A 121,306-nucleotide genomic window follows, 5' to 3' on the forward strand; every position below is an offset into this window, starting at 1 on the left:
TCATACACCATACTCCCGAAGAGGCTCAGCAAAATTAATGAACCGGGTTTATGTGCTGACACGTGCATCTGCTGTGGACGGCAAACGGAGGACCCCATGGCCTTCCGCTGAAATTCATAAAAGCACCATTAGGAGCTTGTTAGCTTTTTGCACAAATGACACGATCTTGCGTGTGGTCCAGGAGCCTCTGCTCTTTAAAAACCCTTGTGCATGATAAAACATAGTCAACACTGTTTTTGTTCATCTTAAACATTAATAGACCTGTCATTTCAGGTCACGGGTTGCAGCTTGGCATCCGCCTGCTGTTGCCAAATTGGCAGGGACTTCGAGCACTTTGAGTGACGTGCCATATATTTGAGTAAGGAGCCAAACAGCTACCGGGTGGTTTGAAGTTTTCCTGATGACTGACAGCTGTGTTAACCCTGAGTCACTACCTGTTACTCACTACCCGTTTTTGGCTCTTCCAAATGACTCCAGTGTTACTCAGGGCTTTTACTCTTAGGAGGCACAAATCTCTAAATTCTCTAAAAGCCTACATGCAAAATTCTCCCTCTGTTGCTCACATTAGCACCGTTAGAGTGATTAGCTTTACTCGGGTGGGCGTGTTAGCAAGCATCGGAGCTGGCCTCAGTGGTGGCTCGTGCACGTGCGTAGAGGCGGTTGTGGTCGGCATGTTTTCTGGAGAGGATTCTGGTACGTGCTCTTCCACGTGGAAGAGGGGTCTCACGCGTTTTGCAGTAGGAGTGTTGTTATGTGTGCTTGGGCCACATAGAGGAGGTGATGCATAGTGGGAGTCTTGCTGTCTGGAGGGAGTGCCATGATGCATTCTCTGGCCATATGGAAGAGGCAACCCACACGTTTGCATGCAGAGAGAGTGCCTCATTTTCCCTGACAAAGTCCCAAACCAATACAAACGGTGAAGATACAGAAGGACGTAAGTGATAAAAGCCATTTGAATGCTTTGGAGAGCTGACTAGCCACAGGTGCTATTCTGGACACTCCCATATGCTCACATATTTTACTGCACTGATTGTAAGGAACTGTAATAAGCTTATTTATTCGTATTATTCATTTATTCCTAATATTTCTGTCAGAAAGAATCCAACTATTTTAAGAGAAATTGTGAAGGAGACCATTTGAGGTGGCAAAATGGTCTAATTCACCAGACCGAGACCACGTGAGGTAGCGTAGATCTGAGAGTTCTAATTTAGGTGAGAGTTAGGGTCTTCCTATGTTTATTTCTATGTGCCATGACACTTCAGGATTCCCTTGAGGATGACCTAACAGATCCTTCACACCGTGTTCAGAGACCTCTGCTCAGAAGCAACAGGATTCCATTTTCTCCTCCGTTTGTGTTTTGAGTGCTGAGTGATCTGCGAAGAGATAAGTCGGGTTGGTTCACACCAGCTGGCGATGGATGCTCTATGCTCTCGACTTTATCTTACCCTGTCTGTCTCAGGTTCTCTCTCTCACGCTCTCACTGTCCCTGCCCTATGTCTTTCTTGCTCTGTGTCTGTCTATCTCTTTCTTTCTCTCTCTCTCTCTCTCTCTCTCTCTCTCTCTCTCTCTCTCTCTCTCCCCCTCTGTGTGTGTTTAGATGTCAGTGATTTTTAAAGACATTCTTTGCACTCCCTCTTACTGGAAGGACTTTCCTGTGTACACACGCTGCCCCTTTTTCAGTGCCGATCCAGTATTTACAGAACACACAGCAACCCACATTCTCGTTTGTGTGCCCACACACATCTGACAATTCCTCTTATCCCTTTCTCACCCCACCCACAGATGAACTCTTTTGACACTACAGCATTAATCTGCACAGACTCAAATAATCCAATATGGTTGGCACTGTAATTGACGTGAGCATTGCAAGGTATGAAAATTGTATAAAAACATTTTGTGTTGCTGGAGAAAAAAAAAACAACAACTTATCTGTAGCCCTCCAAAGTGTGTAGTTTTTGACAGGGGAACTAAGAGGGGAATAAGAATCCATTACAATTTTTTTCACCCTTCTCCCAAATCTTAGAGAAACACAACCCCTAAACATGAGCTGTGTCTTCTTCAGAAACCTATGTTCCACTGTTTATTCATATTCTTCCTTTCCTCTGGGAGAACGTGTCAGAGAAGCTCTGGCAGCTGGTGTCTTTGTTTTTCACTGTCACAAAGCACTTAAACCCCAAATTGATCTCTTTTTTTACCCTTCTTAATAGAAAAAAAAATGCATCTTTGCATTGACTTTGACAAACAGCTTTAGCCATGGAAAAAAATATGCGCTCTGCAGTCTATTAAATTATACTTGAGCAAGGCTCAGCCCCAGACTTGGAGACTGAGGAAAATTTGATTTTTTAAAAACTGTTCCTCCTCAAAAGACATCTGGGGTAATATTGTACTTTTTCAATATAAACTGCTCGAGTCCAAATGAAAGATAAACAGCTGAACAAAATGTTTAAATGTGGCAATGTTGTCTGACTGAAAAATCAGAAAGCTAATAGAGTTGGGCCTGGTCAGCTGCAAAAAACTGCGCTATTGCTATTGAGTCTGGGGTTAAAGAAAACAGAACATGAATCTCCTAATGTACAAGATATAAAAGGTTCTTAGAAAAGACACAATAAAACCTCAGAGAGGCCGGGTGTAGAACATTGTGAATTTTGGTAAGTTTCTTTGAGCATTAATCTCTCTGTTTAACTAAAAGTCAATAGACTTCGAATTAAAGGACTTAAAAGGATTAAAAAAGACTTTGAACTAAAATAATTTTTGTTCAATCTCAATTATCTGGAAGCTTTGATTTCTGTATGTTTTCTGAAAAGGACTGCTAAACTGAGATCACTCCTTTCATTTTGAGAAAAGTGGAGCCAAATAAAGGTTAGTCATTTTCTTTTAATTGGATTTCCTGTAGTCAGGCAAGTAGTGTCCCTGACTGGTCAGACAAACAGGTTTGTCCATATTGGGTTGAATTTCTTTTTAGTTATTTATTTGTTAGATTTATGCATTGCCTTACTCGAACCCTAGGTCATTTTTCTGTAAATGAAAGAGTGCTGCACCACATTTGAGCTACAGTTGTTCTAACAGCAGATGGGAGTGATGAAAGCTTTTGCATTTTTTCTTTGCAAACCATTTGATAACTTTGGTAATTCGTTGGTAAAATAAAGGGTTTTGAGGATCTTTTCATGTCTTTTTTGAGCTCATTTAGCTGTCTCCAAAAATGACACCACCTTTAGCTGTCTTCCTAATGACACCCCTTAATACTTAGAAGCAATCAAAAGCTTTTCCTGTGGGGGGGGGGGGGAACAGCCAGCTTTCAACTTTTTTTTTTTCGATCTCGCCTTTTCGTAGAGTTCAGCAATGTTTAATTGGACAAACCACAGAGGCAAATAAAATGCCAGTTCTCATGGAGACCATTTCTCTAATCCATAGAGACTAGGGAACTGCCCTGATTTACTGCAATTGCTGTGGAACTACATGGCTTGCTCCTGTAAAGAAAACAAAAAGATGTTTTATAAGATAGCAGTTGAGCTAAAAGATTAGAGAGATGTTGGCTGAACAAGCCCTGGTGTAGTCGCTTGGAGCTCGTTCTTGTATAGGCATTTTCAAATTTGTAGTTACCCTGAGCTGCTGCAACTGCCATATTTATTTCATTTTTCTTTGAAAACAAACAAAGAGATTTGAAAGTTAGTTGATGGTTTTTAAGCATCTTCTTGATACTGGAACTAAGAAGTAGTGATTGGACACTAATAGTCCTGATATTTTCTCCTTTTATATGTAGTAAATCAAAGCAAAAAACCTGAAAGGGCCACAATTGTTTTGCTTATTTTAGTTATTTCTGAAGACATTTGTGACAACAAATTCAATCATTCTCAATCATTCAGAAACCAATTTTTCCCAAGTGTGCACACATTGCTACAACTACAGTCTGGGTAGTTGTACATAGTTAGGGAGGGTGCAGCAAGACAAAACACATTTAGGTTATGGGAGCTGTTTACTTTGCCACTCCAAACCTTTCCAATCTTGGGCCATGCTGCTTGTGGAGGGAATTTATTTTGGCAAGACCTAAAATAAAGCACTTCAATAGTCCCCAAGCCTGGCAGGCATCCCTGTCATATTCTCTAATTTCTTCACCTAGGATTAGGATTACGTTTCAAGGCGTACACTGTTGAGATGTTGGCTGCTCATATCAGCCAAACAGTGACTTGGTAGTGGGAATGACATCTTGGTGGCTCAGAGCTATGATTAAATCATTTCTCCTATTTCACAGGTGTAACATTTAATGGATGTTGCCTGGGTAACACAGGTCATTTGGTCCATTCACAGCAGAGTTGTGACAATCCTATAGACTCAAATATAGAGACTGGCTGAAACAATAAACCAAAAATGCTTAACTCTGACAATTTGCCCTGATGATTGACCCCAAAAAGACACACTAAAAACAGTAATGCCAGCATGTTCAAAGTTTACTTACTTGCCCTAAGAATAAATATGACTCCAGATGTTCATTGCTGGCAGTCTAACAAATGGTGCGAGTGGTGTTTGATTTGTGCAAGGTGGGAGGATTAATATATTTGTATTACAACAAAATAGGTTATTTTAGATCACTTTACTTAGTGACTAAGTAAAAACATATTTTGGTTTAAGACTACAACTTTATTACCAGCAAGAAGATTTGATGGTCATTGCAAGCCTTGAACTAACCTTGTCTAACCTGCATTTAAAGATAGTGATACATTATTGCCTTTTTTTTTTATTTGGAGAAGCTTGAGTTAGAAACTGATTTCTAACCAACTAGAAATATGTTACAGGCCAAATTCAAGAGCCCAACCCTGTCTAAAACTGCTTTTATAGTTTTGATCACATCCAGACCTATAGTTGGTAACAATGGAAAGGCATGGTAATAACAGAGTGAGAAGTAAAGTCATGAATTGTGTTTTAAATTGTTTTGTCCTTCAGCAACAATTACTTAATATTTCAAATACTATGTTGGCACTCTTGAAAAAGTAAGAAACAAACAAAAACCCAACTAGAACATATCAATAATATACCAAACTGTGAATGTGTCAACATTTCTGGTGCTTGCTGTCTCCAGAGATTAGTACTGGGCTTTGATCTTGGCCTGTTTTAAAGATGAACGAAAAGAGGGAATCTGGGAAGAACATGGGTATTTCAGAAAGGTTTGAACAATATGGATTTTGTGTCATCATGAATGCATCTTCAGGATTTGATACTAGTTCATTCATATTAGAAGCACTCCAGAAAAATTATTAAATGCCTGGTAAAGGCTTGGTAAAAGCAGAGTCTAGCATGGTCTGAACTAAAATGCCTCAGTGATTCTTCACTGTGTCTATTCCTCTATAGTACATTTTGTACTATATAAAGGCAGGGAGTGAAGCAGGGAAACAGGCACGGTGTCCACTTGAACCTGGGGCCACCCAAAGGATAGATGACACCCTGCCTCTCCAATCCTGGGCGTGGTGATCCTGCGTTTCCTTCCAGACCCCTGCCTACTTTAGACTACCCCATACATGGCAGCTAATGGGTATGAAGCTGGTCCTTTCCATATGTTGACAGGACCCTTTCTGTTGGATGAGGCCTCCTTCCAATGTGGCTCTGTCAGACGAAGCCCCTCTGGCTGAGCGGGACCAGAATGCTAACCCTACACAGCTGCCAGGGTAGGTGTTTCAACCTACCCTGCCCACAAATGCTAGTTACGTCAATTGAAACCTGTTGTCAATAGCAACTCCCATGTCCTGTGCCAAAAAACACACATACTAGGTTATCTGTTCCCTGGGAACCCCGCTGGACTGAGTGGCATGCCCACACTACAATCCAGCAAGAAACAGTCAGCCCCTAACCCACAGGACCTAGGGATCACCTACAACCCCCCTGCCCCCCCCCCCCCCCCCTGCTGAGTAATTCAGGAGGAACCCCTCCCCAATTATACCACTGCAGTGTAGGGGTATGGCTCAGGCATTGGCTCGTCTGTCTCAGTCAGCTCCAGGACTCAGCTACACCAGAAACAAAAACCAAATCAAATCACATCACCAAACACTTACAACCAAACAGCTATTACTACTCAATTAACACTACCAACACAGACATGGCTATGACATATCACTTAATGACAACACAACTAAGCAATTCCCATAGACACCATCTTGCATACATACAAAGATCACATAACCTAATACAACTCACAGAAAAACACTATGTTTAACACGTGACAGAAAACAGCACAGTTATCAACTCAACACCAGCACAACATAGTTCTTACACATCACATAGAAACATGATGAGTAAACACAGAGCAGTTATCACAATAACCACCAACGTCGCAAAACCACAACACGTTTTGTCCAAAAGTGGTGCCACCCCTTCTGCTACACCTCAGGGCCTGGTCCAAAATCACTCAGCAGAACACCAACCCAGTAGGGAGTCTTTGGGAAGACTGCACTGTCATCTTACTTGGTTGCCGAGTCCACTGAAACGAGAGATACATAGAGACAGAACAACAGCGAAACAGCGAGAGAGAGAGCGAGAGAGAGAGAGAGAGAAAGAGAGAGAGAGAAAGAGAGAGAGAGAGAGAGAGAAGACAAACACGGGCACACACAGAAAATGGGAAAACAAAACAAATGGGAGACTGCTGCTTCCAAAAGTGGATGGTAATTCTGCCATAGAACATGGCTAATAAAAGAAAGAGAGAAGCAAATGCAAGTCTCCAACTGAGGTATTTAATGACATGAACGAAACCGAACATAAAAGTGCACTAATGTGAACAAACGAGCCAAAACAATAATGACCGAAACTGGTCATACAAACTAAAACAGGCTTAAATACAGACAACATAATTACAGTAACCCCCAGGTTGTATGGCTACTATTAACCAAACACACCACCTGAGGAAGGCGTGGACATACTTAAGTATCACGTTTCCAGTTAATAGGCTTAGGAAATAAAATTCTCTTAATGGCAGTTCCATTGTTTCCATTGCTTCTTTATTGGAACTGAACTGATTTTTATGTGACCAAACTTCCATTACTAGCACAGCTAGCTGTATCTTTTGAACAGAAATCATGGTCCTGATTGGTTAATCCTGTTTCTCAACATGGCAGTTGTTAGCCAATAAAATGTGTTTATGCAAACTAAGGAATGTTTGTGGCTTTGAACTTTTATGAACATCATTATAGCAAAATTACAGCAGAAAAAACAGTACAGTATCAGCTGCACTGTATGTGTGTTTTTGTACAGTATGAGCTGCACTGTATGTGTTTGTTGTAATGCCCCCATCATTAAACAGTTAGAACTATCATAAAATATTACAGGAGAAGCAGGGTTCCTACCCCCAACCCCACTCTCAGCTATGCCAGTAGCTACCAGTCTTCACAGACCTGTTCAACAAATCAATGAACCTCTGGTCTGTCCGCAGTATCTTCAAACCCTCAATAATCTACTCAGTCTTTAAAAAAGATTAAGATTACAGGTTTAAAGGACTACAGGCTCTGACTTCTGTAGTCATAAAGGTCTTTGAGCAACTTGTCCTAGCCTTTGTGAGAGCTATTTCAGAGCCTTTGCTGGATCCCCTGCAGTTGCCATACAGATCTGTTGATGACACAACCCTGACCCTGCACTTCATGCAAAACTATGACAGCACTCCAGGTACATATACAATGTTGTCCCACTACTGCAATTTAAACTACTGCAATTTAAACTCACCCAGCTGTCTGTGCCAGATTCCATCTGTCATAGATTTCCTGACAAACAGGGGACAGCAGGTGTGGCTGGGAAAACAAATCAGACCCCACAACCTTCAGTACTGGTGTACCTCAAGGCTGTGTGCTCTCGCCTTCTGTTTAGTCTTTATACCAACAACTGGCCAAAGGCCTGTAAAGATTTTAAAGTGGTTGGCCTCATAACCAATGGTCACGAGTCTATCTACAGAAAGGAAGTCAAACAGCTGGAGTCCTCATGCAGTTCCAAACAAATTCCAAACACCCAATGTTTAAATGCCTAAAGACTGTTGAGATGACTGTAGACTTTAGATGGAGTGCCCCCTCAACATCAAACGCTCTGTGGTTCTGAATGTGTGGTTTTGACTCTGTGGTTTTGACTCTAGAGTCATTCAAGTTACTGGGCATCACAATATGCAGGCACCTGAGGTGTGTGGGGATCATCTAAAGTACAGCAGAGGATGTTCTTGCTAAGGTATTTGAAGCCTGCCACAGGCTCTAATGACCTAGTTCTGCAATCACCAAGTTCAACTCACATCCTCCATAACCGTTTAATTTGGTTCCTCCACCTCAGAGGAATGGGGAAAACTAATGCAAAATCGAAACTAGAGATTATTTTGTAATTTATGTAAATGTAATACAATTTGCCACTGTAATATATGTAAATATAATGTAATTTGCCACTGCTTTGCACTACTCAAATGAATCAATACCATTCCATCTAGATTAATATCTACATACAAAAGGACATTTCACACAGTAATACTCTGTTCTACTATACCTCTATTTTGAAATTTTTCTTATTTTACTTGACTCTATTCTGTATACTCATTGTATATCTAGACATAGTCCAGTGTGTAAGGCTGTTTGGCATGTTACATGTGCACTCACCAAGTCAAATTCCTCATACATATAACATACTGGGCAAATAAAACTGATTCTCATTCTAAGCAGCAGGGACCAAGAAGCATTTGCAGTGAGCAATAAATGAATATAACTGTGTAGGAAGACAAGTCAAATCATTAACAAGATCTAAATCTCAATTAACATAAAATTTAATGAAGTGTAAAATATGCCTTCCAATGCAATATCTAACAATTTAAAGATTTTTAAAAATAGATGTTGCATTCTAAGTCACCCATATTCTGTCTCAAAATTCCACACGACATCTAAAATATCCTTCAGATTCAGCCTCCAGAGGGCTGGTGAAGATATTGTGTGATTGAGCCTGTTTCAACACGTGCTTTATGGGAATTTGCCCACCCATTCACACTGAACAACGAAGTCCGGGCCCTGCTGCTCCAGACCCTGCCACGGTTATTTTCTCAGTCTGGTTGTCATCTCTTCAACAAAGCGGGACATTTTTTCAAGGCCTGTAGCAGAAACAGGAGTGCAAAGTTCAAATATTGGACTTTCCTCTGGGGCTGGGGATCAGTTACAAGCCACCCGTGCCAACGTCAACAAGGCAGCTTGGTGGCAGAGGACACCTCCGTCTCGTCTACGGTATGCTGCTGAGATGCCACTATGTTCAAGAGGGAGACAGAAAGGATGGAGTGAAACCCTCCCCATCTTCCATGTAACTGAGCAAGGAATGGCCGCTGTACTTCATAACCTACCACAGATGCGTGTTAAATGGGTCTGTACCACGTTTTCTGTCTGCTGTTCTCTGCGCGGTCATGGTCGAAAGCGAAAGTTACAATTTGGTGGAGAAATATAAGTCATGAGTTGGATTAGTCTCATGTTAAGTAGGTGAATCTGGGATGTTATTATTATTATAGCATCTTTCTCAGACTCAACTAACTGTGTTACAGACAGTTATGAGCTTTTACAAACACTCATACACCAATGAGAAGTGGCAGCCAATTTGTGTCCAACATACTCTCTATCAGAAACCACAGCCCCCTGGGGGATGGCACTAGGTGTAGGGGATGGGGAGGAGGTTAAGACCAGGACAGAGCACCAACCATCACTGGGCATACACATGCCCGCCCACACACACACACACACACACACACACACACACACACAGGACAAATTAGAATATCCAATCAACCTAATGCTTCATGTCAGCATTGTCATCATTTTGCAATGGAGAGAGAATTATGGTAAGCTCAAGCTGATGTAAGTGCACAGACATGTTTCTTCCCAGTTGCAGCCCCAAAATACTGTTTGCTGTAAATATACAACAAAATACCAGATAGTGCTGAGTAGCAAGACTATTTCTATGACAAATGTCTGTAATAAACAAAACCTCCCCTGACACATTAAGTCTAAGACTAGTAGAAAGCACATTCAAACTACGCTTATCCCATGCCAAATTTTTGTAATAGTCCTAGACTAGTTCAAGCATGCATCAGAAATAATGTTTGGCTGCAAGGGGTACGGCAGATAGTGTTATGTAATCACAAATTTCAAATGGCCTATTCCAATTACACCACAAATTAAGAGACCTGTTCACAGTCATGAAACTGAAGAGCTGCCATATTGCAGTTCATTCCACCTCCATATCTGCATGTAGCAGCCAAATGGCTGTGTAGCATTTTGCACCAGAGCCGTTTCCCTACATCGATAGTAATGGCTGGAGCTTCAGAAGCATTATAAGATTAGGCTGTTTGACTCAGGTGGAATCAGATGGGCTGACTGTGAGAGACATAGCTAAACAAATGCCAGTGGACTTACCAAGGAGAAACAGTGGCTTGTGGGAAACAGAGGCTTTTTTCTCTTTCACCTCCCCTGCCCTTGTCTGTCATGCTGTTTCCAAAAGGGTGCTGTGCACCAGGCTCCCCTGACAAGGCTCTAGATGGAGCTTTTGGCAGGTTGATATAAAGTGCGGAGTGCCCCCTACTGGGGTACAAGAGCAATTTCCATTTAAACTCTAAGATGCATTTAAGCTTTAAATCTCCATTTAAGTGTCCATTTAAGTACAGTCAAGTGGTGGTTCGCAGTCAAAAACTTACTGAACCTTACAAATCTTTCAGTTGAGTGAACTGGCATACACAATTACATGGGTGGTGCTCTTCTGTGGACTTTTAAAATGAACCTGACACTGCTAAAATAAGGCATGTGATTTAAAATGAAATAACTTCAGGAATCTTATACATTTTAGTTTAAAGGGGAAAAGGGTGGAAAAAATCAGATGCACCACGCAATATGCAGAAATATTTGCAACATAATCTGTTTCAAAATAGGCATTGTGTGTGTCATACATATCATGCCAGGTATGCCAGGTACACATGATATCTCTATTTGTCAACAGTGGTATTCCGAGTGGTGTTCCACTGTAGTGGGTGTTATAATGCTTCCATTAATTGACTCTGCTTGTATAATTTTGTTTAGGCTTATACAGATTTTTAATAAATTCAGACAAATTCATCATTTAATCTAAACAAACCTTTGCTACTCACTTACTCTGCACATAGATAGAAACACGTCTTTCCAGCGAACAACCAAAGTAGTAATTTTTCGGTCCTCCGGAGCAGAATGTTGTTAATCTGTAATTTGAATCTCTGCCTTCACTGCATTGCAAACCTGCATAAATAATGACTCACGGACTGCTGTGCTTAAATGCATGTGCATGTGTGAAGGTGGGCCACTTTGGTGGCTTTCTATCTGAAATGTTCCTGGCTTCCATCATGGCTGCATGGTCTGGAAAGTGGGCTTTCCTCCTAGAAGTAGCTGCTCCAAAAGGTTAACTGTCTGGAGCTTGTCTGGATGTATCAACGAGTTTTGGAGACCCTTTTTAAAAAGGTGGCTAGTAAGAATGGCCAAGGTCATGAAGCTGACTTGTGCGAAGTATGAAATGCTGTATAATTGCTTCTTAGAGTCGGTGGAAGCAGCGGACAAAATCTCTCTCTCACAGATTAAAATATGTTTCTTTCTGTTAATTAAGTTCCTCTCATGAGTGTGCTGAGTCATCTAATTTGCATGCTGTTGTAAGCTTGCACACCAATGAATGAGCGTCAAGAGAAGTCAGAGACGCACTGGAAACAGAAGATACTGGTCTTCTGTAAATTAACTGTAAGTTTTAATGTAGTGCTCTCTGGTATACATATGCACACACATACACACACCACCCACACACATGCCTTGCAAACGCCAGAAAATCGCTGGGAAGTTGGGAAATAGAGGAAAGTTAGCATCATTGGTCACGCTGCCCCCTTTCATTCATGGCACTTGTTATGTAAAAAATAAGGAATCTTTTGAAACAGTGACCTATACTCGTTAAAGTCATTGCTCTGAGACTTTGGAATTCCATTTAAGTAGGTCACTTTTCCCTTTTTTATAGGCTGTTACTGTTTTCTTTGGCCTACTGAAAAAAAAAACATCATCCAAGCTTCCTTTTGACTGTTAATATTTTTAGAGCACCCACTGAGTTACTAAAAGGTGCATTATGCGCTTTTAACACACAGTGGATAAGGAGTTTTGGTTTTGGTCCAATTCCAAATGTGTCAGGAAAAGTGTACCTGCTGACTCTGCATGGACTGCTCAGTAAAATTTTACACATGGCAGTCATCAGGTCTCTTGCAATTAAAGCCATCTAATTTCTGCTGCTTCATAGAAAAAGCTTTTTTTTCCATGCGAAGTAACAGAAACCCTCTCCACTATTCTAGAAAACCTCTCCACTAGCTTGTCTTTGCACCTTTGTCTTTTTTTTTTTTCTAAAATAACACCATTTATGTGTATTCACGCTTGTGTAATGGTCGCAGATAAAACCAAAGAATAAATAACAAAGGCTCGAGAAGGTGCTCGAAAAGGTCTTTTTTATTTTATATGGCAATGATGTGTTAAATTATGTCAAACTGTGTCACTCTTCTCCTTTCAGAGGAGTCCTGCTTGTTTCCTGCAGATTTTTATAGCTGTACCTCTTTTCTCCTAGTGACGTCCACGGACGAGTTTATTCACCCTCTGCGAGGGTGGGTCACCACCAGCAAGACGTGCATTGTGACTTTGACGGGCCTTTTGCTAGCTATTGTAGTCCATGTTTTGTTTTGCTTTTTTCCCTTTCTCCTCTTTTTTTTTATTTTGTGCCCCAAACAAAAGCGGAAGTGGAGCGAGTGACCGGCACGACAATTATCTGCCTGTTTCACATCCACTGGCTTGCCCTTTGTGATGTCAGCGAGGTCAGCCATGATGCAAAGCTGCCACTGAGTGTGGTCTGACCGACACTCTCACGTACCACATGCCAACCCAAACAAAACAATGAGCTGTTGGATTGCAAGAAGTTCAAGCATCCTTTGGCACGCGCACACACACACACACACACACACACACACACACACACACACACAATATATATATATATATATATATATATATATATATATATATATATATATTGGAAACTAACAGCCTTTCAACTTTTAATATGTTGGATATTAACAATGTTGACTCTTAATGTCAACCCAGTGGCAAATTCTTCGTCTGACCACTTTACACCCTTATGAAATGTCTAACAAGAAGGGCAGGCTGGTTTGAAGGAATCACAGTTACAAAGGAGGTGCTGACGTTCCATTTTTATCCCCCAGTAAAACCTTAAGGGTCATGCTGACCTGAGAAGAGACTGATTCTCAGGACCCCTAAGCACCCCTTTTAATCAACGATAACAATACTGCTGGAATTTCATACCCACGTCTCAGCATTCTGGGGAAGTGGCCAAGCTTGTGAGTGAAAGGGAGAGCGAAACATTGGCTTCTGTGCCTAATCATCACTCCTGCAGAGGAGTTGAATGTATTTATAGAAACCCTCTTGTGAGAGCCCTGGGAAGACACAGGTCAGGATCTCTTCTGTGGCAATAAACAAAACCCAGAAAACTTTTTGTTTTCATGACCTCTCTGACTTTTAGGTAGAAATTGTGGTAGAGTGAGTGAACTTGTAGTTATTGCTGTACTTTTCAAGCAGACTCCAAACTCTGCAGCGACGGGGCTGTTAAAGAAGAGCGCAGATGTGAAATAAAAATGTGCTGAGTGCTTGCAGTGCCCCTGCAGGGCTCATTGGTGCAGAGGGAAAGAGAAATGTAACCTGGAAGGCACCAGCAGTAAGCAACACAGCACAGTGCCCTCCACAATTGGCACCCTTGAAAAGATGTGCAAAATAGCTAACAATGTCAATATCAGCTTGATCTCACACTGGACAAATTACAGAAATCTACTTCAAATCTTACTTCAAAATACATGTGACAATTACAGACACCCCTAGAAATTCACACAAACAAAATCTAATTAATTAAATCCCTGGTCATAAGCACAACCAAGTCTTTCATTGGTCCTCCATGACTTCCTGTTTCACTGGGGTATACATATAAAAATGAGGTCAAAGGCAGGCCAAAGGTCCTCAGCCATCTAACATGACGAACATCAGAAAAGACACAAACAAAACAGGAACTTCTTTACGTTCACAATTCAGGAAGCAATACCTATAAAAGTTGATATACACCTGGCTCCACTCATATGCGGCCACCTCCATGCCAAACAAACTATTTATAAAGCTCATCAGCAGAATGTCTCTGCTGATGCTGAAAGTCAATCGTCAGTGCCCAGTGTTCTCTAACTGTCACTGGCACTTGGATTGGATATAATCAGATTTTTAAAAAATTAACATGCCTGGAGCCAAGAATCAGAATGTGGGTTTGGTGTAAAGAGTCAAGGTCATGCCAAAAACAATCCATTTACAGTTGTGCAGTATTCTGCAGTATTCTGGTGGATCTGTGATACTGTGGGACTCCTTTTTAAGGGCTATAAAATCTTGTTAGAATATATGACATTATAAATACCAGGGGATTTTAGACCAAAACCTTGGTACCTCTGCCAGAAATCTAAGACTGGTTTGGAGTTGGATCCTTTAGTTACACAATGATCCAAAGTACACCTTTAGCTCCACACAAAAATGGTTCACTGACCACAGAATGAAGCTTCTGCAGTTGCCTGTGACTTAAACCCAACTGAAATCCTGTGGGGTGTGATGAAAAATACACAAGCAAAGATCAAAGATTCTGAGGAGGAATGGCCTCATATTCATTTATATTAATTTATTCATTTATAAACCCATGTCTTTTGTTGTCATTTAACCTTTTGCATTGAGATAATGGACTTCACTGGGCTGTTAAAAAAAACAACTAAAAAGTAGATACGTACCATACTGACGAATCCTACACTGGCTATGATAAGAAATAACTGCTAATAATATTAGGCTGTACAACTACCGTGTAGGCCTATAGCTTAATCAATAATAATATATTACCTAATATATTACCAAGACAATATGTAACAATAACTTCTGGGATCGTCTACTTATCCAACGAAGTCATATACTTTATGATACACATTTCTTTGTTATGCCCTTATTGACATGTAGTAGCTTCAGTGTAACAGCACTGCGATACCAATACTACGGTTTTAAAACAGGCGAATATGCAGCTAAATTCACAGAGGAAGACGAGACAGACACATGAATTACCAGACCGAGGCCGAGCCTTCACAGTTCACTTCAAAAAAGTACTTCCATGTGTTTTCTTTCTATATTCCTCCTCCTTTTTTTGCACATGTGTTTCGCTAGAAACGGGCAGATACTGACGTCACGGCAGGGTTGGTCTGTAGTTTATTAGCCAGAGCGAAGTGCCAGGTTGCAAGAGCTCAGACACGGCTCTGTCCGGTTAGCAGACGTCTCAGCTATGCTACTACCCTACTAAAGAGATGTTGTTTTAAGTTTTATTTTACCCCTAAAAACAAACAAACAAACAAACAAAAAAAAACCCAAAACATTGACTCAAGTGCTGCAACTTTGAACTCACGTAATTACTTTTTTTTAAAAACTTACTTTTAGTTGGTTGTTGCAGATTCACTGACGTTAAAGATTTTATTAGTGTACAAGTGCTGTGCTGCTCATTACTTTTTAAGGGATTATAGCACGTACTGAAACATCAGAGTGGGACTATTTCTGTTCGTGCTGAAGTTGAACTGACTCGTGATGGTTGTGCTGTCACCCAGGTTACTAATTGTAGGAGTTGTAGTAGGTTTGACTTCAGCCGCTTTGGTAAGTGAGACTTCAGACGCTTCGTTTCTACATGAAAAGTTGTGTGGAGAAAGTTAACATTGAGTGAGAAAATGTGCCATTTTGTAAGAAGATCAAGAACAACACTGTATCGATGAACCTATGGCAGTTGATCTCAGGGATTAGCATCATAGCCTAATTAATTTGGGATAAAATCCGGATTTTGTAGCCAGTACCGCTGCGTCTGTTGAATGACAATACGATTCTTTATTTGCTGTCGTATATGACAATTCAGATGTACTCAGGTCAGCGTTATTAGGAAACATTTTATTTCACAGAATGAATACACAGCTTATTGCCCTTCATAATCGATTCTTTCATGCCTAGTTCTTAGGTATGTGAAATCGAAAGTTGAACACCTGCCAGATTTCACAGGCTCTTTAACAGAGTCCCACTTTTAACTTCATTCACACGGATGGGCTCGTTTTTGTAAGATATTTTTGAAGGTTAAACCTAAACTAGGTGTATACTGAATTTTATTTGTTTAAAATCTTTATTTCTCCTTTGTTTCAGGCTGGTGAAATAAATAAAGAAGGTAAGTAAACAAGCAAACAACCTAACCAAAACAAAACACACCCCTTCCTCAAAAACCCAACAAATGCTGATTCTGTTTGCTACTTGCGTACGCTCTCAGTATGAGATTTGTTTTAGACTGCAAGGTCAGTGTAATAAACTGAACAGTGTTCTGCATGTCACCAATAGTCTGAGGAGCAAAAATTGTCCTTGTGAGATAGCCTGCATTTGATGCAACATTGTTTGTTAGATTGTGAAGTGGAGCATGAATGGTTTTACTTAATGTCAATGAGTCAACAGACAGAGCAAAAAACCCAAAAACAACAACAACAAAAAAAAACATTTACTGTATATATTTGCCTGTAAGCATAAAAATGAGGTAACTCTTTTGGTAAAAGCTAAACATGTTTGGATGCTTCCATTCATTTCCAGTTGAAGACTTAAAACAAGCAAAGAAAAGCAACTGACACCAGTACATTGTCTTTTTTGACCAGGTAATAATCAGGTAGTGAGAAATGGAAGAATAGATGATAGTTAAGATTAATAGACCAAACAACACCATGAGGGACTGCTTGCTATAGGTATAGGAAATATAAACCGTAACCAGCTAGCTAGAGCCGAGCATGCGATATATCCACTGTCAAAAATAAAACTGAAAGGTTGATGATAATTCTGGGAAGAAATTAATATTCAGTGTGGACTGTTCTGCAGATTTTTGCTAGGGTGTCTCTGATGGTTGGTTATATATATTGACCATGCCCTCAAGCACATTTGAGTTGAGGAAGCTTTTAAGTACAGTGAAAATGCACTGTAATTGGTTTTAGCTATTGTATGTGACCATAAATGAACAGTGAAACATCCTAAAAAATACCACATGGAGAAAACATTCCTAAGTTTTATGAGGAGACAGGATTCTGATGCTTGAGAAGATATTTTTTTTTAAGTTGGAATGGCCTAGTTTATGACTTTAATAGCTTTATATTTATACAGTTGAACTATGACTCATATTCCCTTTTAATATTCCAGTAAATAACTCAACGTAATTAGAGACAATCACAGCGTTTGACAGGAATTCGGATGTCCTTGTGGAAGCCTTTTTTTCTTAGTTTTTGACAGCTGGCCTGGATGTCTGAGACCAGGGAGCTCCAGTATGTTAGTTTTTTTTTTTTCTGTCAATGTGCCTAAAGCCAGATTTTTGCTGCCATTTGCATGCCATTTTGTCAAACTTACAATGCGTGTCAAACAATAACATCTGCTTTTATTTCTCACTTGGCCAATGCCAAGCAAATTACAAGGCACACGGCCTTTGGCTACAGCACCTTTTTTTTTTTTTTTTTTTTTATTTGAGATGCTTACCTGCATCCAAGCCATCATTTATCCTTTCACAAGGTAGGTCAAGTGAAGGTGGAAAATAAGACAGTTTGAGGGCTTTACACTTCCTTTCAATAATAAGTTAACCACAAATAAGCAGGTAAAAGAATATCCTCATATAAACATGTCAAATTCAGGTGAATTACTGTCCGAGTAGAAGGGGATGATCCAAATTTCTAAACTGTATTACCCTACACTGGATCCACAAAAAGCTTTTTTGTTTTCTCTCAAATTGAGTGTTATTGAGTGAGCTCTGTTGAAATATAGACTGATAGAGTAAAACATTAACGCAGATTAGTTGTGAAAGTTCTGATTCTCAGGAGAAGATCTAACCTTGGTTGCCAGCCTACCTCCTAGAGGTGTTATTTTGTCTGATCTGCCAATCAGTGTTTTTTTTAGCACCTTTTACCACCTGGTTTAGGTCACTCTGGAGCTTCTGACTGTTGCTTTGAACCTAAACTCACAGGTAGGAGGGTTGATCTCTAGGAGGAGGGTGGCTGACCACTGAACTAACAGGTGTGCTCTCCCTGTCTCCTGTCTTGTCAGACTTCTTGAAAAACCGCCTGAAGGAATATGGCCTCATCACGCCCATCAGCACTGACTCCGAGGGCCACTTCCTGTCACACCTGCTCTCGGCCAACCACAACCAGCGCACAAAACGTGACACGGCCGCCAGCTTGGAGCCGCCTGATGAGAGGCTGTTCTTTAATGTCACTGCCTTTGGCAAGGAGTTCCACCTGCGCCTTCGCCCCAACAAGAGGCTGGTGGCCCCCGGGGCCGTGGTGGAGTGGCATGGTGAATCGGAAGAGGCAGTCAGCATAGAGAACGACACTCAGACAGACAGGATCTTGAAGAGGGAGCTTCTCAGGACAGACTGCACGTTTATTGGGGACATCACTGACGTGCCCGGAGCCTCTGTGGCCATAAACAACTGCGATGGCCTGGTGAGTTTTACATTTCCCAATCTCCTGGAGGCTTCTTGTTTGACTCTGAATGTGTACGACCATTTGCTCCGTGCCCTTTGTGCATTGTCTAACCATGAACTGTTACGTCCTTTGGTGATATAAAAAATTTTGTGCTCTCACTCAAACATGTTTGAATTAATTGAATCTGGGTGGAATTCCTTGGTGATCTGATTATGATCTGCAGAATTTGTCATCCCCAATCTGTAGCAGACTTGCAAGGAACCTCCTGACTCTCTACCACTCTCTCTCTCACAAAAAATACAGACTGCAGACTCAGCTTCCTCTTTACGCAACTTATACTTCTCCTTGTAAACATTTTTTTCCACCTTGTGGGGTTGCATGGCGTATAGCTCGCTTAGTCTAGCTTCTGGCCTACAGAGATTAAACATTTCCCCATATCCTATGATGCTGGAATTTAAGGTGATGGGGTTAAAAAAGGAATATGTATGTACCTTACTCCTGACAAAATTAGTTTAAGTTATAACTATAATGAATTAAATTTAGAACTTAAAGAAGAGTTTTGGCTTGAATTGGAAATATATATACTAAGATATGGGCTTTATCTGTACCTTAATTCTCCATGTTATTAGTTTGAGTTTCAGCTTCCATGAGGAAGACCACCTGTAAACATTTCATTTGTTACTTTAAGAAGAGACTGCTGGTGGCGATACATTTTGATAAATTTGATAAATTGTTGGAGGGCACCAAACACTCAAAATGCACTGTAAAGTGAATGTCTGAGCTTTTGTGTAGGGCCAGTTCCAGCTGAAGTGTGCTGTCCCTCTGTTTGATTTAAGAAGTGGTCTGGGTTTTCATCGACTTGCTCAGGGAGATGAAAAATTGCAAGCTGTAGGTTCTTCCAGGCTGTAGACTTTCTTACACTAGATGATGTATGCCCCTGGGGAGAATGACCAGACTGATGGCAGAGTTGAGTTAACCTCGTATTGCTCCAGGATGCTGACCAAATGAGCTTTAGCCCTGAATACTCCAGAGTTTGGCCAACACAGGGGGGGAGAGCACTCTTCTTCAACTCAGATGCAGCCAGAGGTGAGGGGTGAGGGCAGGGTTTACAGCAGGTAAACTGGGACAATCCATAAGTGCTTCTAACACTATTATATTGCACCATTAATTTAGTTTACTATAAAAAAAATCATTTTCATTTAATTTACCATCTTTTCATTTGTGTAAAAGTTCTGAAATGGGCATCAAAGAAGGCCCGGAAGTGTAACTTGGTAATGATAATTTGTTACCAAGGTTGTTAAAGTGTCACACCGGGTGGAAGAAGATGGAGTGTGGGGTTATCAGAAGTTGACCTCTCCTAACCTCCAGGTTGCTTCTCTGTCTCAGGTAGCATTAGAGTGTGCAGCATTTCCAAGAAGTATTCAGTGACTGTGTGGAATAAATCAAAGCAATTTATCAATAAAAAAACCCCAAACACCTCAGTGATTTGGTGTTAAAGTAGAGCTTTTGCATTGCCAGCAAGGTACATTTAAATTTATGGCATTTGGCAGATGCTCTTATCTAGAGCGACTTGCAAAATTAGACAAACAATGGTTGAAAGATGGAGCCATTTGAACCCATTTCTGGTGGTGATTTTTTTACTTCCTCAGTGCTTTTTAAAATGACTCTTCTTACCTAAATATAGACTCTTCTCATTTTTTGACTTGTGAGTTCAAGTATAACAAAATGTACAACAAGCTGTTATGCCAAATATTTCACAGGATTTCTTTTGCAGATTTCTTAGAAGACCTTGCATAATGTATGCCATATGAGCAACGTTTCAGTGCATCTGTATCCGTGGATGATTTCATCATTCAGCCAGAGGCAGACAAGTCATTTTACGGACGCTATTAAGGCTGAAGTCAATCCAAGGGTTTGCTACTTTCCTTACATCGCCACGACCAACAAACCAACAATCCATCCTACTTCATTTTTTGGAAATCTTTCTTTGGCGCCTTGTGACACTATTGCGACCTTCATCCTCACATTATCCCAGAGCAGCGGAACAAACGGAGAGCTCTTTCAAATAGCCTTTCATGTAAAGTGGCACTCTCCGTCTTCGTTAGATGTGCGTGCTTCACTGGTATTAATTAGGGTCTGGGAGTCCTCGTGCGCAGTCTCGCCACTCAGGTCTGTGAGTCCCGTGTAGGTTGGGGGGATGGGGGTGTGTGAAGGAGGAACAGAAGGGGCCGGCTCACAGGAGAAAAGCATGTTTCAGGCCCACGAGCATTCCTTTGAAAGAAGAAAAAAAAGGAAGAGGAGGAGGTCTTCAGAATGATGCAGTTCTTCTGTTTCTTCTGTGCAAGACTGCCAGATCTAAGAGTGGCATCTGAAACAGTGTCAGAAGATGCCGACATATCAGTATAAAGTTGCAACCGGACCTGACAAACACAGTGAGGTCTGGTTATGCTGATGTCTACTAATGCACTGAGGACTATTAATCTGATATGCATTCGGACACAAGGTTAACTGCTGTGGAGCACTTACACATAGTCCTGCCTTTGCAGAAATGCTGTCAGGTGCAGGCTTCAAGAGATGCACTGCTTGCATGGCCTGGGCGTGGTCTGAGCAGAGCCAGCCAGCTCGGGCTAATTGGACTCTTCCCATATCTGGCGGCTCACTGTCTTTAATGTAGTCTGCCTTACTCTGGATCCAGGGTGCTGAGCGATGCCCCTCTCCCTCTCTTTAATGACCTGTGCCACTTCACTGGACTCCTGGCAGGGCTACACACGGGCACAGACCCAGGCGCCCCACCACCCCCATCCTCCCTTCCCCCCCTCTCCCCTCCCCTTCCCTGGCCTCCCCCGTCCACCAGGCTGCATCTTTTGTCTGGAGCTTAGCGCCTCCACCGGAGGCGACGCTCGTCAGCTGGCTATCTCACGCGCCCGCAGCCAGCGATGGTCCTCAGATCCGCGTGCTGACGTGGAGGGGCCCTCTGAACTCTGGCGCTTCCGTGGCCTGATTCATGCCTCGCATTCCTGCAGAGGCGAACAAAGGGTGCTGTGTTAAAATCGGAACTGTTTGCAGAGTCAAAAATAAGAGTTTTTGGAGGCTCCAACTGCATTTTTAGACGTTGCGTTCGAAGTCGTTATTCTGTTCACTGCGTTTTGTTGTTGCAACAGTGCTTCATTAGCTGCTGATTGTCTCCATTTGATCTCAGATGGAGCATAAATCGAGAACACTGACAGTCTCTTATGACCTGTTATGCCATGCTGCTTCTTTTCACAAAGTTCCCACAAATGTGGAGCTATGGTTCAAAGAAGTAAAGAAAAGTAAGATACAGTGTACAGGACCTGCACTGTCCTAAGCCACAGTGGTGTTGTGTAAGCTAGTGTGCTTGATTTCAAAAGGAATTGCTCTTTGCTCTCTTACTGGGCAAGGCCCTTAACCCTCAATTGCTCAAGTTGTACTCAGTCATAATTATAAGTTGCTTTGGATAAAAGCGTCAGCTAAATGCCTTAAATGTAAATGTACTGTGTGTCCAGTGCTTGGCCCAGTGCTAGCATTGATGGCCCTCACTGTAGGAGCTCAAAGATTCATATGAGTTCCTGTGGCCAGCAAGAACAGACACACTGAAAATAATTGTCTAAGAACAGATTAAAACACCCATTGGTCCTAAATGCAATGGCTAAGGCTTGCCTTAATCATGGTAATAAACTGTTTTCTGAGTACAGTTAAGAGTGCTCTCTGACTGGATACCAAAAAATACAACTGGTCTAAAAACCTGTGCTAAAATACTTAAAACCTCTAGACAGGGATCTATATGAGTATGCACTTTATTTGTATCTGCTTTATTGTAAGGATACTCTGCAGTTTTGCATGACACTACTACTGAGGGCTTGAACGCGTGAATAAATTGCCAAGGAGTGCCGTTATTTGGCATGGTGGCACAGTGGTTAGTATTGCTGCCTCAGAGCTATAATGACCCAGCCTTGGTGGAGCGTGCACATTCTACCTGTGCCTGTGTTTCCAAAGACGTGTGTTAGGTTGATTGGTGTCTCTAATTTGGCCTGGTGTGTGTGTGTGTGTGTGTGTGTGTGTGTGTGTGTGTGTGTGTATCAGTGAGAAAGAGAGAGGGAGAGAGAGAGAGAGAGTGCACGTGTGAGTGTGAGTGTATGCGTGTGCGTGTGTGCGGTCATGTGCCCTGTGATGCATTACCGCTCTGTCTAGGATTGGTCCCTGCCTTGGCGCCCTGTTCTGCTGAGATAGGCTCCACCTCCCCATGACCCTGACTTGGGTTAAGTGGTTTAGGGTGTATGTGTATGTTTGGATAGTGTTTTTATTAAAGTGCTCTTTATGAGGTTTCAGATAGAGAATGAGAATGTAGTTCCAGCTATAGGCTAGTGTATTGCTGATTGTGTTTACTGCACTTTTAATTCAAGTTTTCAGTCAGCAACCCTTCCCAGTGTCCGAACCTTGTGAACTCTTTATTTTTTTATATAAAGCAGTACCACTGTGAGCTCTAAAGCCAACCATCTAGGGAAAACACATATTTTTTACCAAATATTGGCTCAGCCCAATGACTCCTTTCAGCATCCAAGACTGAAATCAGGTAAAGTTTGGAGCTTGAGAGACTGTCCTGGCGCTTGCAGCAGACAAGAATAATTGACCTAAATCAAGACCTTTTGGAAGCTTTCTCCCACTTAATGTTAACTGTTACCTCACTCAGGACGTGCTAAGTACACAACCTGCCTTCTATTTTGCTCAGGTCCTTCGACAAACAGGCTGTTTTTGCTAAATTACATTTTCAAACGGTAAATTTTTCCAACAATTTCTTGAGAAGCACCTGTGCTTTGAAGCATCACTTTAAAATCCTCTTCACTTGTGTCACTCGGTGAGCAGACAATGGATCAGAGTGAAAAGCTTTAAGAGTTCCAGGGTTTTTCTTAAATCTTGGCACTGTGGTCTGCAGTGCACAAAGCATTTGCAAGTGTGACAGTGTGGTCCCAGATTCCTTGGCCACACAAATGCGCATGACACACCTCCGCCAGCGAGCTTGACACACCTCCGTCTTCCTCGCTCTCCTTGAATATCTTCTGCACGTCATTCCCATGATACAACTCACAATGCCCCTGCATAGCTTTATGTTGCAGAAGAGGGCACACAGGAGATTTAGTGCATTCAAGGGCATTAAAAAAAAGGTTCCTTTTGGAGCAAAGTGGAGCCGGTTCCTTCTCCCAGCGAAGTGCAACCAAGCACAGAAGTTGTATTCACTAATCGTTATTGATGTAGCATGTTGATTCAGCCAAGGAGCCGGCCTGTTTCAGAGGCCTGACCCCTGAGCTGTTTTGGTGTACGGTTTGAGGTCCAGCAGGGGTGGTGCCTGAGGATATGTTGAGGCAAGCTGCATCTTTAAGTTTGTTTCAGTCAAAACCAAAGAGCAGTATGCACTCTAAGCACTTTTATTGATATATTTTTATGTTTATGCATTTTTAATCATAAGCCCTTTCTGTTGTTGCTGTCCCCAGACATTGAGGCCTATTCACTGATCGTTTTATTTTCAGTTCACCAGAAAGGGCTCACCACCACTCAGAGCACTGTGTAAATGTTTGCTCTTTTTCTGTCTTGACAACACAAAAAGAAATGAATGAAACAGATTTTATTCTGGTATTGCCTTTTTAAATTAAATTGAGGCTGAGGAAATTAAAACGTTGCTGCGTGTGGTTTCGTTTTCTCTTTGCCGGTTCCATTGGATTGTTTTGTTAAAAGGTGTTTTCTGAACAAAGATTTGCTTTGGTTGTAGGACATTTTGGATGGGGGAGGTTTCAAATGCCACATATGCTGAACAAATCAAGGTGCCACATTTGAATTTCTGCAAAGATATGAACAGATCTTAGCAAACATTTGTCCACAAGTGAGGCTGGTGCTTGTGGACTAACTTTGTAGAGCCTAGACATTTTTTTCACTTGTTCATTATAATTTGCCTCATAGTGCAACTTATGCGTTACTGCAAATAAGTGAAACATGCAATTATATTAAGCCTGATGAGGGTGGAATTGGCATCTACATTTTGCTAAGTAGAGACATAAAATGTTTTATAACTGCATCTTGTTTATTATGATTTTCCTTCCCAAAAACAGAGATTCTTCTTTTGCCTTCCTAGCATTGGCGGCTTTGTGCATCTTTTTCTCTCAGAGAAAGAAATTATCTGTAGAATTTTTGCTTAACGTTCCTTTTTAGGGAGGGATGAAAATGGCAGGTAATGATGACGAAGGTTTGCACACATTTCTAAACCAAACACGCCTTGAAATGTGGAGGGTGAAAGGTGGCTGTGTCTCAGGCTGAATCCGTGCTCTTTTTTTTTTTTTTTTTTTGGAAGGTGGCAGCATGTTCATACCGGCTCCTTAAGAAGTTTAGACTGGAGGGCAGTCTAGAAAACTGGACCCCTTCAGCTGAATCCCATATGTTTGTCTTGGCCAGGAATGGGTGTCTGCTTGGCTAGCTCCGATGCTGGGGATATTAAACTGATGGAACACAGAACTCTTGATCCCTTTCTGAGGGCTGCTATTTAGGCAATGGCAAGGCTCTGTTAAGCCACCTGACTTTGTCTCCCATGTAAAACTAGCACCTTATTGGTCGGTAGAGCATGGGAGTTGGCAGCAGGGGTAACCACCTGACCACCTTGCTCAGTAACATCTCTCGCTGAAGGTTTACTTGCCACAAGACAAATCCTGCTTTTCGGTTGGATGAGGAAGCACCGCATGTTAAGGTTCTGTGTGAATTTTCTTGCTGGGCTTCCATGATGAAAGCAGGTTGTATTGCACACATTCCCGCAGCATATGTTCTCTTTGGACTGTACATAATAAGCACGTGTGGTGTCCAGACAGCCTTGAGCCCATCACTATTTTCAAACTGTTGCTGTCTCAAAATTACAATGCATTGCTGATTGGGCATTTACACCAGTGATTTTAGCACATTTTGGAAAAGTCCCAGATCTGTGGGTGGACCATGACATGAAATAATTTTTATCTGCATTTGAAAGAAAGGCTTCAGTGAATACAAAAGCCACGATGACCTAATTTAAGACTAATCTTGGGGTGAAAATGGCTTTGCTGACCCTTAATAGACTGGGCGACAGAAACGCAGCAATAATTGGGCCATAACTGCTGTGTTTTAGCCCAGCCATACTAACTTCCCAAGAGCATGTCGCATTCTTCCATGGTATGTTCATTGGAAAACACCATCTTACACCTATTCCTGACCTTGGAAATGCAGACTACCCAGTTCTTAACCGTCAAGGTTTCCAAAATCATCCAGAGTAGATTAATTATACTCTGGGTCTAGACCAGATATATTCAAATCATCTGGATTTGTATTTGGAATCCAGATTTGAATACCATGGATTTACATCTTGTGTTGTAGACTTGACTGCAACTCTGACTTCACATCCTTTCTATTTTATCTGCTCAGCACCACACATTAATGCAAAAGTTTTCTTAATTTCTTCTTGACATGGGCCATGTTTGGGCATACGCAGTGAAGACCACTGCTATTGTTAAAACAGATGACAGATGATGTCAATACTATAGCAAAACTACAGCAAAGAAATATAATTAAAAATAATATTGAAAAAAAGAAAAAAGCAAGCTGTCATTTATGCTTTGTTATAATGTTAATCATAAGTTCAGAAATGTCAGGACTGGCAGAGAGAAATCCTGTTTTATAAATAATTCCAGTTATTTATTTGTATGTTTAGGAAGAGATTTTTTCCAGTTATGATAACACAATCATGGCAGTATGAGCATGAATGTCCATGTGTACTGTCCTCCTACTGGTTAATTATCTTCATGCTCACAGACCTGTTGACAGCATTCATTTTTTGCATAGCTAGGTTAAAAAACCCATCATTATACACACAATGTTCTTGGGACTTGTTGCTGTATTTATCCACTACTAGCCTGGAGCAGACAGTCAGGCAATGGAATGACATGTCCTGTTAGCTTAAAAAATTTGATTTGTAACTTTTTTGTCCCTTATTGCGGTCTTGCCGAGTGCTTAGTGAAATGCTACCTTTGACCAAAGACTTTCATTCATCTTTTTTCTTTTTAAAACTAATTCAACCCTGAAAAAAGAAGCTGTGTGCTTTCACCCATAATTAATCTAAAATAAAAGCATGAAGGGACATTTCAGCAGTAAGTCACGAACAGCGGCTGTTGGCTCTGCTGGATCTCCAAGGCAGGGATGGGGTGGGGATGGGGGGCTCTTTTGTATGGAGGCCATGGACACAGGCCCAGGCTCTCACCCACCTTTTGCCATGCACTCGCTGGGGTTTGAGGCTTGCCAGCCACTCGAGCCCCCCTCCCCACCTGGTGTTTACAATCAGCCAAGCCAATCTGGGAATAAGAAAGAATGCGAAGCCCGGAGAGAAAAGGTGTCCTGTCCCCCTCCAGGAGTGTCTGGGCAACCCGCATGGATGTTGCCACATGCTAAGACTTAGAGCTTTCTGTATGTCGGAGGTTATCTCCTGCCCACGCCACTATTCTGGCCTCTCGAGACGTGTTGTGTTGCCGTGTAAATATTTGTTTGGTTCAGCACATTGTCATGCATTGCAGTCAAAGCACGCCACGTGCTTGGCTTGAGCTGTCTAGCAGGGCATAGCTGTACTTTTACCTCACTACCATCGCTGTCTACCCACTTTCCTTCTCCTCTGGCTCTTCCAAGCTTTTAAAAAGTCATGCAGAGGTGTTAAAAAGCCTGTCCTCTGATGTCGAAACAGCGATGATAGTGGCATGAGGCCCCCGAGCCATGCCACCGTATCTGGGTAACAGAATCTCCAAAAGGCCAGCGAGGAAAAATGTTTGGTGTCTTAGAGAAATGTTGGGCTAATCCCGGGAGCATGGCCATTATTAGAGTGGTAGGATGTAGCAAATAGGGAAGCAGAGAGGAAGAGAAAGGCCACTCGCCCACGAGGAGCATACAGGATGGCACTGAGAAGGGCCTGGTGCTGATGAGCATGAATCTGAGAGGGAGAGAGAGGGAGAGAGAGGGAGAGAGAGAGAGAGAGAGAGAGAGAGAGAGAGAGAGAGAGATAGTCTTCTAGCACATTCCAAAGTACAGCCTTGAGAGGCTGTTCTGTGTAAATGAGGCCAATTCAGGGGCCAGAGCCACTAGCTAAAAGAGCTGTTTTAAGAGAGCAAGGAGGTCATTGCGCTCTCTCTCTCGCTTTCTCTCTTTCTCTCTCTCTCTCTCTCACTCACACACACACACACACACAAACTCTCACATATTCATATATTTATGGATACATAATCTCTTGCACATGGTAACACAAGCATGCATGTACATTCATATATCAAGGAGGGAGGATAGTGCACAGTCCATAGCTACATCATTCATGTATAGATAAATAAGCTGGCCTGTGCTTTCAGCATCTGTATCAGGCTGGTTAATGTAAGATGTGATGTAAAGGTATACAAACAGGCAGCAAACAGGTGAATGTGTACACAACATGATACAGAATATAATGATTTTATTACGTTCACCAGCAAAGAGACACTTATCTTCAAAAAGGACACCTGCAGTACATAACACACAAATTTACAGTTACCTTCACTTTTAGGATCATTATATTGCAGCACAGGTGGTACTTGATGCTGACAAAAAGCTTTTTCATTTACTCGTGCACATTGTAACACCACGTGCAGATTTGTGAATGGTGAATGGATACTTCAGGTTTATTGATGAAAAGCTATTCATTTCAATCGTAAACTCCCTCCGCTGTGTTCTTTTGACACATACACACATGCTCATGCATGCACACACACACACAAACACTCAGAAAGTACTTATCCTCAAGATATGAATGTGTCAAAGTATTTACTGGCAATTACAATCCTAATCAGGCCTACTCTCAGCTAGCAGAAGGTAAATTGTTAGTGCAATTGTATTGTAGAGTGCTTAAAAATAAATGAAATCAAAAAGAGATTTGCATTGTAAGTATTTCTGGCATCTACTATAAAAAACTAAAGGAAGAAGAACAAACATGAAAATTAACTGAGAAAAAAATGAAAAATGTGTGTTGTTAACATTCACGATCCATGCTTCTGGAAACTCGATTATCTTCTCAATGTTTATGAGCCTCTCCCTTTTATTGAAAGCATTATGTCTCTTGTCTGAGTTTACATGACAAGAATGTTTGGACATATTTGTTTAGCAACTGTTGATACGTTAACACTCTGACCATATGTGCTTTGGACCATTAAAAAACAACGTGAGAATGAAAGATTGAGAGAGCGAGAGAGAGAGAGAGAGAAAGAGATTAAAAACAGTATGTTCTCCAGAAGTGTTTCTTGGCCAGACCTGTGTTTGTAGCTCACGCTTGGTCAACAACTAAACAACTAAACACAATCACCTTGTCTTGTTCCCCCAAGGCTGGCATGATCCGCACCGACTCGGACGAATACTTCATCGAGCCTCTGGAGCACGGCGCGGCGGAGCACAAGGAGAGCGGGCGGGTGCACGTGGTGTACAGAAGATCGGCTCTCCTGAAACCCCACTCTGACTTCTCTTCTAACTGCCAGCCTCCTGGTACGTGCCTCTGCCTTACTGAACGCATGCCTTCTCTTCCTCTTCTCCCACATGCTAGAACAGCACATGCAAGCTTCTCAGCTTCCGAGCTTTCTGTTCTGGAATTTCCCAACCTTGACTTTAAATGAACTGTCAGCTTCCCCTTTCCCTCACCTTTTGCTAGAGATCTGGTAGATTCTCACGGTGATTAAAGCCATGATTTTCTCATGTACCTGGTTATAATGTAGCCTTTAAAACCATTCCCATTGGTCCTCTCGGGTCTCCAGATGCTCCTTGGAATTTCACAGCTGGGCGCAGTCACGATAAACATTGCCCCTGGATGCTGACTTCCCAGGTCCTATCAATCCCTCGGCCTTTGTTCAGCGCACCCTGTGTCGAGCAATCTGTTCTTCAGGGACGCTGTACTATTACCTGCATTCAGTAAGGTGAACAATGCTTTGGCACAAATGCCATCTTTTGAGATCCCTATAATCCACTCCTTCATTTAAAAGCATTGTTTTGAGCGCAGGGAGGCAATTTAGTTATTCCAGAAGCTGCTGTTTTAGAAAAGCAGGGAGCTCCATGCAGTGTCGGTTGATGCCCGCCTTTCAAGTTTTTCTCTCATTCATTTGCCTCTAAATAAAGGGTGCTTGTCAGGTTGTTTTGGTTGTCATAGAAACACAGGGGCATGTCATTGTTCCAGGTAGGAAGCATGCAGGAGTAAGAAATGACTGGCCAACCTGTCCCGGTTGCTTAGGAATCCCAGCTCCTCTCATGACGGGTCGGGTTCTATCTCTAAACGACATACCGGCTTTCCCATCACATATCTGTGTCTGTGTGTCCGGGTTGGTCATCCTCAGTCTTTTGGAGGCCAATAAAGCAGCCAGCTCAGCAGCATTTAGCCAATTAAACACCATGGGCTGTATTTTTAAAGAGTACCCCGCCATGCTGGTCAGTTACTCATAGCTATTTGTGGCAGTTTAATCCATTACATCACGGTTGACCTACAGGGCTTTGCATATGAAAGAGAACATAGGCAATAATAATTTCTGATTCTTACTGTAACACCGACTCCCTTCAAGGGCCCGCCCATTTTTACGGCTCCAGCCCTGGCTAAGGGCACGGGGTCGTGTGAGTAGGGTGAGTCAACAGGCTAGTGAAAGAAATTCTCAGAGATGCTTCTTGGCCCTTCCCTGCTCTCCCCAGCGCTGTTATTTTGAACACCTTCCAGGACCTCTCCTCACCCGCCAGCTTGAAACGAAGCACTCCGGCTCCTTAAAGGAACATGCAAGCTCACCATGTGTCGCGTATCAGGTGACACAATCTCATTTGGATAATGGCCCTCCCACTAGCTTTGATTAATTAATAGTGACATGGGCGTTTGTCTTTTATGTAGGATCCCTTTGGAGAGCGGGCTGGCCAAAATAAAAGCCCTCCCAGCAAAACTGGGTTTCAGGGTCCTCTGATACTTCAAAACGATCAGGGCGGAAAAGGAGAGATGTACGACAGGTGAGGAATGTCATCTGAGGCCATCGGCGGAACGTGCGCTTTGGGCCAGACTGTGCATTCTCAGGCTGTTATGGACCGTGGTGGATTTGAAAGCAATCAATACCAGTTCACCCTGTGCTTGGTTTAGTAATGTAGGGAAAGTCAGGGCCGCACCTCAGCAAATCACCTCAGCCATTCTGCCAAATGCTTTGGGATGCTGAACTCCTCTTTAAATAATCACCATGCAGGTGAAGGGACAAAGAACACAAGGGAGTGGTAATAATCAGGCTAACATTACTCTATACTGTACAAACCCTCCAGATGGCGTGAATAACTGTCCCTGTAATCATTATACAAATTAAAATATTTTTATAATGCTTATAAAAATAAGCAGCACGCTGTAGTAAGCTTGTAGTAAGCATTGCAGCACGCTGTAGTAAGCTGTAGTAAGCATTGCAGTAAGCTTGTCCAGTGGATTACAGTAAGGCACTGAAATGAAGGATGGGCAGCTGGCCCAAAATCATGTTTGAACAGACTTGCTGCTGAGTTCCATTCTGCGATCCTGAATCATAAATTTCTGCTGTAATCTCAACGGAGTCATCCCACCCCCAACAGGCTGCATCTTTTCAAGCCGAAAGGTCATGAGGCACGGTGGGGGAGTGGATAATATCGGCACCGTGACAGGTCACGCTTAGCGCAAACTGCTGCCTTCACGGTTGGACGAGTGCCTCGACTTGTCGCAACACATGCCTGCCTCGGATTCAATTCGTCGCAGGTTCTGCTGCCTGGCTGGGCTCCAGCTGTACGTGCTTGCAGAGATGCAATGACCATCACGGCGAAGACCGGTGAGGGCACGACCGCCTGCAGCACCGCAAATTGTAGTTGTTGTTGTAGTCGTTAAAGACCTTAGGCAGGAGGCGAATTAAAGATGGGAAGCAGGGTTGAGCAAATGTGCGGTAGCTTCATGTTATGGCCTGCTGCCTCTGAGGGCTCCTGTCTGGTGCGGCGAGGAACGTGCACAGCTGTAGTGCTCGAGCACTTTTGTTCCCCTTCCATAAAAGGGTTTCTTCGCAGGGAAGAAAGAAAGGTGGTTTATATTTGTACTACAGCTGTGTTAGGCTGTGCCGGGCCTATGTACTGAACTGGCCATAAGAAATATTAGATGCTGAAGACAAGTAAAGAAATGAAAATAGTGGCTTAAACACAAAATCCTTTGGGCAGGTGTAAAAATGCCAGGTCTGGGGGAAAAAAAAATGAACTGCTGGCCCAGAGAGCTTGTAAACAGAGATTAAATGAGCTGGGAGGATCTGGACTGCAGTGGAGGCTCTGGCTGACATTAAGCTGCTTATCAGTGTTATGCACTGAATCTGTTTATTTTTCCCTAGCTAAACTTTTAAATGGAAGGTTACCTGCTGAGTGCATATTGGGCAGGAAAATATGCACTGCACTTCTTGATCATGTTTTCTGTACACGCTGATGTTGGCTCTTGGCTGGAGTGCATTAAAAGGGCAGTTCAACCAATCACTGCCTTGTTCCTACCACTGAATAAAAAAAACAAAAACTTGCTATTGCTGTCTATCACAAACCAACATTGAGGGGTTTTTTAAACTGTTAAAAATAAGAGGCTGATTTGATTGAACTATCCTTAAAAAGGATAGGCTAAGGGGTTAAAGGAATAGCTTAACCAAACACTGCTAAGGTGGCTAAAAATGAATGAGATCTTAGGTTGCCATGCTAACACACAACACCACCTTTTGTTCAATGTTAGCTACTATAATGTCATAGCTGCCCTCTCCACTCAGTGGTCAGGGCAGGTCCCGTCACACTGCAGGTGTACAAGGGTCCGCACAGAGGTCATCAATCAGAAGATTTGGTTCTTCTCTGGAATGCTGTGGTCCTGGAATCCACTTAGTGACAACTTTACAACTCAGGACAATCAGCCTTTCTGGCACATTAGGGGACCAAATAATGGCACCCACTTAAGAAGTGAACCATTGTAAGGGCAAGGGACTTGATTGTGAGTAATGACATCTCCCAATGGGCAGTTTCAAAGTTCCCTCCTCCTCCAGTGTGCTGTCAGAGAACTTAACATAAACATTTTCCCACATTAGGAATAAAGGGCTTTGAAGGGATTTTTCTTAACTAAATAAAGATGGTTGGCGACTTTTCCCCTTATTAACATATTGGAACCAGTCACTGACACATGGAGATGAATAAATCACAGTAGCTCATGCAAGCAGGAAGGGGGAAAAAGGCATTGAGAGCTTTATGTAGCGTAAACAAAAAGATGGGAGGCAGTTTTTCTTTCACTCCCAAGTCTGTTCATGGATCAGCTTAAGGAAAAAAAAAAAACGACAGTTGAGTTTTATGAGTGTAATAAAGCCTTTGCTTTGGTGTTTTTCCGGAGATTCTCCCAAACAAAATGCGGAAAGATCACTTTGGTGTCATGCGTAGTTAATTGTAGTAAATAAGACCCATTCATTAAGCCTTAATAATGTAAAATTAAAGGATACCACAAAACCCGTTCCTCACTGTCACGCAGAACCTGCACGAATCGTTTCTAAGAAATGACTGTAGAAAATTCCTTGAACATCTTAATTTTGGTTCTCATATGAAGTATGCAAGAACAGGTTGTAGCACTCTCGCTAGAGTAGCCCTTGCCAAACCTCACCTGAGTCACACATTGTTGGCGACACCCTACAGTTTTTCAGCCTCTGCTACCTTGTGCATTTTTTATTGTTGTTGTTTTTGTTGGGGAAATCTTTAACAGTATGAGAGCAGACTGCACTGTCATTTCGGGCAAAGGAGATTTTTCAGTTCTGAGCTTCCACTGCTCAAGCTGTGAGAGTTAAGGCCTCTGCTGAAGAGTGCGGCTGCCTTGACTTAACACAGATCCCTCTGTGTGTGTGTGTGTGTGTGTGTGTGTGTGTGTGTGTGTGTGTGTGTGTGTGTTGGGATTGAAGGGGGGATGAAGGGGGAGTTCCTTCTGATTTCCTGTCAAGGCATCATTTTGTCCGTGGACTATCAGCTCAGTTTGCCTGGGGGCATGCTTTACACTTATCTTTAGCTCGTCACAGCTTGTGCCGATAAGACTTCAGATAAACGGCTGATTATGGCAGGGGTGATCTGCCTGAACAGACTGCTGGGCCTGTCACAGAGGAGAAGCCTGGGCTGAGCTGCATATCCTTGATTTAGAATTGGAACCACTGGTCAGGGGTTCCTTGGCCAAGTGCATGCACACTGTCAGAATAGCAGGGAGAGATTCCAAAATATGTGCTACGTTGACACTATGCTCAAACCCCCTCCATCCGCAATACTTTCACTTCAGCTGTAAACAAAGGAATATTTTGGGCAATGCATGATGTATTGGAATTATCTGAGGAGAGTTTGTGCTTTTCCTCTTAAGTTAACTGTGCATGATCAGTCTTGAATCATGGAGATGCTGTTACCACAAAAATAAGGTGTAACAGCTCAGGACCTGCCTGATATATTCTTTCCATGAAACTTTGTTAGAATTATCCCCCACAGTCCTGGCTTGCAAAACAGGCAACCTTGAGTGCAGTCTACATCATTTGAGTGTATCAGAGGTGGTCACTGAATCTGTGAGCACCCGTTCCAATGAATTAGTCCATAGCAATGCCATCTGGCATTGAAACAGGAAGTGCTTTATAACTGCTTTACAATACCCTTCTTTTTCACTGTCTGTGCAAGGGCTGCCAGCATTAGACACGTTTGGCAAAAAAAAAGGCATTCCAAGAATTCTTGGTCCAGAGTGTGATGTCATTGCCACCCTGAAGATTTTATTACACAGATTGTTCATTAGCTGAAATAAATGGCAAGATGTGACTTTATGGGGTGTACAATGGTTGTGAACCTGGATCTGGTAATTGAAGTCACCATTTATTAAACATTTGTTAAACATTTAATTCATGTTTATATTTTTATGTCTTTTAATATTTAATGTTAAGAATAATTATTTGCAGTTTTTACTGGCAATATGATACTTGATACAATATGATACAAAATTTATCCTTTGTATTTTCTTTATTTCCAGGATCTAGTATGGCTCTCCAATCTTGGAGCATTTAAAATTTGCTTAAATGTGCAACTTTAAATGAAAAAAGCACGATTGGTTTTGAAGTTTTAGATCATTTCATGACATTTGCAGCGTCTTAATCTGGAGCCGAGTACAGAGGTGTTTCTTGATGTAAATGTACTTGTTGCTGGTGTTTCTGCTGGACTCTCTTTTGACGTGTATGTCCGTTGTCGTCCCGCAAAGTACGATATCCCACATCCTCCCTTGAGTATCAAAACCATATTTCCCAAATGCAAAATTTCGCAGAACATTGCACCGGCGGCCCCGACCCTGTTCCATAAGTCCTGTCCATCCAGTGGCATGCCTGGCTTGCCTAAGGCTGACCTCAACATTAAGGCCCAATACTTTTCCTTCCACGCCATCCACATCTGGTCTTGTTTTGAGAGGTTGCGGAGGGAGACGGGGGGGTTGGAGAGGGCCATACCTGACTCTCGCCACCCACCCTGGGGGTGACTACTGGTGCTTGCTGCCGTACTGCGTCAGGGCTCGTTTACGTGGCTGGACTCGAGGGGGTGGGGGTGCAGGAAACGGTTACACAAGCTGCACATTCTTCCTCTCGTATCCGTGTTGCAGTCAAGATAGGAGATACGAGTCTGTCAATACCTCGGCGAGCAAAATCTGTTTGCTGAGGGCCAGCTTACGCTTTCTGCATTACTTTTAACACTTTCGTATTTGACGAGGTGGGCCAGGTGCCGGGGGGGGGGGGGGTCTGCATTCTCCTTTGCATAAACAAAGAGAGTGGAGTGAGTGGTGGGGATAGGGGTTTGGAGAGAGTTTCGCGGGGGGGGCAACAGGCTGCCTTTTCCTTCTCAGGGTTGCACCTGCTCTCTGCGGCTTGTTAGGATTTAGCGGTCATGCCACTGACAGCATGATTGACGTTTGAAGAGGGACGTGAGTGTTATGGCAGCTCTCGAGGAACAGCCAGAGAGCAAGGCTAACAGAGGTCCTAGTCTGCCCGTGTACTGCTTTAGAAAGCATGATTTATTTATGCCCCTTCCTTTACCACTTCACATATGAACAGAGTCATTCCATGGAACAAGTTGCCTTGATCTTATCATGTGATCTTATGTCTCACAATAATGTAGTCTCACAATAATGGAGTATAATGATAACTTATAATTAGAGATACAGTCTATATAGGCACATCACAAATAAATATTTACCTCTCACATATTACCGGCACACACTTCACACAGATGTCACAGTATTATTTGCAAGTGCTGTCGTGGGCTAATATAATTGGTATATAAATACATAGAGGTGCTATATATTGCATTCACACAGAAATAGTGCTGGTGACATCACTTTTCTTTCAAGGCAAGTTGACACTGTGGATCCACATGCAAATCTGCAGTTGTTTTTGAGAAATGACAGCCCTCTGCTTGGCGATTACAGTTAGAATGCTTCAAAAAGCTTTCTGAATTATGCATAAAGAGTGGCTGAACAGTCTCAGCCTCCACGAATATGGCCCCACTGGGTCAGTCTGTGGGCTGCGGCTAAAGGGCAGAGTTTATAGTGTACTTATTTTGCAGCAAAGGTTAGTGCTGTGTAATTGGATTTTAAAACACCAATCACAAACATATTGAGGGATGACTAAAGAATATATGGGGTGTTATGTGAACATGGCTTCTTCAGAGCAACGCAGATTGACCTGATGCAGAAACTCTTCAGAACTTGAAGCAGATTGCTGAATGCTGAAATACCGGAGACATTTATTAGCTTCTGCAGTTGAATCTCTTAAGTTGAAAGGTCTTCTGCAGGTCAAAAGTGGACCAAAGTTTTCAAACACAAACAAACAAACAAAATTGTAGAAGGCCAAGCCAAAAGGTCCACGTTTAATAATACCTTGAATAAGTGTGTGTTCATAAGGAGTGCTTCCTATAACCAGCGAGTAACCCCTGCTTTGCTTCTTGTAACCTCCAGCCTGTCAAGGTTACAGCTTGCTAGCTCAGCTCCTTATGTTTATAAGCATGTGAGTGCACCCTTGTAAAGTGCTCCAGCAGCTCTTAACACTTCGGAGCGCTACTTCTCCCTTTATTCTTCAGCGCCACGTGGAGGGGACTCCACGGAAACCGTCTCCCACAGCAACATTTAGCCCCCACCGCGGTGCTCTTACTTATTAGCGTGCTGTTCCATCTTTATCATTGACTCTAGTAAGCAGCAAAAAAGACCCACCTTCCAGCCTTCAAAGAGTGGGCTGTTAATGTGGGTTTTTATGTGTGGGAGACCAATCGACCCCCTTTTCCAAAGGTAAATAAAACAGGGTGAGCAAAATTAAAACCAGTCACGCATCCCCTCCGATCCCCGCCCTCCCTGCAGTTCTACACACTAGGCCATATTTGCCAGTCGCCCCACCATAAATAACTGGCCTCATCTTTTATAGCATGTGCTTTTGTTTTACTTTTAATCAAATAATAAGCATCATGTCACGGAAGATGGCCCCTGCTGTCTGGGCGGCCACATTTATGTGGCCTCTTTGGACATTGCATGAATTAACGTGGGTGAAAACGGGAAGTTTGCATAAGGAGTGGCCGAGCTTTCTCACCTCAGCAGGGGATCGCCGGGAGCGTGACGCAAACCAAGCATAATGGTGCCTTTGTGAGGCCAAAGCGGATTGCCGATGGGAGCAAAATTAAAGTCACCCTGCAATGAGATGTAAGGCTTGAAAATCAAGCTACCCCCACGGACGTTATCTGTTTAACATCAGCAAAGTCTTTTGCTTTTGATTGTGGTGACTTGACAGTCTGCTGGCAGGGTTTTCTATATGTCTATATGTCTATATGTCAGCAAAGTCCCCTGTCTCCAAAATACAATCTGTGTAATGTAGCGGGGAGGAGGAATTTGCTTAGATTAATGGCCCCAAGTGATGCAAAAAATAGAAGATTAACTGGTTGGTGGTGAACAAACAAACACACAGCACAACTTAGAGCACAGACTTTACATTTTTAATGACGACGGGTTTTTCATGAACGGCTGCATTTTGTGCGGAGGACCTGCAAGGCATTAGCACTTGTGTCTCAGAGCACAGCGCCTTCATGCCGTGCTGAAACCCAACTCCCTGGGAGGCTTTCAGCACGGGCACAGTAGATTTCCACTGGCCACCCGTCATCCAGTTCCAGTTGCCACTGGCGGTCGTATTTAGAAGCAGAGAAGGGTGGCTGGCCGATGTCAGCGCGTTCATGTTGTCTTAGCTTTTGCGCGTGAACACATACACACAGACACACATGCTTGCATGCGTGCACACACGTTGTGTTAAAGTATGAGGGGAAACCCTGTGCTTTTTGAAGTGGAACCACAGAAATGATGCGTGCCCTTCTGAGACCTGGGCAGAGCAAGAGTGTGTGTGTCATGATGGAACGCTGGAGCATAGGCCAGAGCCAACCCTGCGGCGCAGGCTGCGCCGAAGATTTACCTTAGAATCCGCGGTCACAAAGAACGGTGCCATCCGCTGGCCTGCCAGGAGCAGTGAACTTGTGAAAATGTAGTTCAGACATCATGACTCTGGGTTTTTGAGTCAGAAGGCAAAAAGCTCAAAATCTGTCTGTTTGTCCTGCAGAGTTTGAAGGCCGTGTGCCTGGGGTGCTGGACAACATCGCCAAACAGGTCAACCACACAGTACGGACACGGAGGCATGCAGGAGAGGATGATTATAACATCGAGGTGCTTCTTGGCGTTGACGATTCCGTCGTACGCTTCCACAGAAAGGAGCACGTACAGAACTACCTCCTTACCCTCATGAACATTGTGAGTACTCCGACAACCCTGAATGGCTTGCAGGTTAATATCCTAAACAAGTACACACACACACACACACCATGCGCAGATTGGAATAGCTTGGCTCCAGAATTAACTCCGTCCTATTCATCTAGCTGTTAATTCCAAGCAGAATCTTAAGGTGTGGCAGCGCACACCTCGGAATACCTGTGTGCAGAAGGTGGGAAATAATCGTCTTTATCTTCTTCCTCGCTCTGTCATGGCATCATCCTAGTTCATAGATCGCTGATGTGCGAGGACTGCAGCATCCACAGTGTAGATCCTGTCAGCAGAGGGTCGAGGCACATCCGTAGGAAACTCGGTCCTGCCCTGAGAACCGCACCCGTGCCCCCCTGCTGCACAAACAACAGATAGGTGCAGTCTCTAGATGGAGCTGTCCGCAGTACCTTTATGCTCTGTATTTAAAAGTTGTATTTTGACATGAGAGTAGTAACTGATGAGATCTGAGAAAAGTATGTGACTTGAAATATAAAACTCTTGCTAAAGTAGCAGAATCTCTAAAATCTAAACTTTAGATTGCTGTTTAATTTGTGCTGGTATTGATTTGCTACCTTGCTGTTCAGATAAACCTTTATATTCATGCTGAATTATGGAAAAAAAAGGCTCAGTAAGAGTCAGTGGGGGAGGTAATTTAATTGGCTCGAGTTGGCTTGTCTGAAGCCACGTTACCCCATTAGATTCCCTGCCGGTCTCTGTTCAAGTGTACTTCCACAGGCGCTGAAGTTCCACTGCAGTTTTTAACGGGTCATCCACTAATGAAAGGCAGCCTACCCACCTAATATCATATTGTTGTTTCTCTTGAGGAGAAATTTGGCCATGTGTTGGCCATGGGAAAGCCAGCTCAGTCTCTCCATCTCACACACACACACACACACACACACACACACACACACACACACACAAACACACACCTATCCTATTCCACTTTCAGTGCTAATAAGAATACATGTTATGATATTAAGGTTTTATCACTGAGCTTCGGAAAAACATTGAGACAACGAAGAAACAAAGTCGTTCTCAAATAAGACTTAGTAATTTGATCCGTGTTGGGTGCTGCATGTGACACACCCCAAAGCCCTCGTTCTGATTCCATGATGCCAAGCTTACCACAATAAGCCCCCTGCCCCCTCGGCCTAGTACCCGACAGAAACAGATTTTTTTTCATGCATCAAACCAAGATGCTGTGTGATATTATGTGCAGGAATGTGGTGGTTGGAGCGGGTGGAGCAGGGGGAGCAGGGGGAGCAGGGTGTGGTGGGTGCAGTGACTCGTGTGGACATCTGATGAGACTGGCCATCCTCTGCAGAGCTGATGCGTATTCAGTGTTCAGTGCGCAATCTGTGTTCATATGCCAGTGAATAATGCAGTCATTCGCCCATGTACGTTTGTCAATCACTAGAGCCGTGACTGGAGCACACCAATGCTTCCAACCTCTCCCCATCTTCGATGTTTTTTATTCCACCTTAGATGTTGACTTTAGATTAGGCATGCATTTGAAAGTACTTCCACCAAAAGGATTTTGGATACAGACATTTAGTTCAGTTCAAGACGAATGTGCACAGCATAGCTGAATGCATAGGCACTTCATATCTGTATTTAAATATGCATGGATGCAATAACGAATGAAAACCATTGCTGGATGGTGACTAAAGTTAATATTGATTGCCCATTTTACTTATGCTGCAAGTCTGGTAGCCAAAAGGAAATGGTGTTTTGTTATCTACAATGCCGGAAGCACTGGCCTTGTCCAAAGCTTGATGCATTCGCAATATTTAGTCCTCGGGTTTCTGGTTGACGAAAATACAGACGTTCAAAACATGCATCACAGACTTAACCCACATGCCGTCTCATATGGTGGTACCAACCTGCTGGCTATATTTCGCAGACGCTGACTTCGGGATCTGTGTCACACACAGTGAGTTAACTGTGCATTTTGAAGATCAGTACATGAAATGATCCATTTCTGGGTCAGGAGAAAGGCCATATGGCACTGGTCCTGGACACCTGCAAGGATGAACGCAGCGCCATTTGAGATTATCGGCGCTAAAGGCAGTTTAGGCTCAGCGGACAGTGTAGGTACAGGCTCAGAGCCTACACAGGCCACTCAGCCTCTTTTCTGTAGACACAAGCACATAATTACTCCTGGGTTTTAACAGTAAACCCACATTTCACAAGACCTGAGACACAGAGCATTATGCTCGTTCCAGATGAAGAATAATGTATGGAGTTGTGTAGATATGCAGGTATCCTTTCAAATAATCCCCAATTTCTTTTTATCTTACTAAAACACAATTAAGTTATTAGTCGGTTAGTTCCAGGTTTAATCCTCTGTAGATTTTGAGCTATATACAGACACTGAATACTTTAGTAGACTTCTAGTTCAGTCTGTGGGAAGCAGAAACCAATGACGTAGCAGAGGCATCGCATGCAACTTTCTGATGGATAGCCGTGGCCTCGGAAGCACAACCCCCGCCTCCCCATGCCCCACCTGGAGCCACAGAGCAGCCTCTTAGCTAGGTGAGGAAGGACAAACAGAGGGGTCTTTAAAGAGGCCCCTGTATTACCGCCTCAACACTGGGGTCTTTTCACTGGCTGGATGGCGGCTCGGCCCATGGGGTGCGCCTCAGCGTGCAGCCGATTTGCTCCACTTGCACGCATGCACTTGCATTCTCACCTGTGGTACACAGCCCAGGACACCCAGCTGGCAGCTCTGTTTTCAGGCATCTTCAAGGGGAGAATAGATACGGAGGGAATGACATGACGCTAGAGGTGAGGACTGGCTTAAAGCAGACTGAGGCGGAGAGGAGTGCTTCCAGTCTTTTTTCTGAAAGGTCACATCCTTGACACTGAAACAGCACTTTAAAATCAGTACTCTGTCAATATTCTGTATTAATATTCATTTATTTCATACTTAATATTTTTTGTTTATTCGTAGAACCATTAGTTTGTTTTCAGGTGAACTTTGCCTTTGAACACATTTCTTGTGAGTAGCCCATAGAGTCTTTTTACCGTTGACTTTGCTAATTGGGAGTAGTGAAAAGGCATATATAATCATACATAAAGGCATACATAATCATACATAAAGACAGATATAATCATATATAAAGGCATACATAATCATACATAAAGGCATACATAATCATACATAAAGACATGCAGATGTGTTATTACTGCAGCAATTAACAAGATGATTCAGATTATCACAATTACTGCCAAATGTCCAATTCTTACTTATTTGACCCCTGGGTCATTTGGACTTGTTGATTTCTCTGCCCCATCCTCAAATGGATTGATTGTATAACCACAAAAACACAAAAGCATCTAACAGTGCTTATCTTTCCTTGGTGTATGGCGTATCTCTTCACTTGAACTTTAACTTGGATCAATAGATGTCAAATGTAGCACTGTACGTCAAGCAGGTCAATAATCTAATCATACAAAGCCCCACACGAAGCCTGACATGAATCGCAGCAGTAGAATCTTTAATGTGATTCCTTTGTTTTTCTTCATCTTCCTTGTGTTTGTTTCTCCTGCCCACTGGACATCTACAGTCAGAGATATGATTATTGTGCTCATGTACATCTATAGTCAGAGATATATTTATTGTGCTATGATTTGATTTCATGCATGCTGTCCCAGGTACAGTTACCTGGGGTAAATGTTTTTACACATTTTTGAGTTCTACCTCATCTGATTATTCAGTTGATCTGCTCTGTTCCCAGTGCTTCATGAGCTGATTAGGGGTTTTAAAACAGAGAGTACCCCCAAAATTTGAAGAGCATCCAGGTAGCTGTGTTTGGCCAGATGGAGATCTAGTGATGCAGGCTGTGTTGTGGTGTCGGGGGTAGATGTCACCTGCAAAATGTCTCTCAAAGGCTGTTTTCAGAGGAAAAGAGATGACTTGCTGAACATCATTCATTTGAAGCATTTTGTTCGCATCTGAAGTCAGTCTTCACAGACTTCCATGTTTCAGCCATCCTTATGGCAGGCTATTCAAGATGTGCTTTTTTGGCTGCGTCCCTATATTTCATTTTGTAACATGTTGCAGGTGAATGAGATATACCATGATGAGTCACTAGGCGCGCACATCAATGTAGTCCTGGTGCGGATGATCATGCTCGGCTATGCAAAGGTATGAAGCACCAAACAGAACCGTCTGTGTTAATTCTCACACACACTTCTTTATGGTTGTTGGACATTTTTATGTTTGTTATTGATTAAAGCATTCTTTAAATATCTGAAACATTTGCTTTACTTTTGGGGACAAGTATTGTCTAAGTCAATATTGGGGACCAAACCTATTTGAACAAACACTATGATTCCGCACTGTGTTTAAGCAGACACTTTGACAATGTATCTTCTCTCGTTCCTTAAGTTTTATTTGAACTCTTCTCACAGGAACTCAACCAGCTGAGGCACAAAAGCTATTTTTAAAAAAGAATGAACCAGAAATCCAATTTAGAGCTGCAGGACCTAGGACTCTTGTCAGAAAAAGATTTTTAAAAAAAAAAAAACTTTAAAAAAAGATAAAAAAAACTTCTTAACAGATAAATACTGGTAGTACTGCAAAAAAGAATAATGGGTCAGAAAGCATTCGCCGGTGCTGTGCTTTGAGTGACACAGAGTAAACAGAAACCTGATGGTTTGGCATGTTCCCTTTTTCTTCTCTCCTTTGCCCACAGTCCATTAGCCTTATCGAGCGTGGCAACCCATCGCGGAGCCTAGAGAACGTGTGCCGCTGGGCCTTCGTACAACAGAAAGAAGACCCGGAGCACTCGGAGCACCATGACCATGCGATCTTCCTCACCCGCCAGGGCTTTGGCCCCACTGGCATGCAGGGTAAGGACTCTCCTCTTCTGAGTCATATCGATAACCCCCCCCCCAACCTCTCTTCCTCTTGCCCTGACTTGTACCGATGACTCCCCCAACCCCTCCTTCTTCTGGCCTCAGTCGTACCAATAACCCCCCCCAGTGGCCTGATTACATACTGATAACACCCCTGACCTCCCCTCTTCCTGCCCTAAGTCACACTGATAACACCCCCAACCCCCCCTCCCCTGGCCTGAGTCATACCCATAACCCCCCCAACCCCCCTCTTCCTGCCCTAAGTCACACTGATAACACCCCCAAGCCCCGTCCTCGTGGCCTGAGTTGTACCCATAACCCCTCCAACCCCCATTGATTATCCTCATAAAAACTCTTTGCTGTGCAGGCCTCCCCCTCCCCCGCTCGGTCCCTGACAAGCTGTGCAATGTGGTGAATGACTCAGACTTCACTTGAATAGCAAGGCATCTTTAGCAGGCTGACTTGAATAAGATGTGAAGGCTGGTGGTGGCGGGGAGGGGGGGGCGTCTGGCTAATGCCAGAGCTGCCTCTCAGCAGGGCTCCTCAGAATGTGCACTCTTCACACTCTTTGATTTTGTAGAATAGTCCTGCAGAAGTCATTTTAGGAACAGCTTTGATTTCAGCGGGAGATGCTGACACCTCTTCCGCTGTCCTCGAGCCTCTGTCGTCATATCACCCATTCTCAGACACGCTCTGCAAACTGACATTTAAGTCAGTTAAACTTAGTTTCTAAACATGTAAGATGAAATCATGCTTATCGCAGTAAATCTCTCTGAAATGTCCTGTCGGAGTTCAGTATTTGGAACAGAGTACCAATATGCACCACTATAGCACTTTAAGTTAGCCTCACTCTATTACTGGGCCAAACCTTGTTTCATTTTTTTTTTCTTCATTTTTGGTACATTCAGCATGTATACTGACAAGCACGAAACATTTACATTGTGACATGACTCATAATGCACTCATCACCGAGTCAAAGAGGGGCGAAGCTTCTGATATTTATCTCTGCATCTCAGCAGTGACAAGCCAATTTAACCAATGCTCATAACGCCACTGTTAAACATATCTCATTACTTTCCACAAACAGGTCTGAGATTTTGTAAATGCCAAACCGCCCAACAAGAGGACTTTCATAAGGCCCTTTTTTAATAAAAAAGAACGGATAGTTATTCAGATAACAGAATTGTTGACAGTTGAAACCTCAGAACTGTAGTCCGTCCCTTGAGACACCTTAGAGGTATTCTACAGGCCCTGGAGAATGCCCCTCTGACAAATTAGCAGGGAAGCAAGGCTGCCACCTTCATTTGAAACCAGGTCAGCCGAAAATATAGGCATTGTTTTGTTTACACAGAGGCTTAATGCTAGGGAGTTTGAGTCATGCACATGGTCATATACTGTAGCTTTCATCTGCTGGTTTAAGCAGAAAGCGGTTCAGAGCTGCACGTGCCCCTACCGTACATATCCAGCAAACCAGAGTCAGAAGGAACTCCATTCCTTGACTTTTCAAGTAGGAAATGTTTGCTCACCTTTGGGTTTTTTTTTTTTTTGTGTGTGAAGCATGAGGAATCAATTCTGCAGATCCAAGCTTTTATTATTACAAATAGGATTAGTGAAAACATCAGTATTAATTAAATAAATTCAGTTTTAAACGAATAACTCCATAGGATGGTATACAATACTGACCATTCATCTTCAGTTATACTGGAGTATAAATACCCTAAAAAGATACTTTAGTATAGTAATGAAGCGTGATAGTGCGTGAGCAAAGAGTGGCAAGATGCAGGCACAAGCTCGGAACAATGGATTGAACAGAAAACAAAGGCAAGCAAATGAAAGCAAACCATGAAAAACACTGCAAACCATTCAAGGAAAACCACTAAAGCCAAAAAGTCAAACAGTGGAGCGTATATATGCATAAACAAACAAGAAACAGGTGGAATGACTCAGAGCGTGGATGAACATGAATGAGGGGTGGAGCCAGGGAAGACCAAACAAAGAGCACATGGAAAAGGAACCAAAAACAAACAAAGGACCGCGTGACGGACAGCTCCACGTGGGAAAGTGGGACAGGAGAGGGCACTGTGACTTGTACTTTCCACATAATTCCTTATTCGCCGATGTTTGATTACAGAATGTAACAATCCCCCCTCCAAAACAAAAAAAAGGATCAAAAACATGCTTATTTTTTCTGGCCTCTTATTGTTGTTCAGTCTTTATATAGCACCATCGTCTCAAGTCTGAGCCAATATCTGCTAAGCTGTGCCAGCTGGTGCCATGAACGTGTAAGTCATGGCCCCAGGTTCGCTGTTACTACCTAATGCATGAACCTGTTTTATTCTCCCTTTCCTCTCTTCTCTCCGGCTCCAGGATACGCCCCAGTCACAGGGATGTGTCACCCGGTCCGCAGTTGCACCCTCAACCACGAAGATGGCTTCTCCTCCGCCTTTGTAGTGGCCCACGAAACTGGACACGTGTAGGTTTCCGCCGAGGTGTCTGGGCGCCTTGGTGGGAGAGATTCCTGCAAAAGCGCTTGCAGTGGTGCTGGTGGGGGGAACTTGCTTAACCCTTATCTGGTTCTGGCTTGTCTTACACATTCAGAGAAGAGTGGATCAGGTGTTAAAAGGCACTGGCATTGTTTTGGCAAGGTCTCTTATCTGGTTATGTTTAATTTGTGTGATTTATTTTCTCCAACTGAGGGATAGCCTTGCTCCATAGTGCCACGAGTGAGAAAGGTCATGTATTCTCTTGTGAGACAGTTAGTCACGAGAAATTCAGATTCTGTTCCAAGTGACTCAATAAATGTACTAGAACATTATACACAAAAGTGCTTCGGCACAAGCTCCCAGTCATACCACAGACGTGATCCTGAACCATCTGATGCTTGCTCCAGCGTTTACACCTGCATTCCTTACCTACTGTCAATAGCAGTGCTGTGCCCCATTATACCAACCTAATTAACCTGTTCTGTCATATGTTTCAGTTTATTTCATTTGAGCTCAGGGACAGCAGTTTTCTTTCTTTCACGCTTTCTTTCTTTTTCGTTGCTTTTACTGCATACCAGACAAAGCAGAATGATAAGAGCCCCATTAATCTGTCATTATACTAATCAGTTCACCAGTCATCTACTTATGTTACCTGCTTTGGGGTGGTACTGGCTTAGAGTTAAAAGGAAAAACACATTTATTTATTACTCACCAGGAAAAAACACCAGGCTCTCCAGTTACACAGAGGGACAAGTAAGCATCCATTCGATATCCTTTTAGGCTTCTGCGTCATCATTTCAGAAATAAGAAAAAGTCGGGCCCATCATTGTTCAGTATCTGTATCGTAAGCAGACCTACTGCAAATTCTTATTCTTTCTTCTATTCTCTGAATGTTGTAGTAGCTCTATTTTTATTTATCATTTATTATTCATTTGGCAGACTGGTGTAATTCACATGTGTGCTAATTCCAACAAACCCTTCTACCAGCTGTTGGCAGAGTGAAGCTTTCGAGCGGGAATCCCCAGGGTGCGACTTCACATTCTCCCTCTCTCCTCTCCAGGCTGGGCATGGAGCATGATGGGCAGGGCAACCGTTGTGGCGACGAGACCGCCATGGGGAGCGTCATGGCCCCTCTGGTGCAGGCAGCTTTCCACCGCTATCACTGGTCCATGTGCAGTGGGCAAGAAATGAAGAGATACATCCAGTGAGTCAACAGCTGTCTGCCTCGCCTTCTCTCTCTTGCCGCTTTCTTGTCTTGCAAACCAGGAGGTCCTGAATTGGGAGGCAAGCAGCCATGGACATTTAAGTGTATTTAAATTTAACTGAATAAAAATAAGTAAAAATTCCAATTATGCACACCAGGATGAGTGTGTCGTCCAGATTCGACGAAGCACACCCAGAAAAGCTTGCTAATTGGACATATGCTTACGCAATGTTGAAAAATGGAAGCTTACTTAAGGTTATAGATTCTGAATGATTAAACCTGATTTAGTTGTCTTCTGTAAGAGGTTCCCAATGTGCTGCTGATAAAAAGACAGCTAATTAACCATATCTAATTAATCAAAATATTTAGCTTTACTCTTCAGTAGTGATGGGTTCACCAAGTTAGGCTATTGGGACAAGATAAGATGTCAAATCGGGTTGATGAGCGCTTGCGGATATCATGTGCAAACATGATGATAGGCAAATATATTTGTTGATACCATCATTAGAATTCTGAGCCTAGCAATAGGGTAGGCACGTCCTCTATAATCCTTTACTAAATCCTATTTATTGAACTCGCATGCAAATCACTGCTTCTTTCCACAAAGGTAATCAGTGGCTAGTAAACAATGTCCCTGTTGTGTCTGGAGCTCTGCTTTATTTGCTGGCCCCTCAGGTTCAGCAGAACATTTTGACTGTAATGAACTTAATAAGACATTTTCACCTTTTACTTTCACCTTTGCTGAGGCAACAACATGTAGTGACACAGCCAGATGAGGTTATTTCCGAACCTCTGAAGACTGTATGGTTAGCAGGGACATACTGGAAAGCAACACGCCAGATTGGACACCATGGCAGCATCATGGGATGCTTATGTTTTTTTGTTTTTTTTACATCAGACATTACAGCTTAAAAATGGGTATATACATTGTGCTTTATGTCGTTTCACACAATTGTACCACATGATCATGAGGACTAAAGTGCATAACCCAGACTAGTAAGACCCAAATTAATATACAATGTATTAATAGTAATGCTATTAATATTTAATTTTATTAATTGCTATGTTTCATTTTTGCATTTATAATCATTGTCTCAGATATTGTTTTGAGTTTTGTCTCGAAGATTGTTTTGAGATTCTTTTGAAATCTTTAATGTCTGCTGGCACATGTAGCAAAAGGTAAAAAGGCCAGTGAAAAGGGAATTACAGTAGACCGTCAAAACAGGAGGCTATAAAAGCTTGGACCGGGCCTCCTGCCTATTTCATAGCATGGGATAGAGGTATGCATCGGTGTACAGGTTTTCGCCAAGAACACTTGGGTTGTGCATAACCTCAAGTGCAGCATTTATGAAAACATTTCTCATTTTGGTTGATGCTTTTGTGCTGTGGCTTAATGTTAATGGGATGTTGCCTAATGTTACAGAGCTGTAAGCTTTTGATTGTTTTCACAAAGTCTGCAATTCTTTTTAAACACTTCAATTTTGTTGTTATGTTTGGCTTAATGTATGTGTCTTCTGCCTTAATGTGTTTGTGTTCTCGCTTAATACATTCCTGTTCTTGTTCTTTTGCTTGTTTTGTAAATGCCATTGTGATTTGACACTCCAGGCCACTGTAGATATTAAAACCTAGGGGAAGCATGTAAATTATAGAGAGAAGAGGGCGTCTAATGCATCCCTGAGGGAAACCTTGATTAAGAGGAGCAATGAGGGATTGGTGTTTCTTGAGAGAAATGAAATATTGCCTGTCAGTGAGATACAAGGGAAGCCAGGAGAGCTGTGCCAGTAATACCAAAAGAAAAACGTCAGAAAAGAAGGATTTTATGGCAGTCTGTATCAAAAGCCAAGCTAAGATTAAGAAAAATAAGAAAGTTAAGAGAACCAGAGTCTGCAGTGAGTAAAATATCATTTGCTAACAACTCAGAGGCGTGCTGTCTCAATATTGTGAAATGGGCAGATAGAAAGCCTCATGAACATTGTTTGAAACAAGGTGGATCTGCAGTTGGGATAACTTTTGCCATAGCTTTATCTACAAAAAGAAGATTAGAATAAGTATATAGTTATGTAGCTCAGTGATGTCAAGGCTAGATTTGGGGTAACAGCAGCAGGCTTTAAGTCCAGTGGAACTAGGATCAAAACAAGGAAGCAGCATATCAACTGGCTAGTATATATCACAAAGCCTGTGCATTGTTCTTCGAATTTTTAGTAGTTATATTACATCTCATGTTACAACTCTCACAGCAAATGCATTAAATGTGCCTTGAATGTCCTATACAAGTCTGCTTCAAAAGTATTTAGAAGTTCCAAAGTACTAGGAAGGACTTCTTATATTTAATAGAAGTTTCCACTGCTTTTAAAAACAGTTGTTTTAATTTGATTGGACTAGTAAGCAAGTAAGTGATGTTTATTCATATAGCACTTATCCCGGACAAGAGTCACAAAGAACTTTACAAATTACAGAATAGATAGTAAAACCACAAGTAGGACAAAATATACAATGAAACCACAATACATTAGCAAATAGTAAAACAGTAGATAGAACGTGCATACAGTCCCAGTGCAATGGATTTACTTGAAGGATCGTTTAAAAATGTGTATTTTTAACTGCTCTTTAAAACAATCAACAGAGACTTAATAGACTTAACAGAGACTCAACTTAAATAGTATTGAGGTTTGCTAAATCTGGAAAAGTACTAGTGGATTTTAGTGTCTTGATGATTGTAATAACATAATCCAGTTCCACTTTAACCAGTCATTTGTGCATGACAGCCAATATTCTAATCCATGGTGTATTTTACATTGCACAGTGAATTGCAAATTGCTTTCATTTCTCTTCCCAGGCCTCCACTGATTCACTAGATAGTCCTAGGAGAATTTTTTCTTGTAGCAGACAGATTTTTGAATAATTGAATACTTTGCTGAACACCAGAGGTTAATTCCTCTTTGGAAAAATGATGATGGGATGCCAATTATCCATGCAATCCCAGAGTTCTTTTTTTAGGTATTGCAAAACATGTGCATTGGTGTAATGCAGTTATATGTTCACAAATATCCATTAATTGCTGAATTTCCCAGTCACTGGGCTCTCATAAGAGTCATTACGTCAGTGTCCAGTGAATGTTTTTTTGTTTTTTTTGTTTGTTTTTTTTTGCACACCAAAGAAATCATTCCATCTGACCATGTGGTATAATTATGATTGATCCTTTAATTAAAGTCTTAGGTTACATGTTTGTCATCATTACTGACTTTAATACTATGTAATGTGCCTAAACAAGCTAAATAGGCCTACGCCTGGGAAAAAGATGAAAGCAATTTGCGAGGTTTATTAAAACCTTGTTCGGAATCCATTGTAGATTGCAAGATATAGGCTTTCTTACACAGCACAACCACATTACCAAGCTTAATAGCATTGGTTCATCATATGTGAGATGTCTAAACATGTCTGGATTTTAGAGACCCACATTATATCTTAACTGGGCTGTGTTTTCCAAATACTTGATACATCATTTTATTGTCTATTTTGATGACCTATTATTAATAAATCAGTACAGTTTTTAAATATATAATGGAGGTTATTATGTTGTTATGGGTTTGTCAGCTTTTGCCCATGGATTTAGAGATGACAATTTTTTTTAAATGATAAGAAATAAAAATGGTAGTAGTAGAAAAGTAAATAAGCAAGATGGAATTCTCTCTCTCTTTCTAAGTATCATTAATGTATTACACAAAAGTATTTTGATCCATACTGCTTTTAATAATATAACAGACACTTTCTTGTTCTTTCAACTTGCACCTTATGACCCTTGCTGTAAATGCAGTACATTAGCTGTGCTCCAGTAATGGAAATTATCCATCCATTTGATCTTCAGGGTTTTTATAAGTGCCTCGAGTCCTCTGCAACCCCCAATAATGCAGTCTTTTATACATAAAGCTTAGAACAAAACATGGCATCTGATCTGAAGGGTCCCTGCCTCAGATCAAGGATTAGGCCCAGCAATAGCTGTCAGCAGTTCGAAGCATGGCTCTTTATATCTTAGTTAAGCCCCCGTTGTGTAGATACTGGTTTACAATAGTGTATAATTATTTTCCTTTTTAATATGTCCTCAGTCAACTCTGATAAAATCACTTGGGGGGGGTGTCAGTTGCACAAACCTGTAAGAACAATTTCTTTAGATCTTTCAATGTTTTTAGCTGTTTTTGTAGATTGCAAGTTCATTCTTTGTAAAACCATGAGAACTTCACTGACATACATGAAAGCAAAACACAGTTTGGGATAGTGTTTTCAGCCTGTGTATCATTATGACCTTCTTCATGGTTGCGTCTTACACGACACTGTGTAACTGACAGTGAGTGCTGATCCTACAATAAAGCATGCAGTCTAGGATGGAGTCTTCCTTGCAATTGTAGTAAAGGTTGTCTTGTTTGTTCCTTGCAGTTCATATGACTGCCTCCTCGATGATCCCTTCAAGCACGACTGGCCTCAGCTGCCAGAACTTCCAGGGATCAATTACTCTATGGATGAGCAGTGCCGCTTTGATTTTGGAGTGGGATACAAAATCTGCACCTCAGTAAGTGCAGTCACAGCCACTTTTTATCTGTTTGTATATTTGCAAAATCAACATTTATGCATCAAAACCACAGCTATTCTTAAATAAGTTGTATTTGAATATGAGAAATGAAAGCTAGTTGCGGTTACACATAGAAAGTATTCAAGATGGAGAAGTATCTAGTTAATATTCAACTTTTAGTGGTTTATTGTATTATCTGAATGACCTCTCTTTGACTTTGTTGTATTTCTTGGTCTTGTACAAGAGTGAACTAAATTCATATGAGAATCTGGATTTAAAACTGCTGTAACCACACCAGGACTGTGATCCTCATGGACACAGAATCCTCATGGTATTTTAACCATGCATAAAAAAAAAAAAAGGTTTTTATAGTTTTTAAAATATTTGTCCAGTGGAAAGTACTGAAAGTTTTATTTAAATTGTCACTGTCTTATTTAAAAACAAAAAGTTTCTATAAATTATATCTCAATTTGATTAAATATAAATTTTGTGATGTAAGATTATGTTTGACTTCTAAGCAGCATGCCTTGCAACATGTTTGACTTCTAAGCAGCATGCCTTATATCATCACGCCTGTAATTTAGACACCTGCTCACCTCCCCACTTTCACATCTGCTATTGGGCCTGGCAACAGATGGCAAGATGCTTTGCATTCCGTCACCAAAGCCAGACACACAAGTATCCAAGATAAACATGCTGCGAATTCTATCTGCCATCCTCACCCACTTAAACAAGCTGCATCACCCTGTTTGCTGAAGCCCCACTGTGACCCCTGTCCCCCGCTTCCCACTAAAGAACTAGAAGTTGGTTTATAAGTTTTTGATTTTTCTGTCTATTGCTACATGATTCATTGAGCTTGTGATTTGGCCCAGGATATTGACGGACTTCCTTAATGCCAGACTCTAAGCCCTTATAGTGCAGTATTGGCATCCTTTGGCCATGGTATGGACACTTTATGTAGAAAATGAGGATTTCAGTAAGAATAGCAGAATTGTTTAAACTCCTTCTTGAGTGCGCCTGCATGAGTGTTAGATTTCTGTTTAATAATATGGAGCTTTGGCTCCATACAGCCAGGTGTTTGAATACAAGAAGTACTTCACCGGTGACTAACTGTGTGTTTCATCTCCTTTATTTCTCCTGAGCTTGTGCCTCTTGTTAATTTTAATTAACCTCTCCCCCTCCCCTCCTTTTACATTGCGTGGCCTTTTGTAAAGAACAAAATACGGAGCAGCCACATTCATTCAACGGGCCCCGTGTCTTCATGCATCTCAAAGCGTATCTCTATACAGTCAGCCTGTCTGAAAAAAAGGCGCCAGGGCTGTAGTCTTATCATCTTCACAGTTCGTCTGTGGTAATGAGCTGAACTATGGCAGAAAAAAATCTGTGCCTCAGGGTGGGCTCATCAGTGCTGAGACGCACCATCCAAGCTTGACAGCTGAATCAATTAAAAATCAGTGTTGAACCAACAGCTGGTCTCTTAGAAAGAAAAAGGGACTCAAGGGACCAAACTCTTGTAGGAGTGAATAGAAATATAAGCTTTATGGCGCTCTCTCTCTCTCTCTCTCTCTCTCTCTCTCTCTCTCTCTCTCTCTCTCTCTTTCTTTCTCTCTCTCTCTCTGGCTCACAAAACAAAATCCATTAGCACCGTTGCCTTATTTTCTCTCCCCTCAGTTCCGCACCTTTGATCCTTGCAAGCAGCTGTGGTGCAGTCACCCGGACAACCCTTACTTCTGCAAGACCAAGAAGGGCCCCCCACTGGACGGCACGGAGTGTGCACCTGGGAAGGTAAAGACAACAAGTTCCCAAAGAGGACAAATTCCCAAATCATGCCACACCTATTTTATTCATCTTTTGATATATCATGATATCATATCAATATCGTCTATTAGAAAACATCATGACATGAATGCTTACATCGGCCACCCTCACCTTCCGGCCCCTTACATTTGTCCCGGGCTCAGCCATGCTGCTCTCCCTTCTTCCTACAGTGGTGTTACAAAGGTCACTGCATGTGGAAGAATGGCAACCAGGTGAAACAAGATGGCGTCTGGGGTGCATGGACCAAGTACGGCATGTGCTCACGCACCTGCGGGACAGGCGTGCACTTTCGGACGCGTCAGTGCAATAACCCAGCGTAGGTTTGCTTCATTCCAATCCATGTGTGTTAGTAGTTATATTAAATTAAAAATAAATAAATAAACATGAATAATTGTTTTTGCTGAAGATGCTTATTATTGCTTTTTTATTAAACAGACATGTAATACATCAAAACCTAATTAAGCAATTATTCAATAGTCTAATAATTAGAGTAATCTAATGAGTTTTTTGACATTTCTTGACTTTTCTTTTGACATTTGTAATTCAGTCCAGCTAATGGTGGTCAGGACTGCCAAGGAGTTAACTATGAATTCAAATTGTGCAACACGGATGACTGCCCCAAGCACTTTGAGGACTTCAGGGCTCAGCAGTGTCAGCTCCGCAACTCCCACTTTGAGTACCAGAACACAAAACACCACTGGCTCCCATATGAGCACCCAGATGGTGAGTGTTAGATTGGGTATGGGATAAATTCACAGGGAACACAGAGTACAGATTCCCTTCAACCTCTGGAACTCATTACAACTTGGTTAAGATGGGATCTTATTTACAATGCAATTTGGCCCAACTCTAGGCTTAATTTGCACCTAAGTACAGTAGATTTTTTGCAGCAAGGATTATATTAGAAAAAAAATGCATTTGTGTTTTTGCAGCAACTACAAAATATGCCGACATTGTTGACAATAAAACTGCTTTTCCTAACATGAATCCTCTGAAATTGGTCCTCCAATATGCTTTGATTTATTGGCCATCAGGTTTGGACTCAAAGAGCTGACCATCTGTGCCCAGAGTAGAAATATGCACTCATTCATCCATTTTACGGAAAAGGAATTTTCTGTATCGGCCTTCTTTTCATGTATATCTCTGTGCAAAAACCATCACACATGAACAGGGGCCAGGCCGTGGGTGTGCTTTGCAGATCATCAAGGAGCATGCTCAAGTGGCCATCTCTCACCCCTATACTCTCCCTTCTCCCCACACCACCTTCCCCTCCCCCCCGGCCCTTCACCTCGCTTTTAGCCATGTATGACTCCCAGTGAATCTAAGAAGCTGCCATGCCCCTAAAATGGAGCCTCACGTATAATCTGATGGATTGCTCCTCAAGACATGCTTGGAAAAAAAACAAAAAAAAAACCTTCACCCCAGGTGACATAGTTCTATAACAGAGGTGCAACTTAATACAGGTGGTCTTTATGGATCCTCTGATTCAAATGGTATTTACGCTTATTCAAAGGATTTTGACCACTAGTCATGGAGGAAAAAAGGAAAGATTTAATGCTTTCGTCTGATGGTGAAAAGACCTTGACTCTTCATATAACTGTAGAAGAAAGAATTTTCCATGTATCCATATTATATACTGTCATTTATATACAGGCATGTGTCTTTTATTTGTTTGCGTCACCTATTGGAATACATATATAATAATGTTCATGCTCAGAGTATTTGCAGCAATTTGGAATACCAAGGACAACATCTTTGGTGCTTGGATTTCTGGGCTTTCATGTGGTTATACCTCATGGTTATACCTCATTTCCATGTGATTATATCTGTGGTGATAGTACAGCACATTGTTTGAAGCATTTCAAAAAGGCTTCTTACTACTTTACCTCCTGTGATTTCTGTATATGCTGTACTTAATATGATCCACTGGGTGGTATTGACTCCATAAACAGGGAGAAAATGTGTGAAACATACCATGGCTTAGAGATCAGAGAATTATTTTAGCCTCCGAGCACCATCACTGTTAGCTTCCCATGTCAACAGATCTGCCTCCTACATGGTAGCAGATAGCACACATATAGATAAGAACCAGTGAGATCTCCACTGGCCCTCACCTAAACACCTCCTCCTTTCTTTCAGCCAACAAAAGATGTCACCTGTACTGCCAGTCGAAGGAGACAGGTGACGTGGCGTACATGAAGCAACTGGTGCATGATGGCACGAGGTGCTCTTACAAGGACCCCTACAGCATATGCATGCGGGGGGAGTGTGTGGTAAGCCGCTCAAAGCTCTTCACATCAATGGTGAAACCTCTGCCGGCAGCATTGCCCAACTCCAAAAAAATCTATAAATAAAAACCCAGATAGCAGTTTGTCAGGGGAGAAAACGCAAGCCTATGTGATACTGTCTAGAATGATGACTTCACTGTTGATATCAATACATCAGAGTACTGTTCGCTATATCCGAGTTCCGTTCAGCAGTGATAGTGTTGTATGACTAATGGGCTGCTTTCACCATGGTTGGAAGGAGCATATTGGTAATTTTTGTTTCACCAGACAGGGATAATTTATTATTAAAAAGGTTTCTTTTTGGGGAAATAGCTAACTGTCCACTCACTTGTCATGATTTTCCAAAGTATTCAGGAAAAGCAAATGTTTGACCACAAACTTTGAAAAAGTTTTCCTGAGATGCCAAAATGTCCACTGCAAAGAACACAGCAGAGGGCTCTGTTTGTGTGTGTCTGTGTCTGTCTGTGTTCTAGTGCGTATGTGGACTTAACCAGGACTGTGCATGTCTTCTTTCCAACAGAGTCAGATGGGAATGATTTTTACAGTGCTAAACTAGGGCCATGCTGTCATAACATAAGCATCTACAGGGACCAATTCAAAGAATCCGAGTCAAAACTAGCTTCAGAAGAAGTGTTATGCCCGGCATCTCATTTAGCTGGAATATCTCTCTTCCAGAAAGTGGGCTGTGACAGAGAAATTGACTCCAACAAGATTGAAGACAAGTGTGGTGTGTGCGGGGGTGACAACTCCCACTGCAGAACTGTGAAAGGAACCTTCACCCGAACCCCCAAGAAAGCAGGTATGACCCTAACGCTTCTCTTTCTTCAGGACAGTCCATGGGCAAATGCAGTTGTTTACTAGACTTGGAATCTCTCAACACATCTGTTTGGCACAACAGTCCTATCATTTTTTTAAAGCAATGTCCCAATACTGCATCCTTGTTTTGGGGTAAAAGCACATCACACAAAATGTCTTGCACATTTTAGTGGACTTGGCAAGTGGGATGTGTGAGCCTTTTGGTGATGGTGGGTGTTTTCCAAAAATCATTCCTCAAACCTCCTGCATCAAGTTAAGGATGAGCCAAAATTACTAATCTTTAATGATAAATGATATCATCTAATAATCTTTAATTCATCTTTAATAAGTTTGAGAATAAATGGTTAATAATGTCTAATGAGTTTGAGAATATTCAATAAATCACAAGATTAAATAAATAGAGTTTGAATAACTATGAACTTTCAGGTGAATCAATAAAACCATAGTCATTTACATAACATGATGATATAAGATGATAGACATGCTAAATTTTTAGCATTAGAAAGCATTAAAAGCATTAAAAAGTAGAAAAAGAACAACAACAACAATATACTGCCCATCAATGGACAGCTCTTTCTTGTTTTCTTCTTACCAAGAAATGTTTAATGTTTAAGCCCAAAGTTGTGTTTCTCAGGGAAATGAACACAATGCCTGTGCTGTGCTGTTTTTGGCATTAACCTTTTGCCAAAATTTTAAATGTAATCTACATTTAGAAATATGTATGCATATACATAATTTTAATAGATGTTATTATAATAATGAGCTGTAGTACTGTGGCAATTTGAGTAATGCTGAACTGTCAGCTCAGGTAAAAATGATCCATAATATCCATAAAAACATGCCAGCTCTGCAGTAAGTTTTACAGGGTCTTTAAAGAATATTTTTCTGTCAAAAACAGTAAACAATAATAAATGTTTCTTAAGATTTTCAAATATAAAGTGCTTTGGAAAAATATTCAGCTATTAAATATTCGAGTTTTTAAAAGTAACAAGATTCGTCTTGATTGCAAATGACACTTTGATAGTTGTGCTCTGTCATATTTATTTATAACTGACTCATAAATAGTTAATTCATGTAAAAGTATGTAAATGAGTGTTGGGGTATCTCAGTGAGCACTGCTGGATCTGTTAAAATAGATGAGGAAGTGGAGGTTGCATCATACCACCCAGGACACTACCTAGACAAGGACGTCTCTCAAAACTCAATGTTGGAGCAAGAAGGTGTTTTGAAGGAGCTACAGAATTTAGTGGTTAAGACTGGTGAAACATGTTTTCCCCCTGGGGAAGCTCCAGTTTTACACAGATGAAAGATATTGCCCTAACGAGGACACAGTTGGCTTACAATTACCCTCTGCCTGTGAGTCATAACAAAGGCGCACAAATTCTGGAAAAAAGACCCCTTAACCAGCAGCATCACTGTCTGGTCCAGCACTGAGGATGATCCCTCCCATGCCTTCTACAGTCTATTTGCTCCCCTGCTATCCGGAAGGTTTTGTAGGTTATAGTTGAGGACTTTCAGGCTGGCCAACAGCTTCTACCCCAGATGGTCAGACTCCCGAGCAATGTACATGTTCTGTGGGACTTACTGTTCACAGTGCAAATGATATGACTCACACAGTGCTTAAGTGTCACTTTTAAATGTCACTTTCAAATTTCATTCTCAGGCCTGCAGCCATTAATGCACTGCCACTTTATGCTGGCACTATACTGCACTTTATACACACTTCATTACTTCATTTCAATTCACAGACATGGAAATGTCCTTTCATGTTAAATGCCATGTTAAAAGCTCAAACCCCCCCGCCCCCCCTTTTTTTTTTTTACTGCCATTGATATTTTCATGTACTAACAGCACAGTCTATGTCATGCATGTTAGGCATGGGTCCAGGAGGAACTACATTTCATCTCACTATGTACAATTGTACATGGCTGTGATATGGAAATATTGCATGATATGAAGACCAACGAGCATTCTAAAGAAATTAAAGTTATAGACATGCAGAAGATAGGAAAAAGCTACAAAATAATATCCAAGTGAATATCCCAGTAAGCGTTGTTGAATCCAAATGGAAGTTACCTCATAACACCCAGGCACTACCTAGATAAGGCTGTCAAAACTCAGTGTCAAAGCTAGAAGGATATACAGAGTTCAGTGACTGAGAATGACGTGAAGATGCACCATTCAACAATATCAAGAGCTCCGCATCTCGTCTGGATGGCTAAAAGATGCAAATGCTAAAGATGAACCACATTAAAACTAGTCTGGAGTTTACCCGGTTTCAGTGTTAATGTTTTGTGTGAAGATGAAGCAGAAATGGAAGATTTTTACCAAAATTCAGAATGCTGTGTGTGAGGTGGGTAAACACTGGTTGCTTTTCCTCAGCAGGGACTGGACATCTTTTTAAATTGGAGAGATGGATGATGCAGAATATAGGCAGACAGCTTGTTCAGTCTGCTAAAAGAACTAAAAATTTGGAGAGACTGCAACTTTTAGCAAGAAAGATAAAGCAACACAGAAATGGTTGAACAACCAAAAGATGAATGTTCTAGTTGCCTCAGTAAAATTGAGAGTCTGATAGACTATTTGAAAGTTGCAGTCTACAAGCATCATGCAACCACACTCAAAACGCTGGAGCAAATCTTCCAGGAGGAAAGTGTAAAAACCACTCCAAAACATTTCCAAAGCTGGCAGTAACATTCCCCAACATAGATGTTATTCCAGCAAAATATAACTCTAATAAATACTAGTCTGAACATGTTGAATACTTATGAAAGCCACATGTTCAGGTTTTTTTAAGCTCTGATGACATTCAAAAATTTACCTTAAGAGCATATTGATTTGCATTTAAAATAGTCTGGAACAATCTGTGTGTCATTTATCAATCCAGATAAATCTGATTACTTTTAAGGGCACTGTATATCCTTGCCACCCATTGGCATCTGCCATGATTCGAGGAAAGCAGGTTGAAATTATGGAGCGAGTCCTTTATTTAAAAAATGAATAAAAATGCCACAGAAAAAAACAGAATGAACACTGAAGGAACATACAGGAAAGGCATGAAAATCATAATGGCTGGGAGAGGTAACAAATAACATGAGCATGATGCACAGACAGACACCAAAATACAAGCACATGGCGACATAGCATGGAAAAAAAACAGAAACTGTCACGTAGCATCACATGTCTTCCAGTGCCATGTAAAAGGAGACACGGCTGTGAAGGGGGTGATTGTGACAGTATCTATCACAGGGAATCATGTCAACAAGGCACAAACTCAATTTCATGTATTAATCATGGAACTGATCAAGAATATATATATATATATATATATATATATATATATATATATATATATATATATATATATATATATATATATATAAAGATTTTTTTCCTCATGAATTTCTGTCATGCCATTGTACATGTATCCATATCAATGCTTGATAAATTGTCAATATGGAGATATGGTTCTGCTATCTCCCTTTTAGCTCAAATTTTTAGTTCTTGTGTTGCCAAGTCAAATATTCTGAAAATACCTATATAGTGCACTGAATGCAAAAAGCACATGCTATGACATCAAATCACATCAAATACCTTTTCAATTTTTAAATTTTTTCCCCAACTTTTTTGCAATGTCATAAAGCTTTCCAAGAATATGGCAGCTTCAACAGGCCAATACAGCTGTCTTAATAAATTAATCCCACCTCCATTTTCTGTGATTTGTTAGTTAGAAGATGACTCTGGTTTGGCATTGAAATGCATTCCCCTCTCAAGACAAACTAGACAAATAATTCTGGACACCAGAGGGTAAAAACTTTTAGAACTGAGTACCTTCTCAGGTATACAACTGCATTTAGTTTACTTATAATGATACACAAGGATGATATACTGCTTTTCAAGAACCCCGAGTCACTATTATGTTAATTATATTCAGCAGGGTTCACCAGAACTGCATCACAACGACTACCTGTTATCATTATGACACAGCTCCACCAACATAGCATCATAATTTCATTGTTCAGAGTATATGGCATATAAACCAAACAACCTTGATTTTAAGTGCTTTTGTTTGTTTTAGTTTTAAACATGAGTATGATTACAGTGGAAAAAAATATGAATTTGAAGTGGCACCAAATGTGAGGTACAGGAGACAATAGCAGTTTCCTGCAGTATGAGTCTTCTTGCCATATAGTTTACAGTTTTATAGTTGTACAATTTTGTTATTATAGTATCTTATACTCTGTACTTTATGTAAACATATAAATCTTTGTGGTTGATAATAATTTAATAATAATAAATTAATACATTTTCATGTTTATCCCTGTCAGACCTTCTGTGAGAAACAATGAGAAACAAAATCCTGCTAAATTGTTTACTTACTGCTAATACTTACTGAATCTCATGGGCTCAGAACCAAGCAAACATTGGTTAAAAAGAAAAACTCAAACAATAACAAAGAAACTGTGGAGGGGGATGACATATATATCCCAAGATAAAGCTGCTTTAGTGTAATAAAGCTCCATTACAATAACCAGAAAATATTTTAGGCTTTATTATTTTTATAAATTTTTTGACTTCAATAGATATCATATTCATACCATATCCTATGAAGATATCATATAAGTAAGGCTTTTTTGGTTTGGAAAACATGCCCATAACCATTGCCTCTTTGCTATTTGTTTCCAAGCCTCTGAACTCTATGGCCATCCTATTGTTATTCCTTAATTACCCCTGAGCTCTGTGACATACAGCCCAAAATAATGATGATGCACACTATGCACACTATTGGAAATATGCTCAATATGAATCCTGCAAAGATGACAGTGCTGTTGCGCCGATGGAAATTGATTTTTTTGTGTGTGTGTATGTGTGTTTTGCCCCGTGGCCTCTGATGCATTTGTGGTGTGGCTCGATTAAAAACAGAATGCATCAATCATCGAGGGCTATTTCCTTCTTGGCACATTTCCTGACTTAATGTGAGTTTCAGACTTGTGACCGATAATGGTATAATTACCTTGGCATTGAGCATGTGAAAGAGTGTCTTGTTAGTGTAGAAGTTTTGGAATGTAGTTGCTCTAAAGTTTCTTTGACACATGCAGTGTAATGTTGTTCATTATGCCAAGTCTGTCTCTTAATTACCACAAATCAGCATGTCATGGCATGTTTCACTTGATATAAGAGGTCATGAGAAAGCACGACTGCTTATTTGTAGATAACGTTATGTCAATAACATGTCATAACAGGCATTCTTAATGATATGTTATTGTAGAATTGAACATAGTATAGTTGGCTTGAATGAAGTCATCACTTTCTCTAAGATGTTGTTAATGTCAATTACTCACTTTCTTAACAGGAAAACAGTTAAGCAAGAGGTGCCAAAAAGAAATCCCTTTGTTGGAAAACACAATCTGCAAGTATTCTGTGTTACCTAATCTTACTCTTTTTCCAAATGTAATGCTTTCTTTACCATTGAGCACTGAGGTTGGTAAGATTTACTCTGGGTTAATTGTATGTAGTTGTACAGTTGTGTACCTTCTCCCCTTCAGACACCAAGTTAAAATCAAATAGGTTAAAGGTCTGAAAGATTTGATTCTTTAGAATTGATCTGTGACCCCAAGCCCCAGCTGAGAAAGGTTAGCACAATATTGCAGTGTGCACAATTCATTTTGCACACACCACACACTATTGACCTTTTATCGGTCTGTATTTGCTCACATGATCTCCACAGCTGCCATTTCAGACCTCCCGTTCCCTCTCCTTTCTCCTCTGCAATTAAGGTCCGATCTCCCATCTCCCCTACCAAGATTATCGAGACATATATTTCTTGGCATGTAGATACCTGTTCACATTAACCGGTTAAAAGGCCAAACAGCAGTCACTGGTCGAGACGGTCAGAACCGCTGCTGTCATGAGACATTGTACTTACAATCATCCTTTATCACATCATTACTCCATCTTAACGACCACACTGCCCACAGCAACTTTAGAGTGACCTCGCAAGCCAATGGCAAAGGATTGCATTACGGAAGATGGTGTAACAGCTGATTTTTGTCCTCAAGGGAAAACAAGAGGAGCCTTCTTGCTGCCCAAGGGAGCACGGCATGTGTTTCTGAATGAATCTGAGGACTCTAGAAATGTTCTTGGTGAGTGGTGTGGACTTTGCAGAGATGTGGACATCTGTAGCAGGGCAGAACTACGGAGGCAGCTTAGTGTCTTTAGCGCTTTCTTTTCTTGTGTGAGATACGTTGGAAAGTGGTTCTTCCATTCAACTTCTTTCATACATTTGTCAACAGGATAGTGTTGCTCAACAGCCCTTCAAGATTCAACCGTTGACTGATTTGCTGAAATCCTTGGCACTGCTTGGAACTACTTCAGTCTCACATAGCCCTGATGCTCTTAGAACCTGTGCCATTCATGAGACATTTATGAGGAGATGAATGTATTTTATGGAGTCTGAATGGAGAACCTTTGGCCACATTCTCAAGTAACTTTTTCTCACAGCCTTTGTGTGACCTAGCTTGATGGACAACTTCAGTAGCGCAACTCTCTGAAATTGCCTCTCTGGAGCCTAGCAGCAAAACAGCACACCTCCTAATTAAAGGATGTCCACCTCTGCAAAGGAAAATGAGACATTACTTTTGCGTACTAATTACTTCTGCTATCTTTTCCCCCTATATGCTTTGCCTTTTTTGCCATTTTGGCTCTGGTGCAAAGGTTACATAAAGATGTTCCTCATCCCCCCTGGGGCTAGACATGTGATCATCCAAGAACATGAGGCATCCCCTCACATTCTTGGTAAGTGACGGCTGTCCTCATGGCTCTCTGGCCTGGAAAATATATGCACACTCACTGTTACACATATCTGATCCTTGTCACTGTTTCCTTTCATCTTATCTCAGTGTGGTGGTGTAATCATTTCATTGATATGAAGAAAACAATTACACTGATATTAACATGAAAAGATATTTCATTACACTCATGTTAATCATTTTATGCCATTCAATGTCTCTAAAAGAGAGTTTTTGGTTTCAAAGTACATTTGAACAGCATCTATCTACATTCAGGCTTTTTTTCCTCCCAATGTGAGCTAAATTCTCAGTCATGGACTAATTTAAAAAAAATTTAACTAATTAAAAAGACCCCAGAGATAAATAGTCTATAAGAAATGTGCTATTGAGCACAAGTTCCTAGCTTTTTATGCATATATTTCCCACAATTCCTAACCATGTAAAATTATTTAATATTTGATAATGGTTCCTTCACCACTGCTTAAGAGTTTTGACCTTATCACTGTTTAGTGATAATTAATTAACTAGTTTTCTGTTCATGTCAAAATAGTCCTAATGAAATTATCTTTGCTTCCCATTGAACATTTAAGCTAAGCCTTCTTCGTAGTTACTATTTACTGATGAAATTTGATTCTACCAGGTGCACATTTCAACATGGTATTTTACTAATTTTCAAAAAGAGCAAACATGGTTTGCAGTGGGATAAATATAATAATAAAAGGTTTAGATGTACAGTGAGCTGCTCTGGGATGGACTGGTGCCTGGTTCAGGGTTGGTTCTCTGCTTGAACCCTGTGCTAGTAGGATATGCTCCTGTCCCATGTAACTGGATTAAGTGATTTAGAAGATAAATGAATGAGTGTATAGTAAGACTTGGTGTCCATAGTCGGTGATTCAGTTTAAGTAGGAATTTGTGTTTTTTTTTTCTTTTCTGAATAAGAAACCATTAACTACTCACATCGCACTAAACCATCAGTAAAGTCTATTAACTCATTTGGTTTTAACTTGATTTTTGCTCCAGTGTTGCTTAATTTTTAATACTGTAGCTTTTTGTATGCCTCACATGCTTTACAATGCCTTACCAAATTAGATGCAAAATAATATGCATTAGTGCAATATAGAGCACTTGCCCAGTGTCCTTATCCCTGTTTGCAACGGTGATATTTAATGACAGCCATGGTGATTCACGTGACATGCTTCTCTGTCAGTAATCTTTCACTGACATTTATTCAGATGCTTGCACTGGTCTCTCCTGTTCTCAATCCAAAGTGCATCATTACTTTTCCATGTCACTGAATGACTCATATCACTTCTCTGCCAATGCTACACAGTAGGGTCAGTAATAGACAATAATAGATAATGCAGACATAGTCATAAAGTCGCTGCATATTTTCATAGTCTCCTAATTGATTGTGCAAGTTTTGCAAAATCTTACTATAAATAATTTAAGAAAATACCATGAATTAAATAGATTTTACATCCATTCAAAGAAAGATTTTTTGTATGGCATAAAAAGGAAATAAGTTAGAAGTGGCACTGATGATCTGTACATTGTGGAGAGTTGTTTCTTTTGATCTTACCATTTGATCATGTGTAACTTCACTGCTTCCAGCGGTGAAGAACCAAGCCACAGGACATTACATCCTGAATGGGAAAGGGGAGGATGTGAGGTCTCGCAGCTTCATTGACCTCGGAGTGGAATGGGACTACATCATCGAAGATGAGGTTGAGACCCTCCACACGGACGGACCATTACACGATGCAGTCATTGTTCTGGTAATTTTATGTACTTATCAAAAAGTAACAAACTAGCACATTACTGTTACCCTGTAAGGAATTGTTAACATGCATACTCATATGTTTTGAGAGTGGGTTTTTTTTGTTGTAATTTATGAAATCAGAAAACACATGCAGAATGCAAATGCAGTTGCAAAGTGCAAAATATACACGCACCCATGTCAAAAAATGTATATACCCTATGAATCTCAAAGGTGCTGTTATAACCAAGACTCAGACAAAAACAGACTAATTAGAAATAAAGAAGGAAAAAGGACCGAGGGAACTGACTTGGAATTGTGAGCCCTGACAGCAGAGAAGAAACAAGAAGAAACATGGACTTCATATCCACAGGCACCAACAGTGTAGCTAACACAACCCAGACACTGGTGATGAGCAGGAGTCATGGCAAGCCAAATCAAGAGCTTCTCAGTTAAAAGTGTTAACATCATCAGGTATTTTTGGATTGGCATATCTGCATTCTGTATGCTGATATACTAGCTAACTGTAATGGTGAGCGGTAAGGAGGCGGACACGTGCAGAGAAGAGCCGATTTACTATGGGCAAATCCAAAATCAGAGTGGTTAGGGCAGTCCAGGGTCATAGAGCGGGTTTGCAAAAATATCAAAACAACCAAACACACAAACGCAACCATCAAATAAACATAAATGCATGGATTCCAAGAAACACAACCATTCAAATAAACAATGAACAGCCAAGACACAGGGAACACAACAGGGTATAAATACATGAACTTAATAAAGTAGAAACGAGGGACAGGTGTAAGCAATCAAACAAGGGGCGGAGAAAACAAAACTATTGCATGGAACTAAAATATACAAGACAGGGAAAACACGGAAAACGGTAGGAGGGACTAATCGTGACACTAACTAGTACATTCTAGTAACACTGGGTAGTTTATACTAATTATTTAGCATAAACAGATGAAACAGACATAAACGCTGCTAAGGGAACATATTTCAACATCTTTGTTTTTATTTCATTGTAATACACGCAGTGCATGCAGCTAGCCAGTTCATTAACTTGTGGTGTATTAGTTTTGTAATATGAACAACCTAACAAAACATTATATGGTAAACAGGTTAGCATATTCAGGTAGCACTATGTAATTCATCACTGAGAAAGCTTAGCTGATTTGGCTTCTTAACCCAGGTCAGTTTACTTCATGGCCTGCTGTGGTGGTTAATGTAATTCCGGAATTAAAAAGGTTTGTCCAGATTTGTGTCATTGCACACTGGTCTTGGGCTGTCCAAGCTAATCAATACCGGCAAACTTGATATGTGGGATACTAACCTGTATCTAAGTGTCCTAGCTAGAGCACAAGTTTGTATATTGGACTGCAGATTTTTTTTTTTTTTGGTCTTGTCTATTTTTTTCCTCTTACTCTTTTGTGTAAGAAATGGCCCCTTCCACTACATTGTTTGAAGATACCATTCTGTCAAAGAAGTGTTGCTAGGCAACGATTGCTAGGCAGCAAGTGTCTTGATCAGGTCACACCTTATTTCCACACATCTGTTCGTATAGAAGGCTTTTTCCCTTTTGTCTTTCTTCTGTTCATCCATCAGTGGGAGCCAGCTACTTTCTTGTAAAAAAACAAGAAAAAATGTGTACATGTATAGAACAGCAGAAATAAAACAAGACTGATGTGATTAACTGGGTGGGTATGTGAGGTACAGAAGAGGTATGGTTCCATCTGATGACCTAGTTGTAACTAGTTTTTTTTTTTTAGTCTTTTTTTTACTAGTTTAAAAAAAAATTAGTTTAGATCATATTACTAGTTAATAGCTGGAAGAGAAGAAATCCTACACAGGTTTGAATGTGCACACCACCCCATGATAATTTGCTGCTAACGATATAGGCACTTTTTTTTCAGTTTTTGCTTACTATGTTCCTTAGCAATCACATTCAATATAAAATAGAAATGGGAAATGAAATAACTGAATATCATATACAGGTCATTATAGGTGCTACAGTTTAAGGATAGAGGAAGCAGCATCTTTTAAAAATTTGCATGCTTCTTATGGTGGCCGAGGAACAATATTTTTGCTAAATGTTTGGCCTTTGCCTTGTGAATCCCTCCAAGGCAAAGTCTGTGGACATGTTTAAGACTTCTAATGACTAAGATAATAATTTGACATTTAAATCCTAAATTGTCAGTGGCAGCAGTTAATGGTTGGCATTTAATTATTTTTGAAGTGTATGACTATTCGAAGAATAAGTCAAAGGCACATTAAATTTCAAAAATGAAAACTTTCTTTTGAGGCAAGGAGATAGAAATTATATCTGGTAGGCCTATATTTCCAATTCCTGAGAAGATGTCAGTTGTATTAACCACTCAGGCATAAGTTTGGTGTGGCTCGAGATGTTTACATCTGATGTATATGCATGTATATACATGTGTTGCTTAAAACTCATATCTATTAGTATACAACCCTTTCAAAGACGTGCCATCATTAAGAATACGTGAAATTGCCTGCAGATGTTGAGAATGGTTATGAAACAAACTGTATGAATATATGGGTACCACACTGCAAGATTATATTCAGAACCTCATAAGAACCTATAGAAAATTAGAAGCTCCTTACTAATAGATTGCATGTTATACTGAGTGATCAGCCCCTGACAGTTTGGCTGACTTTCCCTGGGGCTTCATGCCAGTGAAGTTGTGCAGAGACCTACACTAATTCTTAACTGGCTGAAGACTATGATAATTTTGTTCTTCTGCAAAGATAATTAAAGTCTAGCCAGTCAGACCACATACCAAATCTATGCCCTGGCCATCCAACTTCCCACTATGTTTTTTTAAACCCAAGTAGTTGTCCACTTCCATCCCATTCAAGCGGGACCTTCTGCCGGTTTATATCCAAAAATTGTGAGACTCTGCCCAGTCCCCTTCCACAGAGTCAGGCGAGATTGTCATTCAATGTCCTTGCACAATTTCAAACCCCAAGTTTATTCAAAATATCAGCTCCCCTTGTTCTGTGATGTTGCCACAAATTGGCAACTTTTTTTTTTTGGGTGGTATTGGGTCCCACTTGCAACAGTTGCTGTTTAATCACATAATTTTTCAATCAATTAGTCAAGTTTGAAGATCATTTTGTTTTGTAGATATTTATCCACAGTATTTTTCAGTATTTGAAAAAAGCATATTTCACTAGTCTTGTACTAAACAGTCAAAGATCATGTTGAAAACTTTTACTTTATTGTTGGAAGTTACAATGGGTGTGTTGCGTTATCCAGAAAGCAAATTGCTGTGAAATAATGCTGCTACCATCTTAACACACGTGCACACAAACACACAGTTTGTTTGTGCTATATATTTTTGTATTCCATGTCATTGCATGAGTCAGAATCTCATTGCGAGGTCTGCAATCTTATTCCACATTTGAATGTGCAAGCCTTACACCAAAATATTCACCAGCTATTTCCAAAATATGTCCCTTGGGCCCATTGTCAGCAGTGGAGTTCAGGTAACCAAGAGACCTGTTTGGTACACCACAGTGTGAGGTTTTGGGAGAGTGAGGAGGTGGTGGTAGTGTCACCTAATACACTAGGAGTTGCTAGGATAGCAGCAGTGATTGTTAGGTGTTGCTTAGATAGTGGCAACCACAGCAGCAGCGGGCAGTGATGCCCGACAGCAGTAATGCTCATGGCCTGAGTTTGCCCTAGTGAGCGTGCATGTGGTGCTCTTTGACAGATGTTCTCAATGGGGAGAGAAAATTAGGTCTTTGGAGAGAGCTCATGCCTGGCTGATTCACTGTGGGTGTCAAACGAAGCACAACATGAGATTATCTGTTAAATGAGATGGAGATGAGTCAGGCTTAGGAAGAGTGGAGGGTGAGTAATTGTCATTGAGCATGTATTAGAGCCAAGCAGGCCTGTAAAAGCTTAAGGGATGCAATAAGTTTATCATGTTCATTTTTGAGTCACATATTGCTATCTTACCACTAAAGATTCAAGCACTTTAATCCACAAATGTATTTTTCCACCAGAAGGCTTTCTAAATTCTATGAGCAGTGGTAACTTTTGAGGGAACATTTTAAGTGCTGTGCCTATTATGTCTTACAGTGTAATCGACCATTGAATAATTAGACATTCCCATGGAACAACAGGAACAGATTAGGCCAGTACAATTAAGAATGTTCTCTTATTTACTGCATTACACTTATTTACTGCACTGTATGTTGTGTCCATTGTATGCTGCATCCTTAATTCTCTTCTCTTCTTTGGGGTTGGGCAAATAAAGTGATCATTTATGGCAAAATCCTATTTGCATTATTTATATTGGTAACCATGGATACCAATGCATAATGTGTGATCTTTGGCATTTATGATTATTATTTGCTACCAGGTTCTAGAGTCAGAACATATTTTGAATGACTCATTAGATCTGGCTTTGCATTAGTCGGTAATTGCTAGACTCAAAACGAAAAACAAATCGAAAGGCCTGATATGTCACAGGCCCTAATGCCAGTTCCACATGATAGTGGCATATTACAGATTTCTGCCACAGTATTAGTCCTCCTTCACAAGGCTGTAGAACTGGGGTGCTTCCCAGTGACTGCATGGACATAATTGCCTTACCCCTTCCAGACCCATGAAATTCTACAATGGGGAGATTGTTGTTCAATGAAATGAGCTATTGAAAATATTGTTGACTTTTCCTTCAAACTAATCACACGTATCTGCACAGAATGTTGCTGCATCCACAGAGTTGCTGTTAATATAGCAATTTCCACCCCTATAGATAGTGTACATTATTTTGTATCAGTCATGTTAATTTTGCATCACTGCCTCACCTGACTGGGATGTGTTTTTGTTTTGTTTGTTTTTATTCATTACTATGAAACTAGAGAATCCTGATTTGCCATTATCCATGAAGAAATCTTGCATAAATCTGGCATAAAAGTTCATATAATTTTTTTTTCACAAACCTATCTTATTATAGCGCATGCTATAAAGTTTTTCCTCTGTATACCAAAGTTTGAACAGTCTGCATATTCATTATTAAAAGATTAATCTTATCCTTTTCAACATGTTAATCTAATATGTTAATCACTATATAATGTGTCCTGTACACAGAATTTCAGTTGTGGTGTGAAATGAGATATGAAACCATAAAAAGATTAATTCAGTTTATGATTTGAATACATGAAAATGTTAATTAGAAATGCGTGAAATTAGAATGAATGTTGTTGCCTTTGATATATATGCATATCATTCTGCATGTTCTCTTTTACAAATGAGATTACAAAAAAGTTATAAAAGTCTAAATCTGCATGTACTTTCATAAATATTTGTGAATACTAAAATAGTCTCATGCACAATGCAGACTTTAGTGTATACCGCCAACCAGTTACACCTACATTTTTTTCTTGGTTTTTTTTTTTTTTAATGCAAGATTATACCAAAGGACAATGAGACAAGATCCACACTGATGTACAAATACATCATACATGAAGACTTGGTCCCAGTAAACAACAACAATGTGATTCAGGAAGACACGTATGAGTGGGCTCTGAAGAGCTGGTCCCAGTGCTCACGTCCCTGTGCTGGAGGTAACATCATTTGAACACACATTTGTTCAACCTGCTAACGTTTCATTAAGAAACTCCCTTTCAACTTCCTGCCACTCGGGAAAAGAAGGGCTACAGGGAGGTTTGTGATTTATACTGCAATGGAAATTTAATTGTGTTAATTGAAGCTGGTCCTGACTGGATAGAGAGGTCTCTTTGTTAATTTTTTTTGTTTCTCTGACATCAGGATTCCAGTATACCAAATACGGATGCCGAAAGAAAGGAGATAGCAAGATGGTGCATAGGAGTTACTGTGACGTCAGCAAAAAGCCCAAACCTATCCGTAGGATGTGCAACCTTCAAGACTGCACACAACCACAGTGAGTAAAAGGCCTATCTTTTAGATTTAGATATCTTTTTTCTTTTCCTTTAGCACAGCCTCCCTATGTATCTGAGTCTCTTGAATCTAAAATCTAATGTTTTTATACTCTGATGTTGGTTCTTATCCTTCTCTTTATATAAGGGTGCAAAAACATGCATGCATGTCACAGAGAGTTGCAAATATAACCAGAATATACAAACAGTGATGGGATGTTTTCTTGTTTACATAATGGCTTAGCCCCTCAAAGTAGAACAAAGACCATACCAAATCGGAGGTGACAAAATGATTGCAGCAGGTTTAGTTTAGGTGGAGGATGTGCAATGTTGTAAGTGCTTCTTATCAATGTTGGATTAAAGGAATTTATTTGAGGAAGGCACCTGCATTTATGTATTTATATCTTTTATATGTTTTATCTGTTGATTGTTTAATTGAAGGGGATCCATTGGTAAATCATTGACTTTATAATGAACTATAATGCTATTGTGACTGACTCTGTTGGAGTGGGGGGTTGATTTTGGACAAGGTTGAATGCCTCACTTCTAATGCTAGGTGACAAGAAAAGTCTTTGGGTGTGCATGTGAATGCAGGCATCAGCCTGGAGGCTCCTAACCTCAGACATCTGTTTGAAGGGTTGTCAAGTCTTGTGCTGGGAATGCAGCAAAAAGTTTAGCTTGCATTTACCCCTACTGTTCAGACATATGTATTACACATGGTGCTGTGCAAAAATGACTCATTTTGGGGTTCTTTTGGGACTATAGAAGAACAATTTATTATTGTATTGTTAGTACAGAATAACTATTTATTATATCATTTGTTTATGCACCAACAAAACAAGGGCACCACTGTCACCACTAAGAATTACTGAGTGTATTTGGGTATTGTTACTGAAAATCACTGTTAATTAGCATTTTAATATAGCAAAAGCATGCTAAAATAGCCACGATAATACACAGTCAAATTCTAATACTATTAAACATATAGGTTCACTGATTTTTTTCAGGTTCTAGTCAGATATCATACAGCTTCACAGTACTTATCTGCAATTCACAACCAATGTCATTTGAGTAAGTTTCAGAAGTCAAGTAGTCAAGTCAAGTGTAGTGTAGTGCCAGTATAAAGTGGCAGCACATTATTGGTTTTGAAGCTGAGGAGAGTGAAGTTTTAATTTAAAAGTAACATTTAAATGTGCCAGTTCAGGTCACAGTAGTCAAAGTTCTGTAAACAGTAAGTTTCACAGAACACACAAATTGAGGAATGTTTGCCTTGTTGAGGGACTGGAGAGAATGTAAATACTGCTGGGCTGCATGTGAGGACTTTTGCAATGCAAATGCCAAGGAACTTCACTCTACTGTGCAACCACTTATGCACAGCAGAGAATGATCAACATCTCTTTTGCTTTGTCGACATTCAAGGACGGAATGTGATTCCTGCACCAGGCCATGCGCCATTCCATCTCCTCTCTGTATGATGTTTCAGCACTGTCACTGATTAGGCCAATTGCTGTGGGGTCGATGATTCAATTGGATCCGGAAATTCAGCACAGTCGTGGGGCAGCAGTGTGAACTGTACTGGGCTGAGTATACAGCCCTGGAGGGCTGCTGGAGATCTTGAGGCAGACCCAAACTGACTGGGGTCTTCCTGTGAGGACGACCAGTGCAATATAGCAGGTCTAGTTTAGCCGTCAGCTGTTGGGGTATGATTGTGTTGGAACACTGAACTCAAGTCTTATAAATGGGATTCTGATGTGTATTCTTTGTTTGGAGGTGGGATAGTTCCAGGTGAAAAGCATACAATGTTGCATCATCTGTGGAATGGTCGGGGGAGTATATGAACTGCAAAGGGTGCAGCGTGGTGGAGAGTCTGATCCTAATGTGACTTATGACTAGCTGCTCAAGGAACTTCATGATTATTGCTGTAAGTGCTATGGGTCAGTAGTGATTGATGGTTGTTCCTACTGGTGGTGGTAGCCTTGAAGCACTGTGGGATAGCCTTAATGCTCATCTCAAGCAGATGTTGAATATGTCCATTAGGACATCAGCCAGTAGATCCTCACAGTCTTTTCACTTCAAAAACATTTTTATCTAGGTGCAGGAGGCTTAGCCTTCTCAGGCTAATTAATTCTACATTAGATAAATGTTAAGCAGCCTTCACTGGTTTTTCCATTAAATGTCAAATTCCATGGAATAGAGGCACCTTTTAAATGCCTAGTTATAACAGTGGCAATTCTGGCTAAAATACACTTCATAGTGCTGCAGATTTCATTTCTCATCATTAGACAAAAATGCTGCATCGTATGTGCTCTAGTTGCATGGTAATATTATTTGCGTATTTTATTTACTTGTACAAATGAGAATGAAAGATTACTGCTCCACAAAAAAAAAGCACATTTCATTTTCTTTATGCTCAGGGTAGGAAAACATTTCTATATAATATATACAATATCCAACAAAGTATAAAAACAATTCAGTGTTCTCTTATGCTCCTTTGTGTGCAGATACATTTGCCCCCTCTATTTGTGGAAGAGTTGTGTCATCAGGATGTACTGAGACAGGATAGTGCCGTAGTTAGCGCTGTGGTCTGTGTTGCCACTGATCAGCATTTATTTGCTGCAGATGTTCCTCATTATTATCCTGAAGCCATGCTGGGTTATTCCGCTCTGCCTTCTGATTGTTTGCCATGGCGCTGTCCATGCCAGCGGTGCTGGAGCTGGGCCAGGCGCTGTCCGCAGTGCTGAACTGAAGAATTGGTGTGGTGATGGTGCTGATGGTTGAGGTGCCACTCCCACTGATGGCCCAGAAGTGCAGCTATAAATGCAAAATATAATATCTTTGATATAGGAAAAAAATTATGTAATACCAAAGCCCATAAGATTATTTCAGATATGATTTAGCTCTACCCCTTGTGCTAATACAACAAACTCTCCAGCTATGCTCATTTCAACACAGACAATAGATTAAAATTTTGTTTGGTTAAAATTGACTGTTAAGCAAATATCAATCAGTTCACAATTGCAAAGAGTGTGTGATATAACCTAAACAGTCTGTTGACATTTTGCTAAATCAGGAATTGATTTCACAGCAGATCTGGTTTCGTACAGTAATTTGCTGTCAAAGTGAATATAGATTTTGCTGAAATTTGTATTCACTCTAACCATTAAAGAATATAAACTGCTTTGCTTTCATTATGCTTTCTTCCAGTGAGATTCCTTGTATGTCTTGTTTTGCAATGTCAGTTATGACTACAGATGCATAGTAAGTTTGTTATCATTGGCTATAGAAAAGGCTGCAGGTTTGGTTTATTTGTTTATATTTTCATTTTCTCATTGCTTTCGGAGTGTCTGGGCAAGGAGTCGCATCCACTATTTTCTGCAAAGCACTTATGTAGGCCCCTTGATGTAGTGATTACATACCATTATTCTAACATTAATGCTAAATATTCTTCTTCTTCATCTTCTTATCTTCTTTTTTTATTATTACCACACAGATTTCATGAGAACGCTAATACACAAGCACAGTTTAGGACCACGGCGTGATATAGAAATAGAAATGTTCATATTTTTGCCCCACCATCTTGTTCTTGTACATTAGGGGTGCCCCACTCCACATCTAGGGTTATAGTGCCCTGCAGGGAGCTTATCAAGGCATTCAGTATTATGAATATTGGAGTCAGGTGTGTTGAAATTAAACTCTGCAGACCTGGAGCTGGGCACCACTGTTGTACACCACACCTACTTGATTATTGAAGTTGGCTAAAAAAAATCCCAGGACTAAATCATTCAAAAAGGTAGGTCATGCACAAAAATGATGATTGTGTAACCTTATTTGTTTTATGTAAATGCAAAGGTAAAAAATGCAAAGTCATCTTGACTATCATGGTGGTGTGTTTCAAATATAAGGAAAGACAGTGAGTCATCAAATTGGTTAAAACAATACCACTACCAGCTAGTCTAATACTGCTAACAAAAAGTGGTTTCATGGATAATATGGTCTAATGTAACCCCTCTCACTGTAATGTACTTATTTTATTAATCTTATCAAGTAAAATTGAATTCTAATACATTTATATAGCATGGGTTACAACAAGGCTTGTCTTAGAAAAGTAGCTTTACAGAAATTATATATGTAGGCTATGACGCAGTAGTAGTACATCAGTGAGTCAGAGGTTGTTAACCCCATGCCTATGGTTATTTTGCCTTTCGTGTTTGTATTTCCCTTGTTAATAAACCACCCCCTGCACATGCATTCTTCCTCTCGCCTGTTCCTATGGGAATCGTTACAGGCATTGACTAACTTTTCTGCCTGAGCAGGATCTACAGTAAGAACATAAGAATTTTATTTTGTCTAGAGAAGTGTAGAAATCAGGAAAAGTGATCAGGGTAGAGGGGACTGAACTTCCACAAAGCCATATAACAGACATAGAGGAGACCTACAAATAACTTGGGATTCTCCAAACACAAAGGAATCATGAGGCAAAACTGAGAAGGACAGCAATATCCAAGAACCTCCACAGGGTAAGGGAGGTCCTTAAGAGTCAGTTGAAAAGGAACAATAAGATCAAATCATAAACACGTTCTCCCTGCTAGTCATCAGATTACCTTCAGGCACAATAAACTGGCCAAAAGAAGAACTGGAAAGTGCAGACATCAAGGCCAGAAAACTCCCACCAACGCAAAGGGCACTCTGCCCAGGATCCAACATCCAAAAGCAGTATGCCAGCTGGAAGGAGAGTAGAAGAAGCCTACAAAATGCAACATCCACTGGCCAGGGTAAGACACGAAACATCCATGAATGCATCTAAGCAATGGCCGCCAAGGATGAGCTGATGAGGGAAGATGGGGGACCTGGTCACCATGGAAGCAGAGTAGGTGCAAAGGCAGGTTTAGCTCTTCTATCAACAGACAGCGCATATATATATAATATGCTGATACAAATATGTAAATGGGGGATTTAGTAAAAGTGTAAGCCATTTGGGCTTTTTTTTTTTCACCAGCTCCTCAATAAGGAAGCAGATGTCTGAACTTCTGAAGTTGAAGTGAAAGCTCCTGGCATCCCTCCCAGTATACAGTACCACAGAGAAACAGAGAACCTTTGTATTAGCAACTCATTAAAAGCTATTTCATGCCAGTGGAGCTTAACGCTGAAGGTAAAACTGATATACGAATGGAGTAAATGGAAAAGCAATGGTGACAACAGTACTAGGAGTGTAACATACATGTCACAGAAGGAACACAACTTACCAAAATAACCAACGATGTAGAAGACAAAACACAGGGCTTAAATAACCAAGACAATCAGGCACTAAACAGACTCAGGTGAACATGGGAACAGGGAGAACCAAAACAAGGACTGGAATGAAGGAACAGACGAGGGGCGGAGAAAACGAAACCAAGGAGTAGAATCAGGAAGTGCAGGAAAACAGACAACAGGGAAACCATGACAACAGGTACACCAGGAGGGTGGCCATTCGTGACAATGCCTCTTTCCATTTTAGCATACAGCTAGAGGTCATCCATGTACAGGAGGTGCCTGATACTAGTTCTGGCACCTACACCATCTCTTATTGATCATCTGGCTGAGATGTGACATCATCTGGGCTATGCAAAACAGTAGTGGGTACAATGCATCCCTTTGATGTTCACTCCTGGAGAAAAATGGGCCAAACCCAGAATTAAATTTAATGGTCTTAACAACAAATCATTGGTCCGCCGTTTGTTCATCACTCCAGCAAATTGCTGGGGGGGTTATGATTTAAATGTTTTATATGAAATTCAAACTAGCACATATACATATCTAGGTGTTCAATACTTTCCTTTTTTTTGCTGTTAAGACCATTGCAAGATTAATATTATGCAATTGTGTAATTTTGTATTTGGCCCATTGTTTTTTTTAGTGTTGTCCTCCAGTGTGCCACTGACTTCTGGATGAAGGTTTTTATGGTGTTACTAACTTTATACAGAGATAGTGATTTGAGTATTCAGGTGTGTAGCACTGAGTCATATGTTTTATTGTAGTCAATCCAGGCAATGCTTAGATTGGTCTGTCTGTCTGGTGGAATCCTGATGGACAGCTCTGTCTGTCAGTATGTGGTATGTTGAGCCTCTGGTGTTGTTACCAGTCCCCTTCTGAGTAGTGCTCATGTACTTACACATATACTCATTCAGGTTGTGGCTAGTATTCTTGACAGGAACTTGCGTGATGTGGACAGGCAGGTTATTGGTCTGTAGTAAGATGGTGTTTGGCCCTTGTTGGAATCCTTCATGACCAGTACTGTCCTGCCTTCTGTTAGCCATTCTGGATGGTTGTGGGTATTTAGCACATGGTTCATTTGTACTGCTAGTATTAGTTATTTAAACATTTCAGTTTCAGTTAACACTTGGCTGGGAGCACATTTTGTCATTTCTAATTTGGAAAAATACAAATTTACTGAATAAAATAAGTGAAAGCTTTACCTGTGAAATTGCATGTTCTATAGAGCATCATCTTCTCTTTGGATATTGTAACTCTGATTATTGTTGAAAAAAAGGTCACAGTATTTGAGCTATCTGGCATACATGTAATAATTAGAAAATAAACTGACACTGCATTGTCCTTTCAGATGTTTGACTCAAGTGCAAATGCTGACGATGACTGATGACCATGAGGAGAATAAATTAAAACCTTGACTGCAGTAGCTTACAATAAAGGCCTTTTTAAAAAGTGGATCTGTTTCAGCATGGGTCTTTGAGCAGCACCAGCCATGTACTACAGAAAAACAGACTTTATAAAAGATAGACAATACTATGACAGCATGCTTAGATTTAGTCATTTAATCCATACATGAAATGATGTGGAAACTTTAGAAGAATATATAAAAAGATCTGAGCTATTTATTATTCTGTTTGCTACTCCAGGCATCCCAGACATTTTCCATTGTAACCATTATGCTCCCAATTCAAAGAAGCCCTCTGTGACATGATGACCACAGGAGAGAGAGGCAGGAAAAACGAAAACAAGCAATGCTTACAGGAGCAAGTAGGCAGTTCCGTAGATGAGAAAGAGAGCTAGGCTGTAGTCTAAATAGGCTAAATATAAATCGCTGGAGTACGGTGCCTGTGGGGTCAGATAAGGGAGGATATTGGGAACAGGTGGAGGTGATAATCAATAAAACTGGTGAGTGAAAGCGGGGAAGTGGTTGTGAAGTGTGACTGGTGCTGGTGTGAATGGATTCTGGGCTGGGTGCAGACACCCTTGTTTGACACCCTTGCTTGTATGATCAGACAGATAAACAAATACAAAGCATACAAGCCAAGACAGACATACAGAAAAAGAATTGTAATATACCTCGGCTTCCAGATCCTATGACCCCAGTAATCTCTATAAACCCAGTAACCTTCCAGTTCTCAGAACCATATCAACAGACTTTAATAAAGAGAACAAATTAACACACAGCTTCATGGTCCATATTGCTGCATTATAAGTAGGTGTCCTTCCCAGAATTATCTCCTTGCCATGATCCCGGTTATCTCCTGGCAATTCTCTTAACAAACTCACCAAAACATAATCTTTATTCAGTACAATATTTTCGTATTTTATAGCTAATCTATAATTAAAACTAATTTAATTGGTGTTCTGCGCATTTTAGTTCTTCAAAAACATTTCTTCAAAAACATTTTCTGCATATTTCATATTTTAAAGCAATACAAGGGTTTGACAATTTAATCCTATATGTCTTTTCTTAAATATTAATATGGAATGTAAATACCTTTAATTTTATTATTCCTTTGACTAACATCTAGTCTCCACTTGTTCTGAATGGACACATATATACTGAATGCCCATAGGATTATGGAAAAATATTTTTATTCCTGGCCAGAACCTCAGAGGAGATATTAAATGTTTCAGAACACCAAAATTGTTGGCAGCTGTTTATTTATTTATTTATTCTCACAGACATTTTACGGATGACTTTATGTGCTGAGAATGAAGTTTGTTTTGGAGCTCACTTCATGGAAGGAAGTCACCAATCCTAACTTTATGACCCAGGACTGTTAAGAAAACCTAAAATTGACAAATGTAAAGTACTGCTTTTGAGTCCCTCTTTCTCCATCTTAGAGCTTCTGCATGTCAGGTTTCACTGAACATGCCTATAGCTACTTCAGGAAACATCATTTTCATCTGTCCATGGTGTCTAAATGAATCAGATTCCTCAAAAAAAAAAATCTACTTAAAGGCAAAAGAAACGTTAGTTTGGCCTGTCTTTTGTCTGAAGTAATTTATAAAAAGCTGGTGTGTTCAAAAAAAGTGTTCACATAGCCCCTCCATCCCAAGGGAGACTAAAGCAATGTCTAAAGTGAAAAATCTAAAACATCTCTCTTTTGATGAGTAGGGTTGACAAAGCCCCTTCTCTCTACTTTAAGTCATTCTGTTCCAGTGCAGCAGAAAATGCAAATCCTCTCTTTCTGTCTTTTTTTTACAGAGTGCTTTGCCACTGCAAAATGTACACAAAATAATACGAGTACTATATGTACTATATAAATGATCTGTAATATGACAGAGCAAATTTGTAACGTTGGCCCGAGTGCCGCATTCCACGGAGCAGAACACACAGACTCCCTTGATGTGGTGAAACATTTATTGACATTAAACATGAATGACAATGGTGGCACTCACATAGTGAGAACATTGAACATGAACAAAAACAGTTAAACACTAACAACGGAGACTATATAAACATCAACGTGACATAAGCAAATGACATCGACATCAACAATGAGGTTTAAATAGAAAAACACTCAATGTTAAACCCCGTGCAGGTGCGTGCCATCACATAGGGCATGGCTACAAACGAGGGTGAAGTGAACCCCCCTGCACGCAGCAGGCTGTACCACGTGACTCATGGGGGGGTGGAGCATCCCGTAACAATATTATAATATATGAGAGCAAAACAGATTGGCATTGACATTGGTAAAACCCTAGCAAGCCAAACCTATGTTTAAATAGTAATGGGTTAAATAAGCATAATCAATAAGCCAAGCAGTAATAGCATAACAATTTCACTGTTTTTTCTGAAAATGGTTTTGTTGTAATTGGTGGTGTCATGTCACCAAAGTGTCTGTCTTCTTGGCAATTTTAAGGTTATAATTTTTACAATTATTTTCTTTTAACAGTAATTTTTGGAAGTCATTTCAATGATCTTTTATGATTAAACATTTCAGATGAAACAGTTAAGCGATTCAGCCACACAGTGTGGTACATCTGCCATTGAAACTGAGAACAGCATTTAATCCTAACTACATACTGTACTGAGCTAATTATGAGCAGAGAGGGAAGGGGCAAGTTCCTGGCTCTCACTCTTCAGGCAAAAAATAATCATATCATATTTCCACTCAATAATCACCTGATTATGATCTACATTTAAGACTCTAATAGCTTGAGGATTAAATGTTAAATGTTACCTTTCTGAAATCGCTTTCAGGGTCAAATGTCGCAGAAGCGAAGTGTGAGTACAGTTTGATGAAGGGTGTTTATTAACTCGAGCTAAAGAAAATCAGCAAACTGCATGAAAAAAAGCAAACATTGAAACAATGGTAGTAAAAATGGTGGTAGCAAAGCCTTTCAGAATAAGATGGCATTTCTAATCAGGAAACAAATGCGAAGCACTGGAGGCAAGTTCCTGTGGGCTTAAATAATGAGATTAATGAGGGCGGGTTTGCACAGTTTGATGAGATAACAAGGGGATTTGGAGTGAGGGAGTTGTGAGTGTGAAATACAGTATATATGGCCTAAGTAGGTCAAAGTAAGAATAAACACTTGGAATAGTTTACAGCTGTTTACAGTTATAGAGTTTAACCACAGGCCTTGAAGCAAAAACCTAACTTGCTGTAGCTCTGCTCTCAGCTGCTTTGCCAGGCTTGCATACACTTCTTGTTAGTGCTGAGGCTTCTTTTCAGGAAGTGAAATACTTGCTTGATTGGACACAAATTGGTAGACTGACTTGGTGACTGCAAAAGATTCCACGTCCTTAGATATTTTGACAGCATTTCCTGCCATTTCCTTGTAGTCAGACCAGTCGGTGACTCAGATGACATTTCCCAGAAAATTGTAAAAAATGTGTTTCAGTATGCAGTCACTATTATATGCCCATCTTCTGGGCATCTTTAGCCAAATTACAAACTACAAATAATCGTAGGACTAGCGTATATTTCTACATGCTCATCTTTGTACCTTTTAGGAATGTAAACAATAACAACAGACTGTTTTATTGTAATTCTAAATTTCTTGCATTCTAGCTTTTATATTTCTAATCAAATAAGATAATAATGTGTGCACTGTGTATATTGGTGGTGATTTTTATTACAGATTACATGTTTGTTTGTGTTTTTACATCTTTAATCCCCTTTATGTTGCAGTGGTGATTGTTTTCCTCAGGTGGCCATATAAAGACTGATTATTATATCCACAAGTTGTTGTTTTTGCAGTTCCCAGCTTTTGCATGCTGATATATTGAAATATATTGTGATATTTCATTTAATTTCATTAGTTTCACAATAATGATTTTTTTTCCCCCTCATTCTCTAAATATCTGAGTTCTGCATAGATATGAAACAGTAAATGTTTGAGGTGATAGCTAAGCCTTTGTATGCTAACTGGTATAAAAAATATGTGGAGAGCCTGTCGAGAGCAGGCAGCTGTGTTCTATATCCTCTAAAAATGCCTTGGCCTGCAGTTAGCAACATAGGAAAAGAGAAGCCAGTGATAAGGATGATAAACAGACTGTTAGATTGATAGATTCCTGCCACTAGATGAACATAGTTCAAAATCACCCCTCAGCCAGACAATTCTCAAACCTTCCTAAAAGACATAATTCACGCTTCCTCATGCTTGTGGCACTGTCAATGTGTAACTTTCTCATTGGTGTTCTGATGGTTTTGTGTTGGTAAAAGACTCTCAAATATTCTGATTAATTACACATTAAGTGGATGTGAATTATAGTACAATGTAAGAAAACGTTATATACAGTAATATACAGAAAGAAGCAGACAAGCATTTAGAAATAAGAAGGCAGACATGCTTTTAGAACTAAAAATGCATTTAGAACTAAGAGTTCTCTTAAACGAGTTTTCTTCCTTGTAATCTGACATATTTATGTGCAAGTGAATCCAATGGCCCTATATTCATAACACAATGTGCAATGGTCTCTTTCAAGCTCTACTCCATATTGTAGAGACACAAGGGACAATCCCTGTTTTCAGGCAGGTAGATTCAGAAGTACTATGCAAAAAGGTTGGGTGAAGTGGAATACAACCAGGAGGGTGTGGCGATTTATTATCTCACATATTATCACATTATCATATTACTCATCTCATAAGAGAATGGTAAGGTAGCACCATGAGCAGTTTATAAAAGATGATACAGAGATGCTTCCACGAGAGATGCAGTAACAGAATATGGGCATCTTATAGTGCTGTGCAACTCCGTGTTTAAATATTGTGAGATGTACATCTCTCCTATTCTTCTATACATCAGGTAATAGTGGAGCTATGATTCATACATTTAAGTTAAACAAATTATAGTTTTATTTTAAGGGATAAGATGTTAGTAAACTGTATGTTTGCAATTAATACATAAGATAATGAAAATAGTTGTATATAGTACCACAGAACCTGAAGAACACCACTGGCCTTGTTCCCATTAGAAAGGAAATGTGTCCACCCTCTGCCCCCATCAGCCAGTGACGTATTGGTCATTGCCAGGCAGTTGAATGAACTATCCCACAAAGCAAAGCCTATATTTGGCTGTCATCATTTTGGCTGTATCATTTGAATGTATCCTATTTACATTAATTTTACATATTTAAATAAAAACTTTACTTACATCCCCTAAAAAGATGAGCAGAAGGTACGATTTGCTCACACAGCATAAAACAATTTTTAATGCCTCAGGCAACCACCCTAAACATAAAAAAACAAACTACAAGTAAAATTTTTATTTAAGGCAAAAATGATCAAATATTTAAAGCATAAGCAGAATGTATGAAAATTAACCAAAGTATCCTCTTGAAATAAATGCAAAGTGCACATATACTCCTCCATTACATTTCACTACATTTTTACACTCAACCCTTATGACAAGCAATTATGCTGTATTATCAGTAAACTATGGCATATTCTTAAGGCTGAAACTAAACATAAGGACTGAACTAAAACTCCTATCCATCTACAATAGTGGTGCACACCTTTAAACTTAAAATCTCACGCCTCCTATTTAAAACCAGCATGCAAGATGTGTTATTGCAACAATATAATAAACATGAAATATTTTACACATTCTCAGGCATGTCGGCAGTTCTTCTTTCAACAGTTAATTAACTGCAAACACCACTTGTGTAGCATATAAACTTGTCCCTGTGGAAAAGCCTATGCAGAATTTCCCCTTGAACAGTGGATATCTGAACCAAAAAAGCTTTTCATAGATGGAATATAGGTATACCTCAGCAGTGCATGCAGGCCAGTTACCACCCTCCTATATCTCAATGGTTTGTTGGTCAAAACGACTCTCCTAGTGAGATTTGTTATGGATTTATACACTGAACATGATGGTCCTTGCTGGTATAAATAATGACTTCAGCCAAAATTTAATTGAGAACTGATATAATTATCTCTAATAAATGCTCTCTTGTGTGTTTTTAATTTCATGTTGCTTACTTTTCCTCATTTGTTTTTGTGCATCATAATCATAATCATCATGACATTCACAACATATTTTGATTACAGTGAATTGCACCCCTTGCTGGCTGTTGATTATTTTGGGAATGTGTCAGTAAAATGTAAGCTAGTTGCAGAGTGTATGTAGAGTTGCAGGTTAGTTCTGTGACCCTAGGCCACTCCCACATCATGTTTTGTTCTTGGGCCTGGAGGCTGATTGGGCCAATACACTGGCATTGTGTGATATGGCACTGAACTCAAAAGTTAAGGTGGACCTCCTCTTCCACTTTCCACCTTTTGATGGTGGTTGACTGTTTGCTTGACTGTGTAGCAGAACTGTGACCTGAGTGCAGACGTCCGGACATACCGAAGGGCACAAAGATTGGAGAGTGAACAGGAAATGGACATATGCCAACAAATACCTGATCCTGTGCTCTTCCAAACAGGTGGATAGCTGAAGAGTGGGAGCACTGCACTAAGACCTGCGGAAGCCTGGGATATCAGATGCGCACTGTGCGCTGTGTCCAGTTCCTACATGAGGGCACCAATCGCTCCATCCACAGCAAGTACTGCAGTGGGGAGAAGCCTGAGATTAGACGACCCTGTAACAGAGTGCCCTGCCCTGCCCAATGGAGGACTGGAGCCTGGTCTGAGGTAGGCCCGTTTGCCTGTTCCTTTTAGCTGATTGGTTAAATTGTGTTTTGGCTAAAACAAGTCATGCATTCATCACAATTTAATTACATTGTCTGGAATTAAAAATTGCACAAACATTGATTATTTTCTATTTAGTTTTATCATCAAATGTGTTACACATCATGTACTCTGTATCGAAGATTTTGTTCCTCATACGGTATATGAATAAATCCCGTCAGTTACATGCATAAACTTTGCAAGTGGTCATAATCATTCCAGACAGCTGTCATATTTAATCTGTAACTTTTAATAGAGGAGCTTATTGGAGAGCATTCATAATAGCATTTAATTGTAGTATGTACGTCTGCTAATATTCCAATAAAAGTCTAGTTAACTTTAAGATTAAAATAAAAACCTCTCAGTTACATTACATACGTAATTGTACAGGCTAATCAGTGTGTAGCCTTAATGAGTGCCCAGCAAAAAGATTTCGATTCAGCTCAGTGAGCCTTACTTTCTCTTATTGATTTTGAACACAAGATAAAGGGATTAATGGGCACAAGTGGCATTAAGGAACACATTGTTTGCAGTAGCAGAAACACTTCAACACAACCAGTCAATTATTTATTTACTTATTTATTTCCAACTGAAATGACCATGACTTCAGTTCCAGTACATACAGTTCTGACAGTGAGATTAGTGTTAACTGTCAGACTGCCTAGTGTGTTTGACTCAATGTCCTTTTTTTCCTTCAACCTCCTGGTCCCCCGGTCCCTGCTGTTCCATCTGGGTCCCAGTGCTCGGTGACCTGTGGTGAGGGGGTGGTGCGACGGCTGGTCACGTGCCGTATCGGAGATCAATGCGGTGGGGAGAAGCCGGAGTCACAGAGGCCCTGCCGGCCAGGACCCTGCCACGGTGAGCCACCCTGGGCATGCGCCTGAAGTCCACAACCAACGCAAAAATATCCCCTCAGGTGGGGGAAGCAAGTTGATACAAGACACTCTGAAAAGGAATAAACAGTATCTCTGCAGAGATATTGAGGGAGCAAACAGTTAGCCCAGTCCCACTGGTAAAGACAAAAGGAAATGATACATAACCCATTCTCATACTATATAATTCTTAAATTGTAAGTCTAAACCTGTATATATACTTTTCCGCAGACAGACATTGACAAACATACAAATGTACAAAAGCATAAACAATGACAAAGGTACAAAAACAGTTTAGAGATAATGTAGGAGTGTCTGAGACACAATGGCCTGTGTTTGTGTGGATATACAGCTATGGCTCGTGTTGAATGTACAAATATTACATGCGTGCGAATCTCATTTTTACATGTGTGACAATGACACTGTGTGTGTGTGTGTGTGTGTGTGTGTGTGTATGGCCAAAAAAAGGTCACCATCTGCATTTAACTAAGCAAATAGGTAAGAACCTCCCATTGGATAATTACTGCGTAGGTGATTATGTTTCAGCTGGCAACAGGTTATTTAATCCTAGCAGATATAGTGAGCAGTTTCTCATTTGTTAAACAACCATGTCAAAAGACACATCCTGTGTTCATGGAAAAGATGTTAATCTGTTTCAGAAGGGTCAAATTATTGGCATGCATCAATCAGAGAAAACATCTAAGGAGATTGCTGAAACTACTAAAATCAGGTTAAGAACTGTCCAGCGCATTGTGGAAAAGTGGAAGGACAGTGGGGAAACATCTTCGAGAAAGGAATGTGGTCGGAAAAAAAATCTTGAATGATCGTGAATGGCGATCACTTAAACGTGTGGTGAAATCAAATCATAGAAAAACAACAGTAGAACTCAGGGATAGGTTTAATAGTGAAAGTAAGAGCATTTCCACATGTACAATGTGAAGGGAACTCAAGGGATTGGGACTAAACAGCTGTGTAGCCTTTAGAAAACCACTTGTCAGTGAGGCTAACTAGCAAAAACAGCTTCAATTTGCTAGGGAGCATAAAGATTGGACTCTGGAGCAATGGAAGAAGGTCATGTGGTCTGATGAGTCCAGATTTACCCTGTTCCAGAGGGATGGGCGCATCAGGGTAAGAACAGAGGCAGCTGAAGTGATGCACCCATCATGCCTGGTGCCTACCGTACAAGCCTGTGGGGGCAATGCTATGATCTGGGGTTGCTGCAGTTGATCAGATCTAGGTTCAGCAACATTATGTGCCCAAAGAATGAGGTCAGCTGACAACCTGAATATACTGAACAACCAGATTATTCCATCAATGGATTTTTTCTTCCCTGATGGCAAGGGAATATTACAAGATGACAAGACCAGGATTCATTGGGCTCAAATTGTGAAAGAGTGGTTCAGGGAGCATGAGACATCATTTTCACACATGGATTGGCCACCACAGAGTCCAGACCTGAACCCCATTGAGAATCTTTAGGATGTGCTGGAAAAGACTTTGCGCAGTGGTCCAAATCTCCCATCATCAGTACAAGATCTTGGGGAAAAATTAATGCAACTCTGGACAGAAATAAATGTTGTGACATTGCAGAAGCTTGTGGAAACGATGCCACAGTGAATGCGTGCCGTAATCAACACTAAAGGCGGTCCAACGAAATATTAGAATGTTTTTTTGGGGGTGCAAGGCAGTGTATATATGGCACTATAATCGCTCTATAGGGCTAATGTTTCTTTAGGACCATGTGGGAATAAATTTGCAAAGCTTAAAAAACAGGTCTATTTAACCAGTAATCCTTGAGCCTGCCAGGTTCTTTGTCACTACTTATTGCTTTATCATTTTGCTGAAGTTAAAGGATAAAAAGTAAAAAAACACAAAAGGCAACTCTGGAGTTTTAGCTTTCTTATATAATCTGCTGCTTTTCACAGCTCTTGTCCCCACACATGCTGCTTTCTACTCATAATCTTCTTAACTGTACATATTTCTTGAGTGAAGTTTTTGTTGTGGCTTTTTTTTCTTCGATGTTTCTAGAAAAGTGAATGCAGAAGTGAGTCTGAATCAGAGGCCTTGGCTTTTCCCCAAAGCTCAGCTGAATGTTTCAAGGCATCTCATGGCTATTTGCTAATTCATGGTCATTTCAAGAAGCTGAGAAGCTGCGCCCAGTCTAGTTCATATTTAGCATACACAATATTTACCATCACAAATGCCATTGCCTGTCAGACTTCATAGTTTAAACATATCCAGGATAAACATATCCAGGAAAAAGGACAGGCAGGTTAGATCTTAACATTTTGTCTATGTGTACATATATATAAATTTCCCCACTAGGCCTCTTCTGTCTTTTTCCTTCATGCTCAGGTCCTCTACTAGAGACCTGGAAGCTTGAGGGTCCTGTGTAATATCTTAGCTGTTCCCAGGACCACGATCTTCTGGTGGAAATGTTGGATGGAAATGCTGGTGGAACTTTGCCAGTTTGGGGGTCACAGCCCCGAGTGCTCTGATTACTGCTGGAACCACTGTTGCCTTCACCTTCCACATCTTTTCCAGCTCCCCTCTCAGCCCTTGTTATTTCTCAAGCTTTTTGTGTTCTTTATTCCTGATGTTCCTACATCTATCACTATGGCCCTCTTCTGCTGTTTGCCTAGTACTACTATGTCCAGCTGGTTAGCCATTACCATTTTGTCAGTCTGTATTTGGAAGTCCCACAGGACTGTAGCTTGATCATTATCCATCACCTTCAGGAATGTATCCCACTTTGACCTTGTAACTTCCAGCCTGTACTCAGCAGAGATGTTTCTGTATTCTATGCCAGCCACTTGGTTGTGGTGTTCCAGGTATGCTCTGCCCGCTGTTATGTGCAGACATTAGAAATCCATCTGGATTGTCACAGGGGCATCTTTGCACACCCTGCATCTGGGGTCCTGCCTGGTGTGGTAGATCACAGCCTCTATTGATCTTGTATTCAGAGCTTGTTCCTGTGCTGCCATGAATAGTGTCCCTTGCGTCTTTCAATCCAGCCTTTTCAGTGATGATATCACTGAGGGGGTTTGATGGTGACTCATACTATTAGTAGCTGGATAGTTCAGTGGGCTATATGGCTGACTTCAGTACAAGAGGTCAGGGGTTTAAATCCTGACCAGCTCCAGTGTGGTCCCTTGGGCAAGATCCTTAATACTATCCACTTTCCTCACTCAACAATGAGAGTTTGAAACAATAGTCACACCAGATCTGATGTTGCTCAGGTCAGCAAGGTCTGTGTAAGATATATATATATATATATATATATATATATATATATATATATATATATATATATATATATATATATATATATATATGTTTGTATTAATAAAATACCATGACACACCCAGTGATAATCAATATGAATTTATTAAAATTATATGACAGTAAATTAAAGGATAGAGGGCTGTCTTCACAACACAAAAACCAGGTTAAGCAATAATCTTCTAGTGGCTTATTGTGTTTATAAAACTGTAACTTAATACAATATAAAGAGATGCATATAAATGTTCAGTGAATAATTTTCATTATTAATAATATATAATAGTAATTACATTGAACAGTTCTTCCACCAAGCAGAGTAGAACAAGTTGAAGCAAAAACCATCCTGTGCTTTTTTTTATGAAGATCTATTCCTGTAGAGCTTATGATCAGAACAACACCCCCTCAACCTCCAAAGCCTCGTATGCTTAGTCTGCCAACAAAGGGAGCTTCTTGTGGGAGTTAAAATAGTATTCATAGGCCTCTCTGCAGCTCAGCTCTGAACATACCTGCTGACTCTAGACTACTGATGAGGGCTTTGACATCTTTGAGAACCTTCTTTCCACCCTATTGGTTATTCTTTGAAGCCAGTTATATTTGTTTGGGGTTTTTTTTCAGAATTTTACAATTTCCTACACAAGCACCTGGAATAGATACCTCCTAGTACTCAGAAGAGTTTACCTGCACTACATGGCGTCCATGAGAATGTGCTCATAAAATATATTCTCAGAGAAGAAAAAACTTTGTATTGTAGTGTCTTTAGTCACGTGAACATTTCTACCTGTGTGGGGAGCTGAACCCTTAAGTGTTCCATCTGACTGATTAGCATGTGGGCTGCAGAAAATTGAATGAGTCATTCTGCAGTTTTGGGGATTGACCTTGGAGCTCTGCAAGAGCATTTCTCATCAGTTCAAGCTTAGCAACAAAGACTGCTGTTGCCAGCCAGGCAAACAATAATTCTTTTGACTGTCCTGTTGAGGATATGTGCTGCACCAAACCAAACAGATGTGCCACACAGTAGAGGCCTAGAGGCCACCCACCCTTTGTCTAGAAATAAGTTTTCTAACATGGTAGAATTAATACAATTTATCTATGAATGAGTTTCAAAAAAATAAAAAATAAAATAAAATAAAATAATATATATAAATATATATATATAGGATTTCCAAACCTTTTATGGCTAAACTGAACTCTACGTGTAATAACTCTCTTGGCTACTAATTCCTATTTGTACTTGACAGATGAGATAAAGTAATTCATAAACTATTTTTGCATACCTCCAATTTGTGGTGTTTTTTGGCCTTCTTTTTTTGGTCTTCTTTTTGATCAGCGTCTCATCTTTTATTTAAATATTGTCTGTCCTCCCTCTTTGATGTCTTCTACATCTTGATCATCAGTAATGAAGTGATAATTGTTTGGTAATAGTGTTACATTTCTGACTGGATTTGTACTTGTATTTGTATGTTGGTGATTTTACTGGTGTAAAATTCACACTATTTCTTCACACTGTTAAATTAGAAACAAATGCATAAATACATCATTTATGATAATGCATTAAATATTACATTTACATTTACATTTATGGCATTTAGCTGATGCTTTTATCCAGAGGGACATACAATAATATGTCAATGTATATCATAAGAGTATTATCAAATTAATATTGATTTAGTTTTTAGTTTAATACTGAATGTTTTGAAGGATAAATCCAGGCCAAAATTACTTGAAAGTTCACGATCAAATTATTTAACCACTGAAATGATCTTCAATCTTGACATGTTTAACCAACTAGCAAAACCTCATAAAGGTAAATTGTTCAGCTGTCGTTTTTAAATTATTATTCTACAGCCAGTTTGAAACGTTACTTATTAACCTCACTTCTATCCAATGTGACAAACTGAGATAAATAAATTAAAAAAACAGTGATATATTTTTACTTCTTCAATAGTGGACAGAAAAATGAGTGCCATAATAAGGATTAAGGCAGACTTGTCTTATGTATTGATAATGAAACCAGAGAACACCCTCCTACATTAACAAACAATAGCCAGTCAGATGCATTGCTCAGAATGTTATACAGCAAGAAAACCAAAGAGCACGTGTGGCTTTTTGGCGTCAGGGGCCAGATTATCAACTTAGCATGGACAGAACAAGTTGGACAGAACAAGTTTCTCTAGTTTCTTGGTGATTGCTTTCAAAATGAAATAAAATTGGCATGTGACACTAAGCACTGTAGCCCATTTTTGGTCCTACCTGTGATTTTTCACATGTAAATTCCAGCCCTGCATGTGATCATAAGAATTTTATAAGCATTTATAAATGTGACTAGACAATTTTTATAAATTCTTTAAGTAGCAACCGTAAAGTAAACTTAAGTTTTAAATTGCATATTATAATTAACAAGCATTTCTATTCCAGATGAACCTTGTGGAGGAGACAAGTCCATATTCTGTCAGATGGAAGTCCTGGCTCGTTATTGCTCCATCCCAGGTTACAGCAAGCTCTGCTGCGAGTCCTGCGCTAAGAGGAGTGGCACCCTGTCTCCTCTCCCACCCGAGGCTGTCGAAGCAGAAGAGGAGGTACGCTACGGCCCTGCTTCACAGCTCCTGGAGACCCTCTCGGCCTCTGCCAATGCCACCCTCAAGCTGTCCACCCAGGGCCCACGCGGACCCAATCTGCCCAGCCGTTTCACCAAGCACACCTCCACCGCTACGCCCCACAGGCTGAATGGCAGTACCAAGACCCTGAAACACCCTGCGCAGGCCCCTAAGCCCAGCATCAGGAACCTGCCCATCCTGGCAGCCCATGGGCAGTGGAATGACAGCTCCACCAACACTACTTCACGGTACTTGGATAATTCCCGAGACAGCAGGTGGCATGAGGGGATGTCCAAGGTGGAAAGATGAAGGCGAACTTTAAACCTTGTTTTGTTTTTCTTTTGTTTTTTTCCTCATGTTACTTTAGATCATACATGTGAGAGATTTAAAAGAGAGTGAGAGATTAAAGTGCTGGTTCACTTTCTGGTTTCTAGGTCCTTCTCACAGGTGACATACTGGAATCACACTAATCATCCACACAACACCGCTGTTTCAGCAGAATGCACCAAAGATTGTTTGAAAGCAGTCAGATGTCCTTTCTGAACAGCTTGATCATACGGGGTTTTTGCACATTAGTGCCTAAAAGACACAAGTGGTACTTGTTAGTTATATAAAATTTCAAGAAAATCCAGCTCCTGTTACTGGCTGCAAACATTTTCTTTGTTTAACAAGCAGATATTTATGAATGTTCCTGTAAATACTGTATGTGTAAAAGTCAGTATTATTTTTTACTAAAACATGGTGCAAATTTTTTATGTAAGATTTAAATACATTTTTTAAATAGGTACCATGAGCGCAGTACCTGCATGTAACTATTCTCAGTTTTTCCTGTCAAAATACCCCAGCTAGTGTGAAAACCTTAGAATGCAGTCATCAGTCTTTGAACACTTTAATTACCTGTGTCCATCAAGGGGATTATTTAATCATAAGTTTTTTGTCTCTGTAACTGCATAGATCAATGTCAAAACCATCCCTTGGTATCTCATTCCTCTTCCTGATATTCTGTACTGTATTCTCTTCTGTAGCTGAAAGCATATTTCAGCAGCAAGAGAACTGAATGCCAAGAGACATTTCGAGGTCAAGCCTGTCACATGCACAATGAGGTGTATAGGGCATGCAAGACTGTATTTTGAAGGCATTATGTAGGAATTACACCTTATTAAGAGGAACATATTGTAAAATGTGCTGTGCTTTTACCTGCATTTTTGGGGAAATATATTTTATATATATATATATATATATATATATATATATATATATATATATATATATATATATATATATATATATATATATATAAACAAAGATTATGTCTCAACCACAATGCATCTGACTGCAATAGCCCCAATGTATGTGTCAGTGGAGTATAAACAGAAATCTCACACCTGCTCACCTGTGTGCTGCTGTATAGCTATTGTATATAGGATTGAAACTTTAGGATATTTATTAAGATGGAGCTCCTAGACTGTTTTATGTCCAGTATTCCTTATTTACAAACCAAATTTGCAGATTTATGCTTGAAGTTTTCACTGAATTTTCACATCTAGCAAGCTATAAATTAGTAATAGTATAGTAACCTTTTAGACACTAAACAAAACCAGTTTTTGAAATCAGTCTTGAGAAAGCGGTCAAACTCCGCTGTTTGCATGTAGCATGTAGAATCCAACAAAGTTGTCAATCACAGCTGTCTCTGAAGAGTCCTTATTGAAATCCCCAACGAATCTGTTCTTTCAGTTAATTAGTAGTTTTGAGTAATTGAAAAGTTGATGTAATCCACATGGATTAACAAATGGATTATCTTTCCCATTACCAACATGGGCAGACATGGAAAACGTAGATAGTGGTTTTATAGAACAGCTTTTTTTAAACAAACCTCTTTGAAACATTTTCATTGTACTGTTTTTTTATGATGTTGCTGCCTATGACAACTTTGCTGCTAATGTTATGCAAAGTCCCAAGAGGATGCTAGTACTTTAGTATTTGTAGATTTTTTTCCCCTTGACAATCCCTGAGCCTCAGACAGATCCGCTGTATATGAGTGTATCTATCCCCAGTGCTGCCTGTGCATTTAAGAATTAACTAATGCTCTGACTAGCTATGTCAGTTTCTAACAGCTTGCAGTCGTTTATCTGTTTATTTGTACTTATTTTATTAGCTGTAATTGAAGTGTACACTACTGATGCTGTTTGTTGTAATGGGGAGCACATAGCAATAAAGAACGTATGAAACACTTCACTGTCACCGGGGTGCTCTTAAACAAAAGGGTCCTTTACATTTCAATTTTATACCATAGATTGGGCAGGTCTGTGTTGAAAATAAGAATGTAGATAACATATCAATGTAAATCTTGCATTACTGTCAGGGATATTTATACACGTTCCTTACTAGATGCTTGATTCACTTTCACGTCCTAAATAAAGGATAGTTTACCTAAAAAGCGAGAAAAGACAGGACATGTGAAGATGAGTCATGTTTATTCACATAAATTCCAATATAATTTACATAGACACAGTCCAAGGTCAAGTAGCCAGGAGACAGAGACACATAACTGATAAACAGTGACACAAAACGTAGTGACAACGCAGGAAGAATACACACCATAGTCAAGCAAGTAATTTACATTTTATATATCAAAACCTTAAAAACAAAACCACATAGTACTTCTTAATACCAGGGGAACCGTCATGACAAATTTAAACGTTTGTCCTTTCACATGTCCACTGCACATGTCCAGTACTATGAAGTTGAATGTTTGTACCCTGACTTCCTTAAGGTGAAATTTTTAGCACAAAATTCCACTTATTTATTTCAGTATTTAGCATAGTCCTCTCCATCTATTTTTTTTACAACCATTCATCACTTACATTTGCAAAACTACCATGTTATTATATTCCAATTGCTAATAACAAGTCCTTGGCAAATGGACATGTGGTGAAGTACCCATTTGTTGCATTATCTGCAAGCAAATAGCTGATTCCAAGATCCTGAAGCAAAACACAGAAATAGCCAGGCTGGCAGACTCAGAATGGCTGGACTCACTGAGAAGTAGGAGATTAATTCTCATATTTTCTGTGAAAATGGAGTTCATGAGGAGACTGATAATGCAGAGAGAGCGAGTCAATGGCATGCTAAAGAAGACACTTACAGGTAAGTTATATTAAGCTTCATGAGGTGAACATAGTGTGACAAGGATAATAGCCAAAGTACTGACCTATTGCACTTCAGCTCCGGTTAATATATAAAAGGTTTATGTGTTTCTGGCAGGATACAGGACCTGCAGTGCCCCAGTCAGGAAAAATAAAACAGATGCAATTGATTGTATGTGTGATGCTGAGAGGGAGGAAGCAAGACATAAGTGAACAAAAGAAGTTTCTGTAGTCTCCATTTGTAGAACAAAACAAAAGGGCACAGCATAGAGCTGGCTAGAAAGCACTTAAATGAGAGGAAAACACGCTGGCAGTAAACGCTTGAAGCATGGAGACACAGGGGAGCAAACCAGACTCAAGTCTTAGCGAGGCACAGGCTAGCAATGCACAGAGCACCTGTTGGGGTTTAAATAGGGGAAAAAACAAAGGAGATCAAGGGACAGGTGCTTGTGGTTAGTAATCAGGAAATTGGAAGTGGGTAAAGAAAAGTATGCGTGTGTGTGTGTGTGTGTGTGTGTGTGGCAGTGGCCATGTCCCTTGCCTGGGGTGGCAGGCGCATTGTGACAGTTGACATAGTGTCAGAATAGAAATCACTGTTAACAAGGCATGAAATTAAACATGGATACAAAGAAGAAAAGAAAAACAAAGAAAGAGTCAAGCAATGAGTGTAACACAATGATCAGCCAAACAAGACAGGAAATAAAGAGTAATATATGCAACATATGTAAATTATGGAGAAACAAGACATAGGTGAAAGGACAGAGAATACAAAACATGAAGACTGAATGAAACAAGGACATAAACAAAGCCACATGGTGAAAACCCCATGGGAACTACAACAACAGAGAGGGGAATCCATGATAGCACTATACAAGAAGACATCTGAGGCAAAAGCTCTTGCTATATTTGTATTTGTGAAGCCTTGCCAACACCATCAGGCTTGGAATCTTGTTTTGAAACTGAATTTAAATATGGACCATGAGTGGGATTGTCTGGCCGTTGGAGGAAGAGAATTTCCAGGGGCATATTGTAGAGAAGATTCAGTCACTAAAGCTGTGAAATTTCGAGGATGAAATGGTACGGAGACCGGTCAAGGATGATATAAGGGTCCAGGTAGAATTATAATGCAGGAGACAGTATGCAAGATGTCAGGGGCTGAGGTTACAGCCTGAATTTGTCAATAAGCAGAAAGCTTTTGCATGTTTTAAACTAACCCGTGAAATCAATATGGTAGATCAACTGTGGGACCATAGGTTTGCTCTTTTTAATTGTATGAGGGAGTCTGTCACCCATACTTAATAGAATGTGTAATGAGATTCTCTAAGTGTCTGTCCAAGCTTGTCATATGTTTCACTGGGGTATAATTTGCCACTTTTTCATCCTGTCCCCAGTTAATGCATTTAATGCATGTAGATTTCACTCAGATATTTTCCACAAACCCAAACTGTGTCTATTTTATGAGAATGTAATCTGTAATCACTGGTTTCCACTTCAGAAAATGCTCTCCCTCCTTTGTCTAAACCTCCCTAGGAATTACATACCAGAAAAAAAAAATCTGTAAATGAAAAGACAGCTTAATTTGCTTTTTTTCATGTGACAGAAGTGACAGAAAAAATGTGATAAGTAATTTCAGATAGTTTTGATTGCCTTTGCTACGTATGTGTAATGTTAATGTCAGCATCAATGTGTCAAAAATATTTTAAGTACTAGAAAGATAATGCTACATTTAGCAGTACATTAATAAGCCTTGTGACCATGTCATTGTTTTGTAACTGGCTAGCTACCTTACTAGCTAACTTCAGCCTCTCAAAAATATTGACACACATTTCAGGTTTCTCACGACAGGGAGTGTTCACTAATAAGTATTACAGCACTGGATCAATGGCTCTACTCCAATTCAATACAGTACTGTAGCATATTAGCTACTGAAATATTTAAAATATTAAAGAAGTCTGGAATGTAATACACAACAGCTCCTAATTGCAAACAATAATCACATTACTGACCAAACAAAAATGAAACTTGTCTATATGCTCAATAGTAAGCTGACATATGTTCTCATATGAAGTAACTGCTCAAGATGGCAGACTTCTATGACAAGCCAATACTGCATTTGAAGAGACTTTGTACAATACTTAAGATAACGAAGTAAAAGAATGCATTGCGGTTAGCTGCTGACTGCTTTTTTATAACAAACATTTTAGCTCTTTAATTCTTTGATGTTTAATTAACATTGTACAAAGCGTAAATTCTCTAATTATCCCATTTAACTTTATATGCCACTTGCTATGTTCCTTTTTTTCTGTTCTATATCAATGTTAGCAAGCATTCTAAAACATTTTGAGAGTTGCATATAAAGAATACAATGGTATAAATGAGTTTTGTAAATGTACAGGAACCTGATGTCACCATCTGTTGTGATAAAGCCAACTTCCTAGTGCTACATCCTTTTTTTTTTTTCTCAGTTACACTTGGGCAGAGGTTTTGAACCTTTTGGACCTTGACAGCCACCCTGAAACTGTGACCATTATCACAGTTGCACCTCTGTCTGAAAAATAGGGTAGTAATACTGACTGTGACACCATCTAAAGCATCTGCTAAAAGGAGAAAGCTTCATTAATAATTATGAACAGAAAATCAAAGCTGACCCATCACACCACAGCCATCACCTGTTCGAGCTGCTTCCCTCAGGCTAGCATTTTAGCTAAATGAGGATCACGACAACCCAGCAACAGAGAATTTTTTTTTTCCATATGCTATTCAAACTCATGAACTATTGAATATCACAATGTACCTAACTCCCCATAGTACACATAATTACATACATGAACATCTCATCTTATCTTGATCTTGACATAGTACTTCACTGTTATCTTCTAAATCTGCCCTACTTTTATCTGCCCCAATTTATTTATTTACTTCTCATTCTACAACTGCATCTTCCAAACTGCTGCACTCAGCACTTTTAAGAATTGCAGCTGAATGCACATGTAAGATTTACAAGTATGACTGTGTGTGTGGTAGAAATAGTACTTTGTATAATCAACTGTATGTTGTGAGCTACTGTATCCAAGAACAAATTCCTTGGATATATGAACATACCTGCCAAAAAAAGCCAGATTCTGAAACTCATACAGCTCTTGAAAATATATCTACAGACAATGGAGATCAACAGTGCATCAAACAATGATTAACCTCTTTCAAAATGATTCATGTGATACACAAAGTAGCATTACACAAGGAATCAGGACTTTTATTAAGCATGTAACAAACTAAAACAACAGTGAACAATAACTAGACAAGGGAAATGGTAAACAATACAGGAGAGCAGCTTCAGCATAGTATGTATGACATAAGCTAGGTCAAACATTAACAATGAAAACTAACAACAGGGGGATTTAAATGTACTCGTTAACAAAGACTGACTAGGGACAGGTGTGATGGCTGAATAACTAACAAGACAGGGGTGTGGTAATAAGAGGAAAGACACACACACACACACACACACACACACACACACACACACACACACACACACACACACACACACACACACACACACACACAAAAAAAAAAAAAGCCACATGCTAAAGGGTTATGTGGGCTTGGGAGGAGGAGACAAGGAAGGGTCTGGTACAGAGAGGAAATTAAAAAAAAAAAAAAGTCAAAAATCCAGTTCAGAAAAGCTTGCAGTTTTTCTGGTCCTATTCCTACCTACTCACTAAAGCCAGTGGTGTCAGTTATCTCTTCTGATGATCTAGTTGACATCTTTATTTCATTCTATCCCTAGTGACTTAGGGATATCACGCTCGACTGTCAAATCTTCACACTGCTCAGAAAGGAAAATCACTCAATCTTGGTCATGATGAGCTTTAACATTTGATGGACTTCATTAACATTTTATGGAATGGACAACTGGGTACAGCACTCTCTCATGACACCATTTCCTGTAGTATTAGGATGATGTCACAAACATGGAAATAAAGCAGGCTATGCAACAGATTTGATAAGGTCATAGTATCCATTCATCCTGTAGACAACATGAAGATGAGATTGAAAGTACTATTCACTGCATTTAGAGAATGCCATTTCTAATGCTATTTCTGGAATTTTTAACAAGCTGTTCTCAGGAAAATGTTTTTTTTTTTCATTTACGCATGAAACTTTTGATGAGAACATGACACCCATTCATCTTGTGGAGAATGCAAAGATTATCAATGACCCTTTTTTAAAGGTCTGCCCACTTTTTGAGGAAAGGAACCTGGTGAACAGCAGAGTGCCGGAGAGGGGCCCCTCTCTGTTCATGAGATGATCATGGAGTATGGTGGTAGACCCAGAAAACAGGCAAGTTTGTTGTCATATGATATTGAGGTAGCTAAGAAATGTTCAGGACAAAATGACCATGACTTAAAGTTTACATTTCATTTGTAACACTCACAGTATGGAAACAAAAAGGGGTAACACTCTGTGGAGCTAATGTGTCTAATGTGTGTTTCCCAGCCTTAGTCTGGAAGGCTACCACCAGCACGTACTAGACCTTTAGTTGCTTTGGCACTCACTTCCACACATGAAGGGATTAATGAGGTGGTAATTTGGATTATGTGTGTTTTGGAGCAGAAAGGAAAATCAAAAAAATGTGCAGAGCAGGGGGCTTCCAGGATCAGAGCCGGGAAATGCAGTTCTAAATGATGCTTTCCTTATTCACAGACTTTATCACCCCCACTCACTCATCAGCATGGTGTCTAAGTAAATATGGATTTACAAACCATGATGTCATAATATGGCAACTAACTGATTGAATCATTTGTTCACATAGTTTTACATTTAATAACTTAAATGTATAGTGGCTGTAGCATCCTCATTCTGGTCCACCCCCACTTGTCAGACCAAATTTGCAGCCCTGCTCAGAGAGAACAATGAATGTTCTCTTAAAGCTCTCTGGGTTTATCATAAATTAAAATTCCATTGTGCAACTGTAGCATTTCTTCCCTTCGAGTATCTCATATTCTTTGCATGACATCATTTGTGCTTTCTGGAAATTTTTAATTCCACCAACATATAAATTGCTTGTATAAATATCTTTTGAATTATTATACCTATTTACTATCTATTATACGATCTGTTTTAGTGACTATTAAGAGTAGTACTCATGCATTATTATTATCATGTTGAACAATGTGAAGGTTTTCTTAGATTCTTTAATGAAAAAATAAACAAAATGAAGCTGTATTTTCCCTCTGCTCTCCCTACATCTGATTACAGGAACACTCTTCTCTTCCCTGCTGCTGAACAATTTTATGCCTTCTCGCTCACCCAACCTTTCCTAATTTCTGAGTTTATAAGAAACTCTAGTTCCTCTACCTGCCAACTTCATCCTGCCCTCCAAATTCTTCTTAAGAAGTGTTGTTCTGCTATTTCTGCTCCTATGTCATCTTATTAATGCATCCCTTACTTCAGATTGTGTTCCTTCAGGTTTTCAAAACCCCAGCTATCACTCCCATTCTTAAAAAAACCTGGACTAAATCCTGCATTTATAATTACCGGCCCATTTCCAATGTCCCCTTTCTAGCCAAGGTATTAGAAAAGATTGTAGCCTCTCAACTGCTGTCTTTCTTAAATACACAGGATCTATTTGAACCTTTTCAATCTGGGTTCCGTCCTATGCACAGCACTAAGACAGCCCTCTTACATGTTCTCAGTGATTTTCTTTTCTCTACTGATTCTGGTGACCTGAGTATTCTCCTCCTCCTAGATTTAAGTGCTGCTTTTGACACAACCTTAACACACTCATTGCCCGCCTCTCAACCACTGGCATTACTAACATGGTTTGTGAATGGTTCTCATCCTATATTTCAAATAGACAAACACATTTTGTTGTTTTAGGTAAATACAAATCGCACACTGATACTGTCATTCAAGGTGTTCCCCAGGCATCAGTCCTTGGCCCTCTCCTGTTCATTATCTATATGCTACCCCTTGGTCAGATTATCCACAAGCATGGTCTTCATTTCTGCTGATGACACTCAGATTTATATTAACACCAAGGCCAACACTACCCTACCACCTCCTGTTTTATTCTCTTGTATCCAAGATCTCAAATAGTGGATGAACATAAACTTCTTAAAACTAAACTCTCATAAAAACAGAATTTCTACTTATTGGCCCAAATTGCAAAATCGCAAATTTCTCCAATTTTATGCATGGTTCCTCATCCATGGTTAGGAAGCTTGGTGTATTTTTTTTGACTCCTCACTCTCTTTCTATTCGTATTTGTGAATTAATGTGTTGATTGTGTCAATTAATGTCTTTTTTTATCTCCAAGTCTGTGAAAGGCGCTAAAGTAAACATATTATTATTATTATTATTATTATTATTATTATTATTATTATTATTATCATCATCATCATCTCTGTACCTATTACAACGAAGGCAAGTGAGTAATATGCTGGAGAGAAATACTCTGTCTCTGCAGCCATCTTTTTCCCAAGATGAAAAATGCTCAGATTATGTAAATGAATAGCTGGCATCCACCGTTTCCTGCCGAGAAACATGAGTCACAATCTGTGAATGTTTTTGGGAGTTTAAGACTCTGTTGCTTGGCACTTCCAGTGCTTGACATGCGATTTGCTTAAAACATCTGATATCCAACCGTTAAACAAGTTTTCCAACCCTTCCATCTGTCCTTTATCATATGTTAACTCAACCTTGCACTTAAACAGCCAAATGTCTTCTAAGCTTCATTCATGGGGTCTTTTGCTGATAAAGGCTTTCAAGAACTAGATAGTGCCCTCTGCTGGACCCAAAATACACATCAAATCTGTGTACTGCAGGCCTTCCTATCTGCTACTACTTAACAACCTATGAGCTAAAGATGGCAAAAGACTATGTATGGTCATCATCTTGTTAATCAACTCTATTTAAAATTCTGTAAATTGAGACATAAATGCCATCTTTATTCCCTCTATCTCTCAGTGTTGTTAAAAGATTAAATTGGCTAGTTTTAACTCCTCTAGCTTTAGTATTCTCAATAAAGATCAATAAGAAGGCAGTGGAGGTTGTTTAAATAATTGGACTGTATAAGTCTCTTCTTCTGTGAATGCTCATACTTAAAATATAAATGCTCATACTTTGTGCATATACACAAATTTATTTGCTTTTCTCACATGCCTATATCAAAAGTCCCACAACTGACTGACAACAATGACAATCATACTACTTCAGGACCTACCAGAATAGAGTATAGAATACAGTTTTAGAATTCTGGGAATATTACATGGTCACAGATCCCATGTCATGGATCCCATGAACTACATTCATCACAGCACTGCCACGTCCACCTCTTTCCACCATCGTCTTTGTTCTGGTTCACTGGAGTACTAACTAGGCACACCTGTTGCCTATTCTCTCTCTCTCTGAACTCTCCTATTTAATTATTGAGAAGTATTGTCATTCTCATGACAAATACCAAGCCTTTCCTGTACATGATTGCTTTCCTGTTGATCTCTGCCTGTTTTTCAGACCTCGTCTCCTGCCTTACCCTTGGACTCCATCCAGACCCTTGTTTTGTAGCTTGGAACAGCCTGACCTAGTGCCCTGCTAACTCCCACATACATGGTTTGCAACGTTCCCAGAAGGTCCCAGAAACCTCCCTCTTCAGTCCCAACCTACTCCCCAATACTAATAAAATCTCTTGCATTTGGATCCTCTCATTCTCATGTGTGTGCCTTCATTACACATGGAGATTTCACCTTATTGTCATAATTATCACTAATACAAGGTTTCAGTCTACCCATTTCAGGCAAAGAGGTCAGTGCTGAGAGAGGGTGATCATAGGAAAATCTGCAGTCGGTGACCAGGAAGAGGCAGATGAAGGAAATTGAAAACTTGGAACATGAAAGAAAAGGCAAGTAAAGGAGGAGGGCATGAGCAGACAGGAGTTAGCAAATGACCAAGGACCTCAGAAATGTGCATCCTTGTGAGATCTTGATGCTGTGAATTGAGAAGAGGTGCAGATAATAATGGGTTGCTGAGCCAGAGAACCAATGACAATGTGAGGGAAAGTCTCCTTAGGTGATACTCTGTGACAGCAAGGGGAACTGACAGTTTGAGTGGATGATTGTAGGTGTGGAGTACTGATGATGGCTCTTCTCAGTTTTTATTGTATAAGCAGGGCCCTGAGGTGTATAAAGGTGAGAGGATTTTCTATCCAGGCTTATCTACCAGCCATAGAAAGTTGCCTTCAGATTTCCCATCCTCACATAGGGACCCAACGTGGACCCAGTGCAGAAAAGGGTGTAATATGTACATGCACAAACATGCACACACACAATGCAGTAAACTTTAAGAGGAGTTCTGTAAATTGATGATGACAGCAAATATTCATCTTTGATGGACTAGCATGTTACTTCAGAGAACATTATAAATATTTAATCAAACTTTTTATCTGTGAAAAGAAGTCAGCATATCTGAAAGATGCTAGCTGCTTGGTGGAAAAGGTCATTTGAAGATATTTGTAGATACACATAAATTACACATTAAAATTTTTAAATAACTGTGTAACAAAGTATTTCCCAACTTACACTTATGGAAAGTGGTTGATTCAGAAAGAAACCTGCATTTTACACCAAAAACATTGGCTCAGTTGGGGGAAAAGTTAACTTTTCCGGAGTATTCTGATTACCAGGACCTGGAAGAGTACTCTGATTCCTAAGTGTACAAATTGTATAATACTCACTTGTACTCACAAAATATCCCATGAAGGATAATCTAATTCCAGAACGAGAGTGTGCACAAAAAGCAATGAGATTTCATTTTTAAATGATCTGCTTTCGGAAAAAAAAAATGGGTTAGGGAAAATAACAGACTAGAATGTACTGTAAATGTGACCATTATATGTACAAATAATTTGGGCAAGTTATATACAGTGTGATATCTGTGACTGTTTATTGAAGTAAAATAACTTAGATACAAGTAATTACTTCCAACACTTTCATTTGTGTAGGAGTTTCTGCTTTCCACTAATAGCTCATTATTTGAAATTCCAGAGAAGTAGTTCAGCACTTTTTTTGGTCTGAAACAAAGATAACAAAAACTCTCTTAACTATATATATATATATATATATATATATATATATATATATATATATATATATATATATATATATATATATATATATATATATATATACACACACACACACACTACAGTTACTAACCTAGAGTCTTCTTTGGATATCTATCTATCTGTCTATACACTCACACACACACACACACACACACACACACACACCAAAAACACCAAGGATGAGTGGGGAATTTTAAGTATATGTAATTTTATATATAAAGTATAGAAATTGTTGAGTGTTTTATATATATGTATGTCTGCATTGTATGTACCACCATCAAGTAGTGCTGGCAGGTGGCTGTTATGGAGAAAACCTACCAATGGCTGGAAAAGGCTGGAATGAAAGACAGCACAAAAGCACTTATCCAAGTGGCTGGCACAGTGTAAAGAAACATCTGCCGAGTATGGGCTGGAAGTTCCAAGATCAAAGTAAGATACACCCCCACAGGTGGTTGAGAATAACCATGCTAAGATCCTGTGGGACTTCCAGATAAAGACAGACAAAATAGTAATGGCCAACCAAACAGACATAGTAGTGGTGGATAAAGAGCAGAAGAGGGCTGTAGTGATAGATGTAGCAATCCCAAACGATAACAACATCAGGAAAAAGGAAAAAGATAGAGAAAGAACAAGAGCTGAGAGAAGAGCTAGAAAAGATGTGGAGGGTGAAGGCAGCAGTGGTTCCAGTGGTAATTGAAGTGCTAAAGGCTGTGACCCCCAAACTGGGAAAATGGCCACAGCAGATCCCAGGACTAAGATCTCAGATCTCCATCCAGAAGAGTGCCGTCATGGGAAAGCTAAGATATTATGCTGACCCTCAAGCTCCCGGTCCTCTACCAGAAGCCTCAAGTTTGAAGGAAAAAGAAATATCGCACTGAGGAGGGTGAGTGGGTATTTTTTTATGTCCCTTACAAGGTGCACCAAGAAGACATGACGGGCCCAAATTCTCTTGACCGTTGTGTGATTTGAATGGCCAACAGATTGCCTAGGCTCATTTCCATAGTGCGTGTTAATTGTCTGTTTATCTATGTAGCATATATTTTCTGGTGGCATCAAAAGCTTCTCTTGAATGCTTATACAGAGGAGGATAATGTCAGTCTACAAGAGAGTTGGTGAACACATGAATCAGTTTGGGTGAAATTTCTGAATTCTTCTTTTGTTAAGGAAGGTGCTGAATGCAATGGCAGATGGTTTAGTTAGTGCAAGACAGAGTCAAAAAGTGACTATGCAGAAACAGTAAAAAGAGAACAAACACTAATGGTTCAAGTTCAGGCATTCAGTGGTTAAAATGTAGTAGATAAACAGATCAAAGACGAGTATGCAGAAACAGGATCAAGACAACAGCAGGCTACAATGGCAGTCTGAGGCTCAGAGCTCATGTGGGATTTAGGCTTCACAAGGATTTAGACACAGGGAAGACCAATAGGATGGTAATTGAATGGGTGAGCAGGTGATCAATAGGACAGAGGACAGTGATGCTGAACACTGTGGAGCAGGCGGGGCTGAGGATGGGAATGTAACAATCTAAAACATATATAAACACCTGTACACTGGAACATTCCTGTAATTATCTTATCTTTTGGCAGCAGCATGATATCATGCAGACATACATCAGGAGCTTTAGTTAATGTTCAGTTAAACATCATGGCTTGAGTATTTCATAAACTGCTGATCTCCTGGAGTTTTCAAAGCAGACTCTAAAGTCTAAAGTGCAAAAAAACAAAGCATTCAGTGTGGTGCTTGGGTCTGTGGGACCCGTTTTCAATGTTTACCAAAAGAAAAATGCTGCGATTGATTATTATTTCAACGTCAGATTTCATGGCTTTGGGTGGTTTCCCGTGAAGAACATATATCATACATTGTTAATGAGTTCACACTGTACACCCCCACCTACACATTTATATTACACAGGTGGTTTTCAGGTCCACTGGATTCACAGGTGAAAGAAGTGACCTCCTACATGGCCTACTGTTAGTGTCTGTGTTTGTGGTGTGTGTGTGTGTGTGTGTTTGCATGTGTGTTCATGCACAAGGTCTTACTTGTCAATCTTCATAGACAAGACTGCAACATTGTTATATTTCAAGCTGTCTGCTCCTACATTCCCGCACATTATACCCTCTATTTTGTGAGAATTATTCTATATTTTCTCACACTGTCTCAATTGTTATATTTCAAGCTGTCTGATCCTACATTCACGCACATTTTACCCTCTATCTTGTGGGAATCATTCTTTATTTTCTCACAATTGGGGGGCGGAGTACAACCAATAAATAATCTGTGTGTGTGTCTATGCATAGTATTTGATCAAGATGGCAAAAAGGTTCCCTGCTCAGAAGGCCTTAGAAATTATTTTTGAAGAGAGAGAACATTGGGAAAATAATGAAGAGGAAGAATTTTCTGAATTTGAAGATAAAATTTCTGTCAATTCAGAGTCTGACAGTGAGTCTGAAGAGGATGAAACTGAACTTGAACCACCATCAAAACGAAGAAGTCAGCAACCACCCTCAGGAACCCCTCACCAGCCAGCCACAGTACCAGCCCATCAGGCAGGACCAGCCACAGAACCAGCCCATCAGCAGCCCACTGCAGGACCAGCCCAACAGCAGTCAGGACATCAGCAGCTAGCATATGAAGAAATATGGATGTCAAAAAATGATGAAATTGAATGGTCTCCTTGCCCAAAGAAAGCGCCACCCCACAGGTCTGCCAATGTGATAACCAGGGCCAACACAGTGGCAGTTACTCACATCCAGGACATTGAGTCATCTTTTGAACTTTTCATCAAGGATAACATCCAGAAATTTATTCTGGATTGCACCAATATACAGGGAAGGCATGTTTTCGAGAGGGTTGGAAGGACATGGACCAAACCCATTTCCTTTTTAAATTTTTTTTACATGTTATCACATAAATGGATTGCACTACCTACAGTGGGCACAATCTCATTGAAACCTGACAGATTGGAGAACAACCTTGCCTAGTCTGATAAATCTCAATTTCTGTTGCAACATCAAGATGGTGGTGTCAAAATTTTACATCAATAGCATGAAACCCATGGACCCAGCCTGCATCAATATATTAGCCTACTGGTAGCTAGGAAGGCCAATGAATTTAGCTCAACTCAGTGTCATGGTCATAGAACCAAGGACATAGCAATAACCTGACTCTCTTAAACCTAAATGAAATGGAACCTAAATAGAAGACTGACTCCCCAAAAGAGTTCAAGAGGTGTTAAATGCCAAGAGAGGTCACTTACTATAGAAGCTTGTAGAAGTCATTTTGTTCTGAAATTTCTTTTTTAAAAATTGTGTACATACACACACATATATATCTGACACTTTCATCCAAAGCAACTTACAATTATGACTGAGTACAACTTGAGCAATTGAGGGATAAGGGCCTTGCTCAGGGGCCCAACACTGGCAACGTGGCAGTAGTGGGGCTTGTCCCTTAACCACTGAGCTACCACTATATTGTGTGAGGGCAGTGGTAAGTAAAGCAAATCCACACACACTCTCTCTCTCTCTCTCTCTCTCTCTCTCTCTCTCTCTCTCTCTCTCTCTCTATATATATATATATATATATATATATATATATATATATATATATATATATATATATATCGAGCATCATTTAAAATAAATAAATGATGTGTGTATATATATATATATATATATATATATATAGCTGTGTTGGTGGGTGTTTGGGTGAACCAGAAGGAGAGTGTGGATTTGCTTTACTTGGTGGGGCTCCTCCTCTAGTGTAGGAGACATGCACACGGACTGAATGTCAGCAAGTAGCAGAAGAGCTGGAGGTCTCTCCCACATGGAGGGTGGAACTGATACCCAGGCTTGCTAGATGTTCTATTAGTGCACCTTTTGTATGCATGTACCTATCTGTGTGGGGGGAAGTTTTACATCCTCTTATTTATATAGAGAGATAGAGAGACTGAACGGGAGAGATAAACACCCATAGTGAAGGCAGCTGCTCTGGTCTTCTATACCTAGAAAGTCTCTTATCCCGTCAGACCTAAAGCCTGTTCACCCACTGTGGGTAGCTGCACTGGTACACTGAAGCAATGCACTGATAAGAAATGATTTGGCACTTAATACAGATAACAGCTCAAACCAGATATGGCTCAGTAGTCAGTTCCATCAAAACTATTACTGAAAATGATTTCTGCTGAGCTGGGAAACAGAGTTGTCAGAAAGGCTCTAATAAAAAATTAGGTGAGACATTTTCCATGTAGTACAGAAAAAAAAAATTGAGTGACTGCATATGATATCTCTCTGAAATTAAACCTTGCTTGAGAGTATACATTGGTTGACAACAGTAGTGCATATGTGAAACGAACTGTAAAGTTAGCTTGGTGATAAGGTAATAGGTACTTGTTGAGTTGTCATGTTAAATGATTCATCTTGAGTCTCATCTTGTGCTTCTCTCAAGCCATGTATCCATACCTAGACTTTAGGTTCACAGTGAACCATTGAAATTTGCAGGAAATATAAAATCTATTATAGCAAAATAAGTCATCAAGGATTTCTTCACCACTGTTTAGGTAATGCTGTAGAAAGTAATAAGGTTCTTTAATCAAACGACCTTTCTCTGTAAAAGGGTGGTGCATTGAGTTAGTTTAAGTTCTTATAATCAAATGTTTTCTAAAAAAAATAAATAGAATTTTGTTACATGCCTTGCACGCATATTTCTTGCTTGGAATGCATTTCCTTTTATGTAATTCGTGCGTGCATGTACCAACTACAGCTAAAACAGCACAATGTGAATTGTGGATTATTCATTAGTGACGGGTGCAGGGAGGAAGCGAGACGCACGCGCACATTCATTGTGTCTATTCTCTATAAAGCAAACACAAAGCACAGAGGCCAGCTTTCAAAGAACGGAAGAAGAAAAAGCAAAGAGCTCGCAGTAACTCTCGAGGTACTGTGAAATAGTTGAGTAGTGGTAACACTTGGGACGTCTTGCGCAGCAGTGACGAAACAAGGCGCAGCACTGGACGCACGTTCCTGTGGGCTCAAATAAAAAGCGAATAAAAGACAAACGAGGGACAGGTGCATGCGATCAATAATCAGGAGCTCGGGAACGGGAAAGGTGCAGTGGGGGGAAAAAACAAAATGAAAAACACAAAACTTTACAGTAACGTGAACTCATACATCATAAGTATGAAGCAACTTTCCACCAATGAAAACTCAGCAAACCTGTTAAAACATCAGATCAGAGACTATGCAACAAAACCTGTGGCTAAAATAGCAGGCCTTTTATATGTGTACTGTGAATGATTACCAAAGTAGTAAATCAAGGAATGCTGGTTGCCATCTTTGTTTTTTCCTGGTGGTTTATTTAGGTTTTAGAGTGTAAATTAAAAAGTTCAGAACTGAATAGTGTTTTTACTTTTTCCAGGAAGAAATAAATAGGAAGTAATCCCATTATAGTCTGCAAAAAAATCATTAGTGACTTATAAAGGGATCATCTTCTTTAAATGCTGTTTGAGGCATTTTATAGTTTTTTTTCTAGAGGGATTTTGATAATCAAGTATTAAAGGTCATTAAAAGCCCAATATAACCATTCAATACAATGACTAATACTGTCAAATGAAAGCTGAAAATGTACAGTGGCCAGAGAAAGGTATGGTACACACAGGGCTAACGCAATACACATGATATTAATGGGCTGCAGACAACACAGGTGAATCTGGGTCAAAGCACAAACAATAGAAGGAACAGTTTAACAAAGAAAGCAGGAGAAAACACACTCAGAAGTACACACAGATCTGAAAACTTTGCAAAGGTAAGACAGCAACAGACTGGTACATTTACAGCATTTCATTATAGATAAACAGATGCACAGGGTAATTGGCACTGGCAGGATGAAACTTTGTGAGAAAAGATGAAAATCAAGTTTTACGGAAATTAAATAAGACAAATTTGGAATATAAATGCAAAGTAATGACATACAACTACTGTGGATAAAAAATGCTGGCATATGAGAAATCACTACTCTAACCCTTTATTCTTAAAAACACTTCCTTACAAAACTGCACAATGGTAGTTTATTGAGTGTTATTTCCTCTATTTCAACTAAGCATGCCTCGACAGGTTTTTCCATTTAATGGACTTAAAAGTGACACACCAGCTTTGGGGATCAGTGACAGGGCAACGGAAACACAAGCTCCAGAAATGGACCGTGACACTCGGCACTAGCCAGCTGAAAGAGAGTAATGAGATGTGACCTGCCAGGAGTGACTGTTGTCACACACACCCTTGACACATGAATTGTAAGCTAAATGGAAAGCCTCCATGGCTTCTGGAGCAGGGTCCCAGTAAACAAAGCCTTGAAGAGAATACATTCTCTCTGGAGCTGAAGCTCATGTTCCCAAAACAAACTGTTCCAGAGGTAGACTGGGATAAGTAAAAGGAAATACTGAATAAAATATATAAGATAAAAGATTGAATTAAAATCTAGGTGCAGTGCCTTGCCCTGTGGAGTGTAACATGGAACAATCAAAAACCTGAATATATGATACTACTAAACTGTGTTTATGCTCTGAACTGTCTTGAACCTAAAATTGGGTAAACGTTTTTGCATAATAGGTAACACTAAAACAAAACATCTGACAAATAAACATTGAAAACTATTTTAAATCACTCCAAATGCTGAATTATATATCTTGAAATATATAGTTTGAGATTCACAGTACTATGCAAAAGTCTGAGGCCACCATTAGATTTGAGCATATATAATTATTTCTCTTTATTAGAATACAACCATAAAATAGAGTAAATTTGTATGCAGAAAACAGAAATAAATAAATCCAAAAAACTGTTAAACCTAAATGAAATGGAATCTGAATTGAATAGTACCAGAAGACAAACTTCAGCATAGTCTCTTCAAAAGAGTTCAAGATGTGCTTAGTGCCAAGAGAGGTCACACTAAATACTGTCAAAATCCTGTAAAAGCCTTTTTTTTTTGTTGGAAAATTGTGACACAATTTGAAAATCTTGTCACACTCAAGGTCTTCCTTCAGCACTTTGTCAGTGACATTGTCAGAGAGCTGAAGGAAAAGCTGTTACAACACAGCAGTTAAAACTGCAGACCTCACTGCTTAAATCCAAGCAGTTTGTGCACATATGCTAAATACATAAAATAGGTCTAAGCAGTACTGGGAAAGCTTGTGTGTGCCAAACCTGTTTGGGTTATTTCTCTGCTGTTTAGTTTCAAGGGTCCTCAGCCTACCAAGGGTCCTCAGCTTGGCTTACATTTTCTGTATGCATTTATGAGGCAGGACTGTCTGGATGTGATCACGGAAAGGGTACTGCAGTGGCTCAACTTCAAGAGCGCCATCTGTAGACCATTCCTCTGGAGTCTGGATTTGGTTGGCATAGGCATTTACTGCACAGATGTGTTGGAGTCAGTTGTAGAGCTCTGATTTCTTCACCAATCTCATTAATGAACCATTTCATACTATGGTACACTTGGTTTGTTTGCAGTCAGTCATTCAGTCAAACTCAGCTCAGAAAAAATTATTCAGTGGAATCCTTCAAGCGGAATGTTTCTGCAGCAAATTACAATTACAAAATTGTGTAGTTTGGAACCATCTAGGCTTCCATCTTTAATGCAGAGCTAGGCTTATCCTGTATCTGGTTTTATTTAAAACCATGGTTTAAATCCTATAGTTGTAGGCAACTTATGGTAGATGGATTCAGAAAGATTAGATAGTATGTGTGCGCCAGTGCCATTCATGTTTACATGCGTAATGAGGAGACAGACTTGCTGCTTTGGATAGCACATTACCCTTGCTAGGGGCTGTTCCTGCTGGCTTTTTGAGGCAACACTTTTGTTTTGCCATCTCTTTCTTTCTTATGGCTTTCACCATTCCATTTCAAATAAACGATTATGTAATATAAATTGTAATGAAAATAACCACAACATGGAGTGCATGAGCTCATCTTGCAGTGCATGATCTCTGCCACACTGTGCATTGTCTATGATCCTTTTCTGCATGTAAGATAAACAGATAAACTGGCAAGACTGTAAAAAATATGATGAATTGATTCCTGTGAACATTTTGCAGCATAAGGAGAAAATGAGGTTGGATGAAAGGAACGAGTGAGCGACTTTTGTCAGTGACTTCTAACAGAAATACTTCTAACGGTGTTTTGAACTCCCCTACTGTTTTGGTTCATTTTCCTTCAATTTCAAGACCTCCAGCCTTTTAGATCCATTTGAATACCACCCCTGGAAACCAGGCCATTAACATAACGGACCAACTGCCTGAAGAGTTTACATTTAGGTCAGTTTAATACCATGTTTATGCATTGTGCAAAACACTTGCATCATGACTTGTTTGAACATATTCACTGAAGGTTTTATAATAGCATAGAATATCATCAAGATGAGAAGAGCAATGTTAGTCTCAGAAACTCAAGGTCACCTGCCATACATTGTTGAAAACCTGCTGGAGCATTTGTATGGCTGAATGGGATATGGACCCATTCAGTCATACATTCATACAGTTCCCATAGGGAACTAAAAGGTCTGACATGTTGTGATTGCTCGTCTACAAAACCCTGCTGATCAGCATTACCTTGGCCTAGAATTGAACACTGTAACCTGAGCCCAAGTGCCGAAGGGCGTGGAGCAGGACACACAGACTCTCTCAACGTGTGAGACATTTAATAACATAAAACACCAATGACAACAGGGCACTCACATGTAAGACCAACAATGTGAACAGTAACGCAGACTACATGAACACTGACGATGACTAACATTACCAATTATTGACATTAACATGGGTTAGACTAACAGTTATGAATGCTACCTTTAAACACCACCACACAAACAACACGCTACTTCAACAATGACTAACACACTGCACACTTTGACAAGGGTTAATATACATTTAGACAAGATGAGGTGCAGGTGTGTGCAGGCATGACCACAAACACAGATCTTCCCACTGCATGTGACGGGCCAAACCTCGTGACTCTCAGGAGGTAAGTGTTTCATGACAAACACCATATAAATACTCTGAGGCTGAAGTCTTGTGTTTGTGGCAGTGCGTGTCAATCTGGAACTGTTTCCAGTTTGGTCTTTGAAAGTCAAAACACAGCCATAGATCTTTCTTCTGAACACAAATAACTGGGAATAAATACGATGAGGATGACTTCTTAATCCATACTCTCTAGAAGATGGATTTATTCCTTCACTTCCTTGTACAGCGATTTAGGCACCTAACTGTAAGTCTTTTGTACAGGAGTTTCATCCTTGAAGTTTACTTTTGAAACCAACAGCGCTAATGCTAACAGTGCTTACGCTAACAACGCTAATGGTGCTATTGGCACAGCCAGCGGCGCATGCGCAGAGCCCACCATAGAACAGCTCCCTCTCATCATCACGGAGAGTGACGTGAGGAGAGTGTTCAAAAGAGTGAATACCAGGAAGGCGGTGGGACCAGATGGTATCTGTGGGAGGGTCCTCAAAGCCTGTGCAGACCAGCTAGACCCGGTTTTCACCGACATCTTCAATCTCTCCCTGACGCTCAGGTATCCCAGCTTCAAGCATTCCACCATCGTTCCCGTCCCGAAGAAACCTCGACCCTCTGGCCTCAATGACTACCACCCTGTTGCCCTCACATCAGTCATGTTAAGAAAGTGCTTTGAGAAGCTAGTCAGAGATTTAATCACATCTTCCCTGCCAGCCTCCATGGACCAACTGCAGTTTGCAAACCGCCACAACCGCTCCACTGATGATGCAATTGCACATCTGTTCCACACCACACTGACCCACCTGGACAAAGGGAGGGGTAATTATGTTAAAATGCTGTTTGTAGACTACAGTTCAGCATTTAACACCATCATCCCCTCCCTACTCATTACTAAGTTGGAGGATCTAGGACTGCATACATCCCTGTGCGACTGGATCTCCAACTTCCTAACAGACAGACCACAATCAGTATGGGTGGGCAACTGTATCTCATCCACCCTCACCCTCAGCACTGGAGCTCCTCAGGGTTGTATCCTAAGCCCCCTGCTCTACTCATTGTACACCTACGACTGCACAGCCACTTCCAGCTCCACCATCATTGTCAAGTTTGCTGACGATACCATCGGCATGGGCCTGATCTCGGACAACGATGAGAGGGCCTACCTGGAGGAGATTAAACACCTGGAAAACTGGTGCCAGGAAAATAATCTCTTCCTAAACGTCAGCAAGACAAAGGAGCTGATCGTGGATTGCAGCAAGAAGCAGGAGTGGCACTACCAACCTGTGAGGATCAGTGGAACCACGGTGGAAAGAGTAGATCGTTTCAGGTACCTTGGTGTTCACATCTCGCAGGACCTGTCCTGGTCCCGCCACACCAACTCCCTGGCAAAGAAGGCTCTTGAGTGTCTTTACCACCTCAGACGCCTAAGAGACTTCAGACTGCCCTCCAAGGTACTGCGGAACTTCTACACCTGCACTATCGAGAGCATCCTCATGGGGAACATCACAGTCTGGTTTGGGAACAGCACCAAGCAGGACAGACAAGCACTCCAAAGGGTGGTGCGTTCAGCAGAGCGCATCACTCATACAGAACTTCCTGACCTGCAGAGCATCTATTACAAGCGGTGCAAGACCAAGGCCAGGAGGATTGTGAAGGACCCCACACATCCCAACAATAGGCTCTTCTCTCTGTTGAGGTCAGGGAAGCGCTTTTGCTCCCTGATGACCAAGACAGAGAGACTGAAGAAGAGCTTCTTCCCACAGGCCATTCGGGCCCTGAATCAGAGAAACTGATAAACTGTGGGGACTACCACCACCATGTAACTGTAAATATTCAATTGTAAGCTGGAACTGTACATTGTGTACATACACTTATACATACCCATATATACATTGTACATATAAACATACTATACATATATTGTACATACATGGTTAATATATTTTGTATATATATAGATATATATTTCCCTATACACCCCTGTTTTTTCTCCTCAGTTTGGATAGAGCACTCTCAAACCATTTCACTGCGAGTTATACTGTGTACGACTATGTATGTGACAAATAAATCAAATTTGAACTTGAACTTGAAACCTATATTAGCATCAGTTCTAGCAAAGACATCTTCAGAAAGCATCTGTCTGACTATGTGCTGATGTTGCTCGACTGCATGTAGATCTGCACTTTTTCCCTGTATGTTGTCTCTTTGTAAGTCGAGCTGGGCTGATTTCAGCTGTGCCAATGTTCCCAACACAGCTAAGGCAGTAACCATCACGTTATGCACAATTCTGAATAGGAATCTTCGCCATTTTGGATGCACCGCTCAGGACTCCAACAAGAGTCAGACCTCTAAGCCATCTGGGAACAAGATTTTCAAGTCTGGTTCAAGCAACATATTTCTGCCCTTTTGGAATTCTGCACAATATTTAACAAATCTCTCCATGGTTGACTATCCAGGGCTCCAGACTGTGACGAAAAGGGTTATATATGCGGAAGTTAAAATTTCATGGGGTGCATGATTAGACTCACAACTTTTAGATTAGGCTGAAACAGGTTATATTTGGGAAAGGAAAATATATATCTACAATCTCTCCACTTGGACCACTTATATTTACAAATCGACAGGTAGACTGTGGTAGTAGCAGAACTATTCAAAATCTAAATTTCAGCAGGGGGGTGAAACTGAACATGTCTTAGTGTGCAAAGTTCTGAAAATAATCTTCCAGACCCTTGTTTTTAACCAAATCATGTGCTGGGACTACCAACTGAGAAAATTGACTGAAGCGACACTACACTTAAATCACTACAACTGAACCAACATGTTAACAAAGGCTAAAGCTAGCCTCAAATAATGACTGGTGCCCATACACACAATTTGACAAGTCTGAGAAGCTGAATTTAATTTGCCTGACCAGTCAACCAAGGTTTCATTTAAAACCATTTAGTCTCCGACTCCTCTACAGTGACACTGTTAGATTAGGCAACTGATGATAGCAACTAATGGACCTTCACTCACAAACAGACTCTTTTGATGATGACTAGCCAATGCCAACTGCTTCTGACAAGCAAGGATGTCAGCAAAATATTCCCCACATAGCCTCTGCTGGTAATGGCTGGATCTGTTCACCACTCCTCTTTTGCCTAGGATTACATAGTGAGTGTCGATGTAATTGGGTTTCAAGATGCCAGAGGAATGATCTCCTCTAAAATAATGATAAAAAGATTGTTGCAGTCTTTCTTGCTGTTGTCCTTCTAGTAAGCCTTACTCTGTAATTACAGTCTCTGGACTAATGTACTGGGAATATCACATACAAGGGTATAAAAATTAAACAGGGGCATGACTTTTACATGAAAAGAATATATGTTTCCTGCAATTGACATATCAGAAAATTGAGAAAAGAGGCCTGGTTGTTCTTATTCTCCCTTCTTCACTCTTCACCATGTTATTTTCATGCATTATCTGTGCACCTATTATCAAAGACTATTTTTATTTTTAGCTGTTGTGCAACACAGTGTTCCTCTCAAATCACAACACAGTATTCCTCTCAAAGCAATAATATTCATATTTTCAATAATATTCAAATATGTGAGATTTTTAATGTTATGCAAACAGTTTGGCTGTGAACAATCATGCATACTTGTTATGCATTCTTTGAACACTCTTGGCATTGATCTTATCCTTTAAATACTATGAGAGAAATAATAGCATAAACAAGCAATATAATGAAATCTAATTAAAAATTGTTGGATGAAACATCGGCGTTAATGTTGACATCTATGGTCTGATTCATACAACTTCCTTCTGATCAAATAGCACACAGAGCGGCCATCTATTACAGCTGCTCTCTAGTGGAATGTCTCTATGTCTGTAATCCCCATTGTTGCCACATAACACATTTCATCATAACATTAAATATATTTGCACCCTCTTCTTCACAATTTCAAAGCAGCACCAGAATTGTGGTCCTATAAGTGCAGATATGATGGGATTTTTTTGTCTAATTTCCTTTGTATATTCTCTGGTCTGGATGGCTAAATGTGCATGCTACTTTACATTTACAAGTAATGACTAACCATTTAAGAACATTAGAAAGATTTAGTTATGCTTACAAAAGAAGATGTAAATGAAAATACAAAATGATTTTGAGGGGGTACTTATGGCACACACCTAAGGGGTACTTATGACAAAAAAGTTTGAGAAAAAAATGTTTAAATGTTTCATCATGATTTTTCCATGAATAATTTTACCTCACTGAAAGGTTAGAATTCACACTTATTTTACAGATGAAATTTTTATAAATCTGACACTTTTTCCATTGTCCACTATTATGCTGATCAGTGCATTCAATTCCAGAGTACTTAACCTTTGGAAGCCTGGAGTGACAAATTTCGTTCTAATACAGAAATTTGAAGTCCATTGCCACTAAAGCACACATTCAGACAGGCTAGTCTGGCTTTCTGTGATGATCGTAGTGGCACAAACCTGGTTGAGGGAAAGGTTTATTAACAGGCCACCAACAGGGTCTTGAGTCAAGGCTGGGTGCTACTAGATTCCATCATTTGTGTTGGAGGCACTTGGTGTCCCTATTATATGAGACTACAGACAAACCCCACCTCTGTCTATAAACCTATGTAGAGACTCCCTACTATACATCTCAGTACAGTCCACACTGCTGTTTTACTTAGTTAAGAACCAATAAATGCAGCATTTGTAGCACACGAACATGGGTCACATCAGCAAGGCTAGCACTAAGGACTTGTAGCACACTATTGTTTATCTGGTCCATTCATTTGTCTCTGCTCTTCAAGTTGTTGCTGTTGTGAGCTCTGTTGATTAGGATGATGGCTTTCAGTCACAGCTCTGCTATTTTGAGACTGATACAAACTCAGTGTTGAACCTAATCATTAGAAAACTCTTTTCTCAACCTATACCTGCGAAAGAACACATGAAATATGATCTTAAAGAATAAATGCTTTTACGAGAAACATTTTTTTTTTGGTCACTTGTGATTTTTCAGAGAAGTGTGACAAGCATAGAACTTTAATTAAATCACATTTCAATTCACTGGGCCCACAGTGATTTTCACTTGTGACACGTGTCTATTATAGTGTTATTTTTCCAGTTGTACAAACAAACAAAAACCCTTGCCCTGGATACAGATCTTGCACAACAATGTAACAAAACTATGCCAAAAACTATTGTATATGACAAAACTGTACTGCAGGAAAGAACATTTTTAGCATCAGGTCATGAAAGCACATGGGTGAAGTTTGATATTCAGATAAACTTTTGTTCCATCCCAGTCTCTCATTAATGAAATGTCATGGAGAATGGAGCATTTTCCACTGACGTTCTTTTTCTTTTCATTGTGCAAAGCCACTGTCAGTTTTCAGAGACGGGGAGCTTAGGTGCATGCTGGCACCGAAATTGCCTCAGCACGGTAATTGCAGCGAGCATGACTAGCGTTGCTTTCGCATTGCGACAACGGTGCAGTGGTATAAAAATATCCAGTATTGACTGAACTTTGCTCAAACTCCATTAATAATAAAACTGCCCTTCCACCCCCTCTCTTTGGGCAATCTGAATGGTTGGATTTGGAGTAATCTTGGCATCGTGATCCAAGAGGAAGTGAGGACTGGATTCTTAATTTAGTCTTTTTTTCTGATGTCTTTTATAGCTGTAGCAGGATCTTTATATAGCATACTCCATCTTTTAATCAGATGGAGCAGACTATATAATGTCACCTCTGATCATTTATGTCTTCATCATGTACTCGGTTCAATTATCCCATTAAAACAAGCACATGAGCATACTCAAAGCTCTTGAGGTAAAAAGGGTCCTTTAGAGTCTTTATTTAACTTTGTACCTTTGGTGGTTCAAGCATTCATTTAGGCAGCTCTAAGGCCATCGAGAGAGGAAACCAAATGGGCTACCCACATTGCTGTGTGACCAAAAGCAGTGGTACCTTGTGTGTTAAAACAAAATGGAGCAGAGCAACCCCAAACATGAGGCAGCCACAGTGAAATTCACATCAGGTCTAGATAAGCTGTCCGACATGGGGAGCTTGCTTAGCAACTAACTCAGGGGTGGTATAGTTTTTATTGCTGCAGCCAACACTTTAATTTCAGAGCTAATAGTCCATTGATGTGCTAAATAGTCAAATAATCTCCCACACACCGGCACAGAAAAACGTCTTTCATATAAATCAAAGGGCTTTCTTTTGTTTTTTAATTGCTACTTGAGTCAAATACTGTCTGGCGTATGGGTATTATAAGTGCATTATTACATCTTTTACTACAACTCCAAAAGTCACAGCTGTTTTTTTTTTTTTTTGTAGAGACAGACAGAGAGAGAAAGAACAGATTCATCCTAACAATCAAATTAATGGAATAATTTCAGGTTTCTTACATATCTAACACTGCTATTTGACTAATGTAGCACCTGAAAATTCCTTGTTGTAGTATATTTGACCTGGCATTTCATCTGATTATTTGTACTTCTGGAGTAATATGTTTACCTAAAATAGATGCATGACCAAATTTTCACAAGCAGTATCATGTAGCTGCACCTGCAGTAGTAGCATATAGCTACACCTGGAGTTTTATTTAATCCAATCCAGTTTCATATAGCATATAGTTATTCCAGGAGCCCCCACCAATTAAGTGCCCTAAATGCATTATTATTTGTTCAGTATTGTGGACATACATCAAGGAAAAAGTGATACGTTTAATTTTCATTCTTATAAACAGTATTGTGCCTTGTAATTGGGATGGGAATGATGAAGCTTGTTTTTTAAATAACACCTGCAACATAACATCTCTTTAGATCAGTGAACATATGTGACATTTAGCTGTGCTATTGTTACATAAGCATTTATATAACTAAGTGTTTATATAACTATAAACCCCTCACCCCATGTCTGAGCTGAACGTGCTCAGTTGCATGTAATCAGAGAGGTGTTGTCTTGTTCAGCTAGGACAAAGATGAATGATCTAAGCAGTATCCACTTTAAGGTTTAATCAAGTGAGTCACAGGTGGCATCTTTAAAATTGAAAGTTTGTGTCTCATGCATCTTTGTTCACGATGATCTTAGACGCTGACATTTTTCCAGTGCACTATCTACCTTTATATTGACATCCATGTTTTAGCTGTAGATAAGGCATGCATCTTAATGTGTAAGCAGGATGCACTTTAAAAAAATTCAATATTCTGTATTTGCAAGATTTTCATTTTTTTAATTAAATGTGCTGTGCAATAGCATCTCTAGTGTTTATTATTTCACACCCCTAGATTAGAGGAGTATTTTGTAGATATTTCAAAGTGGGTCTGATCTGTATATTTTGATTAGCCTTTTTAAATATGGGGATCATATATTTCATTTTTTCTGCCTACTCATTTAAATGTCAGTGGAAATCACTGGATGAAGAAGCAGAACCCCCATTGCTTTAATCCATTGCCTCTGTAGAATCACAGCAGTGGAGAACTTGGGAAGATTGAATATGAGTTGTACAGCTGGGTTCCAGATCAGCACTTCAGCACTGGGGCCAGTAATCTGTATTCACATTATTTGTATTTTTTAGTTTAATTCATTTTTGTTTTTGCACCAGCCAACACTAGATCCGCACAAGGGACAATGTATAGTGTAGAATATACAGTACAGCATCCATTCAGGCCCTTAAAATCAGTTAACATGCCGAAGACAGGTAAAGGCATAACAATACAGTCACACTTCTGTAAGACAACTGAGTGTACAAACAGGATATAGTATAATCCAAGATATAGTTTCTCTATCATATATACGATCATGTCAAGCAACACTAAATAATAAATAAATGTAAAAGATTGAAAAACAACCCACTGAAGGAGCTTGCTGAAGGAGAACAAAATCAAAGTGAACAAATATGACAAAGAATAAAAAAATTCAAAATGAGTTGCACCAAAGAAAGTTTGAAATATCTAATGCAAGGTACTCTATGGGCAGGTGTTCAAAATACAACCTAACTGACACCAAAGTGAATAACCATTACACTCTTGAAAACAAAAATATCAACAGCTATAAATAAATTAAAAAGGGTCTTTAGGCTTTAGCTGTATTCCCTTAGTGATGCTCATTCCAATTAAGCACCAGTATACTGCAGTTAGTATTATAACGAGAGCTTAGTGGTATCAATTCAGTGATGAATTGTTAAAAAAGAGTGGGCAGGGATTGTTTGGCAGCTGTATCAGATCCAAGACCCCTGGCTGTGTTCCTGTGTTTTGTTGATTAAACACTATGGAATGCTGCCCCTGTCTGAACTGAGCCAGCCATGCATGCATAAGGCAGTGCAGGGCAGAGGTGGTTAGTTGAGCCAGAGAAGTGGTCTCAAAGTGATCACTACCTGCATCATGGTCTGGTATGATAGGTTTCTAATAATCTAATTCATGGGTTTCAGTTAACTGACCAACTATAAACAGCTCATTCATTAATTACTATACATTAAATACACAAGCATTTATTGCAACATGTGCTGGGTTTTTTTTTGTTTGTTTGTTTGTTTATTCATTTTGTTCTTGAAATATCAATTCACTGCTGAATTTAAGAGTAACTGAGCCTATTGGAACCATTTTTTCTGACCCTTAGGATCATGGGGTCATTGGTTATCTCATACAAGCAGGATATGAAACTGCCGTGTAGCATGTTTTCCAGCTCATTGGCTCAGTATATCTCCCTCTTAGTGTATTGATCTGAAGTCCACTATGAGCAGGAATTGAACAGAAGTACATTAATCTCCTCAGCTTTGTTTGACAGGTGAGCAAATCAAGGGGCTTGAGGGTTCTTTCCGTGGACATTGCCATTGTTTGTGTGGCATAAGCATATGAGATACTGTGAAACAGATTTACTGCAGGTGCGTCTGTGACTTGCTGTTAGCATTTGGGCTCAAGTCCAGTTTTGATAAGTCCACCC

General features: G+C 40.1%; 1 protein-coding gene across 3 annotated transcripts; it reads left to right on the top strand.

Moving 5' to 3' along the window:
• The first annotated feature begins 15,351 nt into the window (after positions 1 to 15,351).
• adamts3 (ADAM metallopeptidase with thrombospondin type 1 motif, 3) lies at positions 15,352 to 92,298 on the top strand. 3 transcript variants are annotated; one of them, XM_027028514.3, is made up of 22 exons: positions 15,352 to 15,740; positions 16,272 to 16,293; positions 18,189 to 18,586; positions 28,978 to 29,134; positions 38,254 to 38,441; positions 42,520 to 42,603; positions 43,154 to 43,310; positions 45,684 to 45,789; positions 46,860 to 47,003; positions 51,435 to 51,567; positions 53,239 to 53,352; positions 53,556 to 53,701; positions 53,933 to 54,108; positions 55,525 to 55,658; positions 56,349 to 56,472; positions 63,204 to 63,284; positions 64,889 to 65,052; positions 70,475 to 70,631; positions 70,837 to 70,969; positions 84,100 to 84,307; positions 85,084 to 85,201; positions 90,913 to 92,298. In XM_027028514.3, exons 1-22 carry the CDS (start codon positions 15,675 to 15,677, stop codon positions 91,398 to 91,400), a joined length of 3,498 nt encoding a protein of 1,165 aa, XP_026884315.2. In that variant the 5' UTR covers positions 15,352 to 15,674; the 3' UTR covers positions 91,401 to 92,298. The 3 variants fall into 3 exon arrangements, with proteins under 3 accessions (XP_026884315.2, XP_081570243.1, XP_081570244.1); XM_081714117.1 differs by lacking the exon at positions 42,520 to 42,603; XM_081714118.1 differs by lacking the exons at positions 84,100 to 84,307; positions 85,084 to 85,201; positions 90,913 to 92,298 and adding an exon at positions 77,566 to 77,653.
• Positions 92,299 to 121,306: the final 29,008 nt, after the last annotated feature.

The sequence above is a fragment of the Electrophorus electricus genome, chromosome 5 (genome assembly GCF_041902795.1).
Source record: "Electrophorus electricus isolate QZ-2024a chromosome 5, ASM4190279v1, whole genome shotgun sequence".
NCBI classification, from domain to species: domain Eukaryota; kingdom Metazoa; phylum Chordata; class Actinopteri; order Gymnotiformes; family Gymnotidae; genus Electrophorus; species Electrophorus electricus.

Coding starts and splice junctions, on each gene's coding strand:
- adamts3 (XM_027028514.3), top strand. CDS start 15,675: ATGGTTGTGCTGTCACCCAGGTTACTAATTGTAGGAGTTGTAGTAGGT. Junction 38,442..42,519: donor TCCTTACCCTCATGAACATT/GTGAGTACTCCG, acceptor AACATGTTGCAG/GTGAATGAGATATACCATGA. Junction 65,053..70,474: donor ACGATGCAGTCATTGTTCTG/GTAATTTTATGT, acceptor TTTTAATGCAAG/ATTATACCAAAGGACAATGA.